This window comes from Marmota monax, unplaced genomic scaffold (assembly GCF_021218885.2).
Source record: "Marmota monax isolate L192 unplaced genomic scaffold, Marmota_monax_Labrador192_F-V1.1 WCK01_AAM20220418_F8-fsc00070, whole genome shotgun sequence".
Taxonomy (NCBI): domain Eukaryota; kingdom Metazoa; phylum Chordata; class Mammalia; order Rodentia; family Sciuridae; genus Marmota; species Marmota monax.
The window spans coordinates 9,761,408-9,862,850 of NW_026692116.1; the positions used below are offsets into that span (position 1 = coordinate 9,761,408).

At 37.5% G+C, this 101,443-nt stretch overlaps 1 protein-coding gene and 2 long non-coding RNA genes across 3 annotated transcripts; 2 read left to right on the top strand and 1 right to left on the bottom strand.

Annotated features, from left to right (window-relative positions):
- The first annotated feature begins 20,000 nt into the window (after positions 1 to 20,000).
- On the top strand, positions 20,001 to 39,843 carry LOC131424927 (uncharacterized). Its single transcript, XR_009228583.1, has 3 exons — positions 20,001 to 20,773; positions 23,782 to 23,918; positions 24,627 to 39,843. It is a non-coding gene; the product is annotated as an uncharacterized LOC131424927 (long non-coding RNA).
- Positions 20,624 to 36,869, bottom strand: LOC124105265 (uncharacterized). Its single transcript, XR_006855678.2, has 4 exons — positions 32,530 to 36,869; positions 31,191 to 31,239; positions 28,640 to 28,740; positions 20,624 to 20,949 (listed from the first exon to the last, which is right to left on the bottom strand). It is a non-coding gene; the product is annotated as an uncharacterized LOC124105265 (long non-coding RNA).
- A 5,725-nt stretch (positions 39,844 to 45,568) lies between the features above and the next one.
- Palmd (palmdelphin) lies at positions 45,569 to 91,671 on the top strand. Its single transcript, XM_046462391.2, has 8 exons — positions 45,569 to 46,299; positions 60,564 to 60,644; positions 66,404 to 66,528; positions 84,006 to 84,120; positions 84,261 to 84,294; positions 84,419 to 84,532; positions 86,060 to 87,154; positions 91,308 to 91,671. Exons 1-8 carry the CDS (start codon positions 46,255 to 46,257, stop codon positions 91,349 to 91,351), a joined length of 1,653 nt encoding a protein of 550 aa, XP_046318347.1. The 5' UTR covers positions 45,569 to 46,254; the 3' UTR covers positions 91,352 to 91,671.
- Positions 91,672 to 101,443: the final 9,772 nt, after the last annotated feature.

The window sequence follows — 101,443 nt, forward strand, 5'->3', positions numbered from 1 at the left end:
CTATTACCAATGGGAAATGGATAATGATGATAGGACAGATAGAATAGATAATAGAAAATAATAGATGATTGATTGATATAGTAAAGTGGTATTTTTTAACCATTTAAAAATTATTTAGATATATCTTCCTTAGGCTGCTGAGATAATCTATAAATTTTGTATATTGATGTCATTTTATAGATAAGGAAAAACAATACCCAGGAAAGTCTTGAGATTTGGCTAATCATCTACAGACTTGAAACCAAAATTGAAATGCTTGAATTTTCTTCTCAAGACAGTGAGGAGTTATTGAAAGTTTTTGATCATGAAGGTCATATTGTCACTAAAATGTTTTAGGAAAACCACTCAGAAAGTGGTTTGCAAAATAAAGGATGTAGAAATTAGTGGAAGAGAGGTAAAATAGGAGGCTGGTGAAAGAAAAAAATCCTAATAAAGACACAATTATTGAAGTGTGATATTAGGCTTGCTTCCACTAAAAGTAATCTGGTTTGATTTGATTTGATTTCATCTCATTTTGGTTTTTGTGTTCTATCTACCCCCTTAATAAGTCCTTTTTTACTCTCTCTTTCCCTTCAGAGGAATAGGGGAGCTTTCTCACTTAACTCTTTCCCCAAAGCATTGTCAGAAATTTCTTCCTCTTGACATGTCATTCTGCTTTAGATTCCCAATTGTGGCTCTGTACTTTCTCTGTAATCATTGGAACAAATTTTGGGAACAGTCATGGTGTCCTACATTGACCCCACCCTCACCTCTCCACTTGAAGTACATACAATTTAGTACCTTCAAAGAAGCCATCTCCATATGCAGCCTCAGAAATAAATCCCTTATGACATTACTTCTCAGCAAGAGACAGAGAATGTCTACCACCCAGCATTCCCAAATGAGTTCTAATTTTTAACCCCACAAGTTCTTTCAAAACAGAGATGGATTTCTCTATAGTGAGAAATCACAGATCCACAAAAGGTGTTTTCTTTTAAGACACCCATTCCTAAATTTTTTGAGAGCTAAGGTAAACTGACCAGCCTGGGGAAATACAGGGTTTGTGATTTAGGGGGCTGCATTTCAGGCCTAGCCTTCTTTTGAAGGCATTCTTTTGAGAAGCACTGTTTGCCTTAGGGAATATGTTCTCTTTCCTCTTCACCAGGGGGATGTCTTCCTTCTTTGGGATATGCTCTATTTGAAATAAACTGAACAAACAGGAAACTTGGTGATAAAAGGAAAATGTTATGTTTAATTTTATGTGGTCAGTAAATAAACCTTCTTTACGGTCTAATAAACAGGCCAAGAAAATACCACATATTTGACAGAGCTAATTAACTTTTTTCTAATTGAAAGCTATTTTAAGGATTTTATACTTGAACTTCACTTTTTATATTAAAAAAGAAGAAAAGAAAAACCACTTTGTAAGGGAATAATTCATTGGTTGACAAAGGATCATCAGCTAACCAAAAAAAAAAAAAAGTGCCAGATTTCTTTAATAAAAGTCTAAAAATAAAATAAAATAAAAAATACCCAGCAAATAGTTTTAACATTTAGGGATTATCTAATTTGAAAAATTCTCAATAGAAGTTTTTTTTGTTTGTTTGTTTTGTTTTGTTTTATATTAAGGTGTTTACTATGCTTCAGGATCTAGTTAAAATGCCATATTTACTAACTTCAATGTAGGTGGTAAAAACACGGTGGGTTTTTTTTTTATTTTTTTAGTTGTAGATGGACACAATACTTTTATTTATTTTTATGTGGTGCTGAGATCGAACCCAGTGCCTTATACACGCTAGGCAAGGGTGCTACCACTGAGCCACAATCCCAGCCCTGGTAAAAACATGTTTTAATCCTCTGGCACTTATGAAAGTACTTATCAATTTTTTTTTTTAACTACAAGTGCTCTACCACTGAGCCACACACACACAGCCTGCCCTGTGTCTGCACCCACCACTAAACTCTAAGCTCTAGAGGACTTATTTGTGACTACTAAACAATGACTAGAGCTTGGCTTTTTAGTACCTATTTGTTGAATGAATTAACTAACTGATTAGTATCTTAATGTCAGAGTCCAGTTTCAAATAAACTTTAATCTTTTAATAATTTTAGGCTTACAGAGTTGTGAAGGTAGTAAGGGTTCTCATATACTTCTTATACAATTTTAGTTTCTTCTAACTCCATTATGTTATAGTTCAATGGTACATTTGTCAACCACAAGAAGCCAACATTGGTACATTGTTATGAAGTAAGCTCCTGACTTTTTTTGAAATTTAATTCACTTTCCATTAGTGTTCCATTTCTATTCCTGTATGCGATCCAGCACTCTGAATTAGATAGGATAGATAGTAAAACATGGTTAAGGAAATGCCCCTTCCCGCCTTAAAAAAAGAGGCTTTTCTAAATGAACAGGCTACTCCATGAAATTAACCTGTAGAAATATCCCAAACATTCCAGCCAACTCCTTTGTCTCAGGCAGCAGGAAAAGGGAGGTGGGACAAATCTGAGTAAAGGCCACAGGCTCAAATGCTAAACAACAGCCTTAACACTTTTCCAATACCTGATTAGCATAAATAACCAATAGTTACATAAGTCCCTAACTAGTCCCCTATCATATCCCCTCTCACCCTGCAAGAAATCTGTCTCTTCTTCTCACTTGAATAAATCCTATTCTTTTAAACTCACTCCTCCTCATTGATTGATTTCATTCTTTGAATTTGTGAAGCAAGAACCCAGAAAGAAGTCACTGGCAGGTGGCTGGGCTTCTGCTGCAGCACCACAACAGTTGAGGCTGAAAATCCACTTTTAGTACTACATTTTGCTTCGTTATCATGTCACCTTTGTGTTTCCTGGTCTATGACTGTTTCTCAGTCTTCCCTTGTTTTTCATGACCTTGACAGTTTTAAAGGAATAATGATTACATATTTTGTCAAGTGTCCTTAGAGTTGGTTTTAACTGATGTTTTTCTCATGATTAGACTGAGGCAACAGATTTTTGGAAAGAGTGTCACTGAGGTGAAATGTCCTTATTTTCCCACACATAGGAACATAATATGCATGCAATATCACTGGTGATGTTAACCTTGGCATATCATTAAGGTAGTGTTTGCCAGATTTATTCCTCTATAAAGTTACCATTTTTCTCCATTCTTTAGAAGTAGGTCAGTAAATCCAACCAATTCACAAAGGAGAGAAGGAGGTATTTGCCAAAATTATTTGGGACAACATCATTCTAAATGAAGAAAAATTGAAAACATTCTCTAAAAACTGGAACAAGACAGGGATGCCCTCTTTCACCACTTCTGTTTGACATAAATCTTGAAACACTGGCCAGAGCAATTAGACTGACGAAAGAAATTAAAGGGATACAAATAGGTAAAGAAGAACTCAAATTAGCACTATTTGCTAACAATAGGATTCTATATCTACAAAACCCAAAAGATTCCACCAGAAAACTTCTAGAACTAGTAGATGAATTTAGAAAAGTAGCAGGATACAAAATCAACACCCATAAATCAAAGGCATTTCTGTATATCAGTGACAAATCCTCTGAAAGGGAAACAAGAAAAACTCCGCCATTTACAATAGCCTCAAAAAAAATAAATAAATAAAATACTTGGGAATCAACCTAATGAAAGGGGTGAAAGACTTCTACAATGAAAACTACAGAATGCTAAAGAAATAAATTAAAAGAAGACCTTAGAAAATGGAAAGATCTCCCTTGTTCTTGGATAGGCAGAAGTAATATTGTCAAAATGATCATAGTACCAAAAATACTATACAGATGTAATGCAATTCCAATCAAAATCCAAATGACATTCCTCATAGATATAGTATGAAATTCATCTGGAAAAATAAGGAACCCGGAATAGCTAAAGCAATCCTTAGCAAGAATATTGAAGCAGGTGGCATCACTATACCAGATCTTACACTACACTACAAAGCAATAGTAACAAAAACAGCATGGTATTGGCACCAAAATATATTGGTAGACCAATGGTACAGAATAGAGGACACAGAGACTAACCCACATAATTACAGTTACCCTATATTAGACAAAATCACAAAAAATATACATTAGAGAAAAGACAATCTCTTCAACAAATGGTGCTGGGAAAACTGGAAATCCATATGCAACAAAATGAAATTAAATCCCTATCTCTCACCATGCACAAAACTCAACTCAAAGTGGATCAAAGACCTAGGAATTAAACCAGAGACACTGTGCCTATTAGAAGAAAAAGTAGGCCCAAATCTCTATCTTGTTGGATTAGGCCCCAACGTCCTTAATAAGACTCCTATAGCACAAGAATTAAAATCAAGAATCAATAAATGGGATGGATTCAAACTAAAAAGCTTCTCCATGCAAAAGAAACAATAAGTGAAGTGAACAGAGTCTACAGCTTGGGAGCAAATTTTTACCACTCACACATCAGATAGAGCACTAATCTCTAGGGTATATAAGGAATTCAAAAAGCTAAATACCACAAAAACAAATAACCCAATCAATAAATTGGCCAAGGAACTGAACAGACACCTCTCAGAAGATAATACACAATCAATCAACAAATATATGAAGAGATGTTCATCATCTCTAGCAATTAGAGAAATGCAAATCAAAACTACTCTAAGATTTCATCTTACTCCAGTCAGAAAGGCAGCTATTAAAAACACAACAAACGACAGTAAGTGTTGGTGAGGATGTGGGGGGAAAAGGCACACTCATACATTGCTGGTGGGCCTGAAAATTGGTGCAGCCAATATGAAAAGCAGTATGGAGATTCCTTAGAAAGCTTGGAATGGAACCACCATTTGACCCAGCTATCCCACTCCTCAGTCTATATCCAAAGGATATAAAAACAGCCACATCAATGTTATAGCAGCACAATTCACAATAGCTAAAATATGGAACCAATACAGATGCCCTTCAGTAGATGAATAGATAAAGAAATTATGGTATATATATACACAATGGAATATTACTGAGTGATGAAAGAGAATAAAATCATGGCATTTACACGTAAATGGATGGAGTTGGAGAATATAATGCTAAGTGAAGTTAGCCAATCCCAAAAAACTAAATGCCAAATGTTTTCTCTGATTTAAGGATGCTGATTCATAATGGTGTTGGGGGGTGGGCATGGGAGGATTAGATGAACTCTAGATAGGGCAAAGGGGAGGGACGGGGCATGGGGGTAGGTACATGTATGAAGACATAAATGGTGTGACTTTACTTTGTGTACAACCAGAGATATGAAAAATTATGCTCTATATGTGTAATATGAATTGTAATGCATTCTGCTGTCATATATAACAAATTCAAATTTTAAAAAATTATTTGGAATTCTTCCATCAGGAAAATCTGTCTCTTCTTCCTCTTTTTATTTTCAATTGTTTATGTATACCAGTATCAAGTTTATGTGTATGTGTATAAAATATTTCATATTATAACCCTATATTATGTTATTTATTTTGTCACCCAAATTATTGCAGCTTTGGGCAGAGAGACTTCCTTTAGTTTCACTCCTCTGTCTGCTTGTAATGCTACCCACTTTCATTTTTTTAGCACATCCTTACTTTCTAGTACTAAAATATACTCTAAATTCATTGTGTTATTTTCTTTCCTCAGTCCTAGAAACAGCTGGTTCCCCAAGGACTTCTGATTCTTTTTATTGGAAAATTATATTTAGAAAAAAAATCTGTGCACCAAAGTACTTATCTCTCCTGTAATGTTATTGCTTCTAGATTTTTCTCAGTGGCCAGAGTTAGGTAATATATGTATATTAATCTTGTGTGCATAAATCTTTAAAATTCTTTGCTGTATTAATCCATTTGTATATTTATCATGCATGCCTACCTGCATTCATACTGATGTACTCAACTCTAGTACCACAAAGTTTCTTCTAGCCTTGGCCTCTTGCTCACCTGAAACTTCCCACTCCCAAAGTAATAAACACAGCATTCCCATCCACTCACTTATTTGTTCAATTCCAATGTAAATGTAAATCTGTTTCAGAATTGTTAACTCATACATGACCCCATGAGAAACACACTTACCAACTAGAATACACTGTTTATAAATAATTCTTTCCATCTTCATCCTTACAGTTTCTAGTTCAAACACTAATTTCCTAGTGTACTTTGGTCAGCTTTTTTTCCCTCATACTCTTTAACGAATTTATGTAGTTTATTTATACTATAATATATTCATTTACTGAAGTCTGCATTCCATCCCCAGACTTCTGGCAACCTGCTTGATTTTTTTTATAGTTTATATACAATAAAGTTCATTATGTATGATATACAGTTCTATGGATTTTGAAATACACAGTTATGCACAAACCACCCCCAATACTGTGCAGACTTATTGAGTTGCCCTAAAATTTTCGTAAGTCCTTTCTGATTAAACCACCTTCTTGCTCCATCAATCCCTGGCCTGTTTTCCGTCTTGGTAGTCTTGTCTCTTCCAGAATTTCACATGAATTAAATGATATGATATGTAGCTTTTGGGACCTGGCTCTTTTCAATTAGTAAAATGTATTTAAGATTCATCGTGTTGTGTGAATTGTTTGCTTATCCTTTTTATTGCTGAAGAGTAAAGCACAGAATGAATATATCACAGTGTGTACATCTATTACCCTATTGAAAGACAACTCCATTGCTTTCAGCTTTCAGTGATTCTCAATAAAACTGCTGTAAATATTCACCTGCAGGTTTTCATATGAACATGTTCTCAATACACTTTGGAGATACCTAGGAGTATGATTGCTGGGTCATCTGTGTTAAGTATGTGTTTAACTTTATGAGAAACTGTCAAATTGCCTTTCAAGGTTTTTAAAAAATAAAATACAGAGCACAGATTGCAATCATTTTTAACCATGTCAACTATAACATTAGATTGTGGCATTAATTATTTATTAGAATAGCTTATTTTTATATTAGTGATTTCAGGAACCAAGATGGTGGAGGCAAGGTATAAGAAAATGCCTACTGGAGTACAAGACCTATGTAGTCATCATGTCCCTGTTTACAGTAAGTTCCATTACCATGACAACTCTCATTACTGAGGATTTATCACCCATGGCAACTCCCACCACAGGTTCTATATTCTAATTATATTTTAATTAGGTGAAAATAAATTAGTCAATGGGAACAAATGGGGCAAAGTCTTCAATCAGGTCCATATAGAGGGGGGGCCAAAGCATAGCTCAGCATATAAGGTAAGACCTGTGTAGACATTAGGACCTTGAGCCCTCTCTTGCTCAGCCACTCCACTGTACTTTACAGTGCTGTGTTCACTTGCAATAAATCTATGCTCTGCTTATTCTGTGTGTCTTGCTCAATATTTTGTTCAGAATGCCAAAATCCGGACCCCAAGTGAACACCCCACAAGTATCATTAGTATATTATAACAGTATATTTTTAAATTAGCTAGTTAAAAGCTTCTCTAAAATTACTACTGAGGACTGAAGGAAACCAGGCCAATTACCTGCACCTATCACCACCTATGAATAGTGTTATTCACATGCAAAGTCACCAGGTGTAAAGCAGTCTTTGTTTGGAGGATATTTGTAGTCAATGTAGCTAGTTTATAAAAACACACTAATTTCAGACAGAGTATATGGTAGATCTCTACCAAGCACATTAAAAATTCTATGTGCCTAAGTGAGCAATATATTCGTTCTACTTTAAAGCATCACACCTCTCAAAACTAAAAGCACCAAACTATTCCTTTTAATAAAAATGACTCGATGGTCTCTCAGAATCACTAGTGAAATCCCTCTTTTATATATCTTCCAGTAGCTTTTTCCATGGATATCCTGACTTAGACTTATTTTCCAAAAATATTTGAAAGTTATCCTTTTATCAACCTCATCCTTTTTCCTGAAGCTCAACCATTACACTTTCTTAAGAATGTTTCTAAATATGTTGGCTGAAACATTAGTCAAGTTGTCTGATTTTCAAAAAGAAGATTGTTTCTTTAATTTATTTTCTTTTTCCTACAGTTCCAAAAACTTGGAAAGACAGAAAATGGTGAGGGGAGTAAATTATCAGTATTATAAAAATGTGTTTTCACATGACTATTTCTTCCTCTGTCCATAATATCATATGCATTCTCTGAATAACTATAATAATTATGAACTCTAATTCTCCTACAATCATTAAAATAAGTATCTCCTATTCTTGTTTTTGCCCCAACAAAAGGAAAAAATTATAGACTTAATCATTCTAAAGTTTGTTTTTGCCTGCAAATATCATGCAAACTACAATTTCAAAACATCTATTATAAACTTCACATTTCACTATAGTATCCTATTAATTAACACATACCGTCAATCCTCAATAGTTTGGCACAATATATTCAATGTAGATCATATTTATTTTTAACTTGAGAGAGGTAACCCCTCTGCATGCAGGACCCAGAACCAATTTCAAGTTGTTCGTCCTGTGTACATTCACACAGGGCTCATTCTCAGTTTAATACTCTATTGTCTCTCCCTTGAAATCAATCATTTTTGAACAAAGGACCCCTATCTTTCATTTTGCACTGGGTCCCACAATGCAAATAGCCAATGCATGTAGCCAGTCATGCCAGGACCATATTTTAGTCACTAACCAAGGCACTGAAGGGCACTGTAGAAACTACACACTTTTTCCTTCTAACAGAAACTATTTTTAGGGTTTTAGCTCCTGAATCACCTTACTTGGTTCTGCAAGGACTACAGTTCTATAAATTCTCCTTGTTTGTCAGGAATAAGGTAGAGGTGGAGCAAAGTGGGGAGGAGATGGTTAAGAATTTTCATGTCAGATTTTGTACACAGCAGATCCTCTCTAATGGCTGAAATTAATAGAAGAGGCTTATAACTGAAGAGGCTACATCTAGTAAGTAATCCCATCTCAGTTTCCCAATTATTTGCCTTTTTCTGTTCCAGGACTTGGGATCAGAGTGTAGAAGGTCTGGTGGATGAGATTTGGCATTAAATAGATAAGTGTATAAATTCCACTTTCACCACTCACTAGGTTTTCATGCTGAACAAATTATCTAAACACTGAGGCTCATTTATTTTTCATTGTATATAATTATGGGGTACAAAGTGATGTTATGATGTGTGTATACAATATGGATTGAATCAAGCTAATAAAAGTATCTATCACCAAAAACACATCACTTTTTTTGGTAGGAACATTTGAAATGTACTCTTTTAGCAAATTTTAATATATAATACATTAGGTTATTATAACCTTGCTGTGCAATAGATCTCGAAGAACATATTTCTCCTGCCTAACTGAAATTTTGTACCCTGTGACTAACATTTCCTCATCTTCCAGACTCCGGTAGCTACCATTCTACTCTCTGCATCTCTCTGCATCTACGAGTTATACATCTTCGATTTTACATATCGTGAGATCATGTGGTATTTTTCCTTCTGTGCCTGCTTTGTTTCACTTAGCATAATGCCCTTCATATTCATTCATGTCGTCACAAAAGACAGATTTACCTTCTTTTTAAAGGTTGCATAGTGTTCCATTCTCTCTCTGTGTGTGTGTGTGTGTGTGTGTGTGTGTGTTTGTATATACCACCACATTTTCTTTATCCACTTATGCATTAATGGCCAGCCATTTTTAATAGAAATAATAGAAATAATGATATCTATCCTACTTTTTTAAACTAGAAAATTATATATGTTCAACAAATATTATTAAGGAACTTTCCCTATGTAAAAATATACACCTTAGGTGATTCTTTAAAGACACCTTAGGTGATTCTTTAAAGACTCCTTAGGTCTCTTCCCCTTAGACCATTCCCAGTTCAGGGCTCCTTTCTACTTGGTCATATTGCCATGCAAAGTTCCTTACATATATTTGTGTCCTGCCTGAAAAATACAAAGATAAAGAATAAGTTCCAGTACATATCATTGTTCCATATATTTAGCAACCTTGTTCAATTGTTGGAAAAGAAATATAATGAAAATTGGGGAGTATATCAAAAAATATCCTTTATTCACCATTTTTCAAGGACTGTTAACTTACATTTCTCTCTCCTGGTCTGATGGTTCTGAGCTTCTCTTTCTACCTCTTAGCAGTAAGATGAAAGGTAGGATTTTTTTTTACTTTTTTATTATTTTAATTATACAAATTTATAAGGTACAGTGGATAATTAAATATGTGTGTAACAATCACATCAGAGCAACTAAATTTTTCATCTTAAATTTTTTTTAGTTTTTATTAACATGTAATAATTGCATGTACTAATGAGGTATAATGTGAAATTTTAATATGTGTATATGATATGTACTGATAAAATTAGGGTAATTGATGTTTCCATTTCCTTATCTTTGCTTTATGATTGAAGACTTTGAGCTCCAAAAGAGGATTTTTAATCTAAGTTTTGCTTATAAATCTTTACTTTTCCTTGAGAAAAAGACTTACGTATGTTTTTAATTCACCTTCATTCCCTGAGACACTAAAGAATATGGTTTACTCCAGAAAAATCAGTCTAAATCTTCCATGTCTTTCTACTGAAAAATCACATTAAAAATTGTTCCATGTACTTATCACCAGCAAATGATGCAGCCAAATTCCAAAGGGATGCCTTCATAGAGGACATTCCATGTCACAAGTGTTCAGAGCTATTTATAATTCATTTTTGATTGGTGAAGGTAATAAGTAATCTAGATGTTTTATCAAAATTCCCTATCAAAACTTACCCTGCCACAGTCATTTGTGCACTGAAACTTTGACTCAATGGCTTTATTTGTGTTGCCTGATTGTTGACATTGGCCTTTGAGAAGAAATTACATTAAGCAAGAGATTGGCATGCCAAGGTACATAGACTTGGAGCCACCCTCCCACCTTCTTCAAAAAGTTCAATTCACTCAAAACATAGCAAAGTCCTATTAGATTTTGATGAAGGTTCTAAAGCTACACAAGGTTATTTAAATATGTTTTATTTTTTTTTCATCTTAATATAGCTCTGTATTACTTCCCAGAATAATGACATCAATCTTGTTATTTAGTGATGCTATAATCCCATTAAAATTATCATTACGCTACAGACTTAGAACTTTTGGAATTATTTCATCTTTCCCCTTAATTTTACAGTCCAGACAAGTGAGACCAGATAATTTAAGTGATTTGCTCAAATCTTGCAGCATGTTAATGGTAACTGAGGTGAAAACCTGTCTCCTGACTCCTGGCCAGAGTATTTTTTTCATCAGGAAGTGAAGCCACTTCTGACACTTACTACGTTTTTGTCTTGGTTCTTGCTAAAAACTGCTCTTTGCAAAAAGACAAATACCACATATTCTCGCTTATAATGTGAGAAGCTAAAACATTGATCAAAGAACCATGGATCAGAACAGTAGTTAACAGAGCTGGGAAGACTTGGGAGAAGAAGGGATCGTTAGCAAGTGCAAGGGTGCAGTTGGATAGGAGGAATAGCTTCTCATGTTCTATATCATCATAAGAAACTATGGTTGACAACAATTAATTGGATATTTCAATATAATTAGTAGAGACATTTGTAAACCGTTCCAACTCCCAAGAAATGATATGTCTGCTGAGATGGATATGCCAATTACCCTCATCTGATCATAATACTTTATATACATGTATTGAAATATCATGCTAGGTCCCAAAACTATATAAAATTACCAAAGGTAAATTTAAAAACTGTATTTACAAAAAGGTGCTTCTTGCTAACTTCAATCAAAATCCCCTCAATATATCAGCCAAGCAAAAGATTCACGGCTGGGTTGTGACCCAGTGATAGAGTGCTTGCCTTGCATATGTGAGGCACTGGGTTCGATTCTCAGCAGCACATATAAATAAATGAATAAAATAAAGGTCCATCAACAATGACCAAATATTTTTTTTTTAAAAAAAGAGATTCAAATATGGATGAGAATCTCAGATACAATAATATTTATGTTTATTGTATCTATACATTCTTGCTCGTTCTTGGGCAAAGATGAGGAAAATGTTTTTTTTTTTTTTTAAGTGTGAAAACTTCCCTATAAATGTGCAGCACTTATAGAATATCACATGTCCACACACTAACAGAGTACAAAGCCAGGGGGCTGATATCAGCTACCACACACATGAAATAGTGTCTGGCAAAGTAATTTCTGGGTGGTTACACCGAATTGGCAAGATTTGAACTTCTTTTTGGCACATCTTCACTATCTCACCAAAAAGCTAGATCTGCATTCATTCAAGCATGTTTTTTTCTTGCCAAAACAAAAATGGCTATGGCAGAGTCTTGAGATTGTCCTGTAATCCCATGAGGCTAACCCTTCCTGGAGCAGTGTATGTGGGTGGCATCAGGCCTAAGGAAACCAAGCCAAATATTCAAAATGTCCCTTTGGACAGGATCTCCCCCTAAAATCCCATCATTATCATATTGGATGCTCAGCCCATCCTGGTTCAATCCCCACCACCATCTATAGCTTATAACTTAAGGACTTTCCAGTCTAGCATCAAAAGGAAGCTCACTAGAAGGATACCTTTTTAAAATTTTTATTTTATTTTTATTTTATATTTTCTTTTTATTCTTATTTCTTTTTAGATATACATGACTGTAGAGTGTGTTTTGACATATTATAAATGCATGGAGTATAACTTCCCATTATTGTGATTATACGTGGTGTGAAGTTTTACTGGTTGTGTGTTCATACTTGAATATAGGAAAGTTATGTCCCATTCATTCTACCATCTTCCCTGTTCCCATCTCCGTTCCCTTCCCTTCATTCCCATTTGTCTAATCCAATGAAGTTCTATTCTTCCCTCCGACACCCCCCCACCCCCCACCCCTGCATTGTGTGTTAGTATCAATGTATCAGAGTATTTGACTTTGGTTTGGTGGATTGACTTATTTCACTTAGCATGATAGTGTCTAGTTTCATCCATTTACCAGCAAATGCCATAATTTCACTCTTCTTTATGGCTGAATTCACATTCTTGATTGTTTCCTTTGCTGTAAAGAAGCTTTTTGGTTTGATACCATCCCATTTATTGATTCTTGATTTTACTTCTTGTGCTTTAGGAGTCTTGTTGAGGAATTCAGTTCCTAATCTGATATGATATAGATTTGAGCCTACTGTTTCATCTATTAGGCGCAGGGTCTCTGGTCTAATGCCTAGATCCTTGATCCACTTTGAGTTGAGTTTTGTGCAGGATGAGAGATATGGGGTTCAATTTCATTCTACTAATATGGATTTCCAGTTTTCCCAGTACCATTTGTTGAAGAGGCTATATGTTCTCCATTGTATGTTTATGGCACCTTTGTCTAATATAAGGTAAGAGTATTTATATAGGTTTGACTCTGTGTCTTCTATTCTGTTCCATTGGTATTCATGTCTGTTTTGGTGCCAAATACCATGCCATTTTTGTTGTTATAGCTCTAAGGTCTGGGATTATGATGTCTCCTGCTTCGCTTTTCTCATTAAGGATTGTATTAGGGGCTTCTTGGACCCTGCTCCTATCAGAGCATACACCAAGCACTAAGAGGCCGAATTCTGGCTCCCGGAACTGAGCCCGCGGGGACCGCTTCTTGGAGCCTACTCTTATCGGAGCTTACACCGAGCACGGAGCGGCCGAGTTCAGGCTCCCGGAACTGCCCTGGCCCAGGGCTAGGAGCCCACGGAAACTGCTTCTCGGTCTGGGTCCAGCTGAGGGCCGGTCAGGACTCACCCGTTGCTTTGGTTGCCCGGCAAGGGGAACGAAATGCTGCCATTCGCATAGGATACCAACATGGCAGAGATCTGATGTCATCAGAAAGCGGCGGAGGAGAGAACTTCATCAATACCAGCGTCGACAGAAACAGTTGGTCTCCTGGTAGGGGGGGTGAGGCACAGACACCCGAGTCTCCTCAATTTGTCGTCGAGCCAGAGGGGAGGAGCCGGGCCGCTGCCAGCGCCCGGAGCAGGCCCAGCGGCTCGCCAGCATGGTGACCGCGTGACCCCAATTGGAGAGGGGGCGGAGCGGAGCCGCCACCCGCACCCACAAGGTGGGCAGACCCGCGACCCAGTGGTACATGGGCGTGGTAGGAGGGGCAGGGCAGAGCCGCCCTTCGCGCTTGCAAGGTAAACAGACCTGTCACAGACTGGCGGGTCAGGCCCAGTGGCCTGCCAGTGTGGTACACACGTCACCCCAACTGGAGTAGGGGCAGAACAGATCCTTCTCCCACGCCCGGATCAGGCCCTGCCGGTGTGGTGGCCACGTGACCCCAATTGGAGTGGGGGCGGAGCGGAACCGCCACCCGTGCCCGCAGGGTGAGCAGACCTGTGACCAACCTGCAGATCAGGCCCAGGGGTCCGCAGGCGTGGTAGGAGGGGCAGGGCAGATCCGCCGCCCGCGCCTCCAAGGTAGGCAGACCTGCGACAGACCGGAGGATCAGGCCCAGGAGCCTGCCGGCGTGGTACACACACCACCCTAATTGGAGTAGGGGCAGAGCAGGGTCACCGCCCGTGCCAGGAACAGGCCCAGCGACCTGCAGGCGGGGTAGTCACGACACCCCAATTGGAGTAGGGGCAGAGCAGAGCCGCCACCCGTGCACGAAAGGTGGGCAGATCTGCGACCGACCAGCGGGACAGGCCCAGTGGCCTGCCGGTACGACAGACACGTCGCCCCATTTGGAGTAGGGGCAGAGTAGAGCTGCCGCCCGCGCCTGCAGGGTAGGCAAACCTGCAACCGACCGTCGGATCAGGCCCGGTGGCCTGCCGGCGTGGTACACTCGTCACCCCAATTGGAGTAGGGGCAGAACAGAGCCGCCGCCAGCGCCCAGAACAGGCCCAGTGACCTGCCGGCGTGGTAGCCAAGACACCCCAATTGGAATAAGGAGAGAGCAGAGCCGCCGCCCGCGCCTGCAGGAAAGATACGCAAGCAGTATGAAAAGACAAGGAAAGAAAGGACCACAAGCAATGCAGGTCAACGCAACTTTAGAAGAGGTAACAGCTGCAGCAGATGGAATGTCAGATAAAGAATTCAGGATATACATGCTTCAGATGATCGGGAGTATCAAGGAAGACATTAGACAGCAAAATCAGACAATGAAAGATCACTTCGACAATGAATTACGCAAACAAATCCAGGAAGCAAAGGATCAACTATACAGGGAGATAGAGCTTATAAAAAACAAACAAACAGAAATCCTAGAAATGCAGGAAGCAATAAACCAACTTAAAAACTCAATGGAGAATACTACCAGCAGAGTAGAACACTTAGAAGATAGAACATCAGACAATGAAGACAAAGTATTTCAACTGGAAAAGAACATGGACAGCTCAGCAAGACTGTTAAGAAACCATGAGCAGAACATCCAAGAAATATGGGATAACATTAAGAGACCAAACCTAAGAGTCATTGGGATACAGGAAGGTACAGAGCTCCAAACCAAAGGAATGAGCAGTCTATTCAATGAAATAATACGAGAAAACTTCCCAGACTTGAAGAATGAGACAGAATCCCAAATCCTAGAAGCCTACAGGACGCCGAATGTGCAAAATCATAAGAGATCCACACCTAGACACATTATAATGAAGATGCCCAACATACAGAATAAGGAGAGAATTTTAAAAGCTACAAGAGAAAGGAAGCAGATTACATTTAGGGGTAAGCCAATCAGGATAACAGCTAATCTTTCAACACAGACTCTGAAAGCTAGAAGATCCTGGAATAACATATTTCAAACACTGAAAGAAAATGGGTTCCAACCAAGAATTGTGTATCCAGCGAAATTAAGCTTCAGGATGGAAGATGAAATTAAAACCTTCCACGATAAACAAAAGTTTAAAGAATTCGCAGCTAGAAAACCATCTCTCCAAAACATCCTTGGCAAAACATTACAGGAAGAGGAAATGGAAAATAACAATGAAAACCAACAGTGGGAGGTAGGACAGTAAAGGGGGGGGGGAATAATCAAAGAGGAAAACAAACCATGTTTAGTAACAGAAATAAACAAATATGGCTGGAACAACAACCCATATCTCAATAATAACCCTAAATGTTAATGGCTTAAACTCACCAATTAAGAGACACAGGCTAGTAGAATGGATCACAAAACAAGACCCAACAATATGCTGCCTACAGGAGACGCATTTGATAGGAAAAGACATACATAGGCTGAAGGTGAAAGGTTGGGAAAAATCATATCACTCATATGGACTTCGGAAACAAGCAGGAGTGTCCATACTCATATCAAATAAAATAGATTTCAAGCCAAAGTTAATCAAAAGGGATAAAGAGGGACACTACATACTGCTTAAGGGAACCATACACCAACAAGACATAACAATCATAAATATTTATGCCCCAAACAATGGTGCAGCTATGTTCGTCAAACAAACTCTTCTCAAGTTCAAGAGTCTAATAGACCACCATACCATAATCATGGGAGACTTCAACACACCTCTCTCGCCACTGGACAGATCTTCCAAACAAAAGTTGAATAAGGAAACTATAGAACTCAATAACACAATTAATAACCTAGACTTAATTGACATATATAGAGTATACCACCCAACATCAAGCAGTTATACTTTTTTCTCAGCAGCACATGGATCCTTCTCAAAAATAGATCATATATTATGTCACAGGGCAACTCTTAGACAATATAAAGGAGTAGAGATAATACCATGCATCTTATCTGATCATAATGGAATGAAACTGAAAATCAACGATAAAAGAAGGAAGGAAAAAGCATACATCACTTGGAGAATGAACAATAGGTTACTGAATGATCAATGGGTTATAGAAGACATCAAGGAGGAAATTAAAAAATTCTTAGAGATAAATGAAAACGCAGACACAACATATTGAAATCTATGGGACACATTGAAAGCAGTTCTAAGAGGAAAATTCATTGCTTGAAGTTCATTCCTTAAAAAAAGAAAAAACCAACAAATAAATGATCTCATACTTCATCTCAAAATCCTAGAAAAAGAAGAGCAAAACAACAGCAAAAGAAGTAGAAGGCAAGAAATAATTAAAATCAGAGCTGAAATTAATGAAATCGAAACAAAAGAAACAATTGAAAAAATTGACAAAACTAAAAGTTGGTTCTTTGAAAAAATAAACAAAATCGACAGACCCTTAGCGATGCTGGCGAAGAGAAGAAGAGAGAGAACTCAAATTACTAGCATACGGGATGAAAAAGGCAATATCACAACAGACACTTCAGAAATACAGAAGATAATCAAAAACTATTTTGAATCCTTATACTCCAATAAATTAGAAGATAGTGAAGGCATAGATAAATTTCTTAAGTCATATGATCTGCCCAGATTGAGTCAGGAGGATATAGACAACCTAAACAGACCAATATCAATTGAGGAAATAGAAGAAACCATAAAAACACTACCAACTAAGAAAAGCCCAGGACCAGATGGGTATACAGCAGAATTTTACAAAACCTTTAAAGAAAAACTAATACCAATACTTTTCAAGCTACTTCAGGGAATAGAAAAAGAGGGAGAACTTCCAAATTCATTCTACGAGGCCAACATCACCCTGATACCTAAACCAGACAAAGACACTTCAAAGAAAGAAAACTACAGACCAATATCTCTAATGAACCTAGATGCAAAAATCCTCAATAAAATTCTGGCGAATCGGATACAAAAACATATCAAAAAAATTGTGCACCATGATCAAGTAGGATTCATCCCTGGGATGCAAGGCTGGTTCAATATACGGAAATCAATAAATGTTATTCACCACATCAATAGACTTAAAAATAAGAACCATATGATCATCTCGATAGATGGGGAAAAAGCATTCGACAAAGTACAGCATCCCTTTATGTTCAAAACTCTAGAAAAACTAGGGATAACAGGAACATACCTCAATATTGTAAAAGCAATCTATGCTAAGCCTCAGGCTAGCATCATTCTGAATGGAGAAAAACTGAAGGCATTCCCTCTAAAATCTGGAACAAGACAGGGATGCCCTCTCTCTCCACTTCTGTTCAACATAGTTCTGGAAACACTGGCCAGAGCAATTAGACAGACGAAAGAAATTAAAGGCATAAAAATAGGAAAAGAAGAACTTAAATTATCACTATTTGCAGATGATATGATTCTATACCTAGCAGACCCAAAAGGCTCTACAAAGAAACTATTAGAGCTAATAAATGAATTCAGCAAAGTGGCAGGATATAAAATCAACACGCATAAATCAAAGGCATTCCTGTATATCAGCGACAAATCCTCTGAAATGGAAATGAGGACAACCACTCCATTCACAATATCTTCAAAAAAATTAAAATACTTGGGAATCAACCTAACAAAAGAGGTAAAAGACTTATACAATGAAAACTACAGAAACCTAAAGAGAGAAATAGAAGAAGATCTTAGAAGATGGAAAAATATACCCTGTTCATGGATAGGCAGAACTAACATCATCAAAATGGCGATATTACCAAAAGTTCTCTATAGGTTTAATGCAATGCCAATCAAAATCCCAACGGCATTTCTTGTAGAAATAGAGAAAGCAATCATGAAATTCATATGGAAAAATAAAAGACCCAGAATAGCAAAAACAATGCTAAGCAGGAAGTGTGAATCAGGCGGTATAGCGATACCAGACTTCAAACTATACTACAGAGCAATAGTAACAAAAACAGCATGGTACTGGTACCAAAACAGGGGGGTGGACCAATGGTACAGAATAGAGGACACAGAAACCAATCCACAAAACTACAACTATCTTATATTTGATAAAGGGGCTAAAAGCATGCAATGGAGGAAGGATAGCATCTTCAACAAATGGTGCTGGGAAACCTGGAAATCCATATGCAACAAAATGAAACTGAATCCCTTTCTCTCGCCATGCACAAAAGTCAATTCAAAATGGATCAAGGAGCTTGATATCAAATCAGAGACACGCCGTCTGATAGAAGAAAAAGTTGGCTATGATCTACATTCGGTGGGGTCGGGCTCCAAATTCCTCAATAGGACACCCATAGCACAAAAGTTAATAACTAGAATCAACAAATGGGACTTACTCAAACTAAAAAGTTTTTTCTCAGCAAAAGAAACAATAAGAGAGGTAAATAGGGAGCCTACACCCTGGGAACAAATCTTTACCCTCACACTTCAGATAGAGCCCTAATATCCAGAGTATACAAAGAACTCAAAAAATTAGACAATAAGAGAACAAACAACCCAATCAACAAATGGGCCAAGGACCTGAACAGACACTTCTCAGAGGAGGACATACAGTCAATCAACGAGTACATGAAAAAATGCTCACCATCTCTAGCTGTCAGAGAAATGCAAATCAAAACCACCCTAAGATACCATCTCACTCCAGTAAGATTGGCAGCCATTATGAAGTCAAACAACAACAAGTGCTGGTGAGGATGTGGGGAAAAGGGTACACTTGTACATTGCTGGTGGGACTGCAGATTGGTGCAGCCAATTTGGAAAGCAGTATGGAGATTTCTTGGAAAGCTGAGAATGGAGCCACCATTTGACCCAGCTATTCCCCTTCTTGGTCTATTCCCTAAAGACCTAAAAAGAGCATGCTACAGGGACACTGCTACATCGATGTTCATAGCAGCACAATTCACAATAGCAAGACTGTGGAACCAACCTAGATGCCCTTCAATAGACGAATGGATAAAAAAAAATGTGGCATTTATACACAATGGAGTATTACTCTGCATTAAAAAATGACAAAATCATAGAATTTGCAGGGAAATGGATGGCATTAGAGCAGATTATGCTAAGTGAAGCTAGCCAATCCCTAAAAAACAAATGCCAAATGTCTTCTTTGATATAAGGAGAGTAACTAAGATCAGAGTAGGGACGAAGAGCAGGAGAAGAAGATTAACATTTAACAGGGATGAGAGGTGGGAGGGAAAGGGAGAGAGAAGGGAAATTGCATGGAAATGGAAGGAGACCCTCAGGGTTATACAGTGGAGGGGTAGAGAGAGAGGAGGGGAGGGGAGAGGAGGGGAGGGGAGCTGAGAGGTGGGGAGGGGGGAGGGTGGAGGATGGGAAAGGCAGCGGAGCACAACAGACACTAGTACGGCAATATGTAAATCAATGGATGTGTAACTGATGTGATTCTGCAATCTGTGTATGGGGTGAAGGTGGGAGTTCATAACCCACTTGAATCAAAGTGTGGAATATGATATGTCAAGAAATTTGTAATGTTTTGAACAACCAACAATAAAAAATTAAAAAAAAAAAAAGAAAGAAAGAAAAAAAAAAAAGGATTGCATTAGGTATTCTGGGCCTGAAAGATACCTTCTCATGCTCTACCTAGTCTTACTGAATCAGAAACTACTGGGGTTAACCCAGCAATTGTAGTCTTATTAAAGCCTCCAAGTGAGTCTCAATCACAGTAAGGTTTGAAAACCACCAGTGCAGCCTATATCTCTTCAATGCAATTTTCATTGTTTATAGAAAAGAATGGTATAATGCGATAATAAGGATTTGAAAAGACTAGAAGAGTCGAAAATCACTGCTATAAGAAATTTAACGAAGGCAAAAAAAAAAGTTGAACATGCAAGGGGAAAGTCCTGGAATAATAAAGATTCACTTGAATTCTGATAGGCTATTCTATCTGCAAAAGTTTTGTGTCCCACCTAACAATCCTTGCATTTAAAAAGAAATAAAGAATTTATGGATTGGGGAAAAGACAAGATAGAGACAAGTGTAGTAGATTTCTATTGTGTCAACTTAGCAATATTTCCCAGATTCCCTTCCCTGCCTAGGACAAGGAGGATTTGGAGCAGAAGAGTCATTTGCATGACAGAATGGGAACAGTTGTCTTTGTGCTCCAAGAAGGTGAGTACAAAGTGCAATTGACTCTTGCAGCTCCTAAGTGTTGCTGGTGTTGCTTACTTGGTTAGCCTGGGCAGCAGCCAAGCATACATCTTCACCTCCCGCTGGACCACCTGCTTTAGCTGTTCCAACTTCTGGGCCAAGTGCATGTGTATCTCCACGGCAAAGGCTTCCAGCTTCTGCAGAACATATCCATCAATCAAATTATAGGCTTAGAGTCAGGGAGAGAGATTCAGTGCCAATTTGTCTTCAGGACTAGTGAGCGCTTTCTTCCTTTACCAGCTGCCTGTCCTGTAAACTTACAGCTCCATTCATTGCCAGATTCAGAAATGACAGCTTCATATAAATTATGCAATCAGCTCTACAATCGTGTGGTCAAAATCCTTAAAAAAGTTATGTTGTGGTGTGTTTGTGTATATGTGTGTGTGGCTGGTTTTATATTCTAAAGAATATGTGTGTGTTTATGTGGGTGTAGTTCTCTGAGCCAACCCTGGCTGGCACAGGTATTTGGGTAGGTGGAAAAAGGATGCAACTATAAAAAAATCCAAGAAATCAAGGAGTAGTTAGGGATTGGGGTGACAGGCAGAACTGGAAGTACTTTGAAAAGAATGTTAGTGAGGGGCTGGGGTTGTGGCTCAGTGGTAGAGTGCTCGTCTGGCATGTGTAAGGCCCTGGGTTCCATCCTTAGCACCATATAAAAATAAATAAAGAAAATAAAGGCATTGTAGTAGGACACCTAAAAAATAAATATTTTTTTAAAAAAGAAAGTTAGTGAGAGTTTAAGGGACTTTGAAGAAAGTGCTAAGAAAGTCCTGATGTGCTATAAGAAATTTAATGAAGGCAAAAAAAAAAGTTGGACATAAGGAGGCTTTCAACAAGCATTTAAAAGAAAGTAAATGGATAACTAAAACTGTGGCCTAACACAGACAAAGGGCTAAAAAGAAATGATTTCTCAAGCCATGGAAGAATCTTAAATGCATATTACTAAGTAGAAGAAGTGATCTAAAAAGCCTATATACTATATGATTCAACTATATGACAGTCTGGGGGAAAAAAAAACTATGGAGTCATTTAAAAAAGAAAGAGAGATGAACAGGCAGATGACAGTGAATGTTTAAGGGCAGTGAAAATAGTCTGCATAATACAATAAACATGGGCACATATCTTTATATATTTTTTCAAACCCTCCAAGAGTGAACCCTAAGATAGATCGTGGACTTTGGTTGGTAATGATTCATCTAGTAGCTCACAGATTGTACAAATGTGCCACTGTGGTACTGAAGTAGATAATGGGGGAGGCTCTGCACCTATGGGAAATGATGGTATATGGTAACTCTACTTTCCATTCAACTTTTTTGTGAACCTAAAATGACTATTAAAATGAAAGAAGGAAGAAAGGAAGGAGAGAGGGAGGGAGGGACGGAGGGAAGGAAGGAGGGAAGGAAGGAAGGAAGGAAGGAAGGAAGGAAGGAAGGTGTCATTGAAAGCTCGAAAAAAGAGTATATTTGTTGTGGCAGAAAATTTAGCAGTGTGTTGCTTGTAGTAATAGTGCCTAATGAACTAGATGATCTATCCAAGGAGACTTCCAGGCAGGGTGCTAAAAGAATCATCAAGGTGCCACCCAGATTCATTTTATTTCTCACAGGAAAATGTGAGAGGAGAGATGAGCTTTGAGAGCTTGGTCCTCTCAAGATCCTCAGAATAAATCATTAGCATCACTTCAAATTGGGAAGCTTAAGATATTTAGGAAACAGAAATGGGATTGCTCAGATCCAACAAAAGATCTATATTAGACCTCAAAACAACTAGAGGTGAGGTACCTTGGAGGCTGATATGAGGAATTTGGTGCTGAATGCACTGGAATGTCATTGGAGATTTCTGAACAAGGCAGTGACCCACAGAGAGAGGTAGATTCTCTCCCAGCTTCTAGGATAAATATAGTCATCTCTATTCTATCTTTCCAATTTGTTGCTGGAAACTATACCTGGCTTAGCATGAAGACTAGTTTTTTCCTCTTAAAAAATGGCAGCCCATCCTAACCCTGAGTTGTCCAAGAATTTCAGGGGCTTTCACAATTCAATTCAGGGCTTAATTGTTCTTACAAGTGCCTGGAGAAGACAAAGAATGGAAGAGCCTCTCAGTCCACTGGCACCATGTTTGGTTTACTGTAACAGAGTTCCAGCACCATTAGGAGACAACTGTCTGCTGCTAAGGTGATACCCATACTTGACAGATCACAGTCATGGTCATAGAGTTTCCTCACACTTGCATTTCAAGTTATTTTGCTCTAATTCCTACATACTTAGCCACTGTTCCCAGAATAAACCTCAGGCCAAGGCAACTAGATCCAAAAGGGCATCCACCAGACTATTCAGAATCAGTTTTCTTGCCTCTTTAGCTATTGAACTGAAATCATCTCCCTCAAGGTGATGCTAATAGAACCTATCCCACCCAGTGGTTCTGGGAATTGAAGGTGTTGATATAGGTAAAGCATTTACATGTTCTGGTGCCTAGCAAGTTCTCACGAGATATAATTATTAGTATTATTTGATGCTTGAGAATGCCTGCTAAATGACAGAAAACTTCTCCAACATACAGGCTAAGCATATCATGATTACAAAATTATTTCTAGTTCTTAAAAATCATGCCTAAATCTGATCATCTTCCCTCTCTTGTAGATTGTGCACTGTCAAAAAGGCAAATATTCATGCAAGGTAGTTATTAAAAGTGAGACTGGATGAGTCAGGGTTTCCGATCCACACTGAGCTATATGTGTTATAAATAGGCCTTTTATAAGAGTGAGCAAGTCAGAGCAAGGCAACTCCAGTGAAGAGAAAGAAAAGGAGAAAGGTTTGTCTAAAACAAAACAAAATAAAAGTGTTCCAGTGATGTAGAATAAGGGATGGGTTTTCTTTATAAAGAATAAAATGAAATGTGATGTTAAAATATTATGCATGTTTTCTTTGCTACTAATTTAACATGCAAAGCCCTTTTCTTATGTTGTGTTCCAGACTTCACCCACATTGTGCACATTAGGATCATGAGTGAAACCCTAGATGAGAATATTATTTCCTCCTCAGCATTTCATCAATTAAGAATCACAAAGGAGACTAGGATAGGACAAGTGTCTTCAGAGAAATCTTGAAAGGTGAGCTTGCTGGCCAGTGTTCTGCCCTGCACAGGTGGTCTTTGAAATGGGCCTGCTTTCCCTTCTTTCCTTTCCTTTCCATTACCACTGCAGTAGCAGTAATGGCCTCCACCAAGGCTGGTTCCTGAGGAATAACCATGGGGGTTGAGGGTGGGGGTTGCTTAGATGCTATTGACTCCTCCTTCTGAGAAAATGCCAGACCCTTGATAGTTATTACTTAACTAGACACAAAGCCACTTCATGTCTAATTAACTTTAACTCTCCACTTTTACTCATGTGCTGAAACCACAATTAAACTGGAAAATAGTATTTTGAAACTTTCCCCCATCTCCCAAATCCATAACAAAGACAATAATATCTAGTGCTGAGAAACCTTGAAGCAAACCATCACTTCTCTTTTGAGAATTTATTTTCCTTCATTGAGGCTCTTTAGGGATATATCAGAATTTTTTTATGACTTTTCTTCAGGTGTGGGGAATAAAGCTGCCTTGGTAACCCAGAAAGCTATGCTAAAATCAAATTGCCTGTGGGTGTCTGTCAGTCACAAAGAAACAAAGAAGAACACTCTGGAAAATAACATGAAACTGAATGAGCTCCCTCTGCAGGTGGTCTGCTTCTTTCCCCTCGCCCTGGCTGTGAGTGGTTGTCCTGCCTGTGCATTATGGCCAGGCACCTGTCACTTGCTCATCTTCTTCTGTGGCTCCACAGGACTCAAGGCAGGGTTCATGTGTCTGAAGCTGTCTGTCCTCCCACACGGGCTACAGCAACTGACCAGCTACGGAGCAGAGATGACAAAGAATGAAAGTCCCCATGTTTCAAAAGGCATTTTAAATTTCAAGAAATATCTGTGAGCTGCAAAGAAAATGCTGGGGGATCAGCACCTGATAAGCAGCTGATTGTTGAGAGCCACAGCCAAAGGGGCCCCAGCAAACTTCCAGCTGCCGGCTGATGATTGGCTCACAGCGGCCCCAGCAACATCTAGCTGATTGGCTCCTCTGCGGTGATGCTCACTGGGCTGTTTCCCTGCCCTTTCAGACCACGGAGCTGCTCATTGGGGGACTTTTTTGGCTCCGCCCACGTGACCCAGCCAATCGGCCTCAAGAGCAGGAGGATTGTGGGAGAGGGAGAGAAGCTTGTGTGGGAGAGAGAGGCTTGTGGAAAGCCGGTGGTGGCAGTTGAGGCTCTGAGGGTTTTTCCTGAGAGGCTGTTTTGTTTGGCGTGTGTGGTTCTAAAAATAAAGTTAGTTTCTTTTGACAAGTGGCTCCTGATTGTGCCCAGCCAGACTGCGGCAGCTGATCACACTCTTGACAATTGACATGGACATTATGGTGTGTCATCTAAGTGACAGGATTGAAATAGCTAGACTCCCTGGAACCAGAGGGCCAGATCCGGGCAAAATTAGCTCAGCTTTCCATCAGGGTGATGACTATCATCTTTTGCACTCCCTTGGGTGTTTTATAGGCAAGGATCTTAGGGAGAGTTTGCCAACAATTAATCCCAGTAGAGGCCTGCAGGTTTCAGGGTGGACATTCATTCATTTTATTGTAGTCCAGAGCACGTTTTACATAAGGCTGTCTGCAAGAACTGAGTCTGTGAAACCATCTGCAATAATATTACGCCTTTTAATCAGTGACCCTATTAAGGATCTCATGTCCCATGCTGATCCCAAATATAGAGACAGTGGAGATGGCTGTAAAGCAAAGCCTTTACTGAGCCTGGGAAATGCCTAGGCATCTTACCACCACACTGCCTACCAGCCCCAGTTAGAAACGTGAAATCCACACCCTGAAACTTAGTCTAAGGCAGAACTGCCTTAAAGAAAATGTGTTATAAACAGAATAGTATTTTATGTTCAAATTTTAGTTCTAGAGAGAGAGATCAACAAAAGGAGTAATTTGGCAAACAGGGTGGAAATGGCATAGTTTCCCCTGGAAGGTAGCTTTCATTTTGCCCAGAAAAGAGAGAGTCATAAAAGTCACAAAATCATAAAAATCACATAAAATAACAACCATTTCAATGAAAGTTTACACCAAGTATATTTTTGTTTGTCAACACTAGATTAAAAATCATCTAGACCAATTTCCTTATTTTATAAGAAAAAAAAAGTAGACTTTTCCCCCTAATAATCAACCACATAAGAACAGATTTCCACTGGAGTGGAAGAAGAGGGTAGATCCAGGAGGGCAGAGGTCTCAAGGATCCTCTAGGAGCAAACCAGAGACTAGAGTCAAGACATGAAAAGAGAAATAAGAATGCTGGAAGATCAGATAGAAGAAAAGCAGAAGCAAGGTTGCTTATTCCACTAGACTAAATTCCACCTGCTCTGGAAGGTGGCAAAAAAGAAAAAAAAACAAAAACATGAGGATTCTAGGTCCACAATGAAGCCAGAAAATTTTATAATCTTATACTGAATAAATTTGCAAAAGCTTCTTTGGAACCTGGAAAGTACTCCCACGAAATGTGGCGAAACACACAAGTTCTTTGTCAGACATTGCCTTGCCCTGTGTCCTCTCATGATAATGTTAATATACAAATGAATGAAAATGAAGGATATGACTCCTAGGGGGTTAGGCAGGGAGTCCCATAAGCTTTCCTGTGTGAAATTAGAATGGTAAACATATAATTAAAATATGTACTACTTTGCAATTAAAAGAGTGCCATGCCCAAGCTTTCTGACAATGCCATATAGTATCACTTCGCTTCTAAAAATTCCTTTCACAGTTGGCTCTATAGAAGTTTACATTCTGCACTATTCTTAGCTGTCAGCTAGATCTACAGCAGTTGGAGGATTCCGGGGAGTCCTCATCGCCAAATTCCAGGACACGTAGCTAATGCCACTGTTTCAAAATTCTCTTGTTAAAATAAATGCATGATCTAGAAGGTTTTAGTTATCAAAAGAATGGTACTTTTAAATATAATACAAGCCAAAACAAAAATTTTTCTATAGCAAACTCTTAAAGTAACAACCATTTTAATGAAAGTTTATACCAACACAGTAATGGTGTTGACAAACAGTAATATATTTTTAAACAATATCAGAATAAATAAATGATTCCAGTACCAAAATTACAAAGACAATTAATATTATTTAGTAGAGCGATTTGATCAATGTATTTAATAGGCCATGTTGAATACATGTCTGTTTCAGATTAATTCTTGATCAGATATTTGCTGAGCACCTTCTGAACAAAACAGTCAAAATTGCCAGACTTCCTGAAGTTTACATTGTAGGGTGGATATTAAAAAACAAAACATTTTTAAAATAGAGAAATCATAGTGTATTAGGTGACAAACACTGTGCAAAACCAGAATGATTTTGGAGGGTCACAGGGGAGAGGTCAAACCATGTTAAATAGGGTGGCCTGCGTGTACCTTATTAAGAAGGGAAAGCCCAAGAATGCTTACAGAAAGAGAGGGACCGGCCATGTGGGTATTTAACAGCATTCCAGACAGAAGCCTGTGTAAAGACTCTGAGGTGTAGCATGTCGGCATGTACGAGTATCAGAGGAAGAGTATCAAGAGACTGAGGCAGCTCAGTTGGTACAGGACTTTGTACACCGCTGTTAGTACTTTGGCTTTTATACTAAAGGTTCTGAACAAATGAATGACATGTTTGTGCTCTAGAATGATCATTTCAACTGCTTTGTTGAAACACGTGGGATGGAGAAAGAATGGAAGCAGGAAAACCAATTAAGGGGTGAAAGACAAATAAATTGCTCATAGTAGGGTGCTAATAGTAGAGATAATAAGAATTGATCAAATAAAATATATAGTGATTTAAAGGTAGGAAAAATGGAATTTTCTGACTTGATGAGGGTATAAGAGAAAGAGAAAATTCCAGGGTATCTTAGAATTTGACCCTGAGCAATCAAAAAGGTGGTATCACCATCAACTGGGAAGGGGATGGCTGGGAATAAAGTACTGCTAAGTTGAAGATCTGATGTTCCATTTTGGGATATATTGGATTTAAGATATTATTTGCACTCACAGGGGAAATTTCAACAAGGCAGTGAATGGAGGCAACTGTTTCTAAATATTGCCACAAAAGCCCAAAATGGGATGGTAACTGGCAAGTTTGAGAGAGGCAGCAGGAAACTTTGGTTTACATCGCTTTAATATAAGAAATATAGGGCTGGGGTTGTGGCTCAGCGGTAGAGTGCTTGCCTCACATATGCGAGACCCAGGGTTCGATCCTCAGCACCACATAAAAATAAATAAAATAAAGTTATTGTGTCCAACTATAACTAAAAAATAAGTATTAATATATATATATATATTATATATAATAGATATAAAAGTATATTGGTATATTTGTAATAGTATATTTATATAAATATTAAGGATGATAATGTTCCAAGAAGGTGAAAACCTGATGAATCAGGAGAGACAGAGGATTGCTGGAACAATTATCTTGAGTAGATAAGAAAGGATGGGATCCAGCACACAAGTAGAAGGAGTAGGCTTCTCTGGAAGAAGCAGCAATAGAGACAAGCACATACAATAAAGTTTATGGAGGCAGATGCTGGTAGATGGGTAAATATAATGGTTGGAGTCTAAAGAATTTTCTTTCAGTTGTGATTGATAATGATGGAGAAGGGGTATAAGGTTTAAAAAAAGAGATCTAAAAAAAAATTAACTAGAAAAGAGGAAAAAGTAAATGGATTAGGGAAGCATAATTCCAGACAGCACTAAGCATGAAGCACAAGCTGGCTGGTGCATACCTGTAATCCCAGCGTCTCTGGAGGCCAAGGCAGGATGATGGAGAGTTCAAAGCCAGCCTCAGTAACAGCAAGGTGATAAGAAACTCAGTGAGACCCTGTCTCTAAATAAAATACAAAATAAGGCTGAGGATGTGACTCAGTGGGTGAGTAGCCCTGAATTCCATCTCTAGTACCCCCACCCCAAAAAAGAAGAATAAAGCACAAGCCTCAGAGGCCCACCTGAAGTACGTAATAATTAATTTACATTTGGACTCTATTCAAATTTTACATTAAGGCAAGATCGGTTTTTCTCCTGTCATGTTCACATTCATTGGTCCAGATACACAGTAGACAAGAGAAATGGACTTACAGCTTTGGCAAGGAAGAACAGTGATGCCCAACCAGGCAGGGAATTGAAGATATATGCAAGGGGGTGACTAAAATGGTTGAAAAGGAATTTAAGCTTGGTCAAGAGAGAAGAGAGCCCATTAGGAGGAGAGTAACAGAGTGATAAGTAGGAGAATTAATGGGCTTGAGAACTAGATGGGATCTGGGAAATGTTTTGGATCATTGTTCCAGGAGTGGGCTAGAAGGGAGGAAATGGTCGTCATAGAGTGGGGAGAGATTATGCAGATGTTACAATTATGGGTAATCCAAAATTCAGGATAATAATCTTTTTGTTTGTTTGTTTCTTTTTTACCCAAGGAAAGGTATTGTAGAAAAGAAAAATATAATGTGAGCAGAAGAAAATGAGGAATGATTAAACACAGTTATATTGAAAGGATCAGCAGGCTTTCAAGATCAGCTGTTAAATTGCTTCCTTTGGATTTCCATCAGTATAGAGAAAATAATGACAGGTGGCAGCCAGTGTAAGAAAAAGACTTTATTTCTCAAAATAAACTATCTTCAATGACTTCACCCATTAGAGATTTATTTAACATTCTTCTTTTGAAATGTATTTATTGTATCAGTCATCTATATCTTAGTATAAATTGTGGTGATTAGAATAGTCCAGGGCTTTCTGATCCCTAACTCAGATCTTTCCAATGAGAAAGTGGAAGTTCTCAACAGAAAAAAATGAAAATACTGACTGATGTTTATATCAGCTTTATGCAAAATAGCCAAAAAGTAGAAACAATCCAAATGTCTATCAACTGATGAATAAATAAAATGTTGTCTATTCAAACAATGGAATAGTATTTGGTAATTAAAATATGCAAAGTTCTAATATATGCCACAACTTGGATGGAATTTTCATTATGCTAAATAAGTCAAACATAACCTAGTGAGACCCTGTCTCAAAATAAAATTTAAAGAAAACAGGGATGGGATGTGGCTCAGTGGTAGGATGTGACTGGGTTCAATCCTCAGTACACAAAAAAAAAAAAAAACAAAGCCATATATTGTTTGATTCTACATAAATGAAATGTCCAGAAGTGACAGGTCAATAGAAAGTAGATTAATGGTTGCCTAGGGTTACAGGTATGGTGATTGAGTGTGATAACTATGGGTTAGGGGGTTTCTTTGGTGGTAATATAAATGTCCTAAAATTGTGATGATAACGTACAACTCTGTATAGATACTAAAATAAAATTGGAATTTATAATTATTTGGGTGGATTGTGTAATATCTGAATTATACCTCAATTAAATTGTTTTTGAAAGAAAGAGAAAAGAAATGTGATGAAATGAAACTCTGGGCTGGGATGTAACACATGGTTAGCATACCCAAGACCTTGGGTTCAATCCCCAACACCAGAGAAAGAAAGAAAGGAAGGAAGGAAGGAAGGAAGGAAAGAGAAAAACTGTGAATGAGTTCAAGTGAGCTTTGGACAGCTGAAGGGCAGTATTAAAAAAGACCACATTTAAAAAAAAAAAAAAACTTGGGAAACACTGAAAGAAGCTCTCTCTTTCTTGGAATTTGACCAGCTGATAATTAACATGTGAATCTCTCTGGAATCTGCTCTGCCACCATCTTGGGCCCTTCTGCTGCCCAAGGTTGCTAAAGCTTCCCCAGAAGAAACACACCCTGACCAAGCAAACCCAGAGCTTTTAGAGAATAGTGTATAGAGCTCAGTCTCCAATTTCAGGCAGAAATTAAATTCTCACTGCTGCAGGCTATGTGTGTGACTTTGGATAGATCTTACTGTTCTGGTCTCCATGTCCAGTGGGAAAAAAATGGGAAAGTACCCATCTTATAGTATCATTGCAAGAATTAAATAAAAAAGACAAAGAACTTATTGCAATAACTGGCACATAATGACTGCTTACTCATAATAACAACAAAATTTTAAGAATGTACAGCTGGATGGCTAGAGATGCCAATATATTTTAAGGTGCATATTCTAGCACTCTCTATTTATGCCCCCAGGCCAGGCAATCAGAAGGAAAGAAAAGTAGTGCATTCAAGTGAGGTCTCTTTCCCCGCTTCCTTCTCTCCCCATCAAATACTTCCTCTGTGACAAATACTCCTGTCTCTGAGTGAAATTGATCCTTGCCTTCAAAAAGAAATGGTAATGTCACAGGGGCAGCTACTTTTGTACCCAAATGTAGAACAATTGCTAAGTTGTTACCTTTGGTGAAATGAATCAGGGCTGCTGCCATCAAATGGCCTTTGTAAACCTGTGAAAAAAAATTCACCAAAAATATGTCTTAATTTGACACTAACAGTTCAACAAGCAAGCAATGCTTATGCAGATTTACGCTCTAACATTTATTTCATTACTTAATATATACACAAAAATAATAATTATTTTATAAGTAATAAAATAACCACTTTCAATTACTTCTTATTCATAATTATTATTAGTTAATATTTGCTTACTATTTGTTAATCATTAAAGTAGCACAATGTGCTATGGAGTCACATACAAGAGAAGGATTAGTTCTATTAGCCCTGTCAGGCTTCAGAGAGGAGATATGCTTTCAAGAGGCCTTGGAAGGATAAGAAGAAATTCTAAAGCTAAGAAGCGGGCATGAGGACAGCAGTTAACTATCTGTCCACTGGAAACCACGTAATGGATTCCAGAGTACAACAACTCTAACTCCAGAGGCTCACCCCAGAATCCAATGCCCATGTAACTGGTTGAAGTGAATAAAGACAAAAAAAAAAAAAAGGTCGTTTGATTTGACAGTGAAGACACTGGGTGAGATGCATTTTCTGAGGAAGCTGTTGGCTCTGTTAGATGTAAGAATTACCTAAATTATTTCTCTTTTCATGTAGACCACTTCTGCAGAACTGAGATAAATTCTTTAGTAATTTCTTTGAGTGGGAAGCCTTCAAAAAGACATAAGCCCATGGAATTACTAAAAGGAAAGTCACTTTTCATTGGGGAGAGGAATTTATTATCTCTGAAATAATTATGCTTATAGCTGGAGCCTGACTATAAAAATCTTAAGTCTTTTCTTTTTTCTTTTCTTAAAGTACCACCAATTACCTGGAGGCGATCTCCCCTAGTTGTGAGATATTTAGTCTAATTTTTTAAAGGAAATAAATTCTTCTCTATGCTCAATTTTCATGCTCATTAAGTGTTTACAGGGCAAAAGAAAAAAAATGTTTGCATAACTTATAAAGGAACAAATCATAACAAAGTACTTAGTTAAAATTTATAAGTCCATAACTATGAAAAGAGGAATCTGCTTCAGAAAGAAACCAAGTTTTCAGCTCGGAAAAATTCAAATGTTATCTCCTCAGAAAGGCTTCCTTGACCTCTCTAAGTTAACAGCACATCCCACCATCGCCCCCCAAGCCCTAACCATTAAACCTCTTAAAAACCCTGCTTTGTTTTCTCTATAGCATTTAATCCAGAACTTTGTTCACTTTTCTCTTGTCTTTCACCACAAAATCTAAGGTCCAAGAGAGCAGACACATGCCCATGTTGCTCAGCTTTCTACCCCAACCTTATCCAGTACCTGATTCATGGTGCACTATAAATTTTTGTTGAAGGCATAAAATTAACCAAGCCACAGCAATAATGATCTTAAGGTGAATGGCACTGAAAGGTTTCATCCTGTGAACAGAACGTGAAGTTAACATATGATTCCCAGCAACTCCAAGTAATTCCATCCTTTCAAACTAACCACACAGGCACACACAAATGACCAGCTAACACACAGGTGGTATGTAGAATAAAATTTCCATAGCAGGCCTACTGATTTCAAGCTCCTTCCTTAGGGAAAGGATCACTTTTTTTTAGTAGTACTGGCCACTCAGTAAAGCATGAATGCTTGATTAAGCTCGCATTCCATTTTAGACTGTGGGAAGTGTTTTCCCCACTAAATATATCATTCATTTGACCTAAACACCTGGAAAGGTGATAAACTACTAAATATATCTAGACTCATTTAGTTATGTTTTCCCCAAGAAACATAATTAGTTATGTTTTCTGTGGTTAAAGGGAGGAAGGGTGGAAGGGGGTGGACAAAATGGGCTGCATTTAAATAGTGAGGATCCATAGAGGCAGCCACCAAGAATTTTATGCACATTTGGATGAAAAGGAAAAAGTGAAACTGGCCATGATATGGGATTAATTATGCATGCTGCTTGAGTCAGAATGTTGACTACAAGCTCTAAATGTGTTAGCACTTCTTGGTTTGGTGAAAAGAACCAAGAGCTATTGACAAGAACAGAAATAAAAGCTGCAATAATATTGCTGTGGGAAGCAAGGACTCTCAGCTGTTATAATAACACTTTATCCAAATGACTTTAGGAAATCCAAGTTTTTCTTCAAATCATTTTTGTTATCTGTAGTGTTTAATTTACATCTTACTATTGCAATGGCCACTGCACAATGAAAGGTCTTTCCCAAATCCAGTCCTAAACATCCAACTGCAATTAATTTTTGCATGTTGAGCTCTGTCTTAGCTTTTTTACTGTTGTGACTAAAAGGATCTGACCAGAACAATTTTAGAGAGGAAAAGTTTAATTAAGGGCTCAGGGTTTCAGAGGTCTCTATCCATAGACAGCAAGTTCCATTTCTCCAGGCTCCAAGTGAGGCAGAACATCATGGTGAGAGTGTGTCCGCTTTCTCACTGCTGCGACTGAAAGACCCTATATGACAACTGTAAAGGAGGAAAGGTTTACTTAAGGACTCACAGTTTCAGAGGCCTTAGTCCATAGAAGGTCAGTTCCATTCCTCAGGGCTTGAGGTGAGGACATGATGGCAGAAGAGTGTGGCAGAGAAAACCAGCTCACATGATGATCAGAAAGCAGAGACAGAGAGACTCTACTCTTCAGATACAAAATATATACCCCATAGCCATGTCCCCAATGAACTACTTCCTCCAGCCATACCACCTGCTTCCAGTTACCACTCAGTTAATTTCATCAGGGATTAATTCACTGATTAGGTTAAGGGTATGACCCAATCATTTCTCCTCCAAACTTTCTCGCATTGTCTCACACGTGAGCGATTGGCGGACACCTCACATCCAAATCCTAACAAACTCATAGCCTGCGAAGGCACACCTCTCCTAAAAGTCGAAGTCCTTTCAGTCCCAAGAGGCTCCCACACTCTCCTAGTCCTTTGCTGGAATTCTCTATCCATTCAATGGTGACCTCTTCTATAGCAACTGTTCATTCAATCATGCTGGTCTCCTTCTCTCTGTTCTCCACTTACTCCTGCTTAGGGCTGCTTACCAATTTGAGGCATCCTGTCTTGCTTGGTCTTTAGAAGTGTTTTAGAAGGAAAGTATCCTCTGTTGATTTTTACAGCTCTTTCTTCTCAGAACTAAAGTCAGTTTCCTTCACATTAAAATCAGACACTGGGCTCATACACATAAAAGTACTCCTCCCAAATAACTGAGCAGTTTCCCAGACTCAGGTATGCATCTTTTCAACAATCTCCTTTATCAAGATGAGTTCTCTATTCAGGATGTTGCTAGAGGTTCCCAGAGTCCCAGGGATAAAGGATCAGTTCCACAATTATCTCCTTATTTCTCCTTGACTCCCACTGGCAAATGCCTTGAAAATATAGCATCCCCCTCAGGAGTGTGCAGATTAGGTTTCCTCCTACCCTACACCACAGTTTTCCTGCAAAGGTGAAACTTTTAACGTGAACTTGGTGCCTTGGAAGCAAATGAAGGTAAGGAATATGAAAGCTCAGATTAGTAGTCCAAAATTCCTCATTTACTGACAAATCTTACATGAAATAGAGAAAACACCTACTGATTAAAAAACAAAGAAGTCAACTAAAGTTGGTAGCTTGAGTTTCAGCAAATAAAAAAAAAGAAAGAAAAAAAAATGAACATGAATCAGCTAACATTTAGGACTTCTCTGTAGGAGTGAATATTTCTCCCAAATAGAGAGGTCAGTGGGCTGCCATGTAACATCTATTCTATCAGCTAGAACATTTCGCTCTGTAGTATAATGGAGCTTGTAAATAAAGCTAAACTCAGAGTTGTTTCCCAAGGGGAGATCATGAAGTCTGCTCTGGTGGAATGTCAAGACGTAAGGGAAAAAGAGATCATCAATAAACAAATGCACAGAACTGAATAGTTACATTCTTTTTTGTGGACAAACCCGTCTTTATTTCAGGCCCTGTGTTAGGAAGTCACGGCTTCTCCTCTTTATAAATAGCTTGGCATTTGGAGGCTACCATTTGTAATGGCTTATGAAAGCCTCTGTACCTTTCCCACTCTTGTGTACCTAATGCATACCATTTGTTTGCTTTCCATTGTCAGCCTGTACATTTGCATTTGGTAGATTTGTGGGAAGGTGGAGATGACCCAGCAGTCACACAAAGCTCAACACAAAACCAAGGTGTTTGCATTGCTCAAGAAGCTTTCTACCTTCAGTAGCTCCCAGAAATATAATCATCCACTAGGCCATAGTAAGATACTCTTTCTTGATTCCCCACAAAGACAGAGTTAGTAAATTAAAAGAAAGGAAAATGGACCTGCCCCACACCCTAAGCAGTTGAGATTTTTATTTCATTCATATCCATTTCTAAAAGACACATGTAAATAAAGGAAGGCAATAAGAATAGAGCTTGATAAAATCAAATTGTCAAATGGTCAAAGCATAGTAAGTTAATAAAGCTGTGAACAAAATTAGCCAGAGATATTCATCTAGCTTGACCTTTGTTTCCCAAATGAATTACTATTCTTACTCTATTCAGGGACTACTTTTAAAGGGCTGGTTACTATGGGGGTACCACAATAGCTTCAGATTTCATTTTTTAAGAATTCAAAGGTCCATGAGGAAGAAAGCAGCCTGCTCTTTGGAATTTCACTTGGAAGGAAACTTACACTTAAATAGTCTTCAAGTTTTCTTCTGAAAACATTTTTATGCTCTAAGATTAAAATTAAACATATACAAAGAAAGATTTGTATTGCTGATGTTTTTTAAAACTGATACGGGTAAAAAGGAGCAGCTACCTCTGTCACTATCTGGCTATGTTCTAAGCCTTCAAATTGCTGAGGAAGTAAGATTTCTAGTTAACCTTCAGCTCTAAAAAGGTCCCTACAGATCTATTGTGGCAATCCTAGTTTTTGGAACTTAGTGTTTTGTTTTGTTTTTTTAAATCTCACCCCACCCACACCACTGCATGACTACATAATGCAATTCTTTCCGTCTTTGCCCTGAGCACACATTAAGCAATCTAACTCCTACACTTAGAATCTCACCAAAAAGGAAAGGGAAAGAGAGAAGAGGGAAAGAGAGGAGCAGAAGGAGGGATAAGGTGGGAAGGAAAATACAGGGTATGCACACAAAAGAATTTCACTTGTATGATGGATCTAATGATGAAGTATCCAAGTTTTGTTTTAATGTTAAAATAAGGCAAAACTTCTAAACATAAGATGTTTGGGTTTTTTTTTATTATTTCTTATGTTCCTTTTTAAAGGCTCACTTATGACATACAATAAACACTGGCAAAGCATCCATGTCTCCAGAGAGAGACCCATTAAATATTTTGGAAGTTAACTTTTAGTTGGCATCTTTCTAAACATGTAATTCCCAAAATCTTCAAGCTAGAATTACAATTATCTGGAACCCAATCTGTCAGTCAGCAAAGCCTCAGAGCCCTCACTCTTAATAGTGAAATGGGCTGAAGGGCAGACACACTGACAGCTGGCTCCTTGCTCGCTCTGCCATGTAAATCCACTTTAACATAACTAGATCACACCCTAGCTTTTAGAGTGATGGCTCAGCCCAGAGGCTGTTCTAATTGGATAAGCTTATAGACTATTTCCATAATGACAAAGAATCAGACGACGTTTTTCCATGATTTCCACAGTCAGCCTAATGGAAAGTCTGCTAGACAGGGAGTGTTACCATCTGATGAATCGGTGCCCTGCCCAAGTCTGGTCATCTTGCCTCAATTTTCCTAGGTTGGAAATGAAGATATCCAATAGCTTCTTTGTCATGGGGAAGGAAGAGGCTGGTCTTTCTCTAGAATAAGTCAATTACAGTATTAGGTCATATGTGTAAAAGATTCATGCAGCAAATGTGAAGACACCAAAAGAAACAACAATGTGACTGTAAGATTTGATATAGTTTCAAAGAAAGTAGCTATTATGCTTCATGACCAGGTTAAACTAAGTACTCATTTAATATTGCTGTAAAAAATTTGTAAGAAATCATTATTCCCACCAGTTTACACCTGAAGAAAACTCTTTGACATATCAACCAATATTCCCCAGTATATTCCACTTATAAATAGAAAAGTTTAAAAATAAGCCCATGTCTCTGATTCTGGAATCACCAACAGTTGTTAATGTATGGAAAAGATTAAAGATTTGATGTCCATGACCTAGTTAAGGATCATTAATAAATATACAGAGATACAAATATATTGATTGTGTGTGTGTGTGTGTGTGAGTGTGTGTGGTCTTTAAATACTACGTACCTTATAAAACAAACTGGGAATTTATAAACCTCTATGTGACAATTTGGTAGTATGTCAACCTGTCATCTTCTAGAGAATCTATACCTATAAAGTTTATTCACCTTGTCTATGACGACATAGAAAATGAGGGGCTATGACTGTACAATGTCCCTTCTGCTTCACTACCTCCACCTTTGACTCATTCTCTTAATTAGTTAGCTTCTATGTGTCCACATCTAAAACACAGCTCAGTGGTCCTCTCAGCCAGCATGAGTGAGTGGAAGCTGGTCTTCCCTCTGCCCAGAATCTAACTTTGGACACCTTTCACTTTTCTCCAAGAGTTTACTTGTCTTCTGTTTACCTCCTCACCTCTCTAATAAAAAGAGCACATTTTCTTTTTTTTTTTTTTTTTTCTCTTGACATATCATATTTCATACATTAGATTCCAGTTGGTTATGAACTCCCAATTTTACCCCAAATACAGATTGCAGAATCACATCGGTTACACATCCACATTTTTACGTAATGCCCTATTAGTAACTGTTGTATTCTGCTACCTTTCCTATCCTCTACCATCCCCCCTCCCTCCCCTCCCATCTTCTCTCTCTAGAAAGAAACATTTTCTTATTTCTCTTTGTCTCCAGCACATAGCATGATGCTGGTTACATGTCAGCAGATGTTTAACTAATTGTGATGCATGGGTAGATGAAAGATTAAATGATAAGGACTCATAATGCCAGGCTTCCATTTAGTGGTGACACACCTTTACAATTCCATATCTAATACCCGAATTGCAATCCTGTGTATAAACAAAGTGTTCTTTGAAACTCTTGAGGAATAAAAGTATTTGAGATCCAAATATTAGCACCAGAAATCCCCATGCCCAAATTTGGGAGCCGAGTAGAGATGTGGAATAAACAACTTCTTCATGGGAAAGATAGCTCCTCCATGACCAGTTTCATTTCTCTATTTGTATTTATGATCCCAACATAAATACAAGTATTTATTTTGCTATGCCAACAAAACCTGATTGGACTTTAAGAAGAAAGGGGAAAAAGGAATGTAACAATTTCAATAAGGAAAAGGGACCCCATTTAATATTTTTCTTTTTGCAAATCTAGGACAAAAATTACCAACTACTCAAATACTAGAACTTAAAATCAGTTACCTTTTAAACTCAAATGACAAACTTATGGGGGAAAAGTAGAAATAACTTTGCAAAACAAAAAGCAAAGAAAGATTGAATTTTTCAAGTTCAAAAAGCAGCTGAGTACACACACAGAAGGATCTGGATAATTTTAAACATACAGTTTAGTGTGTGGTATCATATATCATGGGTACCATTCTGAATACTTTTGGTTTCAGGAACATTTTTTGGTTCAAATACCTTAAATATCATTTTGAATTGACTGGCTAAAAAAAAAGTATCCAGCGAAGGTATCAGATGGAACAGCATTTTTGAAAACACCCAAACCCAAAAACAATGCTGAGGGAAGGGCGGCTACCCTACCCTGCTAACAAAGGAAGGAAAGTGAATAAGGCGAATGTCCTCAGCAATGCTCTCACTCTAAACAAATGCATTAGAGCTAAACCTAGCGGGTCACTTTTATCCTGCTCTCTAGTGCGCATTGTACAGGGGTGTGAATGCCACAAGATCTGCACTTATGCGTAGTAAATTTATAGAGGAAAACGCATTGTGCTGAAACATCAGTGTACTTGATCCTCATGGAATGATAACTATGGACTGCTTGACTTCCAGCTTTTTCTGTAGTTTGCTTTTGTTTTTATTTTTTGGTGGGATTGTGGCACAGGGCCTCACACCTGCTAGAAAAGTGAGCTACATTCCCAGCCCCTTCTCTAGCTGAGATAAAGTCATGTTTGCTATGATGCTTATTATTTTTATGTTCCTTTGTAAGCTGAGGAAGAGGGAACTAAAATACAAGGTCACAAATATGTTAAATATTGACATAAATCTTGCTGGGCTCAGTGGCACACACCTGTAATTCCAGTGATTCAGGAGGCCAAGGCAGGAGGATTGCAAGTTCAAGGCCAGCCTTGGCAACTTACTGAGGCTCTGAGCAACTTAGCAAGACTCTGTCTCAAAATAAAAAAAAATAAAAGGGTTGGTGATGTGGCTCAGTGGTAAAGCACCCCTGGGTTTAATCCCCAGTACCAAGTTTTGATATGGTATTGGATAACTGAGGCTCTGTTCAAAAACAGTTGCATCTTTTATCTCTAAAGTCAAACAATTGGTTTAATTAAATATCCTTTTCCACTAAATGGAGCACTTGTTGACCTCTGAGAGATTCAGCCTGAAAGAATTATATAGATGTTCAAAGAGAAAGCAATGGCTTAACCACAAACACTGTCCTACTATTTGTTAGATTTTTTTTTTGTATTGATAGACCTTTGGAATATTTCACTTTCAGAAAAGTTATGGTCTAATCCATGAACAAACCTCTAAGGAAAAATGGTTATAGACTGTGTCCAGTCTTAAAAATCAATAGAAAAATCAACAAAATGATCACATTTGCATGTGATGCATAATGCATTATTCTATGCATCTAATAATAATATGTGATTAAATCTTGTGCTATGTCTCATTACAACTAAGGAAAATTGGAGGTTGGATGGTTTAGAATACAGACATGGAGATTTGGGACCAGACAGTCCTAGATTTAAATCCTAGTTTCATTGATTACTGTATCTATAACCCTTTAGTAGGTTAGTTAATCTTTTTGAATGTCAATTTCCTGGGCCATATAAGTTTCTATATTCTATTACACATCAGAGTGACTATATTTAATAATATTATATTAGATATTATAAGATAGACAAAAAAGAAGATCCTTAATTTTCTCTCCCCAGAGAAATGGTAGATGTTTGAGGTGATAAATAGGCTAATTACCATGATTTGATCATTATGCAATACATGCATGTATTGAAACAAATATCACATTGTGCCCCATAGATATGTACAACTAGTAGGTGTCAACTAAAAATAAAAGTGTTAAAAAAAACCTTCCCAACCCATTAAGTAAGCCTATAAAGCACCCGACATATTGAAAGATCTCAGATCATGATGTCATCCTTTTAACCATTATTTGTTGAGTGTCCATTAACTATCAGGACTTTTCTAATGGCTTAGAATACAAACTCTGTATGGAGATGGTATTCTGGTGAAAGAAGACAAACAATAAATAACAGAAGTACATTGACAGTATAATAGAAAACATAAGGGCTATGGGAAAAATAGAACAAGGTGAAGGGGATTGGTGGTATTGCAGAGGGGTTTGTGGTTTTATACAGTGTGGTCAAGGTAATCCTCATTGAGAAGGGGCATCTGGGCAAAGATCTGAAAAAGGTGAGGAAATGAGTTGTACAGGTGTCTGGAGGAAGTAAGTTCCAGGTAAAGGTGACAGTCCAAGATCCTAATTTCCAGTCTAAGCTAGAAAAATAAATCCAGAAGTCTTGGTATCTAAATAGCATTAGAGCAAAACTTCCTAAGATCTCTAGGGAATAAGAGATGGCAATAGAGAAGAATCACGAGCAATTGAGCACCGAGTGAGTGAGGCAGGAGTAAAGGAAGTGAGTCAAAGAAAGAAAAACAGAAGGAGGGATCAACTGTACCCAAAGCCATGGATAATTCATGTAAGATAAGCATCTGCACTGTAGACCATCTTGAAGCCCATTTGCCCTCTAAACCATGAAGCTCAAATTTATCTAACAAAGAAATGATAATATCATGATCCTGACTACATAGAGCACCCCAGATGAAAGTAAAGCAGCTTCCTCTCTAGTCAAATGTGTGATCACCCGACTTACAGATCTCTGTCTGATCCACTTAATCCATAGTTGAGGGTGGTACCCCTGAACCTAAACACTTCTTGAAGGTCCCACCTCTTAATATTTTACAATGGTAATTGAATTTCTTTTTCTTTTTCTCTTTCTTTTTAATTTTAAGACAGAGTCTCACTAAGTTGCTTAGGGCCTCTATAAGTTGCTGAGGCTGGACTTGAACTTGCAATTCTCCTGCCTCAGCCTCCAATTCTCCTTCCCTAGTCTATGGGATTACAAGCATGCATTACCATGTCCAGATGGTGATTACATTTCAATTGAGATTTGGAGATGACATTCAAACCATAACTAGGCACTTTGGGCCTCTGGGTTCATATCTTCTGAAGGTTGTAAAGAATTCTGATGACCTTTTCTTTTATAGAACATGGCATTTTTTTATTATTTTTTCCACAGGCACTCACACTTCACATTTCCTACCTTCCAAATAGATCTTCTTACCTAATATTTCCCTCTTTTTGTGTGTTCTGAGAAAAGTTGACAGTTTTATTCTCCTGAAATGTGAATCTTATCTTTTCTCTCCCATTCCCCTCATTCCCTTCCTTAGCATCAAGTTCTACATACAGATGTGTGTTTCTGTCAATCTTTCTAATTCTTCTCTCCACTTCAGGCAGGAAAGTCTCCTTCACGGACCTCTACCACATCATGTTTCCCTCCCTTTTATGCTTACAAATATGTTTTCTGCATTTAAATCCTGTTTTCCCTGTGGTAGCTGTCCTTCAACTCACATTAACCTCTACCTTGTTTAATTTTTCTTGGGCTTACTCTATGTGCCACATGCCACTGCTATGTCACACCATCCTAGCCTCAAGCAGCTCCATTGCCATCACTTTGTTTTAGCAGAGCATAACAATATCTGGTTCACTATTTGTTCCTTTAATTACTTCACATATGTATCTTACCTCTCCAACCAGACAGTAAATGCATTGTAAGAAGAGGCACTAATTCAGAATCTCTCGTACCCCTGAACTCCTGATATGAGGTCAGCTAAGGAATTATAACTTTTAACTCTTGCCATCATCATTTACTCTGGTTGTCAAAGAATAAAATATTTAGTAAAGCCAGCTTAGTAAGATAATGAAGAACAGGCAAAGCTCTATTGAATATCTATCTGTTTTACAAAGGCTGGATTTGTCCATGAATACATAGTTAACATTTAATGGATTCTAGCTCAGTAGAATATGATATTTTGTGAAAAAAAATGATTCTAGATATTTTGTGATCCATTTTACTTCTAAAGATATAATAAATTTTATAAGAGACTTTGAGATTTTGTTCCTCTACTCCAGATTCCATATCCAATTGCCTATTCAACATTGCCATATGGATAACAAAATGACTTATTGAAAACCGAGTTCTTGGTATTCATCCTCATCCAAAGAAAGAAAGAAAGAAAAACAAAAATCTCACCAAATTTCCTATCTCAAATAATGGCAACTTGCATTTGCTCAGATCTGGAGTCTTAGAATTATTCAAAATCTTCTCTTTTTCTTCAACTCTATATCCAATCTCAGGAAACCCTGTTGGTTCTATCAAGAGTATTAAACTATGGATGAACTGTCCACAGTTTAATCAATGCCCACCGTCCTCATTGTTCCCACCTTAGACCAAATTGACCATCATCTCTCACATGGATTGCAATGACATCCTGCCTAGTCTCTTTTTCCATCCTTGCAAAACTTTTCCCTATTCAGAACATCTCAGTGGCTTCTCACTCCACACAGTGAAATCTAGAGTCCTTTCAAAAGCCTAGAAGATTGTGCATCAATTGGAACCTGTGAAATTTTCAGCAGCATCTCCTGTTACCCCTCCTGCCCTTCCCCTTGACTAATCACCCCAGTCTTGATCCTACAATGTGCTAATGACGGCCCACCCTGAAGCTTTTGCACAAGATCTTCCTGATATGCTCTTGCTCTGGTAGCCTAATTCCTACCTCTCCTTTAAGACCTTATTCAAAGACTCCTGTCTCATTGAACCTATCTTAATGACTGTATTCTAAATTGAAGTCTTTACTCTTTCTTTCCATAACATTATCACAGAGGTTGTCATGAGAAAGTACCTCTCAGACAACCAACTACAGAAGTAAAATTGAACAAGGGTCTCAGATGGTGTACTCCGAAATCCAGGCTGTGCATTTGCATCCAGGCTGTGTTTTCCAGGGGCTGCTCCTAGGCAATGATTGAACATGGCAAGAATGCTAAGGTAGGCTCCTTCCTGGGACACATAGGACCACTCTGGTAAGCTGACTTTGGCTCCAGGACTCTTCAATGACCTTACCAATATCTCTTAGACTGCCCTGCTGATTAAGCTGTTTCCACACAACTTTTCTCCCTCTTTCCCCCACTTGGATTTCCCATACCTCCCCAGCCTTTATCGCCTTCCTCCACATTTTCTCTCATATATTTATTTCCTCTAATAAAATTTTGCACATTTAGCCCACCTTGGCATTTGTTTCTCAGAAGATTCAGAATAACATAATCATCTTCTCACCTATTATGTTCTACTTATTTATTACATTTATCTTTTACTGCCTACCACAAGATGAATTCCAAAAGAGCAGGAATTTTGTTCACTTATATATTCCAAACACTTAACATAGAGCTGGACAAGTGTTTAATAAATATGTGCAGAATGAATGAACAACACCCGCTTTAAAAATATTAGCAAGTGTTTGTAGCATCAACTAGACAAATGAACAAACACATGACAATACCAATTACTTGACACAACTTTGCTCCTCTCTTAATTCCCTGATCCTCTTATTTTATCTAGTCTTACTTACACTAAAAAAAAAAAAGAAAACTTTGTACTTCCTATAGTAAAAATGAGATTTGAGGGAAAATTTGATTTTAGAAAAGGATCCAGATTAATAATTGGAGGACTGCCCATCTGTTCTGGGGAGCAGATATGCAGTTCTGACTTATATTTACCACTGCTACTCTCTTGTCTTTAATTTCAGCCAAGATCTGCAGATAAACAAAATTGAAAGCTTTGAGGGTTTGATTTTTTTAAGCTTAAATATCCATCCAATAGTAGCAAACTTGGCCCATGCCTAAACAATTCTTGTACTCTCTATTCCCCCCAAGTGTCTCTTTTGAGGATGTAAAAACAAAGATAAACTACACCCAAGTATAATTTCAGACTCTTGAAACTGCTGAGCTTCATCTTGGGATTGGGCTCTGGGATTGGGAAGCTAAAAAAAAAATATATATATATATATATATATATATATATATATGCACACACACACATATATATGTGTGTATATATGTACATACACACACACACACACACACACACACACACGAAAATCTTATTTCATTAGGGCCCCTAAATTTCTGCAAAGGAGAATCCCACAGGGTTCTGTTGGAGGGTTTTACACCAGCTGTAATTTTTCTGGGAGCTGGATGGAGGAGGAAAGCAGGTTCAACCCTTCTTCATAAGACTAACTTAGGCATCAGCCTGTGACTTACCTTGCCTGTGCCCTTGGATAGACCTTGATGAAGGGCTGTTGTAAGACCAGACAATTGAAGTTCCAATCCTGACTTTGCTACTTATTAGCTATGTGGAAAATTACCTCCCTGAACCTGTTGCCTCATTTTTAAATAGGGATAACACATTTATTATTCAGCACCTTGTCCAATAAATAGGATGTAACTCATTTGCCCATAGAGAGTGCTCAGTAAATATTAGCCATTACTATTATTAATAACAGAAACAAAGGAAATTAAACCTTATGTTCAAAGTTTGGTTTGTCTTTTTAAACTCTTCAGCTGTTAATATGAAGGTGTTTGATAGTATCCAAACATGTAATAATGAGGTAGATGGTAATTAGGGTTGACTGCATCCAAATTTAATTAAAGAACTATCCCAGAAAAGAAAACAAAGTCAATTGCAAAGTTTCCTGGTCTCTGCTTCAACCTAAGAGCTTCACTGGGTTTCACTCCTTTTTTCTAAAGGGCAAGGGAACGTCCACGCAGGGTCGGGCTGCCAGCAGTTACAGAACATCTCATCACACTTTCAAAGGCTCACTCCTCTCTCTTGCGTAACTGGTGAGGTCAAAATGGGCACCCTCATGGAAGCCCAGAGTGCCATTTCTGAATGAGGTCCAAGAAAGAACTGCATTCCATAGAAATCCAAGTCAGGCACCAGCAGAGCATGGCACTTGCTGTTTAAAGTGCACTGAGCACTCCTGGAGGGCCAGCTTTTTAATATCATCACCTTAACACCTTTGATTTCTTCATGACCTAAGATTCCAAAGTCTCCAACAAACTGCTACAAATGGGGAGGTGGGAGAGGAGGACAGCCTGATGTAAATTTACCACTATGTGAAGTTCTAAAGTAACTATAGAAGTTTCTATTATTGCTCAAAGCCAAACAGAGGGAGAAAGACAAATAAGTGACTTGGCACTTCTGTCCAACTGAGGTGAGACTCTCTCTCTTTGTAATCCTGGAGTGAGAGTGCAGGTGAACTAACTTCCTGCAAACACACACAGACCTACGCATACGGGGACAGCTGTGTGTTGCTGGAGAACAGTCTGATTAAACAGTGCATTGGTTCCCTGTGCCAATCCTGGAAAATAATGAATTGGGTAAGGAACAGTTAATAAGAAAATGTGCCTTGCTAACTGTGCACATTACAACAAAGAGCTGGCAGCTCCTGAAGGAAAAGGGCTTGTGCTGCTGCCGTTCAAACTTGTCAGTCAACTCGTGCCAGCAGCCTCAGCGTCTGCCTCCCCAGCACACCCTCATTACATGTGTCTGTCTGGCCTGATCTGTGCATCTGCTCAGAGACGCTCCTGACAAGTAGGGAATTTCTCCATTTCTCCCTGGTGCAAAGAGTGGATTTCTCCCTGCTTCTCTTCTATCACCTCCGTGCCTCTCCCCAAGGAGGCTCTTTGATTTATGGTAGCTTTGGACTTCCTTCAGCGTCTGCCTGCTCTTGACTTGTAGAATGGAAGAAGCTGAGCTTGTGAAGGGAAGACTCCAGGCCATCACAGTAAGTCTGCATATGGTTATAACTCATTAAGGTGGTTGCTTAGAGGAACAGCACTGGTTGCTAGCTGTCCCTGTTGCTGAGCCCCCCTCAGTGGATAAACAGATCCCTCAGCCTTCATGAATGCATCTCTGCTTCTCTTAACCCTTGTGACCCTTTATAACTCTTGGGCTTTAGAACCTGAGTTCAGGGCGATTGTTCCTGATTTTCACAGACAGTTTCTATGTTTTAAACAACAATCAAAAGCTTTTAAGGCAGTCTGGTTAACTATCATTCGGCTTCTGTGTACACCTTAAAAATACTGTTTCTCCTTTAATTTCTAATTGACAGGCATTAGATCAAAAAGCAGGTCCCCAGCTTGGAAACTTTTTAAAGCAATGAATGCAGCAAAAAGTTTGGATTTTTTAAAAGGGGAGGAGAAAAAGAATTAAAACAAATGATCTGAAACTTTTTATTTGTAGTGTCATAGTATGTTCCAGAAAGCCTAACAATTAAAATGAAAGTTGGTATATTTAAGCTAAGCATTGAACAAGAGAAAAGTAGGTAAAAGCATGTATCAGATTAATTCTCAGAGATCAGTTTCCAGTACAGTCATAAACTGAATAAGATCCTGATAGAGGAATGTGGTGCATGCAATGGATTTGGAAAATATTTCGTTAATGCCGGGAAGAAAAATAGTGCATTTTTTATGCTTGTTCTGGGAAAGAGTCAAAGAAACAAATGGATTACTTTTCTTAAATGATTCAGCTATTTAAAAAAAAAAAAAACTTTTAAACACTGCACTTGGCAGTAACCTGGAAATTCATAACACAATCATTTATCATTAGTTGCAACTTTTAATACACTTTTTTTTTACGGGGGAAAAAACCTTGAAAATCAACACCTAATTTCTCATATTTTTTTGCCACTGAAATTAGCTGTCAGGAAGAAATGAGTACTTTTTAAAAAACTGATACTTAATCAGTGTGGGTAAGGAGGATGTTTTTCTTGTCTCTTCAAATTCTCATAGCAAAACTAATAATTCAAATTCTCATAGCATAACTAATTTAAGATTTTTATGAAATAGATACAGTGTCTTAGTTCCACCTAGGAAGGATTCAATACGTTAAAATGTTTTCTTAGCCAGTGGTAAGGAACCGGGAGTCCATTGATAAGGCTGGCACTCTTCCATAAGATAATACTTTTTTTTACATGTCTAACTTCTAATCATTATATTTCCTTTCTTCAGAAATCGTTGGCTTGGGTTGTTGTTTGTTTTGTTTTGCTGTTAAAACCCCACCACCATTTCAGCTGTCCTGCTTGAAAGGACAGGAACTCCCCTCTGTTGTTTTTGGCATAGATCTTTTACATTACAGCTGTCGTCTAAAGGTTGCTTTACTGGACTATGTGAGATGTATGATCACAAGCTCTTTAGAATGCTTCTGTCTCTTAATGAAATGAAATCATGTCCTCAATGAAATGTAAAAATAGATGCTTCTGTATTTTCCTTTTTGATTTGGGGCATACCCTAGGTTAAGCCTGTACTACCTCCAGTGCACCTTAAAACTCATACTGAAGTAGCACATGTTCCAAAGATATGGCTGCATGCAGTTATCCAGGAAGACTAGGAATTTTCACTGAGGGTCCAAATGCAAGCAGGATCCTAATAAGTTAAAAGCAGTCCAGGGGGTAGTAAGTTCCTAAATATACAGACACATGGATTTTTTTGATGATTAAAAAAAAAAAAAAGAACTAATTTTTGGATTATTCCATTAACCTAAACACACCCAGTAGAAAGAATTAAGCAAAATTTCAAAGGTCACAAAGTACTTGTAGCTTAGAAGTAATATACTTGTATAAAAGTTGTAGGGAAAAATGGAAAAACTTTATGGGAACAAATTCCCATTCGCCTACACCTCACCAGGCTAAATCCAGTCACATTGGTCATCACCTAGAGGGGAAATGGAGCAGTAGTGTGTCCATGGAAACAACACACCAACCTCCTCCCTCCTGGGGCCCTGAAAGTGCCAGCTTTCTCCACCCTGGCCTTACCCAGGAAACCACCTCACTATTCCCTTTCTTCCTGGGAAAATGAAAATATATGGTATCCAGGAAGCTTGCAAGGATTATTTCATTTTTGGAAGTACTTATAATCTTCACAGTCTCTGACCTAGACTAACACTCAGAGGCAATCCTCTCATCTTAACCATTTTCCTACACTGAAATAACGTCCATGTACTTCAAGAAAAAAAATCAGAAGGCAATTGCCTAATGTACCAAGACACACCAACTCACAGACTGCACCTTGGAAGAAAAAAAAACTTTAAAACTCTAAGATCTGTTTGAATTATAATCTCTGCTCATCTATTTATTTCACCTGGTTTCAAGTGCCTTAAAAGTCATTATTTCCACTTTTCAAAGAACTGAAAAAATAAACGTATAGGTCTATAATTTGACAGAAACAAGTGACGCGCTTCCTCTAAAAATAAAAATAAATTAAGTAGATGGAATATGGCACTTGGGCTCTCTAATTGAAAATTAAATTACTGTAGTGATGCCATTCATTTCTTGTATTTGTAAAGTGAACTTTAGACTAGTCAGAAGTCTTCTTGAAGATTTAAAGACAGTGAAGGCAAAAATTATAAAACTACACAGAAACAATTGTTTAAAAGAAAGTACTTCAGTGTAGGAGTACCAAATATACACTCTACTTAATTACTTACTTTGATCTTCTTTCTTCATTACTTCATCCATGCACCGACTCTTCCCTTAGCAAATTTGTGGTCAAAATACCCCTTTGCCAAAGAGTTCAGTTTGCACCTATATTTTTTAAAAAGGACTGCTTCAAACTGATTAAATATTATTTTTCACGCCTAAAAAGTCTCCTGAGGCTATATTCAAGTTAGTACATATTTTAATAAATAGCTGATTCTGATATAAAGGGAGAGCTATTGAAGTCATAATTTGAAATTCACTTGTAAGGTCGTTAGAACTGATGATATCAATGTCTTCAGCATTTTGAAAGAAGCGGGATGAAGGCTTGAATGTGTCCCCACAGAATCTCTAAAGAATTCTGTAGAAGTAAGCATGAAGAATAGTAAAAAAGGCCTGGGTAGATTCCCCTCAGAGAGATCTTTTTAGGATGACCACTCTATGTGCTCTTGACATCCTCCTCCACAAGGAACACCTTGTCTTATCTCTCCTCCTATGGGGACATTGGAAAAGACTGTTCCTAATATGGAAATGCTCAAACTGGAAAACTCCTGGTTCTGAAACTATCTAGAAATCACAGACTTGCAGAAACAGTTCTGTTCCAGGGTTGAGCTGAGATGAATTCTGAGAATTAGAATCAATTTGCAGAGAACAGAATCAACTGAGCAGGCAGGTAACAAGATAGCTGCCATTTGTAGTCTCATCAGGCCTACCTTTAACCATTAGGGATGTGTGTATCAACTCATTCTTTTATGGGTGGGTTATTATGTTTGGCAAAGAAATGTGACGTAGCACATTGGGGGGGCCTTTGCTCAATTAATCATTGTTAAGCACTTCCTATGTGTGGAGCCTTATGCATTTATATGAAAGAAGAGAAATAAAGAGCCTTGGGAACCTCCCAAGTGAAGGTGGGAGTGGGTGGCAATTTTAAGAGGAGTGGTCAGGGTGTGCTTCACAGATGGGGTAACAAATGAACATAGCTATAAGGGAGGGGGCACTCTGTCAAAAGTTAGACAACAGTAGAAATCACAAGTAGAAACACCTGCCTACAACTGCCTTCCTTTGGAAAGGAGCAACAGAAAGTCCTGAACCTGGAATTTGAGCAACAGAGCAACATTTGCCAACCAAAGCTGCTCAAGAGAAAAACAAACAAACAACAATTGCAGCAACAAAAAAACTCACATTTCCCTGGATCCACACCCTATTTCTTTCCACTCCCAAAGAATGTTTTTTTTTTTTTTTACTTGTAAATACAGGAATTTAGGAGGCAGGAAGTTTTTGACATAAAACAGAAATCTTCCCTTTCAAAGACCCATATTATAATAACAACATAAATGCAGATGGGTTCTAATTATTCTAACATGGGTTCCCTTCACCTCATCTCCTTCTCTTTTGGTCAATATTTGAGATCTTCTTAAAGTCAATAAAACATCTTATGACCCAAAGACAGAACCTGCTACAGAATTCTCAGGCCCTGTACACAGTGAAAATGCAGCAACATTTGTTCAAAAAATATGCAAAATTTCAGGATGGTGACACCAAAGCCTAAAACTAAGAGCTGGGCCCATCTGAGCATGGTGCCCCATGTGATTTTACAGGTCACTTGCCCAAGAAGCCAACCCTGCCTCTGTATTCTAGGCCAGCCATATGTATTTCTTCCTATTCATTCTACCTGCACAAACAAAAGAGTGAAACAAGAACAAGCTAGCCTGGACCACTACTTTTGCTTGGACCATTGTATTATGTAGAGTTCTAAGAACTTCTTAAAGTACTACCAGTGGTTAAGAGTGTGCATAATGAACCATTGTTACATACCATGTCTCATAGTTAAGACAAAGATACAAAAACAACTTCTAATTTGTCATGAGCATTCAAAGACATCCACAGGAAGATGGTAAATGAAGATGTAGCAATCTCCTCAATAAAGAAGCCCTATGCCAGAATATTCAAACAATAACGCTAGGCAAAATTTCCACAGTGCTGTACCAAGATTACATGTTTCTTCCAGAGAGGGAAAGATTTCTTCAAATAAATGTGCTGTGCCACATTTCTTTGCCAAACATAATAGCCCACCCATAAAAGAGACCATGTGACCAGGTATAATAATTTTGATAGCTCATTAAGGAAACTGCTTTGATAACATGGGAAGGTTTTTCCAGTGTGCTACAGAATGATAATATTACTTCACTAGATACTCCACTAAAAAAGATCACCATGAACTTTCTGAACATTACAGAATGGTCAAAAAATAATCTGCTTCTTTAGAAAACTGTGTTAAAACAAATTAAAGTCTAAATGTTTAACTGAAGTCTAAGCAAATGGAGCACCTAAAACAGGACTTCCTAATTCCCAATTTCTAGTCTCAAACCATCTAGCCTTTTTAAAAATAAAAATATTTAAAATCACTTAAACTGCAGTGATGTCATTTCGTGGAGAGACTCTGTGAAAATTGACTGCATTAAGAAGTTCCCTCACCCAGAACAGCGTGGGATGAACATTTTCCTAAAACACCAAGTCGACGGATTTCCGTAAAATCCTAAGGACTAAGAGGAGTCAGTCAGGCCATTTAAGACATGGAACTGGGTTATCCTCTGAAGCTCTGAATGAAAATAAAAACTGGCTTCTGTCCTAAGCAGCAAGTTTTCAGTGTATCATTGCATCAGTCATCGACAGGGTGATTCGGTGCAGTAAGAGGAGCTGTGACAGCTGTTCCTTAATGGATCTGTGCTAACAAACCTAGAATATAAAGTGCATCTCTTAAGCAGAAGAATTCTAAGATTACTGACAACAATAACAACACCTATTCTTCCACAGCATTTAGGCTTTAAAAAAATGTTCACAATTATTATCTCATGTGTCCAAAGAGTCCTATGATTATTATGACTATTTTCAGCAACAAATGTTGCCATCTCCATTGGACATGTGGAAAATCTAAGACCAAGGATGATTAGTTAAATGGTAGAACCTCTTCCGTTTGTCAGATTTTCTGACCACAACATCCCAATAAACTCTTATAAACATCAAAACTGCAACCCTCACCTGACTCAGAATTTCCTTTGATTTCTGTGGCTTACTCTTATGGATAGAGTTTGAAGTGGAGCAAGGAGAAGAACCTTTAGAGGTTCTGCTTCTCTTAATCACATTTTCTAACTCAAATCAGACCTCCACTGCAGTCCCCCCACCTCCCTTAACCTGCCAGGAGTAGAAGTGGGCAAAAGAGAATGTGTTGCCATTGCAGAAGTGTCTGTTATTTTTCTTAAAAGGACTGAGATGGAATCCAAGTCATTTTTCAAATCTTGCAATATTGAAAGACCTAGTCACATCCTCCCTATCTGTCTCCATTGCACAGTCTCTAGCCTCCAGCCAGGACTTCTTAATACCAAGACCTCTTAGCATCTCTCACAGTTCTCCAACCATGAGCTCAGCACTAGCTGAGCTGGGGCACCAATATCATCATGTGGATGGGCAAATGAAGTAATGAACAATTACAGTCAAGCTGAGAAGGGGAAACACTAATGATTGACCTGCTAACAGATCGCTTTTACACTAAAAATCAGGTCAAGCTTACTGTCACCCCTTAATAACTGAAGGGTTTGTTTTGTGTTTGTTTTTTATCCTTGTTCTATTTTGTCACTATTCATTAAAATAAATGAGAAAAGATAATAAAAGAGTAGAACACAAACTGGACTTCATTTGGAGCTCTCAGAATTTATTGTAAGGTCGGGAAAGAAGACTAAAAGTAGAGAATGAAATGAGATTTAGAAAGTTTTTGTTTTTTGACTTATTATTGTGATAACCACCATGCCTAATTTCCATGGCTACTTAAGAAATAGGGTATTTTAAAGTTAGATTCACAAAATACCATAGGACCAAGAGAAAACAGAAAGTCTCTGTTTATATTCCTATGTTCTTCACTCCATGCTTAGGACCTATGCACTCAGCTTCTCCTGGAATGCTTCCAATACCAGGGAGATCCACACCCTATTCCATTTGAGAACAGCATTCTGGGTTAAGATTTCTGACAGGATGTGCTAGAATCTGGTTTCCTTCACCTTTCACCCAACTATCATGGCTCCAACTACTGGTGCTTATATAACTTCATTTTCTGGATTCTGATCATTTGATCATAGGCACATTCTAAACACTCTCTAAAATGTCAGTATCACTGTTAAAAGTTGGTGCTGAGAGTTGAACAGGACCCTTACCAGGACAGAGTCCCTTATTTTGGAAATTGTATTTCTGTTGATATATTTGGTAAGCAATAAGGTGCATAAAAATTATCACCGGTGAAGCTACAGAAAATTAGGCTTAACTCAAGTTCCACCACTGGGTCAACTGTATGACTTAAGAAAATTAAACACTCTAGTCCTCAGCTTCAGGGTCTCTGAAGTTAAGAATAAGAATCAATTAAGTTCAGCTGTCATATGCACAATGAATATACAAAAATCAATAGTTTTCTTAAAAGCAATAATCACTCAGAAATATAATGTGAAAATATCCCATTTTCAGTAGCTACAATTTTTTTAAATGTTAAAACTTAAAAATAATACTAGTAAGGAAATATGCCAGGTTTATTTGAAGATATTTTTTATACTTTTACATCTTCTGAAGATATTTATAATAAAACTTTGCTAAGCAGCATAATATATGTGACCAGAAAGGCAACTGTTCCTGGATAGGTAGTTTGAATTCAGAAAAGTTGTCATAGACTTCCAAATTTATTTTAAGTTTAAGGAAATTTTAATCAAAATTTCTAAAAAAGCATTCTTATTCACTTCTGGTTAAAGCCAAAATCCCTAAAAACAGGACAATTTGGCAAATGATATAAGAAATCAAAAAAACTTTTTTATACTTTGATGCAGAATTTCATTACAAGGAACTTATTCCAAAGACAAATAAAAGATGTACACAGACATGGACATCCTAAGATGTTCATAATAATTCTATCAAGGTGTGTAGTTTTCTTGGCTTATTTGGTTGGTTAGCTGGAATTTCTTTTGTTGTTGTTGTTTTAAATTTGGTGGAGAGTGAGGAGAGATAAGGAATTGATTGGATTTTCAGTTTGGTTTCTATTAGAATCAAATAAAATAAATCCAATGTTCATTTGGAAAAATAAATTATTATTGTTAATCAAGAGTTTCTTATAAGAACAATAAAAGAATACTTGCCCAACTCTATCTTCCTACAGGCCACTGGTATAAAAAAGCATTAAAAACACTCACCTTCAAATAAATATTCTTTTCTGCTCACATTTTCACAAATTTGTATGGCATAAAAACTTTTTCAAAAGCCATGCAGAACCAAGGCACACTGCTTTCCTGTGACCTAGATTTACCTCACTGATATTTAGGGACATTAAATAAATTGATACATTTATGCGTTTGAAGTGGTTCCTAAAACATTAAAAGCTCTCGATTAAGGCTGGGCACAATGGCACACACCTGCAATCCCAGTGGCTCAGAAGGCTGAAGCAGTAGCATCACAAGTTCAAGGCCAGCCTCAGAAACTTAGTGAGGCCCTAGGTAACTTAGTGAAATCCTGTCACAAAATAAAAAATAAAAAAGGGCTGGGGATGTGGCTCAGTGGTTAAGCACCACTGGGTTCAATCCCTGGTGCTAAAGAAGAAGTTCTCAATCAATATTAGCCATTATTACAAACATCAAAATCTTCATCATCTGCAGATCTTGAAATAATTAAGATTCAAGAACAAAATTTCAAGTCTTTGTTTTTCACTTTCTGTTTTTGTTTTGGTGGTGCTAAGGATTCAACCAAGGTTCTTAAGCATGGTAGGCAAGTACTTTACCACTTAACTACATCCCAGCCCTAAATCTTTGTTTTTAATAATCAAACCCTACCTCCTAGACATGCCTCTCTAAATACAACATTATAAATACAATTCATTCTATAACTTTGCCAGGGATTAACCCATAAATCCCACCAGTCTTTTGTAATTCATTTTTACCCTCTTCCAGAAATTGGGGCATTTGTCACTTTCAATCTTCTATCTTTTTGCTCTATCCAAGATTCCAAAGAAATTACACAACAATATTCTTCTGCCATGTCTATAAATTTTTCTTCTCCCTGGAACAAAGCTCATCGGAGACCGAAGAGCAGCTCTGTCTCAGAGAGTTTACTTCCTCTTGGGTGTTAATTTCCCTTTAAGTGTGTTGGTTCCATCCTTCCCAGGGTCAAAATTACTCTCCTTAATCAAAATTGTAGGAACAAAATAAAAGTGGAATTGTTCTATTTTGTTTCTGTTATTTTAGTATTGCATTGCACTATTCATCTCAGCAATAGTTTTACTGCTTTAAACATTCTGCTATAAGCATCTCTCTCTCACACACACACCACCACCCTCACCCCCCCTCACCCCCCCACCACCATGCTTTTGTGACATTAGTGCTTTTCATGTACCATCTTCTCTTCACTCTGGATATTTACTTTATTTACAGCATTAAGAATAGGTGCAACCCTCTTATCTTAAGTATTAGTTACATGAGTTCATTGAGAAGGTCCCAGTTAGATTTAAACTATGTGGCTTGGTTTTTTTAATGGTACCTTCCTTTTTTTTAATCTGAGTTTTTTTTTTTTTTTTTTTTTTGTACGAGGATTGAACCCAGGGCTGCTCAACCACTGAGCCACATCCCCAGGCCTTTTTTTACATTTTGTTTAGAGACACGGTCTCACTGAGTTGCTAAGTGCCCCGCTAAATTGCTGAGGCTGGCTTTGAACTCATGATCCTCCAGCCTCAACCTCCTGAGATTACAGCTTCAGCCTGTTGGGATTACAGTCATGTACCACTGTACCCAGCTCATTTTTAATTGTGTATCTGTGGTTTCATTTGTAAATGGCCCATGACTCATAATTTATCTTCCCTCTAGAAATATTTGTTTCTTCTTCAAGAATTTTTTAAAAGAATTTTGGCTGGTTGAATTCTTTCATGATTGCTCTAACTGGCTTTTAAAAAATTTTTTAATCCATCTAGGAAAACGTGCCTGTACCCCCTTTCTGGTTGGGTGATATCTAGTGTAACAGTAGCAGGCTTCTGTTTTTCTTTACTTTTTTCTAAATGCCCACAACCGGCTTTGCCTTTCCTTTGTGGAAACAGGAAAACCAAAAAGAGACCTGGGACTGGAAATTAAGGCTCTGCTACTAAACACCCTACTAAGCAAATCACTTCATCTCTCAGTGCCTTAAACTCTTAGGTGTAAAATGAAGTATGTGGACATGTGAAAACTGAAACTCTTGACAATTTGTAATACCAGAGCACCACGACTGTGTCTAAATCCTTGTGAGGAAAGCACGTGCCTTTCCATTGTTCATTTCAGTCTTGTGGCCTATTATAAATAATATCTGACCCTGAAATAAGCTTCCATGTGGGCCTCCTTCCTCCCTTACTCCTTAAACGTGACTGTGTCATAGGATATCTGACATTAGCCCCTCCTTTTCTTTTCATAAAAGTGTCTCTTATCATGGTCTCATCTATTCCTTTCAACACCTACCCCCCTTTAGCTCTAGCTCTGACTCTTCATCTCTCTCCATCCAACATCTCCATCCAACCAGAAAGCTCCACCATTTTGTCCCAGAGACACCTCAAACTTATTTTGGATCCATCATCATACATCCTCAACTGGTTCCTGCTCCTCTCAAATTCCTATATCTATCAAGAGATTCTGTCTTCCTGTCAGTTACATCAACATGGAAGCCCTGTGTTCCCTTTGGACTTTCCCTCTCGCTTATCCACATGTCCTCAGTGGCCAAGTCCTGACAATTTTAATGCCTTGCACTCTTGGACATTCATGTCCTCTGCATCTTCTTTCCAAGTACTCATGAATTCTGCTTTGTCAAGTAGTCTAACTGATCACCCCTTCAGGTTCTCACTCTTTAATACCTACTAGGCAGTGAGGCTGTATTTCACATCTTAAAACATGGTGATAAGCCTATTATTCTTTTATCCCTGAAAATGGCTCATTGCTCCTCCCTATCTAATACATAAATAAGTTCCAAACCCCTGTCATGCTATTCAGTACTCTCTATTAAGAATCTATCCCCATCCTGTTATTCTTAGTTATTTCCTGCTATTCCCTGTATGGCAATTTAGATTCCAGACTTGCTGTTCCAAATAGTATCCCAATGTTCTAGTTCCAGGCCCTTGACCTGAATGCCCTTTCTCCCCACTCCCAGCCTTAGCAACTACCCAGGATGCCCACTCATATGCCATTCCAAAGCTTCTCCTAACCACATCAGCTGGAAGCAACTTCTCCCTGTCTCCTCTCAACCCTCATAGCACCTTTCTTGTACCTTAACAATGAATGACAGCTATCACTATATTTCTCTGACCACAGTCAATTGCACAAGTAATTTTCTTTCTTCTTGAGACCAGATCTCTTTGAGGGAAGCTTCTCTTTCTGAATAATTTTTAAACACTGTAGAAGTCTTTTTTTTTTTTTTTGTACCAAGATTGAACTCTGGGGCACTCGATCCCTGAGCCACATCCCCAGCCCTATGTTATATTTTATTTAAAACCAGGGTCTCACTGAGTTGTTTAGTACCTTGCTTTTGCTGAGGTTGGCTTTGAACTCGTGATCCTCCTGCCTCGACCTCCTGAACTGCTGGGATTACAGGCATGTGCCATCTCACTGGGCTAATCACTGTAAAACTCTTAATGTTGCCATAAATACAGAGTTGTACCTAATTATTGGATAAATTAACAAAAAAGTAACACGGAATAAATCCTGCCCTCTTGACTGAATCAGGCATGTTCAATACTAATTGTTAATCAATAATACTTCCTAAGTTATTAATAATTTCTAAGTATTGTGATCAAGGTAATATCTTTGGATTCTAGATGATGGCAATAACTTTATAGTTGTACAAGATGCATAAATTAATTTTCCAAATAAGAGGAAGCTTTTCACAGAATTGGAATTTGTGGTTATCAACTGCTAAAATAGAGTGACAGACAAGTAAATGTTTAAGTAATTGATTGTTTTATGGTAATTGATCACTGAAGAAGTAAACAACAATATAAATTATTCAAAATTGTTACATTAATAAATATCTGATGTGCTAGGTCACAACAGCTATCTACAGAGGTGCTCTACATTCTGGGGAAATTTGGGGAAGCAGATGGCATTTCACCTGTGTTTCATGATCATTTGAGAAGGAATTAGCTGATTTTGATAACTTCTGGTATGCTGGCAATAGAGCTAGATATAAAACTTAGTTTGTACTGCCGTATTGAAACTAAATTATTGTGATAATATTTTTCAATAATGCTTATAGATTCCTATCAAATTTGGCAAAGGATAATAACTTATTGCTGATGGATATCTTATGAGGGAAAAGTATTCCTATCTTAAAATAGGATTATGTCTATAACATTATGAAATTATCTTCCCACTTACCTAGACCAATAGAAAAGAGGCATCATGTTACCTCTAAGTGACAAAACACTGGTATTCCTTAGCAACCCTTGCATAAGCCTTGTGTTGCCAAAACAACCCGAAGGCTCTGCTTTTAACCACAGCTTTCATTACCTGATTACTAGCCCTAGGATGAAACCAGCCCAAACAGGCAACCAACAGGGTAGGAAAGTATTGCTGAGTTTCATAGTCACTCTCCCCAACCATACTGTACTCTTTTTTCTGGGCTATTTGTGAAGCCAGATAGATACAGCATCATGTGTAGAGAGCTGAAAATGCTCTCCCTTCTAATAAGAGGTCCCACTGTTGCTCCCTGTCCTGAAGCTGCCTTCAGGCCTCGGGGCTTGGTAATGCAGATGACGATAAAGGAGGTTGTGACTAGCTTAACTAACTTCCTGCTTGAGGAAGTGGTGCAGGGACTTGGCTAAATTGCCTGGGATTGGAACATGGCTCTGCCATGTCTTATTTATGCAAACTTAGATGAGTTAGTGTGCCCTAAACTTCCATTTCCCATCATATAAAATGAAAATCATTACATTATCTCTTTGTTATTATAAGAATTAAATAAAATAGCACCTGTGAAACACTTACCAAAATGCTACTAATATTTGCTCAATAAATCTCTTATGGAGAATTGGCTCACAGAGGTTTTCAAGAGTCTTTGTGACAAATGACTAAATTTCATCCAAAAGACAGCAGCAATTCTAAAGGTCCATGTTTTTTGCCTAATTTTTCCCAAAAGAACTGCTTCTAAAATTTAAGAAGTAGTGCTGATGAAATCAGATGTCTCTCCTATACTCAAAGAGAAACAGGACGTAAAGTTGGAGAACAATGTGTTGTTTTTCTTCAACAAATGTACCTGCACTTACACATCAAAAAGGAGTTTTAATCTTCAAAGGAATCACATCAGGAAGCCATGCACTTATTTCAATAATGCTGCCAAATATTTTTGGAACTCTTCCTTCTAAATTACCTTCTGAATCTGCTTCAAATTCTTTTAGATGTCTTCATTGGCAACAAAATTTTATCCTTTGGGAATTTTCCATCTTGAAAGCAAATTTAAAACCAACTCTTATGAACAAAATGGAGGACAATGTCACCTCTAATCAAAAGCGAGGAAATAAGGACTTCTTTACATGGCTATTCAGGTGCCTTTATTTCAGATATGGACTCTTTAAAATATTTCAGGCCAGTAGAGGCATGGTCATAATTAATGTGTTGTTTTGTGAGTGAATAACAGGTTACGTTACAGGAACCTTCACATATATTTGCTCATTTAGTGTTCATATCATCTGAGGTCTGTACTCATTTTCCCCATTTCATAGGTGAGGTAATTGAAATGCAGAGAAGTTAAGGATTTTGTCTAAAGACAGACCCTTAAGTCGAGGAGCCAGATATCAAACCCAGACTCTCCACTTGGTATATATGCTATATTTTCTAGAAAGTACAACCTGTGCGTGTTAATGATTTTGCTTTCTGTTGGGTTTTGTTGTTGATTCTTTCAAGATACTATCATTTAAACTTGGTGAATGATAGTGTGTCTCTCCATGTTTTTGTTTGTCTGCTTGTTTACCTCAGCTACTGTTATGGAGCGGTATCTGAACTCTGTCTCTCTGTTATCTCTTTCCAAGGAGGAAGCAGTCCCACCTTCTGGCTGCCTGGCTTTCTAACTACCCAGAGGCAATCCTGGGCTAGAACAGGTGCTGGCCTTTCACCCAGCAGCCTCTTTACCCTTGAGCCAGAAGCCTCCCTTCTATAGTGCCTCCTCAGGCCTGTTTCAAAACTCCCTCTAAAAACTGGATTCTTCCATTGTATCATTCAGCAGGTCAGTCTCACTGGATTGAAGGAAAGGAAAGAAGAGAAAAGCAGAAAGGAAAGGCATTGGGATTTTTTTAAGTTCTCTTGCTAAAACACCTTTACATATAATTTTCCATAAACAGAATGCTCTGCTTCCTCCAACCCCTGCCCTTTCTCTCTTTCCCTTTTCTCTCCTTGGCTCCTTTGCTTTGAACTATAGGTTTCGAAAGCAGCTTCAGACCAATGCCAAGGCCATGTGGCTGACCAGTCATTCATTATTCAAATAATGACAAGCCCAAGAAAATATGTGTAAGCAATTTTTTTTTAATTATGCTGGAACTTTTTAAATTTCAGGATAAGAGAAAAATACAGGAAGAAATCTCTCAGAAGCGTCTGAAAATAGAGGAAGAAAAACTAAAACACCAGCATTTGAAGGTAACATATGACTTTAATTGTATTTCAATGATTTTGTATTCAAATAACCTAATGGCATTCAAATTTCAATAGAAATGATGCTTTCAGAGACAGAAAATTCCCAGCATAGCTCTCAACATTCTAATAGCCCTAGAAGAAGCCAACAAGCTACAATATTTGCATATGAGATGAATACCTTCTGTCAAACTCATGGGAAGCTGAAAACATGGTTTGATTACTTCTGTCCTTTAGCACTGAATTTCCTAATTTTCCTCAGTAGCCTTGAGAATTCAGCCTTGAGAATTTGGCCCTGATACAGTCTTTTTTAACATCCCTGGGGAGGGGATCCAGCTAGGAAGTTCCCTTTGAAATCAGTGAAAGGCCAGCCATTTCCCAGGGGATGCAGAACAGACAGTGTCCAGCCTGGTCAAGGATGCTTATGTTTAAAAGCTCAATGTGATGAATCCAATGTTGTTTGAGAATGGCTCGGGTTGGGTTTCTGTTTTATTTTGTTTTGATAGAACATGAGATCATAACCATAAATAAGTCTCCATTTTTAAAAATCAGACTTTACATCTTTCAAAAATCAGACTTTACATCTTTCACTGGGTGAGGTCATTTTGTAATTAAAGCACATTGAGTTTCAATATTTTATTACGTAGCTTAGTCACAGGATGTAAGCAAATGACAAACAGGAGCTCCTTGTGAACAGGCCCAAGCAGGAAACTACTTATCTGGCAGGGCTGCTACCAACAAATTTAATGAATCCCCTCAATGAAACAATGCTACATGCTCATGGGGTTCTCAAAAATGAAGTTAAAATTGCCAAATTCAGCTAAGTCCTATATTTTTTTTTTTTGGTACTGGGGATTGACCCAAGGAACTTTACCACTGAGCTACATGACCCCATCCTTTTAATTTTTTATTTTGAGACAGGGTCTCATTGTTGCTGAGGCTGGTCCTCAAACTTACCATCCTCCTGCCTCAGCCTCTAGAGGTGCTGAAAATACAGGCATGTTCCACCAAGTCTGGCCTAAATCCATTTTTTTCCAATGGAATAAGTAACCACCTCTGAAAAGAAACTAAAACTCTGATTAACCTCAGTTCTTCAGATTCAGTTGGCTTTTTTTGCTCCTATACCAGCTGACATTGCTATTGTTTGATGGATAATTGCAAATCATAGTTAACCTACTGCTGTCCTTTCAATATGTCACAAAGAATATACATGAGCCAGGTGTGGTGGCACACACCTGTAATCCCTGCAGCTCAGGAGGCTGAGGCAGGAGGATCATGAGTTCAAAGCCAGCCTCAGCAACTGCAACATGCTAAGCAACTCAGTGAGACCCTGTCTCTAAATAAAATACAAAATAGGGCTGGGGATGTGACTCACTGTTCGAGTGCCCCTGAGTTCAATCCATGGTAACACACACACACACACACACACACACTATATATATATATATTATATATATATATATATATATATATATAAAAGCAGAAAGTATATATATATACACACACACGCATATATATATATATATACACATAGATATACATGAGTAGTAAACACAAAAGAAATGTAATGTATATTCCTAGAAAATTGATAAAATGAAAACAGATTATACCAAGTTATCTTAATGTAATTCAAATGAAATATGTCAAATCTAGAACAATATTTGAAATAGATCATTTCTAAACCCAAACAACAATTTGAGAATTTGTGTGCGCTCGTTCTCTCTCTCTCTCTCTCTCTCTCTCTCTCTCTCTCTCTCTCACACACACACACACACGCACACACACACATTTTTATACAATTTGGTTCTGGCAGAGAACAGCTTCCTGTGTCTGAGTAAACTGATAGCTCTCCAGCATATGGCAATTTCGATTCTTGCAGAATGGGTAGCAAATAAAAGCAGAGCTCACAGTAAAATAAAGGTTTAAATATGGCCTCAGTTCATTTTGGAAGTAAGTTTCACATAGGAAAAGCCTGACTTACTGATAGGTCCATTTTTGAGGTGGCACTTCATTTTAGTACTTGTCAAAAACAGACCAGAAAGTAATATATGATCTTCCTTATCGGTTTCCTTCTGGAACCAGAAGACCTCTCCTAACCTAATCCAATCAAAACATTTATCATGCTTTGGACAGCCAAACACAGTTGTGCAGATTGTGTACTGCAAAAGTACAAATGGAGGTGCTGAAATCCTGCCCACACTTCCTTGCCAACTGTTTACTCTGGCCCATGTCTGCTTGTGCCAAGAGCAAGAGGTTTCCATTTTTTTCACACAAAGTTGATATCCAACTTCCAAAGCTGTGCTTGACCCAAAGGAATGGAGGTGAGGGGGAGGAGGAAATGATATATTTTCCTAATTTGGAAAATTCAAGATTAAATAAGCAAAGTAAGTTAAATGATGATGCTTAATTTAAATTGAAGTATAAAAATAAATTTCTTAATCTGAGGTGGTCAAAGTTTTGTGAAAGATGTGAAATTTTGGGCTGGGGTTGTGGCTCAGTGGCAGAGCACTTGTCTTGCATGTGTGAGACACTGGGTTCAATCCTCAGTACCACATCAAAAAATAAAAAAAACAAAATAAAGATATTAAGTCCATGTATAACTAAAAAAAAAAAAAAACTTTTTTAAAATGATGTGAAATTTAAGTTGGGTCTTAACCAGTAAGTAGAATATATATGGTTGTAGAGAGGGCCTTGAAGTACATGAACATTTATTAAACACTCATTATGTGCAAGGTACTAAATTGGACACTAAGAATTTAAAATAAATAAAATTTGACCTGTGCCCTAAAAATGATAACTGACACAGAAACTCATATGACATCCTATGATGAGCACACTGTAGAAGTCATAAAAACACAGAGGATAGAGTGGCTATTTGAATAGAGGATATTTTTCCAAGTTTGCAGAAATAGTTTGCTATGCCAAACAGCAACCAGGCATAAATCCAAGTCAGCATTCAAAAATGTGCAAAAGTATTTTAAAAATTAATTCTACAATATGTTCACCAAGTCGAGAAAGTTCTAGTGGCCTCTATAGTTAACACCAGTTTCTGGTTTTCTTCTCTATCCATTTGTTCTCATTGCTGTGACTGTCCTTACTACTTCCTGATGCAAACTTTTTATTACACTTTAGTGGCACAGTTAACAACATAAGCATAAGCACTTACAAAGTGTTCCTCCTGCATCAGCATACAAACATTTCAAAATAGTTGCAGTAACTCACTATGATCTTGCTTCTGATCCTGATGATCATACCCAGGACCACTACACAGGGAACTTCCAGGGACGTTCTCATTCCAATATTCAAACAACTCTGGGATTTGCACACTAGGGATCTTTTTGCCTAGTAATAGCATCACAATCTCACACCACCAAGAAACACAAAATATACTGTCCAGAGAATTGTCCTTTCCTGTAAATCCATTCATTCACAGTATGAAAAAATCAATTTATCCCAAAAACTTACTGAAATTGCTGGATAGAATTGCTTCAGGAAAACCTTTTCCTTAAAAACTTCCAAAGATTTTTCTATCACCTGCAGGTAACTTATACTTTCATTCAGTTCATACGGTTTTTAATTCTCCGTTTTATTATAGTGAAATAGATTTTCTTATATTCATTAGCTTCACATACAAAGATTAAAGTCTAAACTATGGCATAAAAGTAAAATAACTGTTTTGTGCACTCCAATATGTGATTTACCAGATCATTTTGAGTGCACATTCAAATTGTATATTTGATATTTAAATTAAAGCAGGGATAAATGACAGTTTGTGAAGTATAGACAAAGTTTTGTAAATCTTCGATTAAAATTATTCTTGTTCTTAACCAGACTAAGAATCAAGAATGTAGCCCAAAGTTCAGCTAATCATGTTACTAGTTCATTCACCTCTGTCTGCAATTCAACATCATAAACCGTGCCATCCTAGTGCTTGTTATAGATCTAAGCATGCAACTGACTGAACTATCCTCATGGATAGTTCTTAAGCCCTGTAACTTACTTTGATAGGCATTATCTGTCTTCTTTACTATACATTAGCTATCTTCAAATGCCATCAACAAAAATAAGTTAAAATCAAAATGAATTCTTAAAATCCTGATATATTTAGATTTTCTTGACATCTTTAACCTCAGGAGCCAAATCTTGACCTCTATTAGTAACATTTACTAGGTCTATGAGAAACATTTTTGCAAACAACTAACCAGCTATAATAAGAGGTCAAGTTAACACTGGGGGAAAGAATCTTCCTGTGGCAGAATGCAGTAACATTGCTCTTCTGGAGTGTGTGGTCCACATGCAATTGCTGCAAACTCTGACAAGGTCAACACAAATGTGATGATCTGGGCTGAGGTTCTTTGTCACTTGGGTCCTGTGGCTTTCAAGTAGTGTCCTGTGTACCTGTAAACTTCCATGTACCTCACTGCTTTAACTAAAGCCATCTGAATTTTATTCGTTATTCAAACTACCATTCCATATGATGTTTATTTGCAATTAGTGTACTGTTGGATTTTAAATAATCGTTTGAAAAACATTGTCTTTCTTAAGATAACCTTTGTAATTATCAAGCATAACCAAGGCTAATTAACTTTTTTCAACTCAAATATATTTCTATTTCAGTGGTATTAATTCTATCATCCTTTAGAAAGAGAAAAAAATATTTTTCTTACTTGCTCTCATTTTAATTGTAATATAAGAGAAAGAAGTCCCAGAAAATAAAGTTCCTACAATCTCCTCATCATTATAGGCATAGTGATTCCCCAAAGAATAATTGAATAACTGAGCAAACAATGTAGAAAGGTAGATTAGATACATATGAATACACGTGAAGCCCTTTTTTAATCAGGAAGAAGGGAAGAAGCTCCAACTCTTTGATAATAATAGAATTATATATCATACAGTTTCCACTTGAGACATGGGCTGGATGCTAGCTAAAGCCCCTCCAAAGTTTCTAGATCTCTTTCATTATTTTAAGTTTTCTTAGGCTCATCAGTTTGATTCTTTCAAGTAAATTCAAAAGATTTTTTTACATATGATGAAACATATCTTTTTTGTGTTGTTAAAGTTGACAAAAAAAAATCAACTTATCAATGTTTAGGTATAGCCATGAATTTTGTGCATCATATTATGGGAACAGGTAGGAAGCTGGATTTAAGAATGTCTAGAACCAGGGAGATTCCCAGAAGAGAGAAGGAGTGCTGAGTGTTGTTGCTATTGTATCTTAAACTAATTTTACCTTGTTCTGCAGCCCAAGATACAATAGCAGCCTTCTGTTTTGCCCACCATTTCAATTAGTCCCAGAAAAGGTTATTATGTGAGGTCATGGTGTGAACATCAAAATGACTTCATGGAATTTTGAACTTTGTTAAGAACACAAGACATACAGCCATCAACCAAAGAAATAACAGTAAAGACATCACATTGTGAGGTCTCTACAGGACTGTGATAAACATACAGCACAGCATGATTCTAGAGGGTGAGGATGGGGCTGCCAGGGAGGGAGGGGGCTGGGGTCTTCATGAGCTGAAGGAGTCTGACACTAAGCCTCGAAAGGTAAATAGGATTTAGATACAGAAAACATGGCTTTGGAAGGGGATCAAGAAGGTTATGAAAAGGGAAATGACAGATTTTTTTTCGGGCAAGGCAATGGGAGAAAATAATTCTTCTTTAACATGTCCACTATTGAAATTCATAAGATTTGAAAGAAGAGATTTTTATTTAAGTTATTGACTAATATGAGAACATGTGTGTGTGTTTCCTGACACCAGAAAAAGGCCTTGAGGGAGAAATGGCTTCTCGATGGAATCACCAGTGGGAAAGAACAGGAAGAGATGAAGAAGCAAAATCAGCAAGACCAGTACCAGATCCAGGTTCTAGAACAAAGTATCCTCAGGTAGGACCTCATTGAGATACCCCACGATTGCCTTCTCCTTTGTCTTTGTATCATGTGTTTGTGTAGCAAGCTATTCTCAGTTTAAGGGGCAGAATCACACCTTCCATTTTTATTTCCAAAAATGACTAGGGAAACACACCAGCAGGCAGAAATAGAAATGTTACTTTAAATGTCTCCTGAATATCTCAACACTATTTTTGGTGAGTTACCCATGCCTCTCTGAGTCTATGTCCTGTAATTACCTATCTTCAGGGTTGTTGAGCAGATTCTAAAATATTTATGCATCTACTTGGCATATGGCAGATGCATCAAAAACTGTGCTTCTTCCCAGGGCCAGCCCCCACTCTCACCTGAAAACAAGTGACAGGTCTACTGGTGTGTTTGCATTGTCTCTCCATCAGACCTCTCCCCCACCAACCCCACTCTATTTTGGAAGAGAAGATATCAGATACAGGGGCCCTTTTCTACTTCTGTGACCATGTGGCCACAGGTGTTCATCTCATTTCTCCATTTCCTTTCCTTCCCATCACGCACAGTCAGCAACTCCTGGTGGAACAAGTACAGTCATCAGATTACCATACCTTAAAAAGAGATAATGGGCTTGAAAAAAAAAAACAAAAAACAGAAAGCTCAAATATATAAGGTGAGATTACTAGTACTATCCCACGCCCCCCCCCACACACAAAAAGATAGCATGAAGAATCAGATATTGGAAAGGCAAAAGTCATTTTCCAAAATGGACAACATGGGGAAAAAAACCTTCCTTTATAAAAAAATATTTCCATCTTATTAGCTTAATTACCCGTTTGTGTTTTTAATAGCTAAAATCATTGCTTATCCCTATTTAGCTGTTTTTCTGAAATTCACAATTCTTAAGAAGTTATATAATTTAAACATCTATTTTTATAAACCCCTCAGTTATTTGCTCAAAAACGTGGAGTGCTTCCAAACAGTAGACAATAAATGCTTTAAAAATAAATAAATAAATAAATCAGCCCTACAGTTTGGAAAACTCCATTCTCTTAGCAAGAGCTTCTTACCAAGTCTGGCTTCAGCTGATGATCACTTCCCTTCTTCCTCAGCATGGAATCCTTATCTCCCAAGGAGTCCAGAGTTAATCCCTGTAAGCCCTTCCCGCTGCACAGACACCTCCTTGCTTTCCCTCACAGCTTCTTTTCAGTCTTCCCACCTACTGAACACCTACAACTTTCTCTGTACCTGATGATAATTGAAGTGGCTACATATGCTCAAGCTCCATGAACGGGTTTGGGCAGCATTCTGAGTAATCCCAAGTACTTACTAAGACTCTTCTGATTGCTTTTGGACCTTGCCTGAATGCTCTCAGAAGCACATAAGCTTCTACCAGTACTGACAGAGGCCTGTCTAGTGACAGCTCCTGTCTGACCAAAACTAGAAGAGGATAAGGAGGAGAGGTATTTAAATGATGTATATTATGCTCCCAGCACTTTACATATATTATCCCATTTAATCTTCATAACCCTGTGAGGTAGGTATGAACTTCATTTTTTTTTTTTGAGTTGTACAGATTTTTTATTGTTTTATACCAAAACAAATGTACTGCAAATTACCAAGGGTTGAACTTCATTTCTTGAAGAAAGATTAAGGAAGTCACACAACTAGAAAGAGGCAGATCAGAACTATTTCATCTGACTACCCTACACTGCCTATCAAACAACATCACACAGCAACCTCTGTGAACACAAAAAGTGTTACCTCTTATGATAAGTCTTGGAAGCATGATCTGTCCCTTTATTCTCCTTTCTCCAAAACCTCTTATCACATTGGGGGATCTTCTTCCATGTCCCTCTACTCTCTTAAAGTACCAAATAACTACCTGTTATTTGGTACAATTTCTGGCATCTCAATACAACTTCATTTTAGGTCTTCAGGATGCTATTAACACATCACCAGTCCTAAATAAACACCAAATTATTTTAGTCCACCAATATGAATAATAACAATAATGGTTCATTCTGAAGGGCTTTGTACAGTTTACAAAACACATGCATTTACATTGTCACTAAATACTCATGGCAATTCTAAAACAAATAAATAAAAATTTAAAAGCATCAATACCTTCATTTGATAGGTGAGAAAATAGACTTAGAGAAGGTAAAGACTGAATTAAGACCACAGGGTCAGTTATGAGTAGCCTTTAGTCTAATGCAAGGGAAGGTCACTGCTCCTCAGCTAGAAAATGAAGTGAGAGATGTAGATGTAAATGTTCAGGAAATAGTAAGACACCTGATCATGGACAAGTGTTATCACTTATAATCAGCAAACTGCTTTGGTTAAGGAACAGTCCGAAAGAAATGTATTTGCAAAGAATTAGTAAAGAATTTGCATTCCTTGTGGTTCACAGAGGCATGTTTATCTGGTGAAAAATGTGGAAGGAACAGAATGTTCCAAAGCAACATAGGAAGACAAGAAATATGTGTGCCTTGTCTACATTAAGCAGCCTCCACAACTGCCCCTCATTATAGAAATCACACTGCCTGAGCAGCTTTACCTGATAATTGAACATTTTTGTCTCTGATATTTCTAAAGCTACGAAATAATCAGGTGCATTTTTTTTTTAAATTCAATCTTTGCCTAAACAACTACTCACAGTGCCTAAGAAGCTTTTATTACCAACTAAACCAGAGCAATTTCCTGCTAGTTCTGAATAGCAATCAAGCCACCTGATGAAGTTGAACTAAGCAGAACTGTCTCATTGCCTAAGCATGGAAAGTAACCCAAACCCTGCATGTGATTTACCCTTTCACTTAGGTGCCTACTCAGGGGTGAATTTGGCCTTTCTGCTATTGGCCTTTCTACCTAGCTCCTCAGCTAGAGAATAAGAGTTGAATCAAAACAGAAACACTGTAATCACCTTGGATTTTGCACATGAAGTTTTCATTCCTTCTTTGTCCATACTTATGTGTCATGGGCTGAAAGAGCACAGCCTTTGGCATTCAAATCTCTGTTTTGCTAACCATAATACGAAAGCTTGGCCTTGTTCTTTCACCTTGGCGAGCCTCAGTTTCCTTCCCTGTAATAGTGAGTCAAATGTAGCCAGCTCACAGAAGCACTGTGCATAAAGCAATGCCACCCTGCCTATTACATGGTAGGTGTTAAAAAATATCCCATGCTCTTCCTTATTAAAAATAAAAATAATTAAAATTAGAATATTACTCAGAACTTTATTTAGATGTTTCTTATTTATCAGCCAAGATCTTTCTCTTGAATGCAAAGAATATTTTTCTTTGTAAAAACTGAGAATACCACCTAACTAGAATTCTTTCCAATAGGAAATAATTGATGAATTCTTCTTTATGGCTCAAAATCTAAAATGCTAATAGGGCTTAATTTTTATAGAACATTTGCTGTGGACCAAGCATTACTCATACTTATTATTTCGTTGAATTCTCACAATCACTCTTTAAGGTAAGTAACATTTAACATGAGGAAAATTTATAGAGTCCAACTGACTCTGTTACATAGTTAAAAAGTTAAGAGCCACAATTTCAATCCTAGTTACAATTCCTAATTGAGAAGTAAAACAGTGCCTTAGATCCAGCAGAAAATTTTTACAAAATTTAAATTCTACCAGGTATGATAGTGCCTGACTTTAATCCCAGGATCTTGGGGGCTGAGTCAGGAGGATCCCAAATTCAAGGTCAACCTGTCAACTTACTGAGACACTGTCTCAAAATAAAATAGAAAGGGCTGGAGATACATCTCAGTGGTAAAGCACTCCTGAGTTCAATTCCCAGTACCACATACACACAAAAAGCTAAATCCTGTACAATCCATTTTTATAGCATTTTTTATTTCCAGGCCATGATATGATTTCACACTTAAATGCATCACCTCATAAAGACATTCACCTAAATATTTAACATGTGAAAAACACACAACAGATTCCCTGACTCACACATAACCTTTAATTCAAGCACATCTTCTTATACATCCTCTAATCTTCTCTTCTGAAGAGCAGAAACATTTCACAAAATAAGTGGATTTCCACTGTTTTTCTCTTTGGGTCACATTCTAAGCCATGGAACAATACTGTTGAGTATTTTGCCTTATGCCTTGACAAATATCTTAGGAGGCAATGTTCCCAGAAGAAATCTGTATGGAACATATCATTCTGAATCACTTTTCTTAAATAGATTTCAGTTTGCCTCCCAAATGAGCCCTGTTCTTCCTGGGACCACTAAACCATGTACTTTCTGATGGCAGGCACAGGTGCACCAACTTCTCCCTCCAAACATCCATGTGGACAAATCCTGTACTGACTCTCCATTGCTGACCTCTGTCCAACACCCCACACCCAGAATGATACCCCAGGCATCCCCAAGAAGTCACCAAAGGAACCTTGTGTTCACATGCTGGGTTCTTCTCTCCAGCTGCCCTGCAACTCTCATGACCTACCTCCCTCTGCCAAACTGCATCAAGCTCCCCTCCAGACATTTTCTACTTCTTGAACTGTGTCCAGAGACCTTTGACTTTAATTGAAGCACACAGAGTGCCTGACAGAAATGTCATAAGCATAAAATGTAAAAGGTTAACTCTCAAGGAGAATGATGCAATTACACTGCATTCCCTTTAAGCAGGATAAGCTACTTATGATTAAATGTTCTCCAGTAAGGTTATTTTTTTTTATATTCCAAAATACCCTTCTGACCTTCTGCCTTCTTTTAATAAACTTTTATTTGTCCCCAAATAGTTAGAAACTGGTTTCTACATGTAGTATGAAAGGGCAAAGTTTGCATGTGAAGCTTTGGATTTCTAAGTGACTGTGTGTCATGAGAAAAACTGAGCTGTCAGGGCAGCTGGAGCCACATCCCACATAACAAGGAAAATTCCTCCACAAATGGAGATGGAATACAAGAAAAAGAATTTTGCTCAGCATCATCTAAAGCAATAATCAGTTAACTCAAAAGACTCCATTTCAAAAGGGAATTCAAAATATCGATGTAGAAATAGGTCAGATGTTTTTGTTACTGGTAATGTCTATCAAAGTTTAGTTCATTATGATCCCTATGCAAGTTTAATCCATACCAAATGATTTAACTACCTATGCAGGCCAAGTGCATCTTAATGGAACTAATGTCTCATCAAACACAAGTGGGAGGTCTGCATGAATAATACCACATTCTAGGTGTTTCTGCCTCCCCACTCCAACCCAGCTAACCATATCTAATACTATATAGCAGGAAGATAGACAGGCTGATTGCTCTCCATGACAACATGAAAGAGAAGAGAAAGGTGAAAAAGGAGAAGGGAAAAAAAATCCACCATTTGTTTCTTATTAAATTTGCTGTTGCCTAGAAACACTTAAGAAATTATTCTGAGGTAATTATATGAGTCAAAATCATTTCAAGCATGTTTTTCACTCTCCATATTTGACTAATTGGTTTACCAGATTTGTGATAGTTCATCTGTTGTTGTTTTTAATTTCCCAGCTAGTCTGGTTATTTTTAATACAGGAGTTTCATTTTGATTTTAACAAAAGAAGCTAAGTAAACCAAACTTCCAGCAAAAATAAAGGAAGGCATCTACTCACTCCACCCCACTAAAACATACATGCACACACACAGAAGCCCCTAGTACAAAGCCTAGCCCATGGCTGGAATACCTGTGAATACATAGCTTGATACATGAATGAATGAGAAAATTGAGAATGAATGGATGGGCGACAGATGAACTTAAAAATAATATCTCTTTAAGAGGACCAGGAAAAAGCCTAAACAATGACTCAAACTCTAATAAACAAAAAGAAAGCCCTGAATATCTTTAAAAAAGTAAAGAATAATCTAGTGTACACAAGGCCCTGGGTTCAATTCCCAGCACCCCCCCTCACCCCGAAGAAGAAGAAGAAGAAGCAACATCCAACTCTGTTTGTGTCAAGGGCAAAGCTATGTATAGTGGTGCCCTGGGGCTGGAGGCAACTGTTGATGGCATGTTTTAACATTCCATCATGACTTTGTTCACTTTCTCTCCTCTTCAAATACCCTTTTATGTTCTATCCCCACCTCCTAGCATGCTCTCTTGTTCATACCTAAGGATCCCATCTGTATGTTAGTAGAAGTACTTGCCTTGCATACTCAAGGCCCTGGATTCAATCTCTAGCACCAAATAATAATAATAATAATAATAATAATAATAATAATAATAATAATAATAATAATAAAAGGAGCCAGAATAAACACAGAACCACCTTCTTGGTGGGCTGAAAAGTAGATTAGAATAACCTCTGAGGGCCCTTCCTGCACCCCACTTCAATTCAGTAGCAGCTACCCTTCATGGAGCTTATCTTAGGGTATTAACATTATTCTAATAATGACAATTTGCTATTGGAAGTTTAGTTAGACTAATTTTATGAAGATGCTAAAGCATATAAAGCTAAAAATCCAGTAATAGCCATACCATGAGTCACATGTAGTTCTTTCTGACTCCAAATTCTTCCCCTCATCCCTCCTATAATTGGTTAAATTCATTATTGCAAACCTGCCATATGTAAGTCTTCTGATCTTCTAGAGGCAATTCCAGAATCGCAAGCTCTTCAAAGCAAATTTACAATTGTGTTTATCTCTTTTCAGATCCTTTAACTTTCCAAAGTGCTTTTACATTTATTTTTCTCATTCAAAATGATACTCAGTGCTCTAAAACACAAATTTAAGACCATTAGCTGAGATGTCATAGATCTCTGGCCATGTGGACATGAGTAAAGAAAGAACAAAGGCACAGCTGAGCAATCCAGAAAGTGGGGGCTGAATTATTTGCAGTAATCCATCCTCCAAGTTTTGGTAACAGAATAAAAAATGTTCAAAACCAAACATTGCATCAGAGAGAATCTGTGCTGCCATAGGGCCTAGGTTTCTCCATTCCCCAGAAGTCCCTGTGACTAACTCCACCAGCTCAGAAAACATCTACACCCACATGTTCAATGCATTCTTTGTCTGCAATAAGGCAAATGTCATTAAGTGCATTTAGACCACCCAAAGTTAACTGGTCATTGTTGGTTGTTCTGTTATATTAGGATTGGAATTTATATTTGTCAGTCTTCAAATAACAAAATTCTGTTCTTGGTTTCAAATATGAACAATTAACACTAAGAAGCAAAGCAAAAATGAAGTGAATGGAACATAGGAAATATAGTGACGGCTCTATGATTAGAGATAAATGTTAAGGGTTACAAGGCTCAAAGCCAGTGATTATTTATGAATAGAGGAAGTCAGTGGCTGTCTACATCACTGAATATGTTTTTCCACTCATTATATGGTTACAAATGGTTTATTCACTAGAAATATTTTTGTTCACAAATTTTTCAAATAACAAAAAATGCCTACCAGAATCATGCGTGAGCACATGAGTGAACTTCCCATGTTCTGGCTACAACAGTACTTAAAAGTCATTTGAGAAACTGATGACAACTGACTAGAGGTGAAATTGAATTATTATTACAATTATTTGGCTCTTATTAAATGTTTGACATGTACTACACAATTCTCTGCGTGCCCTAATTAAAAACCGCACATACTCAGCTTCTGTTCTGCCAGAGCATTTGAGAAGCTCAAAACTAACAAAATCCCGATGCCACACCAACATTCAAAGAATGTGTTTATTGACATTCATTTGAATATTACATTTGTGCCAGGCACAATGATGCACACCTGTAATTCCAGTGACTCCAGAGACTGAGGTAGGAGGAATTCAAGTTCAAGGCCAGCCTAGGCAACTTAGTGAGACCATGTCTCAAAATAAAAAATAAAAAGAGATGGGGATAAAGAGCAGTGAAAGGGTGTCCCCAGGTTCAGTCTCTACTGTCTCCCCCCCCACACACACACACACACAACACACACACACACACACACAAACACACACACTATATTTACAACTTTCATATTATAGTGGCTTATTCACATTTGGTTTCCTATGGGAGGTGCTGCGATTGAACCCAGGGTCTTGCACATGCTATGGAAGTGCTCTACCACTGAGCTACATCACCAGACCTCTCTCAAAATTTTATTTTGAGGCAAGATCTTGCTAACTGCCCAGGTTGGCCTTGAACTTGTGATCTTCCTGCCTCGCCTCCTGAATAGTTGGGATTGTTTCATATTTTCTATGGAAAATGAAACTATTCATTTACAAAATATTATTCTGATTGAGAGGGTTAGTTTTTCTAAGTCATTTTTTTCTAATGTAATCACCATACACAGCAGTTTCAAAGCATGATAGTATTATCTGCCCATCAGAAAATTATTAATATTTACAGATATATAAATATAAGATTCACCCATGCACTAGCAGTTCACATGTAATTACAAATTATTCGACTTTCTAAGAATCTGCTGCTTCCAATCATCAGAACAAACACACTTATTTCAGTGCCCCTGTTGTGTTGGCTCTCTGCTTCTACTTATCTTAAAGCTGCGGCGTCATATTGGCTGTCCTGTTCTTAAAGGCTCAGGATTAGAGGCAACAGATCTGGCTCACAGCAAACTGTGCTTGCTGTCTGCCAAATGCCCTTTAATTCTCTGGCATGCTTGTCCTTAGCATGTGACTGTTTACTCTGGTAGGTTAGATCTTCCTAATTATACACATGCCCTTTGACAATGGCTGATTCCCAGGCAGCTCTTGTTCTTTCTACATGTCTGTGCATAGAAATGTTCTTCATCTTTTTTGACATGCTTTTATTTCAGTTAAGTGAAGAAAATGTCTGACATGCAATCGGCTCTTAATAAAGTTTCACTAAATGTTCAACAAAATTTACCAGACCCCAAAGTGTTAAAATAAAATTTTAAAATTCTACCTTCTATGAGATTACATACCCTCATTTTTATTGAGAAAGTATGGTTTGGCACTACAGTACCTTTAAACTCTGACCCATTAGTAATAACTTATCTGCCTGTTACATATGACTACTATAGTATACTCAAAATTACCTGACTAAAGTTATCAACCATGTGTTCCCAATAATATCCATTGGGTTTCCAAAAACATTCAGTTAGATGAACTATTATTTAGCAAAAAAATAAATAGACCTTTCTTTTTTCATTGCAAATTTTAGCTATTGAAATTAGTTATCTGTTAAAAATTTTAAAAAATGTTAAAAGTGCCCAAAATATTACCTATCATTATAAACTGTATTAGATTTTACCTGTCATGTAGAATCATAAATTCTTGGAACTCCTAAGAGCAAAGGTGGATTCATTGTTCTGTTTTCACTAGTTAATGATCAGAAATGAAAGATACAAGTAATTCTGAAAATTAACGAAAAACCTCATAAAATCTGTCAAACTATGCTTCATCCCACATAAAGTTATGCAATCGTTTATATACTGGTTTTGTTGGCTTAAAAGATTGATTAAGAGCAGCAGTTTAAATAGGATGGGCTCATTTCTCTCACACACATAAAAATCCTAACTGGTAAACACTGAAGTGGAAGACAGCAACAATGTTATAAGGATTGTAGAAAGATCCTTTCCCTTCCTGTCCTGCTGCTTTGCTACTCTCTAAGGGATGCTCTTGGCAGTGTAGCCAAAGCCAGTTTATCACCACATCTATATCCAGTTTAAGAAAGAGAAGATAAATACAGGGCAAACAGCTCCGTTTTAAAGCTATGACCTGAAATTTGCATAAGTCTACTATCAGTCAGAATTTAGTTACACACACCATCTAAATGCAAAGCAGAGTTAAAAATGTAGTCTATAGCAAGATAATGAGGAAGACACACTCATATACCCCTAGACACACACACACACACACACACACACACACACAAACCAGGGAGTTCTATTACTAAAAAGAAAAGGGGAATGGAGTGGGGTGCAGGGAGAAACAGCAGGTCATCAAGATAGACTAGAATATTCTTTCTGCCAACATTTATTAAATAGATACTATTGTAAATATTATGACAATTCTGACAATGTTGGAACAATGTTGAGGTTTTCTAAATAGAAAATTATTTTCAAGAACAGGTTGCAAGTCTGTAGCTGCATTAGGACCATGCTTGCTCTAAAATCATTCCATTAACGTCAAAGATCAAATCCCTGAGTCAGCAGATTTTCTCACCCACAGGTACCCAAAGATGGTCTCCTTTCCCAAGTAGACTGAGGAAAAGGAAAACTAAACTTATTTAAGGAGCTCTTCTATATCAAGTCCTGTGCAACAATCACTATCTCAATTACCTCCTTACAACAATGCTTAAGGAATACTATTATTTTTCTCCGAATGAGAAATCTAAAGTTGGAGGGGCAAATGATTAATTCAAGCGTGTTAGCCATATGGACTCATTTTCTATTTCCTTGGGTAGAGCTGGAAGGAGTCTTTTCTTCCCCTAAAAAAGCGGGCCTTCGCACAAAAACTCACAAAATATGGTTAAACCACTAGCTACCTCCCATTCTCCCAAGATTTAGGATGAAAAGGAGAGAATCTCTAGGCCCAAGGAGAAATCAGAGGAGTTAAAATTGCTCGCCACTTGAAGCAGAACTCAACACAGGCTCAAGACATTCTGAGAGCCTGTGAATCTCAGAAGAAATTGGATCCTTTTTTGATTAGCTTAGGGAAGGTCGGGAAGCAAGAGGGTGGGAGGTTCTAGCACTTCCATCAGCTAGCCTCAGAGGTACTGTAGTAGCACAGCCTGGGTCTAATACCTGCTGACTCAGGCTATGTCAGAGAATAGTGATTGGAACCTCTCTTTGGGTGTAATACTAGGTCTTTTTGTTTTGTTTTGTTTTTGATGTTTCATAAATTTTATTTGTTTATTTTTATGTGGTGCTAAGGATTGAACCTAGTGCCTCACACGTGCTAGGCAAGCACTCTGCCACTGGGCCCCAGCCCCAGCCCTAATACTAGCTTTTAACAAGAGCACTTGGGCCACTGAGATGCAAGTAACCAATCAATCCTTTGAAAATATAACATAGCTAAAAGCTAGTCATAAACTTAATTTCAAACATAGCATTGGTGCTTATATCCAAACTGCAATGTTATAATCAAATTGCATTAGACAACTGTGTACAACTGTATATTTAAGACACACAGCTTCACTTCCTTCTTTGAACAAGTCTTATGTTCAAGCAAAAAGAAAGAAAAAATCCTCCTATAAAGTGGCATTATCTTAGAAAACCCTAGGCTCTTTGAAGTAGACAAATAACCAAAAAAAAAAAAAAAAACCAACCAAACAAACAAAAATTATAATGCAACAAAATAATACAACAAAGATTAGGACAGAAATATTACCTTTCTGTGTACTGGATCAGAACTTTTACATGTTGACGAGGCCCAGCCAAGTCATCCTTGCTTTCATTATTATCATGAAAAGTAAGAAGTCTTTTTATACTGCTGAGAAAAATGAATGCTGTGTCTAAGTTTATAAGAATCAATTTTAAGAATTAAGTCTTGTTTCCACAGTGACTAATTGGAGAGGAATTAACAGCTCAGGCTAGATCTGCTTCCAAATTCATCCTGCCTCAGGTTGCCCATGAGTCTCCAGGCCAGTGGCCTTGCTAGGCACCCAGCTTGCTCATCTTTCAAGTGGAACTACTAACAGAGCTCATGGGTTGTTGTGAGGACCAATTAGGCCAGTGCCTGGTACAATGTCCATATGCGATATGTGTTCAGTGTTGTTATAATTGCTAACAAGTCAAGTACAGGAAGTAGGGTATGAACTTTTGGACTGGGATTGTGATTATTTTTTTTTCACCTTGAGTTGTGGTCTGTTTGGCCCCTAATGGCAAACTCCATCAGGTTGTTAGTCCTTGTTAACTCCACCAAAAACTGAAAGAGATAAATGAACCCTCAGCTGCAGAAAAATTGCCTTGTGAAATAACTCCTTCTTGACACATCCAGCATTTATGTGCTGTCCCTTTTTTTCTAAGACCAAAAAACTGCATGTTGGAATTGGATTGGGGATATGATCTTGTGATGATTAAGGGAGGTTATTACTACCACAGAGCATGAAATGAAAACTACCTGCTCTCACCTAGGGAGCTCTTGAAAATAACCCTCTTTTTCTCCAGCAAATAGCAAGGAGAAGAAAGATTCCAATAATGGATTGCATTACAAATCCTTTTTCATGTACTCTGCTTATCTAAATTGGCATATGATGCCTTCCCACCACCTCTCAGAAATTGTGAGAGGTACTAACTCATCCATCAAGCCCCACCTAACAGTCCAGGAGGCACCAAAAATGATATTTCTCTTTCTCTGTTGCCTGCTTCTCAGCCAAACTGAATCAGCATTTCAAGGAGCTCAATTCCCATTTGGAAAGGTAATACTGTCTAAAGATGGGGATGGCAGTACTTATGGAAATTCGAAGCCATCAGCTGGAAAATAGGCAGGTGAAGGTTAAAGAGTTATCACCCTGAAACCTCCCCAAAAGCTTTCCTTGTAAAAAGAATTTTTAAAATTATACATACACATATTCACACATAAACATGTGTGTACATATTTACATACAGATGTAGGTTCTGTGAGTGTGTGTGTGTGTGTGTGTGTACACATGTTTTAGTAATTTTTTTTCACAGCTGTGACTAAAGGATTTGACCAGAACAATTGTAGGGGAGGAAAGGTTTATTTGAGGGCTCACAGATTCAGAGGTCTCAATCCATAGATAGCAGGTTCCATTCCTTGGGCCTGGAGGTGATGCAGAACATCATGGGTATAGAGTATGGCAGAGGGAAGTAGCTCACATGGTGATCAGTAGGCAGAGAAACAGACTGACTCTACTCTCCAGATACAAAATATATACCCCATAGCCATGTCCCCAGTGAAACATTTCTTCCAGCCACACATGTAAAATAATCCAGTTACATACATGTAAAAGAATCCAGTTACACACATGTAAAAGAATCCAGTTACCACTCTGTTAATCCCATCAGGATTAACTCACAGATTAGATTAAGGCTATGACCTAATCATATCTCTTCCAAACCTTCTTGCATTGTTTCACACATGAGCTTTTGGGGGATAACACATGTAAACCATAACAATATACATACATATATATTTTCCAATACTTCTTATACTTGTTAAATGTTTTCTCTCTCCCAAACTACCTTTAGAAAAGGATTGGGTATGAGTCCCAAATTTAAGTCCTGCATGGTTTTGGCTTTAAATCAGAATTGAGTACTCTCTTAACTATCAATAAACACTGAAACAGGGTAGGGAAAATCTAGATACACACATACGTAAGTTAGAAATGAATAAAGCTGGAAGAGAAAGAAGTAATGAAGAAAATTTTTAAATTTTAGAGAGATGAAGATAAACAAACCTCTTATAAAGGAGGTATCAAGAACCCATACCATACCAGTCATCCACTTAGGTGTCTAGGGTTTCCCAACCTCAACACTAATGACATTTGGGGCCAGATAATTCTTTGTTATGAGAGAACCATTCTGTGCACTGCAGGATATTTAACAGCATCCCTTGACCTCTACTCACAGCGCTGCCCAGTCACGGAAACCAAAAATGTCACCAGACATTGCCAATAGTCTCAGGAAGCAAGATAACCCCCAGCTGAGAACCACCGAGCTAGATATACAAAGGTAGTCCCCACCTTCTGGTTGTAATTTTTGTTTTATGCTCCTTGGTTCTCAAAATTTTGGTGAATTATGGACTGTGAAAATTGTCAGACTCACTCTTCCATGGTGGGGCTCCCTCTGAGTTCTGACTAAGAGGGGGAAGGGAGGTCTGGAAGCATCCAGTTCCTTACTCTCAGTTACTATTCTCTAAGTTTCCATCACTAACACTTGCACTCTGCTCTTTTAGACAGTTTTTTTAGAGCAACAAATCTCTGATGTTTATCTCTTAATGATATTTATATTATCCATTAATAATACACAAAAGTGGCAAATCAAGATGCAATCATAAACTGTTTTGCATTAAGTGGACATTTTAAGAAACGTTCTACATGAGTAACCATCTCCTGTCACAGGCTTGTGATTCTAATTAGCGCCAAGATGTTTCCTTATCATCTCTTTTAACTGAGAGTTGGCTGAAACTGTGATAGAGAATGGGAAGGAAGTGTGTGCTTGTTTTTGTTTAGTTTTCATAAACATGTCATGATGTGTCACGAGACCGAATCAAAGCAGCTTTCACCTGAGACTTGAAAACCTTCAGAAGTATTCATTAGCAGATACTTTGATGAGGTCAGCAAGCTTCCAGTCTGATATTCTTACCATTTTAGTCTAAAAATAATCATGAGAATCATATGGTGTTACCCATGGCCTTTTCTTCAGAGGGAAACAAATGCCAGAGCATTTCAGAATCCCCTGAGATGTCATGGACCAGGCAGACCAAGAGCTCAGGAATAGAAGGGACAGGTACAGGAAGAAAGTAGCATTTGCTGAATCTCTTTTGTTTTTTTAAAGTAAGCCCTAAGTTAGAATGGGCCAGACCTTTAACTGTGGAATTGCCCCAGGCTCAGTCCCTGGAATTTTTAACTACCTCCCTTATTTTCTAGAAAATCTTACCCGTTAATGTGGCTTCAGATACCAACTTTCCAACTTATATCTTCAAACCCATACTCCTCTGAGCTCCAGGTGTTTATATCCAACTGTCTCCTCTATATCACACTTGACTATCTTAAATTGAACTTGTCCCCCCAGCCCTAATCTCCTGCCTTCCCTCTCCCTGGTGTCAGTTCAGCTATTTAATTTGTATCTTCCCAATTATTCAGGTCACAAACACTGGAGCCACCCTTCTCAGCTGTCTTTCTCTCTCACCCATGTAAACATTTCTAGATGTTTCCAAAATCCAACCATTTCTCATCCTTCTACCAGCAACTACCCCAGGTTAAGCTGTCCTCACCTGAACTATTACAACTAACCTCCGTGTTTGCCTCTTGGGCCTGTTCTCACCCCAGCAGCCCATCTAACTCTGTAAATTCCAACACTCCCAATGGTTTCCCAAAGGCCTTCCATACGCAAGACCCTGTGCCATCTAGCTACCTGCCATACCTCTTCACTTCTTGTCACTTGCCTCCTTACTTTCTCTGCTCTTACTTCAAGCTTATAGTTGCTTTTTGCTCTCTTTGGAGCACACTGAAATTCTCTTGTGTCCCACCCTCATTTATTTCCTCAAGTAACTGTTAGAGAGACCTTCCCTGACCATGTTATGTACCCCTTATCCTGGTGTTCATAGATCTTATTCTGCTTTAAAAAAAAATGTGTTCTTTGAAACAAATGTGTGTATATACACACATTTGTTTATTATTGCATATGTACACACACACGTTTCTATATATCCATTTGTTTATTAATACAAGGGTTGGCAAACTATGATCTAGGACCAATTCTAACTCTGTCCTGTATTTTTACAGATACAAGCTAAAAATGTTTTTTTAAAATTATTACTAAAAGGTTGTAAAACAAAAGGAAAAAGGGGAAAGAATGAATGAATATACAATAGAAACTATACGTGGACTAGACTGCAAAGCCTAAAATATTTTGCATCTGACCTTTTGCAGAAAAAGCTTGCCAGAGGCTGTATTAGTATATTTTCTCCTCTAGAATATAAACCCCTGGAGGGCAGGGACTGTGTTTAGTGCACTGTCATACCCTAGCACATAAAATAGTTTCTGGTGCAAATTTGATGCTAAATAAAGATTTTAAATGGATGAATGAAGGAATGAGATATTGAGTCTTGGTGAAGTCAGTGAGTCGTTTAGAGTCACAAAGCAAGTTGGTAGATGAACCAGGATTTAAACCCAAGTTCCCCTGATCCCACATCTGGGTCCTAAGGTCCAAAAACTATCTGCAGCAATGACTATAATCCCCTTAATTTCCACCCAAAGTTTCCTCATTGTAAACTGCCTCTAATATGCACATTAGGAAAGGATCCTGTGAGACAGGATGAAAAGAGATGAGATGCAGGCACGGTGTCTCTGCAGGAAACCTTGAAGAATGATTCCATGATAAACTGACATCTGATATCAACCATATCCAATTTGTTTTCATAAACAACAATGCTTATTAGTAAGACAAGTATTATTCTTACTGTACATATTTTAAAGCTGTGTTTCAGGGAGATTAAGGGAGTTAGCTGTCATTAAATAGTGAGAGGCAGAGACAACAGAATTCAGGTCTATCACTTTGCCTACAGAGCTTTCTGCTGTACCAAAGTGGACCAACATGTATCCCACAACTCTTCTGTTGGCCAATATGCTACTGGAAACATAAAGAAATTTTAATAAAAATTGTGGTCACACGTTAGTAACTGCTAAGAAATCAGGGCTACTACATTTCACTTGAATTTCTGTAATATGCAAGAAAACCCCCTCAGCTATAAATGTCCACGTACTAATGGCAAAGGCAGCATCAAAGTCAGAACCTTGAAACTGAAGCAATGAGTAGGAGAACAGCCAAGTAGATCATGTCTTGGACTTTTATTGGTGTAACAATAGCACAGGATTTTGGAGCTGCCAGGCCCATGACCATCTTCAAGAGGAAGCCAAGAAAAATGACAGTTACGTTAACTAACACAAACATGCACAGCTGTCATCTCCTGGACAGCTGCTGTCTCTAATCAGCTATCCTCTGGGGCAGCTGACGTTGGGGCTTAGACTATTTGGCCTAGACACTATGTGTGCTTCATGGCTGCCAAGGGCCAGGTTTAGTAATTGTGTGACTGCCACTGGCTGTTTTTATAGATTAGAGGTCATGATGATGCCCCCTGGAGTTCATTTGATTCTGACAGCCTACTGTATGCTGGTCAAAATACCAGCTCAGAATGTTTACAACAGTCCAACTTCAAATGTGTCTCTTTGCTTTATAGTTTTCTTATACTTTGTCCAACCATGTATGCACATTTTTCACAAAAATATAGTCTCTATAAACAACAGCAAGTGAGAACATTGTACTAGATTGTGCCCATTTCCCCATCTGTTCGCCTTACTCACTAGAACATACCACAACTCTTAGGTAACATAAAACAGTGTCATTTTCAGTGTTAGTATAGACTGGGTTTTTATGTCTTAAATAGCTGTAATTGTTAAATAAAGTTTAATAATTATAATTATTTCTTCAAATAATTTAGATGGAGTCTTGAGCAAGAAAAAAATTGAACTGCATAATTACAAAATGTACCATTCATTTTAGTTCAATTCTAACCTTACGTCTTTTTATAAAAGAAGTTGGTTTACTTCATTTGGAAGTAACCTTAGTAATTGCAGTGAGGAACATATGACAAAGGTCCAGTATTTTACCTAAGAAGTGCTTATGTTCAAAAATGAATAAATAAATCTTTTTAAATTTTTAATCTAAAATCATTCAAAATCAGGTGTTAAGTGTCTTCGGAGTATCAAGCATGACACTTGGTGTGATGTTGTGTGTGACACTGTTCTTAGAAGGTTTCTGGCTACTTACGTGCAGTATTCCCAGGAAAGTCCATACAAGAGGAAGACATACTTGGCAACCCTACATATATACTGTATTAATCAATAAAAAATATATCATTTTTGTTGTCAGACTTGAGAAAGATATCCAAGATCTTGAAAAGGCTGAACTGCAAATCTCAACCAATGAAGAAGCAATTTTAAAGAAACTAAAATCAATTGAGAGGACAACAGAAGATATAATAAAAGTGCGTATCAACTAATCATAAAACTATGATTCCCTCCCAAATGAGTCAACAAATACTCTTGTAATTTTTCAAAGTGTTTCCACATTTAGATTTTATTTTTTAAACTGAATTAATCATGGCAAATTCTTTTTTTCTTATAGTCTGTGAAAGTGGAAAAGGAAGAAACATTGGGAGGTATGTTGTTCAGCAGCCTATTTCATGTCATATAAGATATTTTTTTTGACAAGCCCAGTGAGATTTTTTTTCACATTATCATAAATATATCCTAAGCACATTTTAATTTGTATCAATTTTACAGAATCAATTGAGGATATCTATGCTAATATCCCTGACCTTCCAAAATCCTATATACCTTCCAGATTAAGGAAGGAAAGAAATGAAGGAATAGAAGATGATGAACAAAACAGAAAAGGTATGTAAAAAATCTGTGTTCTATGGCATGTCTTCAATTTCAGATTTACAGCATCATATATTTACAACTTGCTGTGGCATCTTATGCTCCCAGGTTAAGAAATGGTCCATTTTACAAACTTCCACGAGGTATGTCAGTCACTTATACAGATAGGGATAATGACGTTGCAATATTTATTCCATGCACTTTATTCCCTACAAAATTAGTCATGAACGGGTAAAATAAACGCTTTTGAAGGAAATTAGAAACTCTGAAAAGCTAAGCTTCCCTGACCAAAAATCTCTCTCCCAACATATTTCATTCAGTAGACCCTCTTGAGTTACTGAAATGCTTTTGAAAATTAAAGCAGTCTATTGGGAAGTAAGCATTATTTACTCTCGGAGGGGAACAATTTTCCTAAAAATAATATACTTCAGAGCCTCAGGAAAAAAAGGAATATTTGTGTTAAGGAAGAGAGGAGACCTTTGAATTTTATAATGGAAGTAAAAGCTACTCTCTTTCTGCAGGTAGATATATCTATCCACTCCACAAGTATTCAGTGAATACCTAATATGTACCAAGCTTAGTTAGGCACATAGTAGATATTCACTAAACATATCACATTAGGGAGTGAAATGCAGAATAAAGTAGAAATGTGAGACAGGGAGGGTGTGGATAAGGGATGGTTGGGTAGCCAGAACCATGAGACAATAGAGGAGGCATGAAATGCAAGATGAATTAAGGGATAGAGGGAGGATGTGACAAAAGTCAACATTGCCACATTGCAGTTTTTCACAGATTCCTATTAGCTCTACCCAGCCTGTTAACTTTCCAGCCACAGGGTTCTTATCTGGGTCATTAAACAGATCTCAATTTTCTCCAACCCAACCAATTACCTCCAGTTCAAGTGTTTCAACAGCTGATATTGGGGTCTTTAGAGCTTCTTCTACTTGAAAATTAGTGTGAAATAGAGAAGCCTATGATCTAGACTTCTCCTTCCCTTGTCCTTACCAAAACAACCCCCATGCTGTGGAAACTTTAGAACACTCGTCTATAATTTCAAGGCATCAGGCCTGTGCACAAGGATGTAACTCAATAAAATGTGGTGTGCTAGGCATTTCTCCTCTTGCAATGCACAATGTAACATATTCTTCCTCAATAAAGGAGAGATTAACTCCTCCCACTGAGCAATACAAAAAAGCACAAATCTGCCTTGTTGGTTTCTTAACTGGAAAGGGGACATCTTTGGTTCCCCAGTGAAAATTCTTACCATTTGGATCTATCAGTTTCTCTTCTCCAATCAGCTTCACTTCTTTAATCCTTCAGTTGTTTTTTTTTTTTCCAAAATTCCACACACCCATACCTGAAAACCCATATTGTTACCAGGTTGGTCATTATATAACTAATGAATAAAATTAGAAACTTAAAAAATAAACAACATCTTACATAAAAGAACATCAAAGTGTACAAAAATAAATCCTATGAAAGTAGGCTAGTTTATAAAAGAGAGAGTTAACTAAATCAAAGATCCAATTTGTCTCTTAACAGCTTTGTATGCCATGGAAATTAAAGTTGAAAAAGACTTGAAGACTGGAGAAAGTACAGTTCTGTCCTCAATACCTCTCCCATCAGATGACTTTAAAGGTACAGGGATAAAAGTTTATGAGGATGGGCAGAAGTCAGTCTATGCGGTCAGCTCTAATCCTAATGCAGCACACAATGGCACCCATGACCTGGCCCCAGTAGAGGTGGAGGAGATTTTAAGACAAGCCTCCGAGAGAAACTCTCAATCACCAACGGAGTATCATGAGCCTGTATATGCCAATCCATTTTGCAGGCCAGTGACCCCACAGAGAGAAAAGGTCATCCCTGGACCAAACTTTCAAGAAAGGATAAAGATGAAAGCCAATGGACTGGACAATGATGTAAACGAATCCATGTACAATATGGACAATGGAATTTTAGAAGAAAGGAGCGATGACTTCAATCATATCAGTCCCATCCAGCCAACACCTCCTCCCCGATCAATGACTCACCAAGCAGAAGAGACGTTCCACACCCCTCAGAAGAGGATGATGCCTCCTTGGGAAGAATCGAATATCATTCAGGACAAATATGTGCCCTCTCCGAAGGCCAGACTGAGCCCCAGCAAAGCAACAGTTGGGAAGTCTGAACCCCATGGTTCTTCACCCACTCTCCAGGAGGAAGAGGATGTTAGATACAATATTGTTCATTCATTGCCTTCTGACATGGATAATACAGAACCTGTAACAATGATTTTCATGGGGTATCAGCAGGCAGAAGATAATGAAGAAGAAAGAAAGCTGCTGACAGGGTATGATGGGATCATCCATGCTGAGCTGGTGGTAATTGATGATGAGGGGGAGGAGGAGGAAGGAGAAGTGGAGAAGCCATCCTACCATCCTATAGCTCCCTGCAGTCAGGTTTACCAGCCAACCAAACCAACACCACTTCCTAGAAAGAGATCCGAAGTTAGTCCTCAGGAAAACACAAACCATAAGTCTCCCCACAAAAATTCTATATCTCTGAAAGAGCAAGAAGAAAGCTTAGGCAACCCTGGCCGCCATTCTCCACTTGATGTTCCGACAGCTGGAGATGGGACTGAGGATCCATCCTTAACAGGTAATAAAAGTGACAAGGCATGCCACTGCTGTTTAGTCATGTGACAACTTTCTCTCTGTGTTAACAAACCCTCTTGTTTTTTCGGCTTCTTTGACATCTCACAAACTAATACACATTCAGAGTTTTTCTTAAGGCTGATCCAATTATTATCACCAGAGTAAAGTGATTAAGTCACTTTAAAAGCTAAGAAGTGAAAATAAATTGTTACCTTATTTGGATAGTAAATTGATTGACTTTAGTAGCTTGATATTTGTCTTCTGTCATGGTGTGAATGTATTTGGGACACTAATATGTGGGATCATTGATAACAAATTTCCCACCAGAATCTGATGACAACTACTTTTTTTTTTTTGTGCCTGGCTATGATTTCAACTTTCCACATAAGTTAACAAATTGCCTTAATTTTGCAAGGAAAAAAAATATAAGAAACGAATATTATTTTCACAGTATTTTGTTATTTTGCTATATCTTGTTTCTCTCTATACTTTTTTATAGTTTTATTAATTTTATTTCCTTAATATTTCTACATTTTTAAAAATAGAATGTCAGTTTATCTTAACATCATCTGTGATATTTAACTTTGCATAGTCTTCTCCAACTTAGCATATTTATTTTTCTATTTGTATATATTTGCCTTTCTCATTCTCTATGAAGTTTTTATAGCTTTAGAGCCACCTAATTATTTTAGTATTGAATGAAAAAGAACTTTAACACTTTTTTTCTACCAAAGTGATAGCTCCTCAATTTTAAATTCTTTTTTATCACTTAAACATCATATTCTAGTTACCTTTTATAAAAGAAATAATAAATTGCCTGACAGACTCAATTAGAATAGCTGTGCTAAAAATATCCCTTGTTTAGAGGTATAAGTCAAATGACCCAAACATACACATTCTGGGTGTTTGAAAGGGATACTAATATTTTATGTCTCTAAATGAAGAATTATCATTAAAAAGCAAAAGACACTAAGTACCAGCCAATTCGGCAAATAGAACCTAATTCTATAGAAGTGTGGTACCTGCCCAGTTCTGGATATTTCTTCCTCAGCAAACCTTAACCCAATCTTGGGCTGCTAATAATACAATGAAATGGACCTTTTCCCATTCTTTTAAGTAGTTAAATTAGGGTACCAATTGTAAATTTAATCATCTGAAGAATTTCTAAGCCCTTAAGAAGTGTCCACTACATATCGTACTCAATAGGAGTTGAGTCAGGTACCCCCACAGTGAAAACCTGTAAAGACTACATTCTTTTCTCTTTTGAGAATGAACTTTGTTTGCTGATCAAACTTCAGATTTCAAATGCATTTGTAAAACAACACAGAGGACTTGGAAAGAGGAATGCGCTGCTTATGGTCAACAGCAGTGACATTACCCACTGTAAGACCTCCCTTTTCTGAACCTGGATGTTAGCCAGCTCCTTCCAAACACCCTATTCCTTCTCCCCTAAGCATGTCCACACATTTACCCCAAGAAAAATGACAGGAAGTGACTAATGTTTCCAGACAACACTAATCATTGCCCCTGAACTACAATAATGAAAACAGGAAAAGCTATTCTAGACAAAGTAACAATACAAAGTTCTGTACTATCAATCCTGGATCTTATAAACAGAATGCTCCAAATTCCTTGCCTTCCATCATGATATTATTTTACAGCTCTGTTTTCCCATTCATCACGGGGATGAAGAGCTGTATTTGTTTAAATGAGTTTTTAAAATAAGTTAATCATATTGTCATATATATCTCTCAGGGACCATCCATATGTATAGAATACATAACCACCTACATATTTTAATTTCATTAACATGAAGTAGATTGAGCTTCTCATCACAGCTCCCCAAAAATGATTGTATTTAAAAATCTACCACTTAAATCGATTCCTTTATTTCTGCTATAGGTCCCCTTTAAATACAAATAGTCCTTGTAGATTTAATAGTTATGAAAGGCTAGTCTCTTTTTCTATTGATATAAATATGGTTATCAAAGCCTTATCTAAAAAGCAACTTTTAATTGGAAAACAGAAAGAGGTAGAAATGAGAAAAGCCAGAGCCTAGATAGTTTAAAGACAAAATATTTTTGTCAAAATTATAAACAGGGTAATAAATATGATAGGAAATTTTAAGCAATATTATGTCCATCTGCTAATGTAATATAATATGGTCATGTACTAAGGTGTAGCTCAATGCTATACCTTTAATATGTGGTCCCAGCAAGCTTTTCCTGGGATTTTACTCTTACACTCCCACAAGAGACAGCTGGCTTTCCTGGGTAGTTTCACAAACCCATTCTTGTAGTTTTAGCTCAATTCTGCCCTCTTATGGATATCAGTAGTATTTCAGGTTGACAGGTGGGGAACCTCTGCTCTGGGGAATTCACATGTTATTGGTGCTGGTGTTATTGGTGGTGTTATAAGGCTTTTTTTTAGAACTCTTGCCAACCTGCGGCAGCTAGTAGGGGCCAAGGGATACTGAAAGGAAGGAGAGAAGATCTCTCCCACCAAGTTTAGGCAGCTATAACTGTGTCCAAATTGCTACCAGGAGAGGAAAAAGGAATCAGAGAAGAAAAAAAGGAGAACTGACACCCAGGTGTTGAACCTGCTACACCTAGGGGACTTCCATTGCCAGCATGCTCTGTCTCCACACAACTATCTGTAATTCTTACCATCTATACCCACCATAGGCTTGAAGCGAGAAGGAGGAAAGCAGACTCTAACCAACTGCAGTGGAAGTCGTGGTGCACAGAGCCTGCCTGATTGACAGAATCTCAAGATGAGGAGTAACTGTAGGGAAGAGAATTTCAGCCTGCCTTAGACCATTAAAAAGTCACTTACCCCTGCTCTCTTTTAGCATTGGCAAGGTAGAGGTTCATAAAATCCAAGGTAGAAACTTCATGACATCTTGCCTTTTGCCTGTGCTTACCTCATATTGTAGAACTACAGACCCCTCCTCGGGGCTCACCACCCAACAATGCCTAGCCAGAGACCACCTGCCTAAGATAGGGCGGGGGAAATTTTCTCAGCTGTCCCAACTAAAAGGAAGGTTCTTGTTCCTGCAACTATAAATGATTATTCAAATGTCAAGGGAAATAATATTTTTAACTTCATTGAAACAAAAAAAAATTCCTATAGGTAGATTAGACTGAGAGTAAAAATGACCATGATCATGTTAACAGTAGCAGATCCAATCCCTTTTCATATATGGTACTGAAATGAGAGATCATGTCTTCCCTTTTGGTTTTCATTAAACAAAATTGTGCAACTAGCTTAGTAACTAGTCCTTGATCCATTTTACACATAAATGTAATACCACATCCTTAATATAATCAGTAGGTTAGTGCCTTGGAAACAGCTCTCAACCTTTAAAACATGACTGAGGCAGCTACACTCTGAAGTCCTAAACATTAAGGCATGATACCAGAATACCAAAGGACTGTTCTAAATTCTAAACCTACATTTTAAAAAATGCTTTCTACATCCACATATCATTAATAGTAGAACACACTCAAAAAAGATACATTTGCTATTTGAAGGCATATTTATATCTTAACAGAGATAATTAATAATCAATCCAACTCAACTGCTAGTTCACATTGTTTCATATATACATAAAAAATTCAGTTTTATCATTGTATATCCAAAGGCCAGAACTCCTTTGAACAACCAAGTTTAATGAGCTAAAATATAACCCAACCATGAAATATATTTTAAGCATTAATTACCATTTTTTTCAGTAGTACATAGCTCAGAAATACACAATTGACCTCTAAATCAAATTGTGAAATATGATATATCAAGAACTATGTAAGGTTTTGAACAGCCAACAATAAAAAATTAAAAAAAAAAAGAACATGTATCTATGGCAAATTGTGAAAATGTGCACTAATCTTATGTTTATTCAACTTGTACTGTGTTTGCTCTACTAATTTTTATAATCTTTATAGAATTAGGTTCCTTCTAGTTCTGAATCTGCTTCTGCCCTAAGTTAACCATAGCTTATCATTTCTACTATCTTTTTGTGCTACTAAAACAATGCTCACATTGTTGGATAAAACCATCTGAGGTATGTTCTAAACTTTCCTGCATTCTATGAAATGGTCATTTAGAATATAAATTAAGGCTTTTTTTAGAACTCTTGTTGTTTCTTTAATTTACAGCTTTAAGGATCAGAATGGCAAAGCTGGGGAAAAAAGTGATCTGACGGCTGAATCACCTATGTGAGCAACCTCTGGAGAAGAAATTAAGAAATGTCTGCAGATTTCTCTTCAGGATATTTTGTTTCATTTTCCTGGAATCCCCCAAAAATATATAATTATATCCATATTAAACCATGTGAATAAGTAGTAGTTATTATCTGTGAAAAAATTCCAAAACAGCTGCGGAGAACAACTGCTTAACTTTTCCAGTAATTTGACATGATTCAGTGGGAAGGGGGCTAAAACCAGCATATTTTTATTGTATTGACACCAAAGCATTTCTAATAAGAGCTTGTTAAATGTAAGAATAAAGTTATTTAAAGTATCCTGGTATTCTAACTTTGCTAATACAGGTATTGAAAAATCATAGGATGCCTTTGCACCTCATCACAGAAATATTCATCTTATATTTTGACAAGTAAACCTGTCATCCCAAGTCATTAATGCCATAAGACAATTGCATGCTTCTGCTGAGGAGCAACTCAATTTGTTTGGTCCTCAGCAGGAGCATGCAATTGTCTTATGGCATTAATTTATAAGATTAATTAATAAGATTTCAGAGCCTTGCACACATTCAAAAGATGCCTGCAATAATTATCCTTATATTTTTTTCATTGAATAATTATTCCAAACATAGAAAGAAATAACACCACCAATTTTGTATTGGTGCATAATTATGGTAAAATAGTGGGATTTGTGGTGACATATTTATACATGCATAACCATAACTCGTCAATTTCATTCCTCAATTCTCCTCCTTCTTTTCTCTCAGGCCTCTTCCACTGCTCTACTGGTTACCCTTCTATGTCCATTTTTTCCCCCACTTTTATCTCTAACTTACACTTTTGAGAAAAAACATGACCCTTTCTGAATCTGTCTTATTTAGCTTAACACAATGTTCTTAAGTTCCATCCATTTTCCTACAAATGACATAATTTTGTTCTTCTTTATGAGTGAATAAAACTCAATTATGTATTTATATCACATTTTCTTTTTTATTGATTTTTTTAAATAAATGAAAGCGGAATGTATTATAATTCTTATTACACAGATAGAGCACAGTTTTTCATATATCTGGTTGTATATGAAGGATGTTCACACCAATTTGTGTCTTCATACATGTAAAATTTGGATAATGATGTCCATCACATTCCACCATCCTTGCTAACCCCCTGCCCTCTCTCTACCCCTCTCACCCCTCTGCCCTATCTAGAGTTTTTTTCCTCCCATGCTCCCTCTCCCTATTCCTCTATGAGTCAGTCACCTTATATCAGAGAAAACTTCAGCACTTGGTTTTTTGGGATTGGCTAACTTCACTTAGCATTATCTTCTCTTAACTTCATCCATTTACCTGCAAATGCCATGATTTTATTTTCTTTTATTGCTGAGTAATATTCTATTGTGTATATATGCCACATTTTTTAATCCATTATCTACTGAAGGACATCTAGGTTGGTTCCACAGTTTAGCTATTGTGAATTGTGCTGCTATAAACATTAATGTGGCTGTGTCTCTGTAGCATCACATTTTCTTTATCCACTCATCTGTTCATAAACACCTAGGCTGCTTCCATAATTTGGCTATTAAGAATTAACTGTTATAAGCATAGTATTGTGTATTGCTATAGTATGCTGACATGAATACTTTGGGATGAATGCCAAGGAGTGGTTTAGCTGGGTCATATATTGGTTCCATTCTTAATCTTTTTGTGTGTCTGTGTGGTGCTGGGGATTGAACCATGGCCTTGTGCATGAGAGGCAAGCACTCTTCCAACTGAACTATATCCCCAGCCTTGTCTTTTGAATTAGCCTCATATTTTGAAAGTTTTGATTGTCTTGACAGTGCACATGAATTTACAGATAACTGACACATTCATTCTTCTTAAACTATCATTATTTCCACTCAGGTCAATGTGAACTCTATGTTGCAATGACTGATTATAACCTAAGGGTGCTGGATAAAGAATTTCCAATGCTCACAAAGAGAACAAATCTGGGTTTAATTTGACTTATTCTTGAGAACTAGTTGGAATTTTGATATTAAAACTAATATGAATATATATAGCATGCCATTCCTAAATATTCTTGCCAGTATGTTAAATCCTGATTTGAAGAATAAGCCCATCCCAATAAATCCTCTCTGACCCTCATTATACCATCCATCATCCAACACCCTCAAAACCCATTCCCAAATCCCCCTGTGTCATACCAGTATGTACTATCCAGGTTCTCCAAATCTTCCCATAAATAGTCTGTTTCCTCCCAGGTCAGAAATGGAATTTCCCTGATGGGACTGCTAAGACTCTAAATCCTGGAGGCAATGAGAGGTAAAAGAAGCAGATCCCACAAAGAAGCACTAACCTGTGAACACCTGCCTCAGTTGAATTGTCTGGCAAGGGGCAGCTGTTCTGTAGCCAAAGAGAATTCCTTCTGCTGGCCAGGAATCTGCAGGTTTAAGTTTCTGAGACACTTTCAATAAATACCCCTATTCTCGGTCCAAGAGACTCCTTCCCTTTCACAGTTCCAGCTTTGTCATAAGCAACCTGTCAAACCTGCATGTCCCTCTGTAGCTCTGCCACCCTTAGATCTGCAGCATGGGTTTAATTTTAAGAGCAGTCCGTCCTTTGGCTCCAGGAGACATGGCTCTCTTTAAACATACTATGGAGACTGTCTGGCTTTCTGGCATGCCCTAGGTCAACAGTAGGCTGATGTAATCCTAACTGTTTTCTTCAAGGCTTCTACTGCAATTATCAAAAAGCAGCCAACTTCATGGTACAAGTCAGTACACAACAATATCTTTCCTTGTATCGGTCAAGTTCAGAGCTATGGTAAAACCCAACTCTTCCTTTTCACCTGTACATCATCTCAATGCAAAAAAAAAAAAAGTGTGTCTTAGAAATTCTAATAGTACAGCCTGTCGAAAGTTGTCACTATCTACTTATATGGTCCTATTTGCTACCTGACCAAACAATGGACGGTCCAGTTCCACAGTCCCATGCTAAGTGTCTGCCATTGAGAGCCATTCTTGGTTTTAACAGGGAGCAGAGCCTGAAATTAGAACATGGGTACAAGTGGTTTATTTGAGAAATGATCCGAGGGACAGGAAGAAAGGTAAAGGAAAGAATGGTCAATGCAATCAATGGTCCACAGTCAAGGTTAATGCTCGAGGCAACAGTTACTCTCTTCCACCATGATCTCAGAAGAGTGTACAGGAAGAACCTAAAATTGTATGTCTGAAGGATAGGACACTGGAGCACTTATCCAGCAGCTCTGGTGCCCCTGTGGAAATAATCCGCCCACACACACACACTTCTAGTTTGCACTTACATGGATATCACACAGATTCCTGCAATACTGGAGACAGCGCAGAATGAAAAAGGAAAAAAAAAATACACACACACAAAATGCTTCTGGAGTATGATGCCCACAAAAGTGTGACCCAACTCAGCTATGGCACTGCAGAAAGTGACCAAGGGCACCAACTGTGTCTGCCATACTAGCTGTATAATCCTGGACAACAAACTTAACTGAGCATGTTTCCTCATCTGTAAAATGATATAAATGCCGCATGCCTCAAAGAGGTATCTGAGAATTCTACTTACCAGTGAATGGAAGGTACCAGGTGCCCTATCCATCATCAAATTGGCTGAGATGTCATACATTAAAGCTGACACCATTACATCCTTCATCATCCCATATCTTGAAGTTTTGTGTGTCTCATGCTTATGTTTAGGTCAATGGTCCATTTTGAGTTAAACAGAATAAGAAAAGTAAGTGAAGGAAAGCTTAGGAAAAGTCAGTGAAGTAAGAATGAAGGTAATTTTTCCAGAGTTATTAAATTGTTCCAGCCCTACACCTTGAAAGATTATTTTCCATGTTCAGCTACCTTGGCACCTTTGCTAAAAGTCAGTTTGCCTGTAAGTGTGGGCTTACATATGGATTCTCCATTCGGTTTCATTCTTCTGTATATATATTGCATATCAATACCACATTTTACCTATAACAATGGAACTTTATAATAAGCATGGGAATCAAGTTGGAGTGAGTCATCCACTGTATCTTGTTTTTTTAAAATATATATATATATTTTTTTATTCCTTATTTATTTATTTATTTTTTATTTTTTTAAAATTTTTTATTGTGGGTTGTTCAAAACATTACAAATTTCTTGACATATCAGACATATCATATTCCACACTTTGATTCAAGTGGGTTATGAACTCCCACCTTCACCCCATACACAGATTGCAGAATCACATCAGTTACACATCCATTGATTTACAAATTGCCATACTAGTGTCTGTTGTGCTCCGCTGCCTTTCCCATCCTCCACCCTCCCCCCTCTAAAATATATATATTTTATAACTAGTTTGAAATTAACAGAAAAAAAAAAAAACAAGAAGATAGTACAGAGTGACCACATACCCCACACCCAATTCTATTAACTTCTTACACTGATATAGTACATTTGTTACAGGTAATGAACCAGCTATAACACACCATTAGTAACCCAAGTCCCACAGTTTGTTCATATTTCTGTAGTTTTCTCCTAATGTCCTTTTTATGTTCCAGGATCCCACCTAGAAAACTACATTATTTTAACCATCATGTCTTCTTAGCCTCTTTTTAATTGTGACAGCTTTTCAGGCTTTCCTCATTTTTGATGACATTGACAGTTTTGAAGTTACTGGTCAAGTGTGCTGCAGGATGTCTTTCTGTCATATACTTTGTTTTTCTCATGTTAGAGGAGGGTTGGGCATTTGGGGGAAGAAGATCTCCCCATTGAAATGCCATTTCTATCACCTTGTGTCAGGGGCACATACTTTCATCATGTTTGCCACTGTCAACATGGACAAAAGATCCCCTTTCCTGGCTGAGGGACGGTTTGCCAAGTACTGTATTCTCTGAAAGACTGTATAGCCCATCTTTCAGGAGTAGAGAATTAGGCTCCCTCTCCTAAGGGCAGAGAATTTTCAAATTATTTAGAAAGCTTCTGCACAGGTGATTTGTCTGTTCTCTCCCATTTACAATTATATGAATACACCACATTTTATTTATTCCTTCATTCATCTATTGCATGTTGTGAATAATGTTGCAATAGGTATGGGGTTCAAATATCTATCAGAGAATCTACTTTCAATTTTGGTAGATAGATACCCAGAGTCGGCATTGCTCGTTCATGGAGTAATTAATTTTCTTGAGGACCCTCCAGATTGTTTTCCTAACAGCTGCACCATTTTACATTCCCACTAGCATGGCACAAGATTTCCAATTTCTCCACGTCCTCACCAACACTTACAATTTTTCTTTCTTAAAAACTAGTGGCTAACTTAATGAATGTGAGATGATACCTTGTTCTGATTTTCATTTCTTTGATTATCAGTGATGTTGAGTGTCTTTCCCTAGGCTTGTTGGACATATGTTTATCTTCTTCGGAGAAATGTCAATTCAAGTCTTTTGCCCTTTTTTGTTCCCATTGGTTCTGGGATTTAAACCCAGGGTCTCACACATGTTAAGCCTGCTATATCCCCAACTCCTGTGCATTTTTAATTGGGCTATTTGGTTTTGCTGTTGTTGTTGAATTATAGGAGTTCTTTATATATTCTAGATAATAACACCATATATGACTTGCAAATATTTCTTACCATTCTATATGTTGCTTTCCCACTATTTTCCTTTGATGTGCAAAAGTGCTTTGTGGTTTTTTTGGAGGATGGAATTTATTTTTATTTATTTATTTATTTATTTATTTATTTTTTCCTGGTACCAGGGATTGAACTCAGGAGCACTCAACTACTGAGCCACATTCCCAGCCCTATTTTGTATTTTATTTAGAAACAGGATCTCACTGAATTGCTTAGCACCTTGCTTTTGCTGAGACTGGCTTTGAACTAGAGATGCTCCTGCCTCCACCTCCTGAGCTGCTGGGATTACAGATGTGTGCTGCTGTGCCCATCTAATCATCTTTTTAATGTTTGCAGGATCAATAATGCATTGTCGTCTTTTTATTTATTTGTTTGTTTGTTTGTTTGTTTTTGTGTGGTGCTGAGAACCAAACCCAGGGCCTCACACCTGCAAAGCAAGTGCTGTGTCACTGAGCTACAGCCCCAGCCCAGCATTGTCCTCTTTTATTCCTGAAATTTGCATCTTCTTTTTCTCATGATCATCTAGCCAAGATTACCAATTGCATGAATTTCTATTACAAATCAGATTTGTTTCAGTAATTTTTCTCTGTTACTTATCTATTTTATATTTGATTATTTCTGTTTTTATCTTTATACTTACCTTTTTTCTTTCTACTTACCTTGTGTTTAATTCCTTCTTTCTTCTCTCTGAAAAAAACTTAAGATTATGGATTATGAATCTTTCTTTTCTATTAATGTAAACATTTAGGACATTACATTTCCTTTTTTTTAACCAGGAAATGAACCCACGGGCATTTACCACTGAGCCACATCCCTAGCAACCCCCCACCCTTGCTTTTCTAAATTGCTTAGGGACTCACTAAATTGCTGAGGCTGATCTTGAACTGGAGATCCTCCTGCCTCAGCCTCAGGAGTTGCTGGGATTACAGGCGTGCAACACAACACCTGGCAAGGCTTTGTATTTCCTTCTATTCGAGCATAGTCCAAGAGGACTTCCAGTGACAATGGAAATTATTTTGTGCTACTACCCACATGTGGCTATTGAGCACTTGAATCTAAGAAACAGAATCTTAAATTCATCTTTAAATCTATATAACTACATATGTCTAACAGTACAGTTCCAAACACTGAGTTAATTTAATAATCACACATTTTGATTCTTTATTTCCATTTTAATTCAGCTCAATCTATTTTCTAATTGCTCTTACATGTTATTTAATTTCTAAATATTTGAGAAATTCCAAGGTTATCTTCTGGATATTTATTTTCAATTTAATATTTATCACAAAACACATTCTACAATTTTATCTTTTTAAATACATCAAGACTTCAAGGGCACAATATATAATCTATCTGGTGAATACACCATGCTAAGCACTTGGAAAGAATGTATAGTCTATAGTCATTATGTAAATGTCAGGCACAGTGGCTGATAACTGCTAATCAAATTTTTACATCTATGTTGATGCTTCTTTAGTTCTATCAATTGCATAGAGAAGAATATTGAAATCTGCCAAATATGATTGTAGCAAGATGTCTACTCTTCCCTTACATTTTAATTTTATTTTTCTGTCTGTGTGTGTGTGTTGCTGGGGATTGAACCCAGGCCCTTGTAAATGCAAGGTAAGTACTCTACCAACTGAGCTATATCCCCAGCCCTCCCTCAAATTTTTAAAAAGTCATTATTGAATATACATACGATAGAGTTCAATAGTCTCTGCATACTTACAGAAGTGAGAATCCATCATACAATGCGACCTTTTGTGGCTGGCTTCTCTCAGCATAAAGTTTTTCAAGATTCACCCACCCTGATTGCAGCATGTATCAGTACTTCATTCCTTTTAACTGCCAGACAGTATGTCAGTGTGAGAATATAAACATTTTGTTTATACTTTTATCCCAGACAAGACATTTAGTTCTTCCTACTTTTTTTATTATGAGTAATGCTGCTATGTATATTCCTATAATCAATTTTTTGTGCATATGTTCTCATTCTGTTGTGTTCATAACTAAGAATAAGATCGCTGGGTCATGTAGCAACTCTCTGCTCAACATTTTGAGAAACTGCTAAAATATTTTCCAAATGGTGGCACCATTTTAAGTTCACAATAAATGAGGGTTCTGAATTCTTCACATCCTTGCCTGCATCTGTTTACCTGCCTTTTTAAAAATTATTATTATAGCCATTCTAGTGGGATATATACTAGTGTCTCACTGTGGTTTTAATTTGCATATCTCTAATGTGTTCACAATGTTGAGCATATTTTCATGAGTTCATTGCCCACTTGTAAATTTTTATAAAAAAATGTTTATTCGAACAATTTGTTCTACTTTAGTTATAATGGGTCTACCTCTCACTAAGTTATAAAAATTCCTTATATATTCCAAAAAGTAGTCTCTTATATGATTTGAAAATATATTCTCCCAGTAAGTGGGTTGTCTTCACATTCTTGAGAGTGTCATTTGAAAAAAAAAAAACATTTAATTATGATAAGGCTTACTATATCAGAAGGGGGTTTAAATCATATTTTGGTGTTCTAAGAAACTGATGTATAATCCAAAGTCAGGAAAAGCTTAGTCTTATATTTCCATTTAAGGTCTATTTATTTATTTTACAGTAGAATGCATTTTGACATTGTACACAAATGGAGCACAATTTGTCATTCCTCTGGCTGAACATGGTTCAGTGTCACTCCACTAGTGTAATCATACATGTATACAGGGTAATAATGTCTGTCTCATTATAATGTCCTTCCCATCCCCACAGCTCCCCCCCCAACTCCCCTGACTCCCCTGTACATAAACCAGTGTCCCTTCATTCTTCCCTATCCCCCAGCCCCACTATGGATCAGCATCCGCTTATCAGAGAAAACATTTGGCTTTTGGTTTTTTGGGATTGGCTTATTGCAGGCTGCCTTGCTTTGTAGGTTATGAGGCTGGGAAGAATGTTCTTCAGCTATGTCCCTTTTTAATTTTGTTCTGGCTATTCTAAGTCCTTTGCATTTCTGTGGAAAGTTCAGGGTCAGCATTTCAATTTCTTCAAGAAGGGCCAGCTGGGTTTGTACTCTGGTTTTGTTAAATCTGTAGATCAGCTGGGAAGTAGGGCAATATTAACAACATGTCTTCTGATCCCTGAATGTGAGATTTATTTCCACTTCATCAGCTTTTCTTTACTTTCTTTCAACATTTTGTAGTTTTTGGTGTATAAGTCTTGCATATCTTTTGTTAAACTTAATTTTTTTCATGCTGTTATAAATGGAATTTTATTTTCCTAATTTCACTTTAAGACTGTTCTTTGACTTGGAAATGTTGATTTGTTCTAATTAGTTATATATGATGCATTATGACACATCATACATAAACGGAGCATAACTTCTCATTCTTCTGGTTGTATATGATGTAGAATCACACCCGTCATGTATTCATATATGCAAATAGGGTAATAATCTGATTCATTCTACTACCTTTCCTACCCCCAACTCCCTCCTCTCCCTTCCGCCTAATCCAAAGTAACTCTATTCTTCCATAGCCCCTCCTCCACATTATTGTGAATTAGCATCCACATATTAGAGAAAACATTTGGTCTTTGGTTTTGGGGAATTGGTTTATTTCACTTAGCATGATATTCTCTAGTTCCTGGGTAGTAATCCCTTATATATATATATATATATATATATATATATATATATATATATATACACACACACACACACACACACACACACTACATTTTCTTTATTCATCTATTGAAGGATACTTAGGTTGGTTCCATAGTTTAGCTATTGTGAGTTGAGTTGCTATAAACATTGATGTGGCTGTGTCACTGTAGTATGCTGATTTTAAATCCTTTGGGAATAATCCGAGTAGGATAGCTAGGTCAAATGTTGGTTCCATCCCAAGTTTTCTGAGGAATCTTCATACTGCTTTCCATAATCGGTGCACCAATTTGCAGTCCCACCAGCAATGTATGAGCATACCTTTTCCCCCACATCCTCACCAACATTTATGGTTGCTTGTACTCTTGATAATTGTCATTCTGACTAGAGTGATATGAAATCTCAGTGTAGTTTTAATTTGCATTTCTTTAATTGCTAGAGATGTTGAAGATGGAAATGTTGACTTTTTAATCCTGCAACTCTGCTGAGCTCATTTACTACTTCTAGTAGTTGCTTGATGGATACCTTAGGATTTCCCATATAGATTATGTTGTATATGAAAAGTCATAAATTTTGTTTCTTTATTTCCAATCTGGATGCCTTTCATTTCTTTTCTTAATTACCCTTGCTAGCACCTCCAAGACAATTTTGATGCAAACCTGAGAGAAGACTTTTGTCTTGAACCTGCTAATGGGGAATGTGTCCCATCATTCACCATTGATGATGATGTAAACTGTAGGTTTTCCACAGATGCCTTTCTTCAGACTTTACGTATATCTCTAAAGTTTTCTTCCAGG

Bases quoted from the DNA above. Each gene is read 5' to 3' on its own strand.
- Palmd (XM_046462391.2), top strand. From the start codon at position 46,255: ATGGAAGAAGCTGAGCTTGTGAAGGGAAGACTCCAGGCCATCACA. The intron at 46,300-60,563 runs GTAAGTCTGCAT...TTTAAATTTCAG, and splicing joins GAAGACTCCAGGCCATCACA to GATAAGAGAAAAATACAGGA. The intron at 84,533-86,059 runs GTATGTAAAAAA...GTCTCTTAACAG, and splicing joins TGATGAACAAAACAGAAAAG to CTTTGTATGCCATGGAAATT.